Below are 140,760 nucleotides of genomic sequence, written 5' to 3'. Positions count from 1 at the left end.
TTTAGGCACATTGTCGCCATATCTTTACTATTTCAAATATCTTTATGCTGGCTTACTGCTCAACTTTGTCATCTGAAAAATAATAAAAAAAACACCTTTTTGGGTTTTCGGTGACCCTTCTCTCAGTTGGCAACCTTCTCTAGCCTTCATTCATATTAAATTCATAACTATCCTTTAAAATCTAAATCCATGGCTTTATTTAGTCTGACCTAGTTATAACGTGGTGATAATGGAAGCTGGAGTCTTTTGCAGTACGGAGTAAGCTTTCGTTAGCTATTTAAACCTCTCCGTCTTTGTTGGTTCCTAAAATTGAACTACAGAAACGCTTTACTGATCTATACTGTCCTTTGCTCAGGACATTACCTAAGAAAACCCACATTAAAAGTACATGTCATTATGTCATGAAGAATTAGGAAATGCCCAAAGAGAGGGGTCCCATACCATTTCCTTACACAAATGCATTATGGTATATTTTTAATTTATGTATTCACACGTGATGTTTTTTCCCTTCTTCATTTGTTACAAGGATACGCAACGCCTGTGTATCATTTGTACATCATTCCTCTTTCCAAATGATTTATATGCATTTTAGTCCTTCTTGAATTGATATGTTAAGACTGTTTCCTACAGTCTTTTCTGTGATGCTTTCCCTTCTAATAACTGACTTAGCTACAAATGTTAATGAATTCTTCTTTATGACAACCCTGTGACAGAAGGTGGTATTGTTATCCACTCTGGAACCAGGACATGGGGAGCTAAAGGTAGGTCATGGTAAAAAACATCTTCTAATTTCAAGTGCCTGGTTTGTGATTCCTAGGGATGATTTTCCGCCTGACAGAACTGGCAGAAGGACGTGTGCCTCTGCTCCAAGCAGCCCTGCACAGAGCAGCGCCTTTGCTTAAAGCCGCCTATCTTAGAGATTTAAAGTAAGACTCCAGATTTTGCAGTGATGTGGCTAATGTCACATTTTGTCCACTGTGCAGGAGGGATGTCCGAAAACTTGCCCAACAAGATGCATCTGAGTTCTCTTGTCAGTACTATCGGCCTTTTTAAGTCCTTTTTGTGTTTGCAAGATCTTGCGGTCGGGATTGCTTGTCAAGGACAGGTCAGGATCCAGGTATCACAAACTGGGCATGTGCAAGACTAATAATTAGTGACACAGGCCTTGCTCTGTCATTTGCTCCTGTAGTCAGAGTGCCTGGACATAATGTGTTTCTCATGAAGCGTATGTTTTTTATTGCTGGTGTGGACGAGCAGAGATCACGCTGTTCTGTGGTGCTCTGGGAATGATGGGAAATTTGGTCCTTTGGCTAAAGAGAATTTAGAAGATGCTGGGTATAATTGGCACCTGATTTATGATGCCATGTAGTGGCATATCCAAACAGAAATTAGATTTTCAGCTAAAGATCATTCAATTCTTAGGCATCATTTTTTGTTAGAGAAATGGTTTTAAATAAAAATGGTCGACTCCTAATTTTGACACTTTTTTTTTTTCTAAGTATATTTCCATATCATAGAATCATTACACTAGATCAAGCTGCTTAAAGTCTCATCAAACGGCATCCACAACATCTCTGGGAAACCTGTGCCAGTGCCTCACCACTCTGAGTCAAGAATTCCTTCCTTATATGTAATCGAAATCTCCCCTCTTTCAGTTTGAAGCCATTGCCCCTTGTCTTATCACTACATGCCCTTGTAAAAAGTCCCTTTCCAGCTTTCTTGAGGGCCTCCTTTAGGTACTGGAAGGCTGCTGGAAGGTCTTCCAGAGCCTTCTCTTCTCCAGACTGAACAACCTCAACTCCCTCAGCCTGTCTTCATAGGAGAGATGCTGCAGCCCTCGGATCATCTTTGTGGCCCTCCTCTGGACCCACTCCAGCAGGCCCATGTCCTTCCTATGTTGGGGCCCCAGAGCTGAACGCAGTACTCTGGATGGGGTCTCACAAGAGCAGAATGGAGGAGGAAAATCACCTTCCTTGACCTGCTGGCCACACTTCTTTGGATCAGCCCAGGATACGGTTGGCTTTCTGGGCTGCGAGTGCACCATGCTTGTTCATGTTGAGCTTCTCATCAACCAACACCCTCAAGTCCTCCTCCTCAGGATTGCTCTCAATCCATCCTATGCTCAGCCTATATTTGTGCTTATGATTGTCCTGACCCATGTGCAGGACCTTGCAGTTGGCCTTGTTGAACTTCATAAGTTCACACGGGCCCACCTCTCAAGCCTGTTATGGTCCTTCTGAATGGCATCTCTTCCCTCCAACGTGTTGACCACACCACACAGCTTGATACCATCAGCAAACTTGCTGAGAGTGCACTTGGTCCCACTGTCCATGTTGCTAACAAAGATGTTAGCAGCAGTCCCAATACCAGCCCCTGAGGAACACCGCTTGTCAGTGGTCTTCACTTGGGCATTGAGCCATTGATGGCAACTCTTTTGAGTATGACCATCCAGCCAATTCCTTATCCACCAAGCAGTCCATCCATCAAATCTATGTCTCTCCAATTTAGAGACAAGGATGTCATGTGGGACAGAGTCGAATGCTTTGGCACAATATCTATGCCTAAAAGGTGAAAACCCAAGTGTATTCTAACACACAGAATATCACAGTGGCTTCCAGCTAGGTCCCTAGCAAAGCGACGTCCTTAGATCTAGAACAGAGAACCTCCTATTATTTAAGCTACCTGAGTAAACAGGAGCAATAGTGGGCTGTTACCTTTTTTATAGACGTGCTACCACATAGATACCCAAGAAGGACACCTCACTCAGCCTTTGTCTGCAAGGTTCAGAACTAACTGCTAGAAACATAGAAATATGGAGATTTGGGGATTCAGGCTTCAGTTTAAAGTTCTTGATGAAATGTGTTCTTGTGGTGATAAGCCCTTATGCGTGCCGTTTGCCCTCCCAGCCTGTTCCTCTTGCCCTTGTTGCTGTTTTTTCCACCAGTTCCTGTCCCTGTCCTTGCATGGACTCCGTTCCAAAGCAACATCCCTTAGCTATGGTCTCTGACCCCTCTGTTCCTTTCCCTGCCTTTTGCTTTTGTCCCTCTTGCTCCAGCTGCCATGCATGTGCTCTCACTGCTGCCTTCCTCAGCTTCTCTTCCACATGTAACGCTGCCCTTTAGCTCTCTGCAGTGAAGTCCGACTGCTAATTCTTCCTTTTTCATGGAGAACCAAAAAAAAGAAAAATTTTGACAACAGGAGAGAAAGAATGTGTCTAGGGCATGGAGGGTAGGTAGAACAGAAAGGTGATTAGGACTGGGCAGAGCAAGGGAATAGATTCATAAAGAAGCAGGAATCAGAGGTTGCACGGAGGGACTGCTCTGTAGAGATCTCTCTGTGTGTGTTTCACCAGTGAAGACATCTTCCAGACACCAGTGATGTGCATGTAGGGTTATTTTTTTCCTCCCTTTTCTTTGCAAGTGGCAGCTACTCAAAGCAGAGCTCTGTTTCCTCTCTCCTTTCCACAATGAGGATGATATGGATTTTTTGACTAATTTATGCCCAGTGTAAAGCAGTGAGAAGCAGTATGGAAATCTGAAGAGCATGTGCATGTGGCAAATAGGCAGTTACATTTCTGCAATGAAGAGGGGTCTAATTCCTCTCTCTCTCGCTGCTTTTTTTTTTACCTTGCAATCAGGAACTGAGTGCTGCTGGTTTGTGTCGTGAAGTGAAAAAAAAAAAGGATCAAAGTCTGTACTTTCATATCAGAAATTCTGGTTCAGGATTGTAGGAAGGATCATGCTCAGGAGAAATAAGACTTGATCTGATAGTAAAGTTGATGGGACTTACAGTTAAGGTAACCAACCATTTATTTTCCTGATTATGCCAAAATCTGGCTTGTTCACATCTCTATTTAACCTTAGATCAAACTATAAATCTTCTCCACCGTGTGTCACTCAGTGCTTTGCAACATTGGTTTTAAAATCTCCTCATTCTGTCCTCTCACTTTATTAAATTAGGTGTAGTAATATCAGTCTTTTTTTCCTACCTCTCCAGTCTCATAGATTCTTCCCCATTATGTGAACTCTAGCAGAAAAAAGAGTTGTCCTTTAGACCACACCAAATTTATATTCCTGCAATGTGTCTTTGTCTTCAGGATTTCTGTTGTAATTAAGAAGGCAAGCTGTTTTAATATTTTGCATCAGCTGGTAAAAGCAAATCCCCCAAAATGAAACGAGAAACAATAGCAGGCTGTAGGAATTAATAATTTCAGTATTATGTAAAAATTTGTAGCCATGAAAGAACCCAGCAGTTTCGTGAGATAATTATGTAATAAACTAGGCTCACGCCTGCAGCTCTTAATGGCTCTGAACATCTTCCCTTCGTCTCTTTTAACTGTCAAAAATACAAAAGAAAAGAAAGACTCCAAAGTGCCTTTTGATATTTTTTTCCCCCTTTCCTGTGAGTTCAGTATAGTTCTGATAAACATTTGACTCTTCAAAAAGATGGCCTGAGGAGGCATTTATTACCTCGGCTGTGCCGTTAGTTCCATTTGTTAGCCTCCCAACACCGCGCTTCTGAGTCTAACAGCTTTCCAGCATCTGATTACGGAAAGCAGATAGCCAGGGGGATCAGAGCTGCAGGCTTTAAGGGTATTTGTCTTATTATCCTAGTGACACTGAGCAGACCCTTTCCTTTAGTGAGATCTGCATTGGGGTCAAATCTGGAGGATGCTGTCTAAGCCGGGCCGAGGTCGTTCGAGGTAAAAGTGACGGGAGTTCTAAATCCACAGGCGAAACTGCACGGCAGAAAGCAAGTGCTGCTGAACAGGGATGGCTGCGGGTGTGCAGAAGAAGTAAGAGGGATTTGTGCTTGCAGGGTGCAGAGTATTGCAGATTCTCTGGCAATTTGATATCTGCCTTGAAGCATTTTTGAGTGAGGAGTAGTAGTCAATCGTCTTTTAAAAAGAATTATTTATTTCTCTGCAAAATGGTCAGTTGTAAGCAAACATGGAAGTTTCTGTGTACTATTATGTTCAACTAATGTTAATAAAGAGATCATATTTCTTGTTTCTTTCTTCTGTGTCCTCTCTTAGTAAATGAGATTGTTTTGCAGGCTGAATGTGGAAATCTGTTAGATAACGTATTTCCACAAGATAGATGTAGATTACACTGCTCAGGAAATAAACACTTCTCTTCAGCTGTGAATGGCTATGATGTTTGCTGGGGAGGGAGGCATCATTTTCTACTCAGAGGTACCAGTGTTCTTGAAAAATGACCTTGCTCTCCCACAATTCAGGTAGATAGATTTGAGCCTGAACTGAATTGCTGAATAATCCAATGCAAAACTGGGGCCATAAAAAAACCCAACTCCTATCCTTCAGTTCAGCTGGGCCAAATGCCATTATCTCATCCCCCTCTTCCACCTGCACTGGGGTCCTACCTGGCGGTGCAATCAGCCTGTGCTGCTGTGGAAGCTCTCAGAAGGGGAGAACAGTGAGCAGATTTCAGCAGGGCCTCTTCCTTCCAGCAGCTGGGCTTGCACAGAACGGACTGAGATCACGGCATCCGGAAGCCGAATCGAGGCTGGGCCAAAGCTTGTATGGAGCATCCTTGTATGGACCTGGATCTCTTCGTCTTGTGCTGAAATTGAGCTGCCTCTGAGGTGGGACAAGGGCAATAATTTAACAGTGCGCAACGTTATTTCTAAACAGTTTAAAGGAGAAAAGTACTCTCTGTAATTGAAAGTTCGTTTAGGCAGAGAGAATGTAATTACCTGGCACAGTTAGAGGAGCAAAGTTATTGTGAGTCCCTGATGAAAGCTGTCATCAGTTATTTAATGGCCAACAAGTGATTAGAATTTTTGTTTCATATTTCATACAAGATCAGCACATTCAGCAGCCCAGTGACCCTTAAATTCAATGCAGGGGCACGTGGTAATTACTGACTCAGAGGCAGATGTTGTAGCTAAACTGTGATCATTGCTTCTTGCGGCGTTTTAGTATGTGGCACCCAAAGAGCAAGCAACAAGACAGCCTTATTTAGTATGGGCAATCAACTTTTATAATGTTATAGGCAAAGGAATAACTTTAAAATGCTGTAAATATTTAAAAATAAAACATATTCCATGCAGCAAACATAATACTTGAAAATAACTTCTTGGTTTAAATACTCACAATACCAGAGTTTTACCTGACATGAACCCGTCAGAGAAATACTATCTATCAAAGCAGTTCATGGCTCAAACAGCACAAAAACAATCCACCCCTCTTCTTTTCCCTCCTTTTCTGTTAGAAATGCCCCTCTCAGGCCCTGCAGACTGCATGGTTGCTTCCGTGACTCCTACCCAAGAACTATAGCTTTGCCTACCAAGAAGGTGATGCTCCCTCTCACCACATGCTTCGCAACACAATCACTCTTCTCATTTTATTGCAGCCGGGCATCATTGTCCCAGGCAGACGTGAAGACTGAAAGAAACACATCCAGAGAGCCAGGGGATCCAAAGGCTCAGTTCGTCTTCCTTCCCTGAAGTCCCTCCAGCTTTTCAGACTTGTTCTTCCTTGGCAGAGCCCTTGGCGAAGAGCTGTAACGCCAACAGCCATGGCTGCCAGGTGGGAATTGTGCTGGAGTGCAACGATTCCTGCGCACACCTTAGGCACCTGTTGTGTTGTTGGAGACCCACTTACACGTGTGGCAGGATCAAACCACACGATAATCCAGTCGTTTCTTTGCTGTTTTACAGCTTGGTGCTGTCTGGAGTATGGGACAGCCAGAGCCTAAACCTAAAAGCAATCTGTAGTATCTGCTAAGATTGCAAAAGGAAATAAAAAACTAAAGCAAAACAAAACAAAAGACTAAAACGCCTCCAGGGGAAGTGCGACAACAAATATCCGCAAAGAAGGGAAGCTGCGAAAACCAAACATCTGTGCTGGAAATGAGGTCAGATTGAGTCGATCACTGCAGCCGTAATCAGTCACTGACAGGAACAAACAGGTATACAAATGAATTCAAAGGAAATAACAGGGATTTCTGAAGTATTTTTTGCAAACCTGGAAAAATAAGAGCCATTCTGCCTGGGCAATTGCAAACCAAAGGATTCTTTGTCTTTCTTTCCCAAATTGGCCAAGGAAGATGAAAACCTACAGAGGCTGCCTGAATAGGAGTCATCAGAAATGGGATTGCTAACAAATCCAACACTTGCCATGAAAATGAACTTTGGATAACGTGACATTGTACAAGCTCATTGTCTCATTGTTTAACAGATTCCAGTTTCTTTATTTCTGTATGCTGAGTGCACCAGTAACTAGCAACTTTGTGCTGATCATAGAATCAGAGAATCATAGAATGGCATAGGCTGGAAGGGACTTCAGAGATCATCTAATCCAACCTCCCTGTCATGGGCAGGGACGCCTCTCGACTAGACCAGGCTACTCAAGGCTCCATCCAACCTGGCCTTGAACACCTCCAGGGAGGGGGCACCCACAACTTTGCTGGGCAATTTATTCCAAAGTCTTACCACCCTCATACTGAAGAATTTCTTCCTAAGATCTAATTTAAATCTGTTCTCCTTCAACTTAAACCCATTTCCCCTTGTCCTATCAGTGGACACTCTTGTAAAAAGTCCCTCCCCAGCCTTCCTGTAGGTTCCCTTCAGGTATTGGAAGGCAGCTATTAGGTCCCCCCAAAGTCTTCTCTTTTCAAGGCTGAACAATCCCAGCTCCCGCAACCTGTCCTCGTAGCAGAGGTGCTCCAGCCCCTGGATCATCTTTGTGGCCCTCCTCTGAACACACTCCAACAAATCTGTGTCTCTCTTATGGTGGGGACACCAGAACTGGACGCAGTATTCGAGGTGGGGTCTCACAAGAGCAGAGTAGAGGGGGAGAATCACCTCTCTTGACCTGCTGACCACGCTTCTCTTGATACATCCCAGGATGCAGTTGGCCTTCTGGGCCGCATGAGCGCCCTGCCAGCTCATGTTGAGCTTCTCATCTATAAACACCCCCAAATCCTTCTCTTCAGGGCTGCTCTCAACCCACTCTGTGCCCAGTTTGTATTTGTGCCTAGGATTGGCCCGACCCAGGTGAAGGACTTGTTGAAGCTCATGCAGTTTGCACTGGCCCAATTCTCAAGCCTATCAAGGTCCCTCTGTATGGCATCTCTTCCCTCAAGTGAGTCCACGGCACCACACAACTTGGTGTCATCGGCAAACTTACTGAGGGTACACTCAATGCCATCATCCATGTCGCTGACAAAGATGTTGAACAGCACTGGACCCAGAACAGACCCCTGAGGGACACCACTTGACACTGGTCTCCATGTAGACATCGCACCGTTGACCACAACTCTTTGAGCGCAACCATCCAGCCAGCTCTTTATCCACCAAGTGGTCCATCTGTCAAATCCGTGTCTCTCCATTTTAGAGACAAGGATGTCATGTGGGACAGTGTCAAACGCCTTGCACGAGTCCAGGAAAACAACGACATCCGTTGCTTTACCCACATCAACCAGCGCTGTAGCTTTGTCGTAGAAGGCCACTAAATTATCAGGCATGACTTGGCCCTAGTGAAGCCATGTTGGCTGTCACCAACCACTTGGTTATTTTTTTTGTGCCTTAGTACGGCTACCAGGAGAATCTGTTCCCTGATTTTACCTGGCACAGAGGTAAGGCTGACTGGTCTGTAGTTTCCTGGGTTGTCCTTGGTCACTTTTTTAAAGATGGGGGTTACGTTTGCCCTTTTCCAATCTGTAGGAACCTCACCAGACTGCCAGGACCTCTCAAATATGATGGCTAGTGGCCTAGCAACTTCAGCCGCCAGTTCCTTCAGGACCCATGGATGTATCTCATCAGGTCCCACGGACTTGATGTATGAACATAGGTAATAGTAAAAAACCACATCCTAAAAGTCAGTTTTAAGGCCCATCAATAACTTGATTTCCACTTGCATCCCTAAAAAATGTTAACGAGACAAAAGTGGTGGAGATCTTTTGCAGCACTTGAGTTTACAGGCCTGACAGGCAAAAGGAACTTGTTCCTTTTCACTCTCCTACCTCTCTTAGCTTCTTTTTTAGAAACTGTGACAGGGTAAAACAAATGTAATTTATACAAGGCCACAAAACCCCACAATGTGAGAAATAAGATTTGGAGTGCGAGGTGTATATGCTTTGTGTTCAACTCCATTTTTACATGGACACTTTTTGGAGTGCAATTGCTTTTTAATCAATTATGAGTTTTCAGAACTTTTTTGAATATCAGTGACCTGAAATAACTTTCAGATCTCTCACAATTCTTGCCAATTTTCAGCTGCAAGCAAAAAATAACAAGAACCAGCTCTTTCATGTTTCAATGATTACGAAAATTTTTAGAATAGAATTGACATAATTCTGTCACTGCTCTGGAAACAGGTTACTTGCATCCTGTGGCACTCTCTCTTTTGATGAAGCCATTTATATTTACCAACTTTACTCTTGCCGAGTCATTCTTTGCTCTGATATTGCTTTGAGGCAGAGAGAGGTAAGATGATAATTTTATATCACTTTGGTGAACCGTCACAGATCAAAAGATAAACAAGAAATAACTGATAAATACCATGATTTTTTAATAATTTCAGAACTTAAATAGTTTGCTGTCTCTGCTCCAGACTTGATTCTGAAAATGTATTACTTTTAATTCTCATTCATATAATGAAATGTCAGCAAAGCCCTAGCTAGTTGAAACTGCAAGAATCATACAATTTAAGATCGTTTCCAAGATTTTTGTAGGAAGATGCTTCCTAATATGTTCAGGAGAGCTCTGGCATTCCTAAGACAAGCCCCATGAAGGCTGATCCAAGCATCACAGAAGTCAGTGAGAGTCTGTCCACTCACTTCAGCTGTAGAGGGAATTGGGTTAGGTCCTAGGACTGAAATAAGCTCCGTATGGAAGGCCTGTGCATGTCGTGCTCATTGGGTAAGGGATGCTCACCTCAAAGACGAGCTTATGTCAGTTTTTAGTGGAGGCAGCAGCGTGGGTGTCAAAGGCATCCCAGCAGCAGCCATGACTCTTACAGCTATTCATAATACATGAGTGCAGCACAGCGTAGAGCCAAAGCAAGGCGTATGGAGGATTTCTGAAGCCAGGACCAGATGCAACTGTATTGTCAAGGGAGGTATGGCCTCTTTAGCTTTTCATCCTGTTCATCCACACCTTCCTTAACTACAACTTGGACTATTCTTGGGGAAAATGGGATTTTGGGGACTAGTGCAAACGTGTGACATAACAGCCTGAGATAGGGTCATACAGCCCTGCTGAATCAGTGCAGTGACGGTGTTCGGGGTTTCTTGTTCACCTCTGGAAGAACCAAGGGTAGATTGAGCTGGAAATGGTTGGTCACACAGATCACTGTGATCACCTGCTTCTCCCTGCTCTTAAAAAGCAACTGGATGTGTGTGGTGTCTGAATGTCAAATGTTTCAGAGAAGAGCTGATGAACAAACTTGCTGTCACCCTTTTCCCTAGGGGAGCTAGGTCCTTAGAGCAACGCTGATATACCAAATAGAACTAGGAGGTGCATAATAGTCACATAAACAAAGACCAAGAAAGACCGTGTCATTTGTAATACTAGCCTGTATAAAGGACACCATCAGATAGTTTTATTACAGAAAATGTAGGGAATTTGAAGAAGGTTTTCATTCAACTAAATATTAAGAGGGCTGTTTTATCACATTTCACAAATAGTCACTAAAATGTTTTTTTTTTTTTTAGCTGACGGCATGGACTTAACACGTGTGATTTACAAATGTTACTTCCCATGCTGGCAGTGATATGAGATGATCTGAAGGACTGCAGGTGACTGTGCCCTGGATTGCTGGTGTCTGATAATATCGCTGTTTCACTGCCAAACGCCCAAGCTGTGCAGGTAAGGTGTCTTTAGTCTTGTCTTGTGTCCTGGTTTCGGCTGGGACAGAGTTAGTTTTTCTTTTTAGCAGCTAGAAGAGCTCCGTGTTTTGGTTTTAGTCTGGGATTTGTTATGAGAAGAATGTTGAAAACACACTGATGTTTATAGTTGTACTGAGACCTCAAGGACTTTTCAGGTTGCTGTGTTCTTGCCAGTGTGCAGGGGCACAACAGGATAGGGGGGAAGCATGGCCAGGACAAAGGGTTCACAACTGCCCTTGTGATTTGAACTTAGACTTAGGATTGAGGGCCAAACTGGCCAATGGAGTATTCCATACCATGCAGCATCATGCCCAGTATATAGACAAGGGCTGACTGGAAAGGGCTTTTGCTATTCTGAGGACTCTCACTCTCAGACTCTTGGAGTGCTAGCTCTCTCTCTTTTTTTTGCCTCTCGCTTGTCTGGGATTGCAGTGTCAAGACTTAGCTGTTTCGGGATCGTTAACTGGGACGGGACAGGCATTGGTCACCGGGTGGTGAGCAATTACACTATGCATCACTTGCTTGAATATATTATTATAAGTAAATATACACTCATTTGTATATTGTCATTATTATTAAATTGTTCTTATCTCAACCCACAAGTCTCCTTCTCTTTTCCCCTTTAATTCTCTTCACCATCCCCTGGAGATGGGGAAGGGTGAGTGAGTGGCTGTGTGGCATTTAGTCACCAGCCAGGCAAAACCCCAACATCCTGATTGGTTTTCATGCTATAACTCCTTCTTGCTGATACAACTGAGTGTACTTCAGCCTTTCTCAGTTTTGATCTTCATCTTTTCTCAGGTCTTTTTTTTAATAGCCACATAGCAATACTTTTATCATTGTAGACTGAAAAGCCTGGTTTGATACAATCACTCCTTTTCCTCAAAACTTCTAGAAGTGCTAAGTGCACTGCCACATCCATTTGAGCCTCAACATAGCAGGATTACAGCAGACCAGTGAGGTTGTGTAATGCACTTCTCTAAATCAGCTTGAGCAGATGGGAAGGAAAATAGCTTGAGCTAGCAAAGCGCAACTCCCCTTGGGCACTTTTCAGATGGCAGTGGAAGTGCAGCCTGGCAATGCCCTACTGTCTTAATTTTGTTCTCTCGGATGACAGAGGCAGCCTAGCCTGAACAAAGGATTATTTCCCCCCTGGCACTTCCTCTACTCCCAGTTTGCAGCACCGTACCACTACATATTTTCAAATATTGCTGTATGATAATTCTTCTCTATCATCACACATTGCTTCATTTCTACTGGTATTTAGGAAAAAAAAAAAGGATAAATAAAAAATTAAACACTCAAGTGAAATATAAACAAGAACAATGTATGTTAAAAAATGACTAAAAATAGTGGTATTAGTGAGTCTTGGTTTATGCTCACCAGGTAGGGAGCCCATAGCTATAAGAAGAAATTAGACTTTGTTGGTTTATTAAAAACCCATGATCTCAACTGGTTAATTTATAGAAAACAGAAGGAAGGGAACACTACCAAGCAAGGCTAAACACATCACTTAATTCAACTCCACTGAAGTCATTAAAGTCATACTGGCATAAATTTGTGTTTAGCAGGCATCATCTGTTCTCTGATGTAGAAGCAAATGGTTATATAAAAAGAGTGGAAAAATCAAGTTAAAACTATTGTAACGGAGCTTTAGAGAAAACAAACTACAGTTTAAGATAGCTGAAGCAGAATCTATTGGTTTTGAGCAAAAACTTCACCTGCAATATTTGTTAATGTGAAACGAATTGCATACACGAATGTCAGTAGTGGTGCCATGGGTTTTAAAGTCCCTAGTCAGCTAGTCAGTGAAAGAGGGACACATCCATGATCTGGCTGGAGGTGCTGCTTGTTAATGCTGCCTCAACCTAAAAGGAGGAAGAGCTCAAGTCTGCTTAGCACCCTCGGCCCAGAGCGAGCCATGGCTATACCTAAGAACCTGCTCAAAAAGCCATGAGATCACAGAGTTTTCTCCTGTCCTTGCTCTGATAAGACAGCAGCAGTGCCTGCCCTTTTTCTTCTCATACTTTATCCAAAGATTCAGTTAATTTCCAGCCCACTTTCCTCATATAATTTATTGATGTCTATGGTTGGGAAATTGCTTTAAGCTTTTATGATTTTCAGAAAGACTATAGCCCTGTGTGCAAGGATATTCCCTTATGTGTGTCTTCTGCAACTTAAACTGTGCTAGACCTAGTTTAGGATGACGGCAATAATGGGCCAAAGAACTGCCAAAGCTACAGAGGGTTTAGGATGTCAAACACTTTATAGTCTAGGGACAAACATGACTATTACAGAGCCTGGGGCAGCAAGGTGATGAGACAGAGTTAAGCCTTTCTAAGCCAACTTGGTCCTGATTACCTATATATGCAACAGTTGGGTTAACTTAACTTTGACTTTCCAGGCTCTAATTCCTCCTGATCTCCTTTTTTCCCCTATGAAGCTTCCTAACTTTTATACCACTCTGCTCTGTATCACCTTTGCATCTTAACCCAGCGCTGTGTATTTCCTTCACTTTTCTGAAACTCCTGTAAATGAGTCATTCTGCAACATTTTCCTGCACTTCCTTGTCTTGCAAAGGTTGAATATATTTATCCCTACCTTTTTGAAGCTTTAGTGTAATGTGAAGCACCAGGGGAGCCCTTCCGGCTTTTATTTTCTCTGCGGGAGTCCATGCTTAGTTTATTGTCTTTGCAGGATGCCTTGTGAACAGCAGAGTTCATGATTGACATGGGAGGCTCAAAAGGGCTATCACCATCAGCTCAGGTAGAGCTGATGCATATTTCATCACTTTGGCAGGGGTTTCTATGGGTCTTGTGATCTTTGCAGGGATCCTTATGGGAAATTCAATGAGGAGAGTCTTGGGAGAGGTTGGAAGACAAGAAACATAGGGGCAGCTTTGAGGTGGTTGTGTTGGTGGTGCAAAAGAGAGATAATGACATTGAAAAAGAAGCAGTGAAATAAGAAAAAGGTAAAGAGAGAAGAAAAGCCTCTTTTGAGGTTAAGACCTCTGCAGGGAAGAAGGAGCCGAGTTCAAAGATCACTGGGGCTTTGGCTGGAGCAAAGATAATGGGGAGGAATCAGCAAACTTGAAATGCGTGTTTGGGGGATATCGCCCCAGCAGTAGGGTGAGGTGTGTAACCAGTGAGACAATAAAGAAAGAAACAAAAATAAAGATGTAGCAAAATGAAAAAAAAGTTTGCTAGAAATAGTGCTGAGAAAAACAGCACCCTTAAAACAGTTATGAAAATGGTCAGCAAGGCAGAAAGCAGAAGCTAAAAGAAGGGGGAAAAGAGAAAAACAAGAACAGCTGTGCTGAAAAATGCACGCAGGGGAGAGGGGACTCCAATTCCCTCATTTCTTCTCAAATTTCTGTTAAGGTACATAGTGAAGAGCTCTTCTTTTTCCATTCACATCTCTCTGTTTGCAAATGTACATGTAGCTTTTCTGTTTACCCATATATATGTGTGACTTATGGATGAGGCTACCCCATTTTGCATCACCCCTGAGATTTTTCAGAGAAGTTACAGCCTCAGCAGAACACAGCTGTCAAAACCATCAGATGGTTTGCAGCGTGAGCGATCTGAAGGGCAGTAACTGATGGACATTTCTGACACCCTGATCCTCAAAAGTTGGAGCGATTTCTTGTTTGCTTCTGAATATACCTCAGCATTTGATCTTTGACAGCTACAGAGTCAATTCTTTCATTAAAAGCAGTTGGGGGTTTACAAACCATGTGCCTAGGTCTAGGGTAGATGGAGATGTGTTAATTTCGGGAAATAACTGTCTCTTCTTCTGTCTCTCAGAGGGAATACATTTGGCGATGTGTTATTGTTAAACTATATATGTGGTCTCTGGAGAGTCTTGTGCACAACGCACCGTATCTGTCTGTAAGAGGAATAAACAGGTACAAAGCCGGGATCTGTAGCAAGAGCTCAGCTCTTCATTGATAAGGAAAGTGCAAGTGACATTTGCGCAGGACTTTGCAGCAGCTTCTCACACAATATTACACAGGCAGAGAAAAACCAGCCCCGTTCCTCAGGGATTACTGCGTGATGAGACTTCAGGAGCAGCATGCAGCATTGGTAGCCAGCGTCCGAGAGCAAGAACAGTCCTCTTGCCCAAGGCACTGCCATCCGAGACGGGCAGCCTGCCTCTGTAAAACTGGGATGAGAGTTAAAGGCAAACCTTGACATTTGGAAATTAGTCAGCCACCCTGCCTCAATTCTGCTTGCCTGCCTGTTTGGCAGCAGAGCAGGCTGGTGAAAACGTTCCTCTGATCACAGAAGGTTGGGAAGCAAACTGGCATATCTACAACTGGAGCATGTGTCAGCATTACCTTCAGTCAAAATGCTTCACTAAAGGATTCACTTTAGTAGCACAAAAGATACAGGCTTAGCTTAACATTTTGTCCCTCTGGTCCTTGTCTTGCCCCTTCCCCTGGAGGAACCTTACATGCACTTCAGTGAAGGAGAGGCAGTTTCAAGCAAGTCCTCAGGGTGGAGGAAGCTGCTGCTGAGAGATGAGGAAGAGCCGAAAAGCAACAAGCCCCTTGCAAACGTGAGCTGGAGAGGGCTCTTCTCAGCTCCCTGCTTGCTCTCAGATGTGCTTTTCGTCAGTCTCACAGCTCTTGGGAGAAAGTAGCAGAAGGGCTTTTTTTGTCCCAGTTTGGCAGGCAACCAGGCAGGTAGGGCAGAGGGGTGCACAGCTACAGATTAAGAAACAAATAAATACCTGAAGTCACTGGAATAAAGTTGCACAAAGCCAGAGAGTGATTGTGAGAGACAGAGACTTCAGACAGCTTCGCTCTGTGGTAACCTTCACTGTGTTGGAAAATAGTTTCGCCATTGTTGTAACAGAAGGGTTGGGCTTTGACAAACACGTTTCAACTGCTTGTTTCTTCTTCCTCTGACAGAGCTCTCTCTCAATAATTCAAATAAATTCTCCTTGGGAGCTGCATTTCAGTACTGGAATAATTAAAAGCTGAGATTATTCCCCTAAACTGTTAGACGTTGGGGCATCAATCTTGTCTGTCAGCAAGACTTACCTCTGCTGTAGCAGCAGGAGCATCGGCTCAGCAGCGGTCTGCGAACACGAGAAATAACATAGGTAGGGAGACACAACACTTTTTATTGGGCCAAATGACAGACCTGAAGAAAGGCCTTTGTATCAAAAGTTGCCCATTTTCCCCAGTAGTGCGTGCTCGTCCAACAGGCAGGATTTCTTCCTACCAGCCTTGTGTTGCTTACCTTACCTGTGCTTTGATCAGCATCTGCAGCTCGATTCAAATGCTTCCCAGGACACTTGCTTGTTTTAATCACCACTGGCTGTCTCTTTTGCTATCAAAGGAGCTCCTTTTGCTAGCTTTTGATATGGGAAATGCATCACCTTGTAATCAAAGTGATGTTTAACTCGTCCCTGAGCATCTGGAAAGAAAAATTGAACAGCAGTTACTGGCTAAACATAAAATACATATTTATTAACAGCTGTGCAGGCTGAGGGAGGGGGGGATGTGTGTGTGTATATATGTGTATATAGTTTGCCATGCTGTATTTGTGAAAGCAGTTGCTTTTTTATATTGCAGATTCAAGGCATACTATCTTTACTTTTTAAACAGAGATGTAAAGTAAAAAGAAAAAAAATGCACAGGAAAAATAGTTTGAGTTTCTTATTACATAATACCTGAGTGTCTTAGAACATCACAAAACCACACTTTAACGCTTACAGTGATCTTGTGATTATCACTGTAACTATTAGTAGTGGACTGTCAAATGGCTCAGTAAAAATATTTTGAATTTTAAATATTGAAGAGAAAGAAGCAAGTGGAAGGCAAGTGCCTTTCTGGTCTCATTGGGGTCACATCAGCAACCTCTTCCAGAATTCCTGCAGACCTCATTCACCTCTGATTCCCATATAGGAATTGTGGGTTGTGATAGAGCTACAGAAAAGCAGGCTGAAATTACTCAAAACTGATTAACAGGTATGTCATATACACATACATAGAACAGGTTTACACGCATGAAAAAAAATTCAACTACTATTTTGAGACCTCCGTTGTCTCAAATAATGACATCGCTGATGATATCACTACATGTGGGTAATAATACAGGCCAATCTGTATATCACCCAAGTTTTACCTTAGACTGTCCCATCTTTTGCCTGAGAGGGGGATGTTTGTTGGTGGCAGTTGCACCTTAGATTGAAATGTTGCTAACAATGGCTTCCACTGAAGAGATGGTTGAACACATTGCCCTACCCAACAAGCCACAAAGTGAGCCATCTGGAATAAGTAACAATTTCTGAGAAGACAAGGAAGACCAGGGGAATGTCCTTCAGCACACAAGAGGTAATAGAGGGGACCAGTGCCCTCGATGGGGCCAGGGCTGGACCATGTCCATGGGCTGGAGGAAGGCTGCACAGCCATGTGGCTGCTCCTGGATGTGTGCCTGGGACTGGCACCACGGAGAACCTGCAGTCTCATTGAACCCCTGGGGCAAGATGACGACAGGAGAGATGAAGGGCTCTCCAGACAAGAATAGGTGGCCTATTTCAGTGTATTTATAGCGTAGCCTTTCTTTGTTCTGCTCTCCCTCCTTGAGGGATGTGGGTCAGTTAAGTCTGAATGTCATTGCTACCCACAGTCATTGTATCAACAGAAATGGCTGTCAGCAAGGCCAGAAATAACCTGACACCCAGAAGCAGGCACGACAGCGAGTGGAGTGGGGATCTGTTGCACAAACTGGTATTTTACCAAAAGAATGATGCCCCCATCTCCTCCAGCGTTCATGTCTGCAGAACCTCTCCGGCCCCTAGCCAGGGTTGCTGCTGTCACTTTCGCAGACAAAGTCCCCGGAGACAGCATTTCCCTCATCCAGCTTGACCCACCTGAAGGGTGAGTGTCAGGTCTAACCTCACCAGCTGCCTGGAGCAGCACAGGCGGGTGCAGGGTGGCTGGTCCCCGCAGCCAGAGGCACCTGTCCCATGGTGGGATGGACTGCACTCTCAGGGTGAAACGAATCCCACCCTCCAGCTCTCGCTTGCGGACCTGTGCTATGCGCAGATCACAAACGGAGACTGTTATATCAAATCAGAAAAAAAACCTCCAACCCAGCAGCATTCAAATTGGAGACATTCCAGTTATCAGGAGCAAATAGAAATCACTGTGCTCTCCTCGTGCGAAACATTTGTGGTGCTGCTAAATGAGCCGTTGCAAATGCTGTGATGTTCTACTGATTTTTTATTACTCAGCAACTACTATGGTGGTTCAGCAGTGAATAGGCCAAACTGAGTTTTCCTAGCAGAAAAATGATGAAAGAAAATGGAAAGCTCAAGATGTAGAAAGGGACAGATGACACTGGTGGCACAGCAGGAGGGAAATAAAGAGCAAATGGAAGTTTGGCCATCTGGAAAGGTTAGGTTGCAGGCAGAGCTCCTGGAAAGTGATCAGTGGGTCACCATCCTATTAAGAGATCAAGGGAAGGCAAGTTGTGAAGCCAAAAGGAATAATTTAAAAGAAGGCTAGTGAGAGGGAGAGATGAGGACAGCATAGCGTACTACGAGGGCAGAGATCTGCCTGGTTTGGGACAAATGAGTTTGGTTGGACTGTTATAATCTTCATCTTCCCGTTAACTGAATAATTACAGGAGATGCCAACACATGCTTTGAGGATACATAATTTCTGCTTGCAGTTAAAACTGGTTGAATCTTGGGGGCAATATCTCAAGTTAAAAGAAAAATAATTTTAAAATTAACGGTTGGCCAAATCCCCACTGCTCTGCCTCTGCAGCCAGGAGAGCTGATCTCCATCACTGCCGTCGGTAAGGGAGCGCTCATCCGCAGCCAAGAGCGCGGCTCCCTGCGAGCACTACTCGTGCCCAGAGCTGCCCTTCTAGAAATCCATGTGCGCTCATCCATAGGAGTAGAGCTTCACGGGCACTGATACAGTGCACATACAGCTGTCTACAAAACCAAGGGAATTATTTTAGTCCCTCCACCTGCCTTAACCTATTTTTCCTCTTCCTCAAATTTTCTTTCACCTTTTCTTCCCCCATCTGTTTTGTTGCACTCCTGTTTTGTAGTCTTCCCTCAGTATCCATTATTGGCTGCTGTCAAAGAGAAGGTGGACTGGTTTCATTGTTAGGCTGATGTGATATGGCCTTTTTTTATGTTCTTCCTTGGGTAATGGCTTGCTAAAAATTAAATCATTTAGTAAAAGGACAAATTAAATAATCGGCTGGGGTTCTTTTTTCCTTGGGTAACATAAGAGCATGTATGTTACATTTCATTTTAATAAGGCTATAATCATACACACATTGCTGAAACTGTTATGTTTCACAAAGTGGCCTTATTATTTTCTGCATATTTTTCTTTGTGTGTGGAGCTTTTTCTTTCTATTAAATTGCATATCCATGGAGGATTTGGGGGCACTCAGCCAGTCAATCCAATTTGGAGTTGGATGGTGGTTGTAGCGGGCTAAGTCCCTTATCTGTCCCCTTCAGCTGTTTTACTTCTCTGCTACTGATGGAAACATAAAATTAAAAGTGGAATCAACTCAGAGGCAAGAGCCCAGCAAGAGACTTAGGAGGGAGAAGTTGAGGAGGGAGATTCTGACTAATCTCTCTGCAGCTGGGGTAACATGCTGACAGATTCAGTTTTAAATATGCATGCAGTAGATTGGATATTTCACAAATATTGCCATTTCATTTATCTTTGCGGATATCAAAGCGAGTGTAAGAAGAAAACTGAAATCAGATTGGTAATGGTTGAGGGTTTTTTTGAGAAGTGAGATTTATGGAATTCTGGTTTCCCACATGGTGTGTACTGACAAATGATGAAGCTCGAGGAATGAATAGGAGGCCTGAAAGTGGATTAGCCATTCCTACAGGACAATAGCAGAAGCATAAAGAAGAAGCAGCTGGTATATATACTCAATTCTGTGCATACTTCATGTTATGTACACGCTATGATGAAAAAGCAGCTCTAGCTATTGAAATCAGTGGTTACAATGGTGCAAAGTCGACATAAATAAGAATTTGAATCTGATGAACCAGACTGCCTGGTGTGTCTGTAGGATTCATAGCTGTCTTTGTACCTTCTGACGCTGGACCAGAGAGGGCCTTGCATTTCTTCTAGGTCAGGGCTTCCCAGTAGGCTAAACAGTGACAGCTTCCTACGTCCCTCGATGACCTAGATTGCTGGAGGTGTGCGGGAGTTGAGTGATGCTGCCTTCTTCATGCAAACCTCTCTGCTGTGCTTCTGTTTGAGGGCTGGCATGAGGCAATGCACAGCGATGAATAAAATCTCTTACATGAGGTGTTCCCCCCAGGGAGAATCCTCTGCCTCTTGTATCACAGTGACAAGAAAGAGAAAACCTCATGGTCTCACACGTTGTACCCCATCAGCTGGCTGGCCCTTCCCCTGCAGTGCGGGCAGGAAAAGGGCAACCCTTTAGCTCCTGAGGGACAGGCAGGCAAATCCTCCTTCTCTTGAATGAGGGTTTCTTGCCATAGGCAGTACAGAGGACTGATGGGATAAATCTCACCTTGTTGTGTAGGAATCGCGTTCTCCAGCTCAATTCCCTCTTGTCCATGTGGGAGACAAGACCTCAGTGTGAGGTGGGGAACAAGTGGAGTATTGGAAGGAGGAGGTGTCTGTCTGTGAGATGAGTGGTGGGAGAAGGGCAGAAAGGCTGCGATGGGTGTCAGGAGGGGAGGGTGAAGGAGCAAGAGAGTTTCCTTGCAACAAGGAGAGAGTGAAGAGTAGTGACGAAAAGCAATGTAGGGAAGAGGGAAGCAGAATCTCTGTACTTACTTAAGAATACTAAAAGATACTATCATAGACGAAAGGAAAACATAGCAAAGGGAAAGAGGACAAAGGCAGAAATAAGTTGTTTTTCAAATCAGAAAATGTAATGCTAAACAAAGCAATAAAATACATTGCTGGTGCGAGCACGATTGATTTGGCTGACATCTATTTTCCCCTTCCTACTGGGCAGCTCAACGAGCTGCTGAAGAGAGGGACGCATAAATCTCAGGTCGGTGAGATGTTGTGTTGATGAAAAAAGGTATATAAAGCTTGGCATCTTGTGGATTTGCCTCCCCACCTGATTGATGCTGACGTCTCAGTGCATGGACATTGCTCTTTGGATCTGATACAAAATCTCGGTGGTGCTGCAAGGGGCCACTCCTCCCCACTCCTGTGCTTGTGTAGGCACAGGCATCTCTGAATCAAGATGTTGATGCTGAAAACTAACTGTCCTGGGCTGGATTAATTCTTGTAGCTGTGTGAAACCTACTGTGAGCGCAGGTGGGGCGATGAGAATGGTCAGCTAGGGGTGGTGGCAGAAAGGACCTTCCTTTACAGCAGTGACACAGATTTATGCTGGGTTACAGTGCTTGTCTCATCACCAACTGGCAAGACACGAGTCCACATGCTCACAAGAGGCCTCTGCTCACAACAGGCCTCTCCTGTCTTCATTCTCTGGTGCGTAACAATGTAGGAGTTCTTGTTTACTCAACAGAAACCAGGCTGAAAAGAGAAGGAGAAGCAGCCCCCATTTCTGTAACCTGTCAATCTGGCCTCACTCGCAATTATCATCTCCTACACTTCTCCCCAGTGATTCTGTTTTCTTGCCTCCTACCCCTTGTTTCTCCATGCAGCTTCAAAGTCACTTGCTCTTTGGCGACATCGCAATAAATAGAGGAGGCTTTGGTCAAACCTGCTAGAACTCCATGTAAATTTTGTCCCAGTAGCTACAGCCCAAACAGATTTCACAGGTCTCCTGGTCTTTCAAATATGTGTTCAGGGGACGGTTTCTGGAGACCTCATGGGAGGTTCTGGTCTTGAGCTACTTGCAGAATAGAAAAGCAAAGCCCATTACTTAGGGTATTTATAGATCCTTCATGGCTCTGGGAAATTTCCTCACTAGTTGTCTTTTGCTAAACAACGATAACACATTTTATCTTATGTATAGTAAAGCTGTAGAAAAGCTACTTGGGCGTCCCTTCTTGATAAAAGACCATTCTCAGTGAGTTACAAATGGATTAGCTCCCTAGCCCAGTTTGCAGAATATTGCCTGCCCTTTCAGGGACAAAAATTCACTACCCCTTTGTGTAAGGATTTTCTTTACATGTGGAGAGATTGCCACATGGTGGCAATTTACCTCCACTTTACAACTGTATATACAAGTACCTAAACCGGTCTAGCTTCTTTTCCAAATAATTGTCTCCTTTCAGCACATCCTGTGCTCTGAGGAAACGCTGGCACTTCAATCTTAAGATTACTTGCTCTTTCTTTGTTTTTTATGAGGGTGTTTGTCCCTCTTCTCTCTTTCCTCCCACCCTCCAATGCTTAGGATGCTGTTACTTTTTCCTACCTCCATCCAGCCTTCCTACTAAAAGAGAATATTGGGACCAGTTTGGATTTTATATAATCCTTGGCTAGTTTCTTAAAAAGTCAGATAAACTCCTTTTCCTTACAGGCATGAATGGGATGACTATGGGGACAGCTGGGGAGAGCAGGGAACCACAGCAGGACAGGGGCAGAGGGTTGAGACAGGCTGCAAGTCTGTGCTCAGGACAGCTTCCTACAACCCTCTCCTCAAGTGGGCATGGGGAACAAAATGAAGAGCCATAAGCCAAACTCTGCCATAATACCACTGAAACCAAATCATCTGTGTGAGAAATTTACACACTGGATTTAAGAGAAGGGCAGCAAACGTGACAAGAGCTCTCTATAATAATCGTACTGTGAAGACACTGACCATGAGCCCTTTGTCAATGGTGTTCTGAAACAGGTCCAAAGCAGGGCACAACTTCCTCCTCTCCTTTACACACAGCTGCTCAGGGTCCAGCACTCTGGTCCTCTTGCCTCTCAAAAGAGCAAGCACCCTTCTGAGGATGCTGGCCACAGGTTGAACTGTAGCAGCAAAAGACAGGATCTCACACCACTGCAGGAACAGCAACAGAGAGAGAGCTCCTCGCATGGCAGAAAAGCCAAGATGTCCCTGGAGTAATTCCAGGGGCTTGCAGGCTGAGGTATTTTAACAACATCACAAAAACATGAGACCTTATTTTTCAAGAGTCCTGATTGTAGGTTGGTGCCTTTTGTGCTTTCTTTGTGGTTTCTTTTCAGTATGAAGTGTTGAAACAGACCTCTTGCTGAAATTTATCTGTGCCAACCTACTGTTTTTTTGTTGGCATATATGTTTAAAGCAGTATTTTCCTCTGTACCAAATTTCATTCATAGATTGCTGAAATAGATTTAGAAGTAGGAGTATTTGTCAAGCAACGTTTAGGATCAAGCGTATTTTTTTTCCATTTAACCATCGTAACAAGCATATACCTAGCAGTCTGAATAAAATTCCATTGTATAGAATCATCGTCTGTTGTGAATTACATTTTTATGGCAGATTTATGCCTCTGACAGAGAAAATTCAATATGTAGCTGCCTTTCTATTACAGATACAGTCTTCTGCTAGCCAACAGATAAGCTTTTTATCAGCAGCCATGCTTCTGTGGCATTCTTCTGGGATCCTGCCAAGCTCTGCCTTCGTTCCTCTCATGAAGACTTCAATGTGCAAACATTTGAAAACCTTAAATATCATAATAGCTACTTGAATGCATGCTCAAAAAAAAAACCCAGAACCAAACCGATTTCAAAACTGTTACACCTACATAATATACCTAACGCAAATCTACAAAACCAAAGGAAGAAGGGAAAAGGGTAGCACATAGCTACCATTTCCGAAGCTGCCCTGCCCCACAGACCATGTACATCAGCTTTTCCTCTAAGCCACGGTGGAAGCCTGCCCTCCCATTCCTCTTTGCCACATCATCCCTCAAATAGAACATGCAACACCAGCATCAGCAGGAGCTGGTGATGTTGGGAATAAGCGTCTGGGTAAAGAACGTGATGAAGAACAAGCAGAGAGGAGAGATTAGTGTGGTGTGTTGTTTGCTAAGCAGAAGAGCAATGCCAAGACGTGTGTGGTGATGTGTATCAAAACACACAGACACTGGTTAGTACTCCAGCTTAACATTCAGAGATGACCAGCAGCTGCAGCTGCGTTGTACGGAGTGGTTGCTGAGGGCATCCTCTGCTGATAATTGATGCATTTATAACAAGGCAGCAAGGCTCTTCACCTTACACTGCCTCAAAAGCTGCTGGCATTGGCCCAGGTGCATTTTTGTCTTCTCTGCTCTTGTGAACTCTCCCTCTGTCCTCCTTTTTGCAATGGAATAAGCATCTGTGGAGAGAAGATCCTTTTTTTTTTTTTGTTACCCTTCAAATGAGAGGATGTGTGTTTGGAGTGATGCCCGTCAGCGGAAACAACGCTGGAATACTGGAATCGAAAAGTTCCCCATGGGGAAACAGCAGTGGTAAAGAAGAAAACCGAAGAAAGTAAAGTGACCTTGGTGGACAGCTATTGAAGTTAAAAAATGAGGAAAAAAAAAAGAGGGAAAACTAATTGGAAAGGGGTTAATGTGTGAGTGCAATATAAAATATAAAAAGTACAAGAAAAGAAATAGGAAAACAATAAAAAAAAGAATAACAAACAGAAGGAAAAGGCATAAGCAATAAAACAAGAGAGGCAAAGAGATGAATCAACTCTCCTTACTGAGGGGTTGTACCACAACCTGTCTTATCTTTTATTATACAAATCTATAAATAAACTTCATTAGCTTTTTTCTTGTCAGAGGGACATAAAATATGCTAATAAGTTCTTACAGAGGGTAAATAGTTTAAGGGGATGATACTAGTGATAGTGAAATATTAAAATAAAGATCAAAGCCATGACTGCCAGAATAGGGTTTCTAGGTTATCCATATACCATTACAGCTCTAACAGATTAAAGACTCATTTGAACATAAAAAGAGGAAAAATCATGGGGATCATCTCCATTATAAAGACAGCTTGATTACAAAACATAGTAAAGGCCCGATTCTATCAGGCTCAGACCAAACTTCATGCTTTGGAGCTTTATGAATAGCTCCATTAAAATTAGTGGGATCGACTCTGTGCAATCTGTTCCTCAGCAAGAGTAAGGGTGTCCAAAGTCAACCTGCTCAAGCTCAGTGGCATTTTTCAATGCTTAGATCAGTTTCTGTTCTCGTCTCTGGAGCAGTAAGGATGACAGAGGTGTTTTGCCTCTTCACCTCTATCATCAGTAACACACTTACACTTATATAGATAAATATTTGTCGTAAGAGCTGTTCTGGGATCAGTAGGATGGGTAAATGGGAGCACCATACCATGCAGCTCTCCCTTCTCTCAAAGGCATAGCTGTCCTGGGCATAAATGTTTCAGATAAACTTCTAAAGTAGGTGGAAAAAGATCCTGAATGAAGTACAAGTCACACCACAGTACAGAGAAGACCAGACCGCTTTTTCATCTTCATTTCAAATGTCATCAGTTATGGAAATACGCTCTCAGGCTAGGTCAGGTTTGTGGAGAGGAAAAGTAAAGATTAGTTTGAAAGAGAGTGGTTGTACTTCAAGACAGTTTCTTTCTTGCCATCTCCCTCCGTAGTCAAATGCAAACAATGCTAGGGTTTTACATAAACCCCAGAGTAATGGTCAAAACAGAAATTTAAAATTCGGTGTATTAGAACTCTGGAATTTGTAAGCCCTGGCTAAAAAGTAACTGCAAAGGGGAGGTGGTGGGGTTTGGTGTTCATACCTTTGCATTTCCACTATTTCCTGAACCACATGTCCAGTTTTGTTTAGATGCCTCAGACCTGATGCTACCATTACATGTTATGATCACTGGCACCTTACACACAAGACAGGTAAAGAAAGAAAGCAAAAGTCCAGGAAAAAAGCTACCATGCCTTCCTAATTACCTTTAGGATTATGGCTTCATGCCTAGACTTAAAATTTTTGCCTTGGATTCGCCTATAGATCTGTGAGAAATCTTTAGCGTACATCCACTCCTGTTGCTGACAGATGGCAGAGCAGAGAACAGACTATGAAGATAACAGCGTTTCACCCACAGCTTTTTCTTGCGATGTAGTAGCATAAGGTAGCTGTAAAATCAGTGGCGTTTCAGAACATTTCTTGCACGGCTGAGGTTTCAGGCTGGAGGTAGCCCAAACATACAGTCAGTCTATAAACTCTCAATCTTGGCACAGAGGTCACAGAAAAGAAGAAGATACCTAGCCAGAAGACAGGCAGGTTTATGTGGGTCAGGGCTGTTTCTTTTATGTGCCAGACCACAAACCTGCCCCTTTGCACCTTGAACCGGGGAACTCCAAAGCTTTAAACCCCTTGGGACTTTCCGCCCCACCTTCCCCCCAGCTTGACATGAGAGCAGCTAAGCAAGACACAAGAAGGAAAACAGCAGGGAGGAAAGACTGAAAAAACTGGAACCTTTAATACATTCCTGCTCTCTGCCCCCATTCCTCTTTTTCTATGCATCAACAGTTTTAATAATCTGGCAAAAGCAAAACCTGAAACTAGAAAATCCTTTCCTACCCAGTATCACAAAATGCTCATCATGCATTAAGAAACATTACAATGAGGGGTGATACATTTAGTATGTTTTCTCTTTTCTTTTGTTCATTTGACACTGCTTAGTTCTGTATTTTTAAATAGCTGCTCTGCAACAACCAGCTCGCATTTTAAAACAAACAACAAATTAGGATCTGCTTATGGAACTGAAGTTAATGCATAAGTGGCTTTTAAATAAGATAGACAAATAAGAATGGCAGCGAAATCACTCATGTCTAATCTCTTCACTATGAAAATAAACCACTGTTACATCCACGCTAAGCATATGCAGAGTAAACAAAACAGACGGGGGATTTCCCACTGCTGGTTTCTTTCTTTCTTCTGAGGATGGTTATTTTCAGTCCATAAACTCTCAGCTGTCATCCCTGATTTATCTTCGCAGCAAATTTCTGTTGGGGTTACACGGCTACGAGCTCGGGTGATGCGGCACGTCTCCCTGCTCGCTACACTCTTCCGCCCCTTCCAGCCACAGCATTCGTAACCAGGGTTGCGCTTCTCTTTTAACCCCTTTTTCATTCATCCCTCTAACAGTGCCTGACATTTTGAGCACCTCGGTTGTGCTCCAGCACGGAGAGATCCGTACGAAGGAGAAGCGCACTCTTAGGTTGTTGGCGAGCGTCCTCTTTCCTCCTTTCCTCGGGGCGGGCAGAAAGGGCTACTAGAGATACCGAAACCCCACCTGCGTTCAACCCGCTACCCAAACAATGGTTTTATTTAAACATATAAAGACGTCGCTGTATAGAGATCCTTTAAAAGATGTTTTCGCCGTCCCCAGCCGTAGAGAGAGCGATCACTTATTTGCTGGAAAGGGCTCCTCCCGCCCCTTCCTACTCCTGCCCTCCCTCCTCCCCCCGCCTCCCTTCCCCATATATTATTACTCTATGCCACCAACGTTAAAACAGCCCCACCGCGCTCCCTGCCCGAGCCGCGGCCGCGAGTGAGCCCTTCCCTCGCCCCAAGCGGCCGCCAGCCGCCGGGCGGATCCCCGGCCCCGGCCCCGGCTCCGGCCCCGGCCCCGGCCCCGGCCCCGGCCCCGGCACGCCGCGCGGAGCTGTCTATCCCCGGCGGGTGCTGAACCTCCCGGCGCGGAAACGGCGGCCGGAGCCGGAGCCGGAGCCCTCCCGGCCTCGCCCCGGCGCCCGGAGGCCAGGTAAGCGGCGAAGGGCGCCGCGGGGGATGGAGGGAACCGGCGGCGGCCGCGACCCCGCGCCGCCCGCCTGAGCCCGCCCGCGCCCCGCACACAAAGCCGCGCCACGGCCATGGAAGAGGAGCTGAAGTGCCCGGTGTGCGGCTCGCTTTTCCGGGAGCCCATCATCCTGCCCTGCTCGCACAATGTCTGCCTGCCCTGCGCCCGCACCATCGCCGTGCAGACCCCGGAGAGCGAGCAGCACCTGCCGCCCCTGCTCCACTCGCGGGGCCCCGCGCAGCCCGCCGCCGCCGCCGCCGCGCCGGGGCCGGGAGCGGCCGCGGGCTCCGCCGCCTGCCTGGACTCGGAGAGCGCGGCGGGCGGCGGCGGCGGCGACCACGCGGACAAGCTGAGCTTGCACAGCGAGACCGACAGCGGCTACGGCTCCTACACCCCCAGCCTGAAGTCCCCCAACGGCGTGCGGGTGCTGCCGCTGGTGCCGGCTCCTCCAGGAGCGGCGGCGGCGGCGGCTCCGCGGGGCGCGGGTCCCGCCAGCTCCTCCCTCACCTGCCCGCAGTGCCACCGGAGCGCCTCCCTGGACCAGCGCGGCCTCCGCGGCTTCCAGCGCAACCGGCTGCTGGAGGCCATCGTGCAGCGCTACCAGCAGGGCCGCGCCGCCGCCGCCGCCGCCGCCAAGTGCCAGCTCTGCGACCGCAGCCCGCCCGAGCCGGCCGCCGTGCTGTGCGAGCAGTGCGAGGTGCTGTACTGCGCCTCCTGCCAGCTCCGCTGCCACCCGGCCCGCGGGCCCTTCGCCAAGCACCGCCTGGTGCCGCCGCCCGGACACCCGGGCGCCCCCGGCGGCGGCGGCGGCGACGGCGGCGGCGGCGGCGGCGGCGGGAAAGGGGCGGGCGGCGGCCGCAAGCTGCCGACGTGCGCCGAGCACGACCTGGAGAACTACAGCATGTACTGCGTGAGCTGCCGCAGCCCCGTCTGCTACCAGTGCCTGGAGGAGGGCAAGCACGGCAAGCACGACGTGAAGGCCCTGGGCGCCATGTGGAAGCAGCACAAGGTGAGTCCCGTCAGCCAGGCAGGAGGGGCTGGGGCCATCCTCTGCACTGGGATCTGTTCGTCCCAATGCCCTGACGTCAGGTTGGAGTTTGTGGGACGTGCAGCTACTTCACGTCCATCATTCTCCCAGACTTCTTCCCCTTGGCACGGTGCTCTTAAGTCTCCGGTCCTTCCTGGCTTCCCAGCGACCTCACAGCCTCTGCTCAGTGTTGGAAAACCCACGGACTCCCTCCCGTGTTGGCCTCTCCTTAGCCAGCAAATCTCAGGCTCAACCAGGCCTCAGGCAGACACCTGAGATTAGGGAGTCCGTCTCACTAACTTGTTTGCCTTCCACAGGGTCCTTGGCCATCCTGTCCTCTCGCGGCTGGCAGCAGCTGCCCATGAGGAGACAGGATGGTCATTCCTTCCTTTCACCACCTCCCTTTCACCCGGGACTCAGTGCAAACTGCCACAACCACTTGCCACCACATGTCAGTGAGGGAGAGTGGTCTAGAGCCACTTAAATGTTTTAGACAGGAAAGTGTGATAAGGGGGATCATGGGACACCGTGTCACCTCCTGGGCCTCAAAGACGTCTCCCTTCCCACTCAGTTCCCAAAGACGCCAGGAGTAATGGCTGGAGGGACCTTCATGACACAAAGATGAGTAAAGAATCGTAGGATGGATGGGGTCTGGGGACGAGTAAAGCTTTTTCTGATCCATGTAATGTCACGGTTTGATTCATGCTTTGCTGGAAGTGATGCTCCTTAGGCCTCCCTGGAGCTCCCTGGGGAGACATCCGAGCCAGCTGCTTGCCACACAGGGGGTTTGCCAAGGTCTGATATCGCTGCTGGGTCACTTGGCCCCACTTTCCATGTTAAAAATAAGACTTTGCTATTACTTGAACAAAGAGCATAGAAGAGCATGACCTTAGAAGTTGAAAGAGTGTTTGAAGGTAGCTCTTTCTTGCTAAGAACGGTGGACCCTGTAAAAATGATTAGTTAATAGATATGAATGTACAGAGGGGACTTTAATACCTGAGTGCGGAGAGCAGTCCTTTGGAGCTTCTTGCTGTACTGGGGGGAAAGGACTTTCTCCACAGCTGGACAAAGAGCACTTGGCCAGCTGTGCTGGCTGCAGGATTCCCATCTCCTTGCTCTCTGCTGCAGTCAGCAGTAAGGGAAGCAGAGAGAGATCCTTTCAGAGTCTGCAGGAGAGGACAGAATCAAGACTGCTCTGATCATCCCTTAGGCATGGAGTGATTGAGCACAAGCTTGGCTAAGGCATTCAGCAAGGAAAAATTTAACTTTAGATTTTAAGATTCAAAAAAGATGCCACTTGGGGTGATCTGCATAGTTTATCCATTTGAGAAAGACAAACTTCTTCGGAAAGTGTTTCAGTTTGAATACTCTCTGCCAAGGGCTCAGCCATCTCCTCCCTAACATGGTGGATGTTTGTGCCAAGGAGACGTTCTCTTGGCTTAGGAGGAGCAGATCACAAATTCGCAGCTATTGCTACTCGTGTCGATGGCAGGATCCACTTCTGAGCAGAGTTATTTTGGTGAGCAGGGACTGAGTTCACTGTTCAAGTGCGGCTGATGTTTTGGAGTGTGAGAGACCAGCTTGTGTGGCTTTTATGGTCTACCTTGAGTTAAAACTGTTTGATACCTTTTGAACAATGTGATAAACTCTGGTGTAATCAAAGTGCGCAATCAGTCATTTTCTTTCTGTTCTATTATCTAATATTGTCAAAAGAAAGAACAATACTCTGGTGGTTTCTATTTTTACTGTTTTTTTTTCTGGGACTAAGGTGCCACAGAGTGTGATTTTTCTCTTGATTTGCAGACTCAATCAATGTGAAAATTCTAGCGAAAGAAAAAAATACTCAAAATTAACTAATTTGTGGACTCTAAAATTGTGCTCTTGTGAGTATTATTTTTCCTAGAACAATGTGCTTGGCAGAAAATAAATGTAATGGAACCATATAGCCAGAGAGCCTAAATCATAAGCTCACATTCATTCAGGTAAATTGTTTTGGAATTAGATACTTCTGCTTAGAAATAGTTCTCAGATACAGCAATTTCTACAAGTTTATTACCTGTAGTTACTTTGGCCAAACCATAAATTACTTACATTGAGTGGTATGCCAAATGCAATTCAAGCTTCGTGTGTTCTCTCCAGATGCTCGAGGCATAGCTGGTAGAGGCAGCTGGAAGGGCTTGTCCGTAAGCGTTCTTAGCCTAGTAAATTTGACAGACTGACAGTTGTTCACCATCAGCTGATGAGCATCTGCTCATCTCCTTCTAAGGCCAGTGGCTGGTATTCTTCACCTAAGGAGGGCTGCCAGAGCCATTTCCCCACCTCTCACAGTTTCATCCCACACTAGCAAACTCAAACCAGTTTTTCTACTGGCTTCTAGAACTGCTTTTCCAGAGGCCCTGCCTGCCTTCAGCTTCAGAATCCATTCCCATTCCACTTCTGTATCAGCCTTTTAATCAACGAGTTCGAATACTCTTTTGTCTGGGCCTTAGGTAGTGAGTTAGTGGCGAACAGAGCGTGTAACCGTGTCCATACAGCGCTTCAGACCGTGCGATGAAATGTGCGTTTGCCCTCAGCTGTGCTGCTGGCATGAAAGCTGTACAAGACTGACTGGCCCTTCTTAACGGTGCAGGTTTTCCCCTTTAAGGTGCTGTATGTAACTTCTTCAGAGAGGTTAAAAATTGTGTACAGTAAAAACAGAGGCCAAATGACATAGATCAGTGGAAATCCACTGACTTAACTGGACTTGCATGAGCTGTGCATCTAGACCAACAGTTTAAGTTTATGAAGTAAAACTGTAAGTCTACTGCCAAAGTGAAGTCCTTTTTCAGGTCTTCATAACAAGAACAGTGACACTGTTGTCAGATTTAGGTTGGGAGCTTTTTTGACCTACTGATATGAGGAGTAATGATGGACATGTTTCAGCTCTGCCCATTCTGAGTGGTTATATATGTCTGTATAGATATACACCAAAATACTGGGAAAAAAAGCCACAGCTGGACAGGTCTGTGATGGGCAAGCAGGCAGGCAGTCAAAAGCAAGTATCAGAGCCTGAACACCTGCTTTTATCTACCAGCCTAAAGAGTTGTGTTCCCAAAAACATGAGGTCTGTTTTAGAATTCAGTGCCAGGGTGAGCTTATCTAATCAATAGTTAATCTGCTGCTAAAGAGAGATGGAGGGAAAACAAATTAAACGAGCATGAACTGTTTGGTTGAAAAAGGATGTTGGCATTATCCGGTTCATTTTCTAAAATCAAAGGAAGCATCGGTCTTCCATGCCCATCTGGGTTTAATTACTCACCCTCATTATCTGTTCCTGTGTTTGATAGAAGTGGAAACTTGGTATCCATCTCCAGCATCCACATTTTTGGTTGCAAGACCAGGTATTCAAGTAAAGATAACGCCAGGTAGAATACCGTTTGTCAGGAGTTTGTAATCGTTGCAGTCAATGGAGCTTGTAACATTTCAGTTTGGCTTCCAGCAAATATTTCTGCAGCATGAAAGATTGCTCTGACTGTATAGGGCATTTTTTGTGGCTTGGTTGGTTTACTGAGGGCTTAGTCACGTAGCTCCGTTTGATTTTGAGGGGAAGTGCGTGACTAAATTCCACTGCTTTGTAAGGTATCTTTTACAAATGCTTGGAAAAACAAGGCTGTTATCTCTAAGTGGGTTTCGCAAATGGAGAGATGGTCTTCTCGGCTTCACGCTGCAGTTACTTTAGTGCAACCGCAGGTTTTAATGAACATGGCAATTCACTTACAAGCCCTTTGAACAATGACGTCGTTGAGTTTCTATTGCAGCTCTTTGCAATGGGAGCATGCTGGGAGCTGGGCATGGCTGTGCTGATTGCCATCGTACATGCGCTGGTTACCGTTCATGTGCTGGTTGCCCTTCGTCTGCAGTGATTCAGTTTTCTATGGCTGCTCTGATGCCCACATACAGCTTTTGGCTCTTCTTATCCAGTGAAATGCACTTTGAGATGATTTGAGAGCTAGAACAGATGCTGGAAAAGGGGAAGTTTTGCTTTTGTCAGGACCAGCCGTTGGTTTTGATTTGAAAGAAAGGAACCCTTACCTCCCTGGGACAGTTTGGCCAGGCTGGTCAATGGCAGAGCATACCATGCTTTTGCCATCTGTGTCTTTCTCTCGCCCTCCCCAGCCCCTTGGTCATATGCGGCTTTCACCTTGTCCTGCATCAGCTTAACAAATCAAAGACTTGTTTGTGGATGGAGCACAAAGCCTTGTGGATGGAGCACAAAGCGCAGTCGAAAAGGGTGGGCTTTAAACTCTGGCAACCACAGTCAGCCTGTGGGAAGTTGATCTGAAATCCTGGTTGTCTGATTTGGCAGAAAATAAGACTTTGAAGGACTTAAGAGTTTGGTTCTGTGACCTTAAGTGCTGTTCATATCAAACATCATTGCTTTAAATTTTTGTTAAGTAACAGGAGTTTGCGTAAGAGAATATTAAATATTCAAGTATTGTGAAACATACACAGGAATGTGTCTTCCCATTACATTTGCTACAAATGAGTTGTGGTAAAGCATATTTTATTTTCAATTTCACACTAATGTAATGCCTACCACTGGGCTAAAAGGAAAAAGTTTGTGTGAATATGAGGAGGAAAACCTAGGATGGTTTCATTCTCTATAATTCAGTCCCAGCTCCCAGTCAGGGTTTGTCCCCACTTCCCGGTGAGCTGTGTGGGGTTAGGCAGTGTCTCTGCCTGCAGAGGGCTGCCTGCCTTGGACCTGGGCTCTGAAGTTGTCCTGGTTTCAACTGGGACTGAGTTAGTTCTTTTTAGCAGCTGGAAGAGCTCTCTGTTCTGGTTTTAGTTTGGGATTTGTTATGAGAAGAATGCTGACAGCGCACTGATGTTTATAGCTGGCACTGAGGTCTCAAGGACTTTTCGGGTAGCCGTGTTTTGCCGGTGTGCAGGAGCACAACAGGATAGGGGGGAGCATGGCCATGACAAAGGGTCTACAACTCCCCTTGTGATTTGAACTTAGACTTAGGATTGAGGGCCAAATGGGCCAATGGAGTATTCCATATCATGCAGCATCATGCCCAGTATATAGACGAGGGTTGACTGGAAAGAAGGGCCTTTGCTCTTCTGGGGGCTCTCACTCCCAGACTCTTGGACTGCTAGCTCTTTTGCTCTTTTTTGGGCCTCTCGCTCGTCCAGGAGTGCAGTGTCGGGACTTATCTCTTTTGGGATTGTTAGCCAGGATGGGACAGGTGTTACTCACCGGGTGGTGAGCAATTACACTGTGCATCACTTGTTTGTATATATTATTATCATTATATATAATATAATATAATATAATATAATATAATATAATATAATATAATATAATATAATAATAATATAATATAATATAATATAATATAATATAATATAATATAATATAATATAATATAATATAATATAATATAATATAATATAATATAATATAATATAATATAATATAATATAATATAATATAACCACGAGCCTCCTTCCCTTTTTCTCTTTAATTCTCTTCCCCATCCCCAGGGCTGGGGGAGGGTGAGCGAGTGGCTGTGTGGCATTCAGTTTAGTTGCCAGCCGGGCTAAACCATGACAGAAGTGTCCAGAAGGAACTGGCAGGGCCTGCTCTTTCCTCTCCTGCACGAACAAGCGAGCATGAGGGGAGGATGAGTAGGAGACATTAAGGCCGGAGGTAAACTCCAAACTTTGGCAGCCTTAAGAAGTGAGCTGTGCCCTTTTCAGGGATGGAGTAATTTACTTCCCTCCAGGAGCAAGAGGGAAGCAGAGAATGAGTGGTGACTTACTGAATTTCAATTAGGTCTGCTCTTAGAGGCTCGTAACCTTTGTACCTTCCTGCATACAAGGCTCTGTCTCGAGGCACACTTTCGTCCTAAGGAAATGAGACGGCAACCTTCTGAAAGCCTGACGTTAGCAAAGACACTTCATCTTCCATTTCCTGATGTCAGTTGTCGTTTCCATTTGGTGAGGATAATTAACTGGGCATTGGCAATCTGGTAGTTGCCAAGTCCACCTGAGAGTTAGACCCACGAAGAGAGTGCCTAACCTGCAGGACACTCCTGATGGAACCTATCTGATCACTTTGCGTTTCGTCTGCATGGAGAAGTAATGCTGGATCCGGGATTACCCTGGGCTGACAAGCAGAGCAATATGGTTTCTGTAATCCCAGCCAGGCTTCCAGGGAAGCTACACCAGGGCTGCTCCGGTCAGACCATGGCAGTTCTGGCTCTGCTGGGGACAGAACTGCCATTTCCTTCCCATCCTGGAAGTCCATCGAGAAGCCTCTGGTTCAGTTTAGGACTCTCAGATGCCTGCTGAGGAAAGGAGAGGTTAGATCTTCAGTGTGAACTTACAAAACACATATTCTATGTGTCTCACCAGTCAAAAGTTAGAAGAAGGTTTTTTTCGAACTTTTCCAAACATACCCTTTTGTTGGGTTGGAGCATGGGAAACTGGTGCCCCAAAGAGACATTACTATGAAGTCTGAAGATGCAGATTTGTCTTTGAAGTCCTACTGTATTTCAGGTTTGATAGAAACTACCACATTTATAAAGACTTCAGGCTTTGATGAAAAAAAAAAGTGCCATTTTGGAAAGCACTTGGGGATTTTTCAACATGACAGATGCTACTGTGTAAGTGTAAGACTATTATTTCCTTATATGTGGGTAGCTGTCTTATGAAAAGGTATTTTGACTTACGAAGTCACTGCAATAAAGCAGAATGTGCAGACACAATACTTGACTGCCCCCACATGCATATTTCACCTTTATTAAATCTTATTACAATTAAAACCTTAACTATTCTTTTTTAGCACAAACACTCTGTGTGTGTAAGAATACATACACCAGCAAGTAAGTCTTTCACCACATTATTAATCATCAAAAACAAGGATCAGTAAGAAACACATTTGCATTTTACCTCTAATTTCTTCTTTTTTCCCTCTTTTTTTTTCTTGCAGGCACAGCTTTCTCAGGCTTTAAATGGTGTTTCAGATAAAGCAAAGGAAGCTAAAGAATTTCTGGTTCAGCTGAAAAATTTATTGCAGCAGATCCAGGTAACTGTAGAATATTAGCTGTTTTGATAGTTCAGTAATCGATAGAACTGAGTGAATAATTTATTTGACGAGTTTGTTTCCTGTGCTATTCTCATCTTTCCTGGAATCATCTAACCTTTCTTGAATGGATTTGCTAGGCAAAATTATTCATCAAATAATGCCTGCAATCCTCTTTTAGCTTTTAGATTGTTTGCTGTTTATTGCAAGAAGCTGATACTCAATACTGGACATCTGAGCTGCGTTGATTAGTATTTGATTGAATCCGTTGGTCATGCTTCTGGGCTCCTTCCTGACTGCAATTGCTCGAATTTAGGATAAGTTTTCATTTTAACACGTTCAAAATTTACTACTTGTTTTTCATCTTACATTTTCTAAAAATGTGCTTGTTTCTGGACCAAATCCAGTCAACCTGTTTGTTAGAGTATTTGTAGGAAGTCAAAAAAAAGAAGAAACAAATGCTGCTAAATCAATGTGGTCTTTTACTGAAGCAGAAGATGTTTTCATGCCTATAATTGCCCAGCTTTAATAGTCAGAAAAGAGCTCATGATGAGTGCAGTAATTGAGGGCACAAACCCCAGATGTAACAAGTGCAATTTTCAGCCAAATTTAGACTTGTCAGTGCTGAAGGTCAGATGATCTTCAAGGTCCTTCTCACCCTGCAGAGTGTGGCTGGAAATATGCCGTGGTAGTTTGAGCTGCACAGTGCCCAGGAGGGGACACTTGTTATCTGCAGCAGCGGTGCTCTGCAGCGTTGGGTATTCTCTGGGATATATGTCACCTAGTCTATGATGTGCCCGCTCTGCTGCTTGCTCATCTTTCATCAACGAGCAAGTCTTGTTCCTGTTACTAACAGAAAGCCACAGCAGAAGTTAGAAAATCTGTGTTTGGTTTAGAATTTAATCATTAAAATTCCATTTAACACTCCAGATGATGAAATTGTACCCCAAATGCTGCCCAAGCTCTCAGGTTGCTGCAGGGTGATGTGGCTAGCCACCCTCAGAGTCTTCTGTAGCTATGTGGGGAAGGGAACAAACCAAGACTGGGAAACTGGTAAAAAAAAGGCACATCTAACTGAAAGAAACCAGTCCGAAGCCACCAACTGGCACCTGTCACGTACCGTGTTTTAGACACAGTGTGATGTTTTTCTCAGCTGACTTTCTCTATTTAAACGTTGTGTAGCTTATCTGACCTAGTCATTTAGGCATCTTGCATTCTCCAAGGAGGACATGCACCTCTAGAGAGCAGTTCTTCCTATAGGTATGAACAGCTATTTTAGGATGGAATAACTCATCCAAAACAGTAGTCTATCACCAATCTTTTCTTGAGTCACCTAGCTCCATTAAAAATGTATTTTTCCCTCCTGAGACCTAAAGGTGGCCTATTACAGCTATTTATGACTATACTGTAAAATCCTTTAATGTGTTTCAATAAAATCACTTCCAAATTGCTCTGCATAAGGGAGCTGCTACAATTAGATCAAAAGACCAAGCCATTTCTTTGATTCTGCTCATTGCTTGAAATGCTAGGGGAGAGCTCAGAAGAGGAAACTGTATCCAGCGATCACCCTCTAACATTTAGGCATGTCTGGACACAAAGCTGAATTTGACTCTCACACGTTGAGCTAGTCCCTAACAAGAGTCTGAGGGAGGACATCACATTTCAGCAAACCAAAACAGCAGGACTGATCAGCTGCATAGGTATGCCTAACCAAAACAAGGTGAGGGCACTGCTCTGAGACAATCATCACATGCTTTAACCCTTAATGAGCTCCCTGGCATGGTTTTCTCCTGTGACAAATTGCGCTCTTCCCAGGTGATGCTCAAGCAGCATTTGATGATAGCACATACCAGGGAATACTACTGGTAGGCAGATTTGGTACAGCCATGCTATCTGAGGGGAGAAAGTTTAGATGTGTCATGAGCTGATCTGGGCCTTTTGGCATCTGGGCCAAAAAAAAAGGTTCTTGGACTGTTATTTGCGGCGGGATAGATGTAGCCTTTGTGTGTAGATTTATACCCAGAACTGTGTATCTCAGAGCAGGTTATTTCTAGTAGAAGTCTTATGATGATGGCCATACACAGATACAGCCATTTATCCCTCAGCAAAAATGTCTTTAAAATGTATGTTTACACAAAAGAGTGAGCAATATTACATTTTATTATCCTGTTTTAATGCACAGCAGACCAGACAGCCATCTGCATTCTTTATCTTCTCTCTGAGTTTGCCAGATACCAGGAACAGTGCTTTTATCTTGCCTGGGGCAGTTTGCAAACCCATAATCTACTTTTCTTTTCCCTACTTTGCAGATCTGTTGTTTCCCCTCTTTTTTTCTCCCCTTCTCCTTTCTGGGGTCACTTTTAAATCTCTTGGTCTTTTCTTTTCAGAAACTGCCTGTTCTTCATTGCCCCTGTTGCTTCCTTGCTCCTCCTTATCGCTGTCATTATCTGATTTTCACATTTTCCCATCTGCTGTAACAATTTCATCCTTTCTCACTTGAAAGAGGCATATCGCCAAACACCTCATTTGATGTGTGAACAGAAAATGAGGAGAGAAATGATGCGCTACAGCCATCGACTGATCCAGGCTCTGTACACAAACCAGCGCTTCAAGAGTAGCTGGATGGAAACGGGCTTAAGAGGGAGTTGGGTGTGATATAAGCCGAGGAGGGAGAGAGGCAAACAGGGAGAGTCTAAGACAAACCCGTGAGCAGTAACTGAGCCGTCTGGTGTCTCTCCCCCCACCCATCTTGCTGACAGATCTAGGGCTGTGGCAGGGGCCTCTCAGGGAAGAGTCGCCCTGCGTCCCTCAGCTGTAGAACAGGATGAATGGAGTGGGAAAGGGAAAGAGTGCTGAAAATTTTGCTCCCCAAAGAATGAAGGCAAAGCAATGAACAGAAAAGAAGGGAAAAGCAAAAGAGCTAAGACATAGTAATGAGTTAGGGGCGTGTAATGGCTTACCATAGAGATGCTTCTTCTTCAGTACATGTTAAAAATCTTCTCACATTTAACGCTGCTTCTCTTTTTCTTATTTGGGTATTTGGGAGGAAAGCTGCTAGGACAACTGAACATCTCGTGAAAAGAGGAGCTTGAACAATTTTTCCTTCTTCTAGTCTCACGAGCAGAGGAAGTGAGGGAGAGGCTCCCTTTGAATGGGTGCTGCAGCATCAGTTCCACAGCCAGAGAAAGCCATCTCCAGGAGGAGGGGCAGCTTAGGACCTTGTAGTACAATCTACTCAGATTTCTACAGCTGCAGTGGGATTCTGTGGTAGCATGATTTGTTCCTCACTGATAGGACAGGGCTTTCTGATACCCAGGCCCTGTGCATGGCTCAGTGGGGACAATTGTTTTATACTTCACATGCTGGCCCCTGCCTACGACAGAATAAAAAGCTGTCATGTTTTTTTGTTTGTTTTTTTTAAAAAAAAAGCTAATCAAATGCATGTCTCTGCTGCAAAGCGCTAGCTATTTTTTAAAAAGTACTTGAAGCAATACACAAAATCTCAGGGCTTTTACCTGATTAATTTTCTTGTAATAAGCCTGTAGACCAGTTTCTGGTCAATAATTCTCTTCTAATTGTCATGGTGTGGGACCAGTGATTTCAAAGTTGTTACAGTGGGATAATTATAAGAGAGGGAGCAGAACCATCTTACGTATATCTATGCACTGTGTATGTTAGGTTTAGATTTTACAATATGCTACGTCTGTTGTCTGGAAAGTGCCAGTAAATCAGCATTTTAAATAAGCCCGTTTTGTGGGATGGCATCTTACTGTTTTGTTTTATAGCATGCAGCTATTACTGGTACAGCTGTAATGAAATCAGAAAGGTAACAGAGATCCCAAAGCCTTGAAAGGAAATCTTTTCCAAATGGAAAACTGGGTAAGAATGAACAATAGCTTAAGATGTAAAGTATGCTTTCTTTGATGAGTATGACTATTGCCTTCTTCTAGGAGAACGGGTTGGATTATGAAGCCTGTCTTGTCGCTCAGTGTGATGCCTTGGTTGATGCGTTAACACGACAAAAGGCAAAACTGCTCACAAAGGTGACCAAAGAACGTGAGCACAAGCTGAAGGTGAGCACAACTCTCATCATTTGAGCACGGCTGTTGATATCTGGCATTACTGTGCCTTTGCCAAGTCCCCAGCCCTCTACCTCGTGAAAATTCTTAGTGATGAAATTCTAAAGTCCTTTCAGCGGATTCCAGTTCAGCAGTTTTGTGGAACTGTGCTTTTACACTTAAAATGAGGTATATACTTTAGCGGTTGTTGACTTGGGCCATCAGTCTTTATTTATCTGATGGTTTGAGGCTGGCTTTTGAGAGGTGCTTGTCAGTGAAACTTGTGTATGGTTTGGATTCTGGGACCTTCCAAATGCAAGAAAGCCGAAGCAAGATTTTGGGATTTTGGTGTCGCTTGAAACCTTTGAAATTCAGGCAAGCCACCTCCAGAGATCCATGTGCTTACTCAAAAGATATTAAAGAAATTCAGTAAAGGGGGGTGGAGGAAGAAAGCTATAAATGGTTGAAGAAAGTGACAGTCAATAAATGTTTAAATAGACACGTTTCTTGAAATGTTGAACTGCATACATGATTTTGAGGTATTATAGTGCCAGTAACATTAATAGTATCCAAGACAGAATGAAAAATTAAAGTGAAGAATCTAACATGACAAACAACTAATAAAATCTACCTGAGATCAGCATTTAAAAACCCCCATGCTTAACAAGAACCAACACTTAAGAAATACTAGTAACAGCACAGCTAATCCTGGATCTTATTCCTGTTAGGCTGTTGTACCTCAGGGCTTGTGCTATCAAAGACAGTGCGATTAGGCCTAGTCTACAGCCATGTGGCAGCAGAATCAAGTCCAAAATCTGGAGAAATTAGATGCAGCTTTTTTATTTCTTAATCCTAGCAATGCCTTCTTAAGCAGAGCAGGATCAAGGGTGAATTGTGAAGACAACAGTAGAGTATAATCCGCAAGAAACCGCTCCTGCAGTTTTCCTCTATAATACTTATCTTTTAAGTCAAAGTTTTTCAAAAGCTCAGATTTTAATGAAAGATTGTAAATGTGAATGCTGCAAATGCAGAAACATGTGCTGTGCTTTTTCTGCCCTGAGCAAGCCTGATCTTTGAGCAATTAATCTGCTCTGAAAATTGCGATTCCCTATGCACAACGTTTTACCAAGCTAATTATTGGTATTTACAATACAGAGCGAGTGAGTGTAGCTGATGGAGATATGGCAATGGCCATATGGCAGCTAAATTAAGCATAGCTTTAACACACTCTTCTATTCGTTGTCTATTCTGAAATAATCTTATACAAATCACTGGAAGCTGAGGCAGTCATCAGAATTGTATTGATGCTTGTTTTCCAGGTTGTTTGGGACCAGATAAATCACTGTACACTGAAACTACGCCAGTCAACGGGGCTCATGGAGTACTGCCTGGAAGTTATCAAAGAGAATGATCCCTCTGGGTTTTTACAGGTATTTTTCTTTTTGATTTTCTGGAATAAAAAAAAAAAGACAAGACGTTAAAGTTAAATCTAAAAATGGATGGCTTTGCTAATTAGCCTCTTCCACCTCTGGGACAGGTTCACCTTAACTCCTGTTAGTGCTGTCTAAAAGCTCAGATAGCCTGGTGACTGCATGAATGTCCCAGCAAAGGGATGGCTTTGAACAGTCGCACTCTGACCCAGGTATGGAGTTGGCAGTCGTACCACTTCCCCGACTGCTGATGTCTTTCCTCTTGCCAGCCCTTCTTGCTGGGCTGGAAGAGAGATGCTATCCAGTTAATGATAACTTTCTGCGGAATATGATTTTATTCTCATCTGAGAAACCCAACACAGGGCCTCACAGAACTCTCTGATCAATTTGGAAAGGTCTACGACTCAGGAGAGTAGTACTTCTCCCCTTTTGCTTCTCCCCTTTGCATTACTCTTCACCATGCAAAAGAGGCCTTTGTGTCTTGTAGCTGGAGGATCCAGGTATCCCCTCTTTGCAAAATAGGGCCTAGCCAACAAGTGCCTTTATTTGCAGGGTATCATTTCTTAGGTGCAAGCAGTGAAAGTGTCTATTGATGAGATAAAACATAACGGCTTTATTATCCAATTAATTATTTTGCCTAATTAATTATATTACTTTTATTAATTATTTTGTTTTTCCCTATTAGTTTTGTTGCCTTATTAATCGCCTAAGAAGAAAGGCACATTAAACAAAATGATCTGCACATGGCTGTCAGCTGAACAGGGCAAGCTATACACATATGAGTGTATGAGTGTCAGGGGGCTGTCACACCATCCCTAAAAAACAGGATGAGAATTAGCCAACTTAAACCTATTAGCACTCCAGATTGATTGTTACTGTCACGTCTGGTCTCAAGCAAGAGTGGGAATGTGTGGTGTATATTAATCTCAAGAGTACGCAGATTTTAGCAGGCTGTCGGTTGGAAACTGCAGGACGAATGAAACCTTTAGGTCTTATCTACGTGCTAGCTAGATACATCCTTCGTTTTCCTTTCAGCCTGCTTTTCCTGTAACCTTTGTGGCTTCATTCCTTGCAGTCATCTTTCATAAAAAATACTTTTGTTTTTACCTTTTCCTGGTTTATCTAATGATGCTTTCAAGGCAACCAGCAAACACTGAGGCACTGCGTTACTTAGAGAAACTGCTCCTGCGGCCAGGACATTGAAACACAGCCAGGGGATCACAGTAGGTGACGCCAAGGTTGTAGGAAGGCTATGAGACACTCCTCCACTTACTGAACAGACTGAGTAGGAGCTGTTGATGTAAGGGCTCAGACAGGAGTGTCTTCCAGTAACAGTAATGAGGAAAAGGTATCTGTACTCCTGCAATAAAGAAAAACTCTCTCTGACCTATCCAGAAGAAAACTCTCCTCCCTATGACTTACAGGAAGCTCACTGGGAGGGACTCCAAATGCCCAAATGGCAGCTTTGCTGAACTCAGGGACAGCTGAGTTCATTGATTTCCACAGAGCTAGGATTTCACTTCCAGAAGAGTCCGTTGTCATCATCTTAGTCTGACTTGTCTGTGGACTGAGCCAGAGCAAAGCTTTAAAAATGAAATTCAGTTTTGATGTAATGGTAGAAAATCCATCATATTCTTAGAAAATCTATCTGACAACTTAGCACCCTCACTGTGAGAAATATACACTTTCCTTCTCATTTGATTTTTTATTCCTTTTAGCTTTCACCCACTGAATCACCTCTGCTGAATGGAGAGACCCTCTAACATTTAAGCCTCTCTTTGTGCAACTGTGTTTTAAACAGGAGAGCAAAACTAGACTGTGCAGATCAGAGAACAGAGTGCAGAAGTATATATGGCATTCAGAGGCATGATACATAACATAATCTCAGAAGGCTTTTTAAATGTGGTTTTTACTTTCTTACCCTAAAATGAGATTTGTTTTGAAAAGGTGAGACAAAAGGATGCAACATAAATGAACCTCATCCCAAAATGACCAGATCCTATCTCAGCTGTTGTGCTGTCATACTCCTGCTTTCTTTGTGCTGTATCTCACAGGCATTCTATCACTTCTAACGTGTGCATCTGCCAGTTAATTATAAGCCTGATACTCTCTTTCAGATTTCGGATGCTTTAATCAAGCGTGTTCAGATATCTCAGGAACAGTGGGTCAAAGGAGCCTTGGAGCCAAAAGTGTCTGCGGAGTTTGACTTGACTCTGGATAGTGAACCTTTACTGCAGTCAATTCATCAGCTGGATTTTATTCAGATGAAATGTAGGGGTGAGCTTTTATGATTTTCTTTTTTCAATTTTTTGTGCATGTGTTGAAACAGTGTGGGGAGGGACAGGGGTGCAGAGGAAGGAAAGGCGAATGACTTAAAATTGGTGGATAGTTTTAAAAAGTTTGCAAGCAAATTCAGATTACTGGATGTTTCCTAGAAAGTTGTGCTCACTTCATATGCAGTGACCTGAACAAGCTCAGAAAGACATACCAAGTGCAATTAAAGATTTGAAAAGATAAATTCTTCAGAGTAGGGCTATCCATCAGCTTTGAAGATTAATAAGACATTAGTTGCGTGAAACTTTATGTCATTTTACAGCGTTCCTAGATTTAACATGGTTAGTTCAAAATATCAGTTACCCTTGTCTTGTCAGGAGCAGCTGAAGTAGTAAATAAATATTCACACACACACACATATGCTTAAATAGGCAAAAAAAAACCCCCTTTGTCTTATATTTAGATTGTGCTGCGAACAGTGCCCAGCTTAAAAAAAAAAAATCATGAGGCAGAGATTCACAAAGGGAAGGTAGCTCCATGTAGCCTATACCCTGCCTTAATTCCGGGTATCTGAATGATTCCGAGGGACACACTAAAGGGAAAGGAGGTTAAAAAAACTATTTAAAAGCAGGAGCTGATGAACAGTAGATGCCATTGGCAAAAAAAAAATATTAACATCATGTGCTTGTAATGAGCTTGGTTTATATGGAGCAGGATGAGAACTGCATCAGAATTAGGTAGATCCATAGACTGGCTAGATCTGAAGGCCATTGTGGTCCCTGGGAATGATGCCATTAGCTTCCCTCGGTGGTGATTCAAACCTTAATTATACATGTGGGTGACAGGGTAGAGGCTGCCAGAAGTCAATGCATGAGCCGAGGATAATCGTGTCGTGATGTTGGATGTGCTTTTTTTTACTCCAAGCAAGCACACGGATTTCTGTTCAGTTTATCTGTTCTCTCTGGGCCTAATTCTGAACCTAAGACACCCAAAAATGAAGTAATTAGGGTAGATAATTTGGCAGATAAGTATGTGGAGAAACAATGGATAAACAGTTAAAGGCCAAAGTCTGCTCACCAAGAGTGGTTTGCGTCTTGGCATAAACAGGCTGTGTTAAAGTTACTCAGAAAATACCTGTGAACTGCTCCTTTGAAATGTTGACAGCCAGGAAAGCGGAGTCAAGAAAGAAAAGAGTATCACTGATTAAACTTCTCTGAATACTGTCTGCACTTGTCTTTTTAAATCAGATTATATTTAATGCTGGCTACATTTATTGTTAAATATATTTAATACTAATCTTCCACCACTCTCCTTCCCAAACGTATAAAGAATTTAGTTCAACTATCCACTTAGATTGCTAATTAACCACAGGTCACTTGAGGTGAGAGCAGCTTAGGTGTTTGGCTTTTGGACATTCATCTGGGTTTAATCCTGAAGACTTACAAGACTTTAATTGAGCCAGATTCACTGAAGCTTTATGAAAGATAGTGCTGTCTGCTACACTCTTGTTTATCAGACAATGGCAGTGAAGCTCTGGTACTGACCTAGGCACAGTCTGAGGAGCAGAGAAGAAGACAGGTCTGCTTCTGCCCAAACCTGCACAGACCTTATGAACGCCCTTGGGCTTTGCTCCCCAGAGGCAGCTTAACAGTTAGCCCTCAGGAAGGGCTTTTCCTTGAGCTGTCTTGGCCTTGACGAGGGACTTCCTATCGCACGTTCCATCAGGTTGCTCAGCACAACTGACGTGACCATGTACACACCACGCAAAGTGGTGGAAATGGCCTTAACCTGGCTGTCATTCCTGAAGGTGCATAAGAGATGGCATTATTCCCCCTTGTGCCTCTGTGTGCCTAAGGAGAACAAGACATCGACTGCTCCCAAGCTAACATTCATAGGTATTGAGGATTGTTTAGTGTATAGAGGTGTATTTATATTTTTCGGTTTATGACAGCAAATCTATTTGCATTTGAACTGCTCAGTCTGACACTTTGGCATTATTTTTCTGAATTATACCTCAATGAACCCAAGCAGCTCTGCATTATCTTCTCATGCATAGTGGTCTTTCATCTAGAAATATAGGTAGCATAGAGTAAGCAACTCAGCATGTCAGCAGTAAGCACCCAGACTTATTGGGAACATCACTTTTCTGACTGTGAGGAGAAGCTGGTGTTGCAGGGCAATGTTTTTCTATTTATCACCATCAAGACTGGTATATTTTTGAGCCTCCAATTTCACAAAGAAAAATCTATGTCTCTGTTCACATCTGCTCCTCTTTCTCCAATCCTACCTACCCCAGTGCACCAACAAGTCATCAATCTTTACCAAATGTTGGTGTTGAGAGGAGTGTTATTAAGTCACCACAGTGGTTGATCTGGCAAGAGTAGATGCATTAAAGATATCAGAGATGATCTGTAAAGGGAGTTTTGGGGAAACCTAGGAGAATAGGGCCAGCATGGCTTTTCCAACTGCAAGTTGTTTCGTTTCAAAAGCTTTGCAATGTAAGGTCTGTACTATTGTTATCGATGCTTAGTGCATGACTGAATTTCTATGTTTTTTTCAAACTCTGGCCTCATTCAACCTCAGCGAGCTTGCACGGGTCATTTAGAGTGAAAGCTTGCTTGTAAGTAAACATTGATTCACTGTGTTAGACAAAGAAGAATGAAAATGAGAACAAATCACATTACATTTGCTTTGATGACTTGTTCATGTACCTTACTGATGAGCTCTGTACAAGCCTATATGTAAAGCTAATCTCAGTACATAAAAACCAGGGAGTGTTTTTTCTTTCTTACAGAAAGAAAAAGCAATTTGGTACCAAATTAAATGTGCAAGGTGCCAAAATGTGATAGGTGCAGGAGTAATGCTTAGGCAGTCACGTTGACCAGAGGGTCTCACTGGTAGCCCTTTGGCATGAGTCCCATGCTCCCCGGGCTAGCTGACCTGCTGAGACACACGCACAGCTCTAGTACTTGCCGGCATTTTGAGCTTTCCCAGATCTCTTTCCTCTGTCCATGTTTTCTTCTCTCTATTGCTTTTCCTGGGTGCCTCAGCACAAAATTCCTGTCCTCTTTGATGACTGGCTCAATGTGTATGCCACATTTCTTCAGTGCAAGCTATGGACACAGGCAAATATGTGTTGCAGATTTGTTTTCTTCAGACAGCTGGAACTGTCATGCAGTCTTGGTTTGTTGTGAAATGGAGGCTGGGTAAAAAAATGAGGAAAAAACGTAGCTACCCTCTCCTTTTCTGTACCACCTCTGAATACTCACTCATATGCCCCTTCTCCTTGTCAGGAGTGACTCCTTCCCTCTGCTGCAAACCAGTCCATGAAGACTCCCCAGACGCATCTTCTGCTACAAATCTTCTCTGCTTCTGCAGCCATGAGTTGCACGGAACTGGTAGTGAAAGTCCACTGTTCCATCGTGGACTTTATCCCTGGTTCTGTCTGCTCTGTGTCATGGACCCAGGTCTTTGCCTATGGTCTCTCCTTCTCTCTCGATAGCACTGTTTGCAGGGCACTTGCTACAGGAGTGATTCAGGCTATTACAGGGCCATACTGCAGTTTTAGAGGAGGTCAAAGTTTTCATGCTTCTTAGGGTCTCGCTCTTTCACTGCATTTAGCCCTTTAAAAATTAATCTGGGAAGGTGGAGGGCATCTTGCACAACTTACTTGTCAAGAGAACAACTAACAGACAACATCTTAGAGCAGCCCAGCTCTACCCTGAGAGGAGATCAGCTGTGAGATGCATTGAGCAATGCATTTTTGAAACCACTGAGTTGACACTAGATAAACAGTATCACATATTTTAGGTAAGCGTGACCCACATGAAGCACTTTTAAAGTAGCAGAACATCATTCAGACTCATTAATAGGTCTTGCTGTGCCAATGCGATATCATTTCACCCTTTGTATTTTTAATCTTTTCCTTCAAAAACTCTCTAGAGGACTTTAAGTTGAACGAGAAGTGGGACAGCACTGTAATTTAACATCTAAGTCTTCTTTTTTTTCTGACAGTTAGTTTATATTTTTCTTTTCTTAGTCCTGTCCCATCGCTCTTCACTATGAAGTATATTCCAGTGTCCCGATTATTCAACTCACTTCACACTTTCCTATGACTTTTACAAGTGTCATAAAATCTCTGCCCATCCACGTCCAGGGGAGGAGGCAGGAGGGCAGACACGGTGAGCGTCATCCAGCAAAGCTGCACAGCAGCTTAGGGAGAGCATCCTACCCTTCCTTCAGCTACTGTAGGTTGTGCAGTTGAGGCCACAGGCTGCCCAAAGGGAGTAGGAGGCTGATAAGGGTTACTCACAAAAACTTAAAAGTCCAGTGACACAGTAAAGAAGCCCAGGCACTTCCCCATGGTATGCGTGGCTCTCACACATAGGGCCAAGATTCATACTGCCCCTGGGAAGTGGGAATAACAGCACTTTTCTGTATGAAAATGTATTGTACTCCTAGATAGCATTTCTGTTTCCATAATTAAAGGGGACTCGTAAAACACTTACCCTCCCCCAAAAATTCTACTCTTTTTTTTTCAGCATTGTGCATTAAGTGAACGGTCCCTGAAATCCTCCCACTAGTGTTCCTAGGAGATTTTTGCAGGGGGTTGGAGAAATTAGTGTTCAATTCAGAGGTGAGAGGGTGTTGTCTATTTTGGACTTTATAAACTTCAGAAATTAAGTTTTCATCCAGTTTTGCCAGGGGGAGTCTCAGAAGTGGGGAGGACCCAGGAAATGCCTCTGAGAGGTTTAACCAGTTAGCTAAAATGGTGGGAGCATGGATGGCTGATACAGCCCTGTCTTCTCCCAGGCTCATCGGTCACTGGAAATACACAGGCTAACAAACACAGAGAAACCCACAAACTTAAAATGGTTCACTTAAAAAATCCCATTACTTCGTAATTCCACGTTTTCAGGTTTTTTTCTCTTGTAATGTCACTTTTCTGTTATTTCTCCAGACACAGTGTCTCCTAGAGAAAAGTCTGAACTTTCCATGTGAAAAAACAAGCAGGTTTTTATTTATGACACCTTTTGAATCATCCTTAAATATCAAGGAATAGGAACAAGGCTTTTATTTTCTCTTTTCACAGAAAAACCTTCAAGAGCTAATTTATAAAGCTCTTTTGTTTCAGAGCACAGTCATTCTTCTGGGCTACCAACCATCTGCGCTCACTGTGGTGATGGGTAATGCCAGCAGAAAGCCACGGCAGCTTCTGCGCTGTTTGTCACAAGTGTGATGTTGACTTTCGTGTCACTTCCAAAGTGGGGGTGAAGCCTTAGCCTCATCATGCAATAGCATCCATTTTCCCACAGACTGTTTGTTATACAAAACGTGAACAGTCCTCGTTTATCCAGAGAGGTAAAATAGGACAAAAGGAACAGCTTGAGGGCTTAGCTCTCACGAAGACAGAGGGAGGAAAATAAACGAGAAGCTCAAAGTGGAGTAGATAAAAGAAGAGCAAACTGACATTGTTAAGAGCTAAGTCAATGAATCCTCAAAGCACTCAGCTTCTTGCAAGACACAGAAATGATCCTGGACGGTGAAATTCAGCCTTGGGCAGAAGACCAGGCAGGGTCTATGCATCGCTTATATCCCACTTAACCTGTGTGATTTCAGTGGTGTGTAAGATACGTGCCAGATCTCTCCAGAAGACAGAATTTCACTTTATAATTCCCAGCAAAGAGTGAACGGTGAGAGTTTAGTTGTGCTTAGCAGAGAAGATGTGGACTTCTTTCCCATAGAGGCATGGATGAATGTTTTACTCTGTTTATTTTTATTTTTAAGATGCTGGTCTGGTCAACAGCCTCTTGGTGTTTTTCCTGGGCAAGTCACTAAACAGGCATCTTGACATATAACTTTGCACCCATAATTTCTGAAAGGAGAGAGCCACAAGCAGTCTCTTGTGGTGCAGAAGTTCCTTTTGCTACCTGAACCAAGGGGTTTAGATAAAATTTGCAGATGGAAGAGTTTTCTTCAACAGTTTATTTCAAGTATGGCTGCCATGCAGATAACGTATCCAAGGTGATTTTGGTGAAAAATTGGGGGTGGAAGTGTTAAATTAAAAAAAAAAAAATATTATGAATTGTTTTTCTGCTGTTGGTGGAGTTCAGGCTCTATCTCACCACCGGGCTGGAAGGAGTGGCTGCTCTGCTGGTTAATAACCCAGTTCTTCATTAATGAGCTGGCCTTCCTGGCAGCACTGCGTCTCCCATGCTGCCCCGTGGCCCGAGACACCCCCTGCCACCACTGTTCCCTCTCTCATTTTGAGGACAGCGGGGAGCAAAGTGCTCTAGCGTGAGAAAACACTCTTCCAGCCAGTGACCCCTGGGAAGGAAACCAGATGTGAGGTCCCCAGACTGTAGTTCTTATGAGGCACCAGAAGCATGTCCAGATACGTTTCTGTGTACATATTTCAGCCAAATGATTTGTCTGACCGAGTAACGACGTTTTGTTACATCGTTTTTGCTGCCTTTTGTTATAAGGAAGGGAACGGACTGTCTTCCTAAGGAATATCGACTCCCTTGCGAGGGGAGGGAGGTGAGCGGTCGCCATACTGCCCGTGGCACAGATTGACGGGGTAGGGCAGAGTTACACTAATCTGTACCCAGTTCCTGTTACAGTGCCACCCGTCCCGCTACTGCAGCTGGAGAAGTGTTGCACCAGGAACAACAGTGTGACGTTGGCCTGGAGGATGCCACCTTTGAGCCACAACCCGGTGGAGGGTTATATCTTGGAACTTGATGATGGAGATGGTGGCCAATTCCGAGTGAGAATTTCGTTCAGCATTTATTTGTGTTTCTTTGTTTATGAGTTTCCTCAGGATATGGATTCGTGTCTGTCTGAGGGTGGGGAGAGGGGGTTGGGAAGATACGGGATGTCAAAACATCCCTGCTTCCGTCATGTGGATGTAGAAAGCCCCAGGTGCAGACACCGCTTATTAGAAGGACCCCCAGCTTGGGTAGGAGGTTTGGTTGAGTTTTTTCCCGGGGCTCTGGCAAAGAGGGACTTGCTGAGGTGAAATGTGGAATTTCAAGTCACTACTGCATCTACTGTGTGGTCCCCCTGGAGCGTACCACAGCAGAAAATTCCATACTTGCCTACAGGGGCTGAAAACAGTTCATTCCACAAACCAGGGATTTCTTTGAAGCCCCTACTCTCATCTGTCCATAGCACCCCATTTCAACAGCTGAGATTCTTGGTCCAGAAATGCAATGCAATTTTTCCTGGTTTTCTGAGTAAAAATGAGATCCTGCATAAAAATACGGGATTTCTAAATCTATTCCCTGAGAGTGGATGAGACCAAGCTGATGGAAGCTTTCTGCAGACATGCTGTGATGGGGTTGGTAAGTATGGGAAAGCATCCCAAGTGCTGTCCTTCCAGACCCTCAGGGTGATGCCACAACTGCTTGCTCCTGCCTGCAGTTGCAGGCTCCTGTCCCTTCTCAACACATCCCGATTAAACAAACTACAGAAATAATCCAGTCGGCTTTCTGCGAGCCATGTCCTTTTGGAAGCTGTGGCCCTTCCTCCTCAGGCAGGCTTCATGCTCCTGTTGCTCCAGGACTGGGCTGGCCCAGTGCATTCCGGAGGGGCTAGTGCCTTGAAAGCAGCTGGAGATCTTTGTGGAGAACAGCTGCTCTCTTCAGGAATGGGAAATTTTGCCAAAAACATGTGATGACATTTCTTTGAGAGCTGCAAACTGGCTTCTTGCTAGAAACCTAAAGGTTTCTCAAGCTGAAAATGGCCTGGCACGAGTTCACCTGAGGAACTGCCTCCCTGTGCCAAACTGCTGCACCCATAGCCAGCAAAGGCACCTGACTGGGACACCCCTTATTAGAAGAGACAGTGATATTGGCAGGGCATTTGGAAGAGGGCACTGTGTTTCTGGAAGGTCTCCTCAGTTCCTTAGTCCAAATATCATTTCACATGGGTTTGAAGAGGCTGGTCTCCATGACTGAAAGTGTGAAAAGGTACCTTTGTGAACGGCTGCTGGGAGCTGCCGATATAGTTAGTGTTAGTAGGTAAGAGTGTTATCAGTGTGTGATGAGCGAAGACTTAGGAACACGATGTTATGAATTCCAGTGTCTTGGATAAGCCTTTTCAAGGGTTATTCACATCTAAATAAATACTTGTGAATAAACAAGATTTCAGGCGGGTGCATATCCAAGCCCATTTGTGTGGGAGGTTTTGTAACAGGCAAAGGTTTTAGGACTGCTGGCACTGCCATGTCAAGATTTTGGATTGAAAAAGACGCAAAACCATCACAATCCTTAAAAATCTAGGGTGATAGCTTCTCAGGGGAACACTTTTCTTGCTGTGGTAGAAACACTCTCAGTTTTACCCATTGAAAGATAGACTGCAAGCTTCTCAGCAATGCTATTTCAGTAAGAGTTTGCTGACCCTTTTCGTGAAAGATTATATGTTTGAAAGCAGTAACACTGACTGCACTTTATCAGTATTCGCTGGATGGATTTAAAGAACAGTTTTTGTCTCCCATCGTAGCAGAGACCATCAATCTCAATAAACACAATCTGTGAACAATGGTAAAAGTATGAAATGGATTAGAAAATGGGAAAGTTGTCCTACAAATACGACTTTTTGCACAGACAGCGTATGTTATGACATGGAGATAAATTAAGCTCTTCTATTAAAACTCTTCTTTCTCTTCATGAAAGATCATCAGTTACCTCAGGACACAAGAGATTTTGTTATTTCTAACAGCTGCCGTGGTAGCAAAGTGAACAAAAACATGGCCTGCTGCAAACTTAAGTAATCCCTTTCTTATTCATCACATAATTCACTTTAGGTTCATATCAAAGAGCCTTAATCAACAGGACTACTCTTAGGCATATACTTAAGTGTATGACCTGGGGCCCGACTGGTCTGCTTAGTCATAGCCTTAAGCTCTTTAGGGCCTTTGCTACGATAAATCTGTGGATTTCACAGGATTGAAGAAATTGGAGGTGAAAAGGAATTCTGGCTTTCAGCCCACTGCCAAGACAGCATTTTTTCCTTTTCTGTCATTTTCTATTCAGTTTCCCAACAAACATGAGGTTTCTACACTTCTTTCAGTTCATTGTAGAGTGTATGATCAGACTGATCCTCTTCATTAGCCTGCGTAGATATTCCTCCTCCTGAAATATTTCACATTATACAAGTGCTTGCTATTTAATAAGTCTTTGCAGACTTTTATGTTGTCTCTGTTGTCTAGTTGCTGTTTCATCATGTGATGCATGCGATCCTAATCTTTAGGAGATGAGTTTCTTCTGGCTCTGTGCTTGCGGGTTTCAAAATTATATTTTAACACAGGCATGAGATGGTCTTTCCAATAGAATAAACCTGTGCTTACTTGTTTTTTTTTTCTTCCACGCTCCCCTTTTTTGGTCCTACATAAATATAAGAATGGCCATGGTGGGTCAGACACTGGGACTACTACCCAAAATAGTGTTTTGCAGTAGATGGTTAGGAAAAGAGCATAAAAAGCAAGATCTTTCTGTGTTGCCCTTTATTGCTGTACCCCCTTCCAGCTTCATCTTCGCCTTAGTGTCTCCACTGCTAACCATCCTTGATGCCTTCACTGCTGTGGCTGTCCATGTTATAACAGCATAACTGCTACATCCTGGGAAGCAATGAGAAGCTGTTCACTTGTGGCTTATATTTAGAAATCTTAACATGTGATCACAAGGCACAGAGAAACAGTTAAACTATGTCTCTCTTTCTCTCTCGTTTTTTTTTTCTGGAATGTTTAGGAAGTGTATGTTGGCAAGGAGACTCTCTGTACCATCGATGGCCTTCATTTCAACAGTACCTATAATGCAAGAGTCAAAGCTTTCAACTCATCAGGAGTTGGCCCTTACAGCAAGACAGTTATTTTACAGACGTCAGACGGTGAGTTGGGTATTTGCCAGTTTCTAAGTGAAAAACTTCATGTCTTAGTGGCCGGACACGTGCATCCCTTCATACCCACTAGTATCTTTGGCACTTACTGACATGGAGATTTTGGATCATCTGAGCAGAGAGGCCAGGAACTGAGTATGCACAGGGACTGAACTCTCCTTGCACTTTTGGGGATTTTCCATTGTCAGTAACACTTCAGGTTTCAAATCGTGCAGTTTTATTTGGCTGTAGAAGTTTGAGGTCTAACTAAGATTCTTATAGCATATAGAAGCAGTTATGCAACGCACAGGATATTTTTGTGCCGCTCTGTCTCCACTTCTCCATGTATCTTTTGAATTTGCCTTTTTCTTCACTGCTGCTTCAATTTCACAGCAAGGTTTGATAATACAGAGATGGGAATTCATGCTTATTCTTCTGTAATTATACTTGACATCCATACGGGCGTTACAAGAAGTTCATCTTCTTTAACGATATTGTAATGAATCAGGAAGTGCATGCTATTATCACTTTCACTTTTATGCTGTGTTGCCAAAATAGGCCAGTATAAAATATTTATACTTTAACAGCTTTTTCTGTTGTTTTTCTTTTTTCTTTCATTTTTTTTCCCCTTTGAAAAACTAGTGAAGTCAGTTCTAACCAGCACAGACACAGTGGAACTCCATTTCGATTAAAGGCCATCCCGAACCAATTCACCTGTGTGAGCAGTTTCCATATGAGGGAGAAGCCTTTGTCTCCTCAATGACTTTCTTGTTACTGTGTCAGAACACAGAGTCACCGCCCTTAGCAGCTTACGTTCAGAGGAACAAGCACAGACAATATAAGGCACTTCTGAGCTGAAAAACAGCAGGGTACCAGCGTAAAGCAATCTTGTGTAGCTGCCTACGGTAACGAGGAAAGATTGTCTTTATCACCTGCAAGTGCAGTGTGGTCTTCAGGAAGGCAGAATCTCATTCTCCTAATTGAAGTAAAGCAGATGTCACTTGAACTCAGCCTGTTCTGCCGTAATCCTGCCTTTTCATTTTCCCCTTCCACAGTGGCGTGGTTCACCTTCGACCCCTCCTCAGCTCACAGAGACATAGTGCTGTCGAATGACAACCAGACAGCCACCTGCAACAGCTACGATGACCGGGTTGTTCTTGGCACAGCAGCCTTCTCCAAGGGCGTGCATTACTGGGAACTGCATGTGGACCGGTATGACAACCATCCGGATCCAGCCTTTGGCATTGCAAGGATTAACGTCGTCAAGGACATGATGCTAGGCAAGGACGACAAGGCATGGGCCATGTACGTCGACAACAACCGCAGCTGGTTCATGCATTGCAATTCTCACACCAATCGGTAAGCGCCTCCTGTGTGCTTTTCTCATTACTGATCGTTTTTTCTGCTTTGCATCAGAGGAAGGGGTCTCAGCAAGGCTAGTCCCTCTCCCTGCTAATTGTAGTTATTCTATTCTTTCTTAAAAATCACTAGTGACAGCAATTGCACCTTAGCAATCTGTGTTGGTGTTAGTTATCCTCACTGTTGGCAGTTTTTTCCTCTAGCCTGAATCTCCCCTGCTGTAATTTAAGCCTGTTATTGCATGTCCCACCCACGGTGTCAGCAGACAGGAGCGCAGCGCACTGGGATGCAGGATTTCTCCCTCATTGCTGGAGGAGTACAGGGAGAAAGGTGGTTGATTCTCCTCCTTAGGAGGAATCTTGGCTGCAGGGTTGCACAATAATTAGGCAAAGCACAAAAGGAAGGTCTTTATTGCCAGCCCTGAAAGCTGATTAAAGATAATTCTGTAGGTCACACCTGTGGTGATCTGGACACAAGGGACTCTTTGGCAGTGAGGGCTAAGTGACATCTTCCATCCAACTGAGACATTTTACTGAAGAGCTTTGAAAAGTGTCTCAACCAGTACAACCAACTTACATAAAGGAGGATTTCAGAAAGCCCCTTAAGCCGTTGTTACCAAACCTCTCTTTCTCCCACCACTCAGAGGCTCTATGTGCTCTATGCAACAGAGTGGTGGGGAGACATCTTCTAACTGAACCTGCTTCCAGGGATGGGTCACACAGAGAAAACGTGTGTCGACATAGATCCAGTTTTGTGCTGGCACGGTTGCATGGCTTTCAGTACTCATGATAGTTACCTCTGCTAGTGCTGGCTGTGTTTCTTTGATGTGATTCTGGACTGTGTAGGGAAGACGTGGTCAGCTTCACCTGAAGCTCCCTGGGGTATCACCAGAGCAGAACTGCATTGCTCTCCCTGTGCCCCATGAGAGGGTCAGCCCTAGCTGAAGGTCAGCTGGGTACCATGGGAACTGAGTCCCTTGAGAAGATCTCTGCTGAAGAGTATGATTGAGAATCCTAATTCCCTTTCTTATTTTGGAAAATGATGTATTTGTATACCTACCCTATCACAATGGGAGATTGATGTACGAATGAAGTGATGACTGATCAAGGATACGTAGCAGGTCTGTGGCAGAGTGGGAATCAATTTAGTTTTCTACTGACTGTCCCAGCAGGTCTTCCACACTCACTAGCTCAGGTGTTGTTTCTGTTATATCAAATGATTAAAATAAAGGCTTGCAGTGATTTTTAAAATGCTCAAATGCAGGTATTATCTCCTTAAAGAGTTAAGTTCATGCCAACGTTCAGTGTATCCTAAAGCTGGTTGTAATGTCTCCTGTTGAATAGTAATTTATACTCTGAAGCATACTTATGTTTTAAGTAAGTATATTGCAATTGCTGGGAATTTTTGTTTGAAGCATAGTTTAATTTTGCAGTTCATTATAGACAGGTGGAAGAAACTTGTATCTGGATCAAAACCTATCTGAAGTCAGCTGCAATATTTTCCATGGCTCCAAAGACCTTAGATCATGTCCTAAGACAGTATAGAATAAAATAATATCAGTATAATAAATACATCAAAAGGTTCTCTGCCCCTTTAACATCTTGATTCGATTTAGGGCGGAAGTAATGTTAAGCTGTATTAATTTTAATGCTCTGTGAAAACAGCTTATGTTTTCTGGAAAAAAGCTGGCAACCATTCAGTGTACTACTGTCCCAGAAACCTATTTTATGGACTTGGTCCTCAGCATGCTCCTCCCAGCAAGCAACACAATGAGCTAAGCGAAAGACTTTTTTTCTGGGAAGCACAAACAGTGGAAACTCTCTGGATTTCCAATCATCCTGCTTAAAGAGGAGAACAAAGTGCTTTCTGTTGATGATAGTTTCCCAGTTTCTACTAGGTAAAACACAAAGGCTTTGCAGGGACATCCAAGGCATGGATAGACCCATGGAATATCTGTTCAAGTGAAGTATGGACGCAAAGGGCATGTAGTCTTATGAAATCACATGCGCTTCAATGAAATTAGTTCTAGGCATTATATTTTTAACTGTGACAGTCACGTAGGTCAGTTTTTTAACTCATTAGCTGTAATAGTCTTGTGGAAACAGTTATTGCTGCCTAGTTGTTTTTCCTCACTGGAGACAAGTGCATGACAGCACAGTATCACAGTCCAAAGGAAATTTATTGTCATCTTTTAGCCTCTTGGACGTTATTATGATGGAAGTTACATCTTAGTAATTGTTTCATGCTTCCTAATCTTCGTAAGTTAGGGCAATAAATAAATGAGTAGCTTCAAGGATAAACTGAGGTGGAGCTTGAAAGACCTTTTCATGGGATCTGTCACATTTAGAGTACTCTTCTTTTCACTCACAGCATGCAAAATTGGACCTGCCTACGTCCTTAAAAAGCAGCATGACTTCTGTAATGCTAGAGGAAGAGGCATGAACAGAAGACTAATGCTATCAAAACCAGAGGGGACCTTTGAGAGGAGGTTGAGCAAACATCGGTTAACAAATTCACTTTAGGGCAGGGATATAGCTTTGTGAGGTACCTTTCAGCCTCCTTGTTCCTGGAAGTGATTGGTTCATACCAGAGGTGGTGTATGCCCATAGCCAAGAGGCAGTGGTGTTCATTGCAAGAGATCTATTCTTTGGAAAAGTTCCCAAGAGCAGGAGTACCTGGTGCTGTAGGCGATACTGTAGCCACTACATGGGTATGTAAAGAAAGAGATGGAAATCGCGCTGAAATGTTTTATACTGAAAGACAGTGGCAAGTCAAAATCTAGAGAATTTGGAATGTACTCTTAAAGCCTCATGAGATCAAGAGAGTCTCTTCACTGACTTCAGAGATCTCAAGATCAGCTTTTCATCACACAAAAATGTTATAATTGACTGCAAAATACTGTCCTTGGCATTAGACATGGTAAAGTTGTTAAGTTACTGTAAAGCTCATAATTAAAATCTCTTAATGGAGAGTTAAACTAATTCTTCAGTTTATCAAAGTGTTCATAAATTGTTAAGCTTTATTTTTCAATGATAGCGAAACTTACTGCTATTCTTAATTCCTCAAGCCAACACATGCAGTCCCGTTCTGCATATTGTCCAAGCTGCTGCTGAAAATATCTTAGAATAACAGCCACTGCTGCCACAGGCAGTGGCATTTTTCATGGCAGCCAAATTCCCCGCCTGGACGCGTTCTTGTGTGATCTGATCTAGGTGGTCCTGCTCTGGCAGGGGGATTGGACAAGATGATCCTTTGAGGTCCCTTCCAATCCCTAACATTCTGTGATTCTGTGATTCTGTGATATATACTCCAAACCTTCCAGGCTTCTGCACAGCACTTCCACACTCAAGACTTACTGTTGCACATAGAAATCAAAAAGAGTGCACATAGAAATAATGAAAGAGTGGTGCATGTCTTGAAAACTGGCTTATCATTTAATGAATGCCAAGTGTTTATTGAAGAAGTATTGTAACAAACAGTTGTATTTTCCTTTTAAATGCCCCGCAGATTACTAGGGGCCTACGGTGTAACTATCATTAAGTAGTTTTAAAAATGTATTACAGTAAAGCAGCAACTTTTTTACATGCTGGCACAGAAGTGTACCAGGAGAGAGTGACATTGGTTTGAGTCTCTTGAGCTAGCTGGCTTCTTTTATTGCAACTAAGGCATTTATTAGAAAAATTATCCTGTGATACTGTCTAAATGGTGTACAGAAGAGTGAGGAAATGCCTTGCATAAATTTGCTCATGAAACTTTGACTCTCTCACCTCTCCTTCTAAAGGAAGTGACCATGACAGTAGTTCAAAAAGCACTAGAGTCCTCAAAGTACTGTTCCCAAGGAAATCATGGGATGCTCAGGAAGAGCAACTGTTCAGTCTCGGAAAATGTCCAGCCTCCCTGGTAGCAGCACGGCCAAGTGCTCCTGCTTGTCCTTGGCCTGGCTTCGTCCTGCCACAGCTGGTTCCTCGCTGTGGGGAGGTGGTGGCCAGGGAATGGGGCAATCTACCTGCTGAAGTCCTGCAAGACTTGTGGCAGAGAGGAAGGGAGAGGGTCCCAAATCCTCTGCTCTGCCCCTGCGCCCCTGGTTGGGTCCTGTACTGGCCCTGGCTGGGTTCTGCAGGCAGCATCAGCCGGGCTGTCCCCGGGGGTTGCAGAGGGGTCACTCAATGTCACTGTGCAGCACACAGCTCATTAGCCCACAAGAAGCAAATTGGCATGTCGCTTAGGAAAGAGCATAATAATCTCAAAAAGGCAAAGTTGCTTTTTCTGTTTCCCTAAGAGAATCAATGTCATTTGAAAGGATGTTATAAAATCTATTTTAAAACACTGCAGGATATAAAACGCGGTGCCCTACAATCAAAGCTGTTCCTAAACAGAGAGAAAAAAAAAAGTGATCTATTTGTAAATAGCTTTAGATCATAGTAGTGTTGCTTCCCATAATATCATCATGAGTTTTATGATTGAGCGTTTTTAATAAAAACAATCTAGATACTGAGATACTGAGGATAGGTAAGCATCTTAACTTTTGTTAGAGAGTAATTTACTGTATGGTTTTAGAGAAGAGCTCAAAGAGAAACCTATTAATGCTTATAGGACCAGAAAGCAAATAAAAGGAACCTGAGAATGGTTAAGTTTGAAATCTAACACATCTCAGGGCCAATTCATGATTCTCAGCTATACTATTATTGTTGGAAAAGCTTTAAATGGAGGAGTCAGAATAGTATTCTATACTATTATGCGACAGATAAAATTCCCTTTACCTTCAGAGAAAACACTATGTGCCACATTTAGTCTAAAGGAAACCAGTTTATGACACCTAGTGGACAAGGTGAACATTTCTTACCCTGGACTATATTCTGTCTAATCATATTTCGATCCCTCCCCCTCCTCTTTTTTTTTTTTTTTAATGTTTTGACTACCTATTGTGATGAATTTTATGCTAAAATTGCATTAATCTTGTGAATGTTGTGTGCCTGAGGGGAGTGCGTGGGACAGAAGACAGCTGCTTCCTTTCCTACTGCAAATTATTTGAAATCTGATTTACCCTGAACAAATTGTGTCAGGTAGTAAATCCATCACAGAGCCCCCATGATATTAGCAGAGTAGCAGTGCCTGTGGCCAATCTGCATATCTAGTAGATTTTTTTGCTCGGTGCTCTTTAAAGTAATACTGGGTTTGACTAACCCCCAAATCAAAGTGCATTAATGTCAAATCGCTCAAGCGTGTAATGAGTGGCTGAGTCTGTCCTGGCAAGCTCTGATACCACGGTAGCTCTCAGCAGCTGCTCCTGACACAACCAATTATTGCTGGTATTAGTAACTGTGCCTGCACACTTGAAACAGCTCCCAGTCCTATAGCCAAGCACCATGTTAGTGAGGGAGCTACGCCTATGCCTAACCAGCCCCATTTTCCCTTCCTCCCCAAAACCACTATCTGTTGTACCCCTGCTGGCTCTCTGATCTCTGGAAAGCAGGGTTCCCTTGTGGGATGCCAAGGTAAGTACTTGAACTGGAAGTTGGAGTCTCGAGCTGTTAGCGGACATGGGCATAATGATTAGCAAGAAATGCTTAGGAAACCAGCTTTCTGCTTTTTCATTCCTTGCTGTGCATCACTTCACTATAGCAGGGATGCTCTGAGGAACCATGCCTCCAGGACTCCTGTTCTGCACGCTCAGTACTGACCTGACTTGCTCACCTCCCCGTCTCTCATCAGCCAAGGGGACCTGTTAGCTCTGGACCCCATTTTCAGCTCTTAGATTGCAGCTGGAGGAGAGATGGACCTGATTTCCCTTCAGGATCCCCCCATTAAGAAGCTCCCCTGAATGTGGTACATATGCTTCAGATAAAGGTGTGGATCAGTCATTGCCAAATGCCGCGAGGATGATAATTTCATTGTGCTGCTCCACTCTGCCTTTGCTTAGTAAGACTGCCTTGTCCTAGGGAGAGCAGCCGCGGTGTAGCACACTGCCCTCACCGACAGTGTGGTCTCTTTGTACCTTAGGACTGAAGGAGGAGTTTCTAAAGGTGCCACCGTTGGTGTTCTCCTGGATCTGAACAAGCACAACCTGACCTTTTACATAAACGGGCAGCAGCAAGGACCTCCAGCGTTTGAAAATGTCGAAGGTGTCTTCATGCCTGCGTTAAGCCTCAATCGAAACGTCCAGGTAGGTCTTCTGCAGTTCAGCCCCACTTACCCTTCTCATCTGAAGGAGAACGTATACTGCTGGCCATTGCTGCTGGGGCTGACAATATCATCTGTAGGTAGTCGGTATGGATAGGGGCTCTTTCCTTCTCAGACTGACATCTAGGCTACTAAAACTTTTCAGAAAACTGTATTTGACCTTCTGCCTTGCCTCACAGATGTGAGGAGTAATGCTGTAAAAACAAGTAAAAGTGCACACACTAATTCTTCCTACATTTATTTTGCTGCAATGCTCCACTTAGAAAGCAGCAGTGCTAAGGCTTCCTCTGCCAGTTTGACTGAAAAACAGGAATATCCTAATTCCTCTTAGGTCTTATGTTTGGTAATTATTGACATTGGCAAGAGACAGAAACATGAGCAGCACAGTGGTAAGGAGAGTAAAGAGGTCAGAAAATTAGTGCAACAAAGAAGACCTTTGAATAATATAATAATTTTCTTATATTTAGTACATGGGCCCCACTGTGTGATCCCTGTCCTGAAGTACTCGGAGTCCCTCACACAAAGACACCATCTGCCTCGTTTCTCTGGTGGCTGGATTTGGGAAGAGATATGGACACCTGGCTTCTAGACCCAAGGTGTTCAGGAGGGAAGGGGGAAGGAGACTTGTTTATTTCAGGGGCTCAGTATCATCTCCATTAGTATTTTTGATGACTTAAACCTGGACCTGAAGTCCCACAGCCCTTCCCCTGTCATTTACTTGCTCTTGGTCTTCATGAATGCTCTCTGCTGAGGATGTCTCATTTTGAATCCGTGCTTTATTTCTTCTTTGTGCAGGTGACCCTGCACACGGGACTGGAGGTGCCACAATGTGTAAAACAGCCCAAGTTGCCCAACAATTAATCAAGCCTCTGCCCGACCCTGTGCTGGATTCTGTAAGCTTTCTCAGTGTGATTTGGCACTTTTCAGTAAGTTGGTAAAAAAGCATTCTCTTCCTTGACTTAGACATCGTACAGCATGTTGCTCACCGAATAATCCGCTGCTTACAGCTAGCCCACTCCATTTTTAGTTTAACAGCCATAGCAAGCATACCCACAGAACTGGCACTCGATTGCAGACGGGTACCTGAACATATCTACTACACTGCATTGCATACACATGTACCCACATGTGCACGCACACACACGTACATTTATAAAGTAAAAGGTTAATTGAGTGTATTTTCTGTCTCATGGCTGGATTTGTGCTTAAAAGATATTAGGGATGCCGGAAAAAATGGGTAAGACTAAGACTGAAGGGCAACGGCTGTTGGAGCAATTTAGCAATAGGTGAACTGGATTGCCTTGCCACCTGAAGTCCTTAAATCAAGAAAGCACATGTTTTGACAGCTGAAGTGGAGGCTGCGTGCTCAAGAATTCCTGGTTGTCTGTTACATTAAGGGGCTCAAATGGCCATTAATTATTCCTTCTGGCTGTAGACTGCAGTAAGCTATGGGGGGGAATTCAGAGGCAGAACTTACCTCATTATCTTCAGCGAGCATAAGATTGGTTTCTGAACACTGCCATGTAATAGTTGCGTTCATTTTAGCTAACACCATGTTACATGCAGAGTTCAGATACAAAAAGCAGAGAGAAAAACATCCTTTTACTGTTTGTTATTTAGATATGATTGTGGAGATTGTCATCACAAACGGAAGATCTGATTGTGGTTATCAGCACAACTCTTGAAAAACAGTGGAGGGGAGATCCCTTTGAATTGAACTGATAATAATTGATTTATTTAAATATGGCACATGCAAAGTATGCCATGTAGAGAAATGCCGCTTTCCCGCCTTGATCCTGATAAGCCCTGGGCAGCTGTAGTTCCAATGTAGCTTTGAGATCAGAAGCCTTAGTTTTCTATTAGATTAGTGTGAGCTAATTAATGTCTTGATCCTAATGAAGCACTTGAGCGAGATTCATAGCATTAATGTGAAATCCGGCCCTAAGAATTTTTCTGGATTGGGACATAAATCTTTTGCAAGACTTACCTGTGTCTGGCATCTCCCCTGAAAACAAGCAGCCTTTTCAGGTGCTGCCCATGACAACTGGAGTCTGACTGACAGGGAACTTTTCCCATAGCTGTGGCGCTGTCACCTGCGTGCTGTTGTCAAAAAACACGTTGATTTATGCGTGTGCTTCTTTTCCTCTGAATCCAGTTAACATATGCAAGTGTGTATGTGTATAGCAGCAATGCATAAGGACAAGATGCCGCAGACTGTGTGAGCCCATGACATCTCTGACTCTGTTACTCTAATCCTACGTAAGCACGGTGCTATCAAACAAGAAAAGCATAAGCTTTTAAATCCCATTGATGTACTACTTCCTTTTTTTCAATCCTGCTGCTTATATGAGTTTTTCTCTCCAAGCATATGTATACGCACATGCATATTGTTATCAGACATGTAATTATTAAACCTGAAAATGAACATTCTATCCAAAATCCAGCTTACTGCCTTATGTTAAACCACAGCCACAGGACAAACAGCCCAGGCCTGCCTTCGGGCAGCCGGCCGGCCCCCAAGCATCCCGCCGCAGGTCCACTTCTTGTCTCTGGCTGGAGCACATCACTCAGGTAGTGCTGAGCAATGGCAAGGCTTCCCTGTGGCAGAGCGACCAGGATCCTCCCTGGGGTCGTCCCACCTCACAGCTGTTTTGCAGAGGGGGAGGCAACCCAAAATGAAGCAGTCCCGGGCTATTGCACAGACAAAACGCAGTCTGCCATCATGCTGCCTGTAACCAACCAAGCATCCTGTAGCCCACCTCTCCTGGAGCACAGCAGTGCACCTTCCGTGATGTCAAGACTGAAACAGAAAATAAAACCGATGATGGGAAAAAATAACATAAGCTTTTAAGTGGGAAAGCAACGGTACATTCTTCAAAGTCTAGAATGGATTGTATTAGTAAACTTGTAGACGTTGGAATAACTGTGCTATGCTCATCTTGGTTTCTTAAAGAACAGCAGAGACCAACTGTGTTGCAATTTTCAGTTTTGTTTAATACCATATGAACTCGTGCAGAATTTTCTAATTAGCGGGTCTATTTTAACCTACCTCAGCTAGAATGCTTACTGGACCCCGAATTTCCTCGAGTATGCTCTTCTATGAACCTAACAGTTGTAATCATAGCATTGGCTTTGAGTATTGCCAGTCGGAACAATGTATGGGAATAATGTACATAAGTTGCACATAGTTTTTTATATTGGTAAACATCCCGTGATAATTTTAATACAGAAAGCACTCCACTTTCACTTGTTATATTAAAAACAAAAGAGTGTTGTTTGTTTTGAGACTGAACCTTTGTCTTTACTCCAAACTTCTGTGAAGGAAATTCAAATGAATCTACATCTTTCCAATCTTCAGCCATTGCCAGGTGTTTAAAATTAGTTCTGAATGGGTTTTAGAAGTGTTTGCAATACTCAGTTTTGGTTTTCACAGTTTCTTTGGTATCGGTTCCTGGTGTGTTATACCTTGGGGAGAACACAGTGAGTGATACAGGTTACTAATTTCTAATGGAAATATGGACAGTAGGTAGGGACATGCTTCAGAACTGTAGAGGAGCTCGTTTGTTATCCTCTACGCATTCTAACACTCATAAGAGTAGAGTATAGACTAGCTATCATTACAGTCTCCTTTTAACCTAGCAGAAGGGCAAATAAAGTAAAAGGAATACAGTTAGAAGTAGGTAACCTGCATTAGTAAGACTAATTTAGCCTAGGTCAAAAACTAAACAAAGTGGTTGCATGTGTGGTTGTGTACACACTTAAGGACTTGGGTTTGGCCCACAGCAATAAACCAATTACCCCAATAAAGTGTAGTCTCCTGGCTTCAGCTGGATACATTTTGGTAGTTTGATTAACAGAAATAATGCTTAAGTAGTTAGAATTATACAAGGAAACTAATTACTCCACACCTGAATATTTATGCAGAACATCCAGATGGCAGTGGCCATCTGAACATAGGCAGAGCAGAATTTTCCCTTTGCAGAACAGCATCAGATGGGGAGAAGTGGGACACTTTCACTTCTCTGCTCAGGTGGGAGGTAGTTTGCTTCTCTGCAGGTAACTCCCCAGAGGTACGTCTCATTCATTGTAAGCCCAGCAGTTCACATGTTCTGCATCTACAGCATCTCTTATGCCAGTTTTTGTTTCCTCCACATCCCTTCTTCAGGAGGGAGTCAGCCTTTAGTACTATGGTCCTTGCAGGAACTGTGTTGCTGACTGTCCAGGGAGAACCTGGGGGACTGAAAAGTAGCATAGATACCCAAGGAGACCACTTTAGATGCTCGTTTCCTTTTGATTCCTTGGGGTAGTTGTGCAGCTCTTTGGGATTCCAAGCTTCTCTGGCACCTGGACCCACACTTGGGTCTGCCACGGCCTGCCTTTCATGGGACTCTTCTGCTCCTAGAAGCCAGGGTGCTCCTTATAAGCAGGAGAGCAGAGCCTTTTGTGCTGGGAGGAATCCCATCCACTATGGTACAGAGCCCATACAAAGTAGCTGTAAGTTGACTTAATGTCTAAAAAACCCCAACAAAACCACAAACAAGCCATCCTCTAATAAACATAACAAAGCTTGACTTCTGCATAGGCCAATTTGCAACCTCTGCACAGCTGCTAAATAAATACAGCAGGCAAACTTTCTGTCCTGCAGAGCAACAAGGGACTCTTAGTTTTGATCTGCCCTTGTAAACCTCAACCTTAGTATTTGTGAACCTTCTTCCTGGCTCTTTCCTCTGCAAATTTCCCTGTTGAGTTTAGTGGGAACAGAGGTGTGCCATCAGGAGCATTGTCCGGCTTCCCAAGGCGTGCCATGCTACACAATTTCCACTCCCTTCTTTTGCCTCATCAACTCAAAAAGAGCTCACAAGAAGATCTCTTACTAAGACTTAACGTCAATATGAGCACAGGCCTTGTTGATGATCCCTTACTACTTCTGCTGTGAAAAGGTATGCACTATAAAACATGTCAGTGAAGACTGTAGCATACTGTGACGTATCATGAATTTGGAAAGCAATTTGGCTTCTAAAAACATAGAAAAGATAGGCAAACAGCACTGTCACCTCTAATATTTGCCTACTCAGTGAAGATACATAGAAGAAAATATATTGGACTGAACAAAATAAAATTTAAAAAGCATGAGCTTACATATATCTGAGATTAAGAGGAAAAGTATTAAATGTAAGTTATTATATGCATAACGTTCCATCGTGTTGTAAATAATGCCATGATAGTGTATTGCCGTAGTTTATTCTTGGCTGGTGATAAGAGTTTTGTCGTAGTGCTGTGTAAGCTTTTATTTTATTTTATTTTTTCCCAAAGTGTGGTTAGTAAAGATGGCAGAGAGCACCCAATACTCTGGTTTCCGAGTTGTTCTAGAGCAAGAAGAAACGTGAGATGCAGCTTCTTTCTTTCTTACATAGTAATATCTCTTAAACAAGGTAAGAGAGAGAGATGAGATCAAGGCTACGCTGCCACTGCCCACACACGAAAAACACTGTGTTTGCGACTGCCAACAAGCGGTGGTGCATTTCTGCACCACAATTCAGACTACTTCCTGTGAGAAGGGATGCAAAGCACCAGCAACCTGATACAGCAGCTGTCTGGTGCCATCTAGTACATCCTTTGCTCACAAACAGAAGGATGAGGAAAGAGACTTGTTAGACCTAATCTCAGGCCTTACCAGCTTTGCAGCATTCCGTTTAAATAGCAAAGTCAAGAATTCAACTTTGAACCAGGCAAGATAACGTGAAAACCCCAAGCATCTTGGCTCGATCAACTTTGGAAGGGAGATTACAGTTTCAAGTCCTTCAACAGGTTATGGCAACAAATCAACCACATTGCAAATGTAAAGGGCACTTGTCACTGAATATTATCAAACAAAGATGGAGAGTCTTTTTTTTTATTATCCTTTTTTTTTAAAAAAAAAAAAAAAGTGAGCTGCTTCTAGTTTTTACTGACAACATTTCTGACGATTCCTCTGCACTACTGAACGCTGCACACACACAGCCGGCTGGAGCGGCAGCCTGAAGCACAAATCCTTCATAAATAAGATGCACTTGGTCTTCTAAGGTGCAGAAGCCCATATGCAAGCCACAGAGACTAGATGTGTGGGGCTCCTGCATCTTTGCACAATACGGGAGACAGACGTGCGTTTTACTGACAGAGGCACTGAGCAGCATTTCCCCCTTCTGTTAAGCGAGCTTTTTGTTACATTTGGTATTGCAGACAGATCCAAGCAGAATTAATTACAAAATTATTTTTTACACTAATTGGAGGATTTCTAACATTTTCCTGTGAAGCAGTAGATAGAAATATTCCTGGATCCTGGTTGCATTCCCTCATCCTCCACCTCCCTTAAATGTTGTCAATAAAAACACTAACCTTTCTAGGTAGCATGGTGAGAAGATATTATGTGATGAATATTAAAAATAAATGCATGAGGTAAACCTGCTGTTATTTCTGATTGTTACATGAAGCATGAATAACACTAATTTAAACGTTGGCAACCAAAAAAGTGCAAAGGAATAAGATAACAGTGTTCAATTCTGGTTAAATGAAAGATGAGAAGTTGTTTCTGTTTTCTTCTTAACCACGACATTTTTTTCTGTATCATCATTTGCTGTTGCTTATATGAATTTGGAGCTGGTGAAATATACATCTCTGCTGTATGTGTCTGTCACCAGATCAAGAGGAAAATACAAACTTTTTATAATTTTGTACCTGTAGCAAACGTTTGTATTTTTTGAATTGGAAACAAACTGCTTTTTGTCTTTTGGTCTGACTAAAAATTTGTGTATTATTATTATTACTACTACTACTACCCTTTTGGAAAACCTGACATATGAGTTTATGCTGTTTTACAGTTTCTAAATAAATTCTTAAAACATTGCCAACAAATTCAGCATCAGTACCCTATTTGTTATTACAAATTATTATGAAAAAATATTATGTCATAATGTAGACGAGGCAATTGCGCAGGATACACGCCTAACTCTAACTGTTGATAACCTGCTTTGTTACCACAGTCAAGAATAATCTGGTAACTGGAGAAAGCCACGAGTCCTCCCTCAGAGCAACCATCTGTGCATCAACTTCAGACATACCCTGGATTCAGTGGCATGAAACACTTTTCTCTCTCTCTCTCTCAGCACCATTCGTTTAGCTCTCGCTCACGTTGGTTATAGAGTACCTGGGGATGTGCTGTTTAGCTCCAGCCCATCTTGGACACTTTGGGTGATTTCTCATTCTTCGAAATTTCTGACACTGGAGTAAGAGCCTGGAAATAACTGTGATACCAGTGGGATCCGATTGGAAAGGCCTTTGAGTAAGTGTAAAAGTCAGAATGGGCAGAAAGTGTGTCACAGCAGGAAAGACAAGACTTTGTGAGATGGTTTAAGATGACATATCATCTTGGAGCTGCACACCTCCACCTTGTGAGGGACTGAGCAATGCTACAGAGGCAGCACACTCAGCCCCTGCAAAAAGGCACTCATTGAAGCTATGCGACCTTCGTGAATGTCTCTTAATAAAACAGAGTAAAGTACGCCGACACACTAACAGCAGCGCCAGGGTAAGAAACAGAACCGTGGCCAAAACAATCAGGAGTCAGTACAGACAAGAGTGTGGAGACACTGTCCATCATGGCTTTTTTTTTCCCCCCTGCAAGAGAAAACTCAGTGTCAACTCCTTCATGCCAAAGGATTTGACTGGGAGGAACAATCATCACAACAGTTTTAGCATATGGGGAACTGGAATAAAGCTAAATGTCACAGGAAAAGGCATGTGAAAGAGAGCACATAAGGAGAAATCCTTGCATTCTTCCTTTATCCCTCATTCCTCTATTCAACTGCAGGCAGAGGGCCGAATAAGATGGTCCCTGCTCTCCCTTGCCCATAATCAATCAGTTATTCAGTCAACACTGGCTTTCATGTATCAATACATGCTCTGAAAGCAACACAGGTTGCTGCCTGAACATGCACTTACATGCTCTGTTAATTACTCTGTTAATTAATAACACACGCCAGTTCAGAGAAACACTAGGTGCCTAACAGGTTCTTGTTTGCCAAGTGTCAGTTGTTATCACTTTTGTTAACGCATCTAGTAACCAAATAGGATGAAGGTACCATGTTTTCCTGAGAACGGCATCCTACAAGGATGTAGCATGGCCAGCTCAAATCACCTTGGGGATTTGATATAAAAAAGCAACCTATCACCATATCACAGAAACCTTTCAGAATACATACACACCAATGTTAAATGAGTAAGAAAATGCAAGATTTTTGGTTTTGGTTTTTTTTTTTTTCCCCCTAAGCTTTCATGTTCCACTGTTAGCTTGGCATTTCAGTTTTCAACTTATTTTAAGAACGGAATTTTTTTCAACTCTTCTTTAACAGAATTTACAAGCTTGAGACGAGGACTGGAAAAATCAGACACTCTATTCTGACCGAGTCTCACTCCTAAACAGCTTTTGGGAGCTGTGGAGGTGGAAAGTGAACCCTTTAGATTACCAAAGCTGATTGAGGACATAAACTCCCACAACACATTATACCCAAAGCCAGCTGAACAAAACTTTATCTAGAAGTGAGCAGTGAAAAACCAAGCTCAAGGACTACTAGGCATTAAAAAAATACAGGTTATCCCACAACATCTAAAGCCCATCTGTTACATCAACAAGTCTTGATGCTCTGTACTGCTTAGTGATTACACCTTCACACACAATCGTGATTTGACATATCTCTAAGTCTGTAGCAGATAAGATTGTTAATCCTGGTTTGAATCTGCAACCAACACTAAATAAGAAGAAATCAAATTACACAATTCAGAAATGTGGTAACAGTATCTGCACAGCCCTCTGCTTCTCAAATGGCTCCAGAAACACTCCCTCCTGCTTTTTACCCAGCTCCCATCCACTCCGGGCCCTCTCCCACCTCTTGGTCCTCTCTGTGCTAGTAGGGCACTTCTCCAGGACCTCAAAGTAAGGTGGAGGGTGTGGGGGAAGGAGTGCACCAGAAAGCATCTCCTTCTGTGGTGTGGCTCTCCCCACACCAGAATACTTTCCTATCCCGTGAAGGGAGAAGCCTCTGATGCTGCTGTCTGGGGAGAGGTCTGTGCTGCTGTTCTCGTAGCTAGCTGCAAGCTGATGCAGACCTCGCTGCTCACTCAGGGTTAGAGATCACCTTCCTTGGGTTCCCTGGCAGCAGCCAGGAAGCATGCTTCACTTCCCCAGCCCACAGGGGTACGTTGAATTTCACCAATACACCTAGAAGCTTCTCCATTAAGGGCTGTTTTCCTTCTGTATACACGTGCTTCACTGCCAGAGCTGTTCAATACAAGCTCCAGATAACCTTACCTAGAAAGAACACAGCATGAACTTTTTCCTCTGTTGTTTAACAGTTAACCTTATTTTTGCCTCCCCCTAAAATATTCAAGTTTCTTTAGCTTTAGGTAGAACAGAGAAGAGATTTCTGAAGGTTACTAACCATTGCCATTTCTAACGGAAACACCACCTTAAAAAGAAAGAAACAAACAAAAATACAGCTACAGAGGACAAAACTCTTCTTTCAGAAACACCAAACTGCTGAAATCCAAATAGCACTAAAACTTCAGTTTTGACAAAGATTTCATAGAAAAGCCTCATAAGGCATGGGAACACTGACCAATACAAAGGTGAGTTAACCATGAACAACCAGTAGCTACTGAGTGCCTGTGCCTCATTTGTCTCAGTCTTACATGGTTTTGTTTTTAAAAACAAACCAAGCAAGCCACCAAACCACCATTTGAAACAGTACTTATTTGGAGATCTCTGCAGAGATATACAAGTTGAGTACGTAACTCTTACCTGGGGCAAAACTTCGGAAAAATCTTATTTTCATTCCAGAACAGATAATTTGTAAACCTTAAGAGGTTTTGCTGGACAGGAAAACTGTAGTGCAGTTTCACTATCCACTAACAATTAATAAAGATACAGAAACAGATGTACGCCCAATAAATGTTTAAGAATACCTACTTCAGGTTCAGAGCAAGTAAGGTATTGCTTTTTCCATGTTCCTTCCAGATGGAAGTGAAGAACTATATATTTTAATCCACTAATTATTGGATTAAATGAATATTTTACTTACAGCCAGTAAGATAATTCTAGAAAGTGAAATGCTTTCTTTAGCGCGTATTGACTAATAAAAACAGCCTGTGTAACATTCTTCGTAAAAAGTCTCATTTTTATTTATAAAATGGTAAATTCTCGTATTCTTCCCAAGGCACAATGGAATACAGAAAATCCCACAACAACAAATTAGGTAAAAAAGAGTAGGATATGGTGGGAAGGTGAGAAGCTCTGTAAGTCTGTGTTGGTAGCAACATGAATTGTACTTTATGCATATCGTCCATTTCACTCTGTATTGTAAGTTCATTTGATAACTTTAGATGATTTAATTTTCTTTATGTCATAGCTTTGCAGAATCAAGGTCCCATCTCTGAATTTTCCAACTTGTCCTGCAGGCCAAATGCTAGGCACCGATTTCTTCCTTTTGGCCTTCCTGAAACAGGAAGAGGAAAAAAAAGAATTAAGAGAAACAACAGAAACTCATGAAAATGTTTAATATGGTGAAAAATGTCAGCTATTTATCCAATCAGTGTTTAGTAATACGCAATATCAAATCATGGCAGGTAATGATCCCAGAACATTTATTACCTGCATAGCCATTCAAATTTGCAGCACATTACAGAATAATTTACATTCCAGTTCCTTCCACTGGAATCTGCGTGACTTCTGGTATAAGACTGTGCTTAGCTACATAAGGGAAATACACTGTGGAGGCTATACAAAAGCAAGTTAATTTTAATCATGTTAAAAATGGCTCACCTCTCCTTCTGTATTTTCTTCTTCTTCTTAAGAGAATCACCTTTCTGTTCCTGTTTTTAAAGATACAGATTTTAATGGGAGCATCTTAACTAAACAACTATCTGCACACAAAATACGGTTTTGCTTCACGGAGCAGCAGGCATTTAAAGCAGGTTGGGAGACCTTCTAGCAGGCCAAGTGACGCAACACATTACAGAAGCACTGCTAGGAGTGCCCAGAGCCCTTCCTGTCACCTTATGGAAAGTACAGTCCTCTCACGACTAACACGGTGCCCCTGCCACGCGAGGCGACACAAATCCAGCTGCACAAGAAAGAGGCTGGCTTCTTGGGCACGTGACAAGATCCTTGAGTCAAAAGATGGACTTGCTACCAGGCAGGTGTGTCAACCATGGCAAGATTCAACTATGTCTGGTCATGCACTGGATGCACCTTGAGACACCTGACAGAGGAGGTGAAGTAGGTCCCCAGTGAAAGAGGGTGGCAGGAAACAGGCTGACAGAGCAATTAATTACCTGTCCCGCAACCTGCTCCCACCTACACGAGAAGACTCCATGGAGAGGCAGGGAGTAGGCTTAGAGCCAGATGGGCTGTGCTGGAGGATGGATGCAACAGAAACCTCACCCTCGCTTTAAATAATGAGCAAGATCCTAGATGGAATTGTGCTGATATAAAACCAGCTGAAGATCCGGCTCTCTGTGGTTAGACAACATGCAACCCACTTTAACTGAAGGCCTTTTTTTCCCCCCTCCTTAAGAGGCAAGGAAAAAAAAAACCCTGCTGATTTTGTGTCATCAGTCTATCAGTCTCAAAGGATGAGGCAGCGAAACCCACCACAACACAAACCTAACTCTGTGCCCTTCATGCTGCACAAAACCAGCTTTTACCGATGAGATTAAGTCCTGCTGGAGCCAGGAACCCACTCCATGAGGCGCAGCAGGTGTCAAGCTCGGGCACTCCTCCTGTGCCTGAGGCATTATCTGTCAGGCTCTTGGACTAGCTCTTACGTGCTGTCTTTATATAGAGAAAATTTCACACAAACCTTTCCCTTATCATCATCCTTTGTTGTTTTTTTCTCTTTCATTTTCTCCTGATAAGTCCTGTAGTTCACATGTTCCTTTTTGGGGGGCTGCAATAAAGATTGGGAGGGATACCACTGATGAAATTTTCAAATAGGTTCAAAAAACATTCACACACTTGCATGGACAATATTTTTCAGGTGGCGGTGGTGAAACATTAGAAATGGTTTATTTCCTTTTGGGTGAGAGGAGGGAGCTTAAGGAATGTAAGGTAGACACATACAGACTGTATCTTTCTTGGTGGAGACAGTGGAGAGGGATGTTTATTTCATAGATTTCTAGGTTGGAAAAGACCTTAGAGATCATCCAGTCCAACTGTCCCTAATCTCCCATTAAACCATATCCCTAAGCAGTTCATCCACCCTATTCTTAAACACATCCAGGGATGGGGACTCAACCACCTCCCTGGGCAGCCTATTCCAGTGGCTGACAACCCTTTCAGAGAAGAAATACTTTCTAACATCCAACCTGAATCTCCCCTGACTAAGCTTATACCCATTTCCTCTTGTTCTATCACCCATCACTAATGTAAAGAGCCCTTCTCCTACCTCCCCACCATCTTTTCTCAAGTATTTGTAGGCTGTAATCAGGTCTCCCCTCAGCCTCCTCTTCTCCAGGCTAAACAGCCCCAACTCCCTTAACCGCTCCCCATAAGTTTTATTTTCCAGCCCCTTGACCAGTTTAGTCGCCCTTCTTTGGACTCGCTCCAGGAGCTCAATATCTCTCTTAAAGCCAGGGGCCCAAAACTGGACACAATATTCCAGGTGCGGCCTCACCAGTGCCGAGTACAGGGGCAGGATCACTTCCCTGTTCCTGCTGGTCACACTATTCTTGATACACGCCAGTATCCCATTGGCCTTTTTGGCCACCTGGGCACACTGCTGGCTCATATCAAGCCGGTAGTCAACCAGCACCCCCAGGTCCTTCTCCGCCAGGCAGCTCTCCAGCCACTCTTCCCCGAGCCTATAGCGATGCTTGGGGTTTTTATACCCCAAGTGAAGGACTCTGCACTTGGCCTTATTAAAGCTCATGCCAATATAAGCTTATATTTATGCTCTATATCAGTCCTACAAGGTTTCCACATACACATTGAGCTAGAAAGAAAACCCATACCCCTTCCCACTCTGCAAAAGAGACCTACAGAATTATTTTCTTCTTTTACCCTACTGATGATAAATGAAAATGAAAAGTTTTCTTCATCTTTAACTCACTGGAAGAGTGAAACTTTACAAAGCAAGCCCCTCCCTTCAACAGTTTAGTTCTGAATGGCTTGCTTAAAAATTAGTAGATGTTGTTTTCTATCTTAATCAGTCATATTTCATCTATACAACACCTCTGATAACACAACCATACTAATTTTCCAAATGTCTACAGAAAATAGACAAGATAGAATAGAAAATGTAAAAGTAAGGACAAAGTTGGAGAAGGGGCAGGGCAGGGGATCTTGTGTTGTACAAAAGTAGTGCCAAACCCTCTCAGTGCTTTTTACCACTTTCTTGCACAGTAACAGCTGAGTGACTGCCCAGCACAAACCAAGCAACAAAGTACCTTGGCTCCCAGCATGATTGCACGCTCCTGTTCCCATACACGTTGTTCGTGCTTCTTGTAGCCAGTAATTCCAAACTTGTGCACTTCCAGCCGAGCCTAGAACATTACAGAAAGTTGCCAGCATTTTGTAATTTGTCCAACCTGTTCTAAAATAACACTTCACAGACCACAACAAAGTCATATACTCCTAAAGAAACCCTTGCTAATACCTGAAATCAGGATGCTATAAAACAAAACTACCTGAGTTGGGAGCTGTTCTGCAGAAGAGTTAAGCACTGTCCATCTAATCATTGGACAGTGAGGATTGCTAGAGGGACAATGTTCTGTTCTCTTCATTTCACAGAAAACAACACAAGGAACCGTTCTCCTCTGTATAAAAATGAAACATGCTGCGCTACACAGAGAACAACGAAACGTGCTACTACAGCACCCAACGTTTACAGTGTCTTCATTCCTTGGCTGCAGAGCATTTAACAAGTGAGAAACATGGATGGATAGATGGTGAAGTGGTTTGACTATACACATACGTATAGCTGAAACTATACAAGAATACCCTGTCAAAACCAGTGATGAATTTATAATCCTTTTAAAGGCAGTGGTTAAATCCCCATTGTTCTTAGCTGTATGGAGCTCCACAAAGAATCTCCAGTGAGGGACTTCACTGGATCACAGCATGTCCCTACGCAGAGATCAGGCATATAAAACAACTTGCACACATCTGTAAACGAATATCTAAGGTGGCCAATGCTACTTACGCTCATATAAGAAGAGATGAAAACAAAAAGACAAATGGAAAAAAGTAATCTGCTGTTCCCAAAACAGATGCCAATATGTGTTTTTTTTTTTTCCCCTTCCACACGAGATCACAAATCCAAGATTACCACCATGGGCCTGAAAGAGCTATGCTATACATTACGGGTACTCACATAGCTCTACGCAGCCAACATACAGTGACCTCCTCAAATTCTCACCAAAAGATCAGAAAGAAAGGCCTCAGACTTGTAACACACCTCTCTTCACACAGAGCAGTTGTCAATAGCCAGCACGCTCCTCCTTTGGCATGGCATGCAGCCAAAATTACCTATTACGAAATCCTCACCTACAAGAGACAACCTTTTCTGGAATCGTTTTGCATCAGTCCCACCATAGCTTTCCCAAGGACATCAATGCACACACCTGCACAACTAAAATAGTGAGATTAAATAGGTCCTGCTGACTTACTTTTTCGAAGTTAAATTCTTGTTCCTTTGCATTTTTTTCTCCATCTTCTATTTTGGCCTATAAACAAAACAAAACACTTCAAATTAATATAACAAATTTAAAGTTTAAATGCTGATTATGATAGTTTTTTGGAAAGCAGTGAAATGTAAAATGAGTTGTAAGGAAGACTATACAGCTTTCCAGCAGTGTATTTTTCTAGCTTTATTACCTGAATTTATTAAAAGAGACAGTCTCAATGGCATTTTTAATATGTAATTATTATAGGGTCTTACTGGAACAACCTTGCACAATTTATAGGGTATCATTATAACACAGTGCATATAGAACCATAGAATGGTTAGGGTTGGAAGGAACCTTAAAGATTGACTAGTTCCAACCCCCCTGCCAAGGGCAGGGACACTTTCCACTAGACCAGGTCGCTCAAAGCCTCATTCAACCTGGTCTTGAAAACCTTCAGGGATGGGGCATCCACATATTCTCTGGGCAACCTGTTCCAGTGCCTCACCATCCTCGGAGTGAAGGATTTCTTCCTTATAGCTAATCTAAATCTCCCCTCTTTCAGTTTAAAGCCATTGTCCCATGTCCTATCGCTACACTCCCTTGTGAAAAGCCCCTCTACAGCTTTCTTATAGGCCCCCTTTAGGTACTGGAAGACTGCTATAAGATCTCCCTGGAGCATTCTCTTCTCCAGGCTGAACCGCCTCAACTCTCGCAGCCTGTCTTCATAGGAGAGGTGCTCCAGCCCTCGGATCATCTTTGTCCTGCATTTTCTTGCCTGGATCATCTGCTGACACTTAGAAAGTGTTTCATAATTCAGAAAGATATTAAAAGCTGCAATTAATTTTTATACCTTCAAGTATAAATTACATTTCATAAGAGAAAACCTGCCACAGGGGAGCTATGTGTCACGCACATTTCCATTTCCAAATCTGTACCAAACTGCTAATGCAGGATAGGACATGAACTTCAAGTCATCTTGTTTGAGACACGGTGATAATAGCTCACGTACCGATAGCTGGTGGCAACACGCAGAACAAGCTTAATTCGTAACTGCATGGACATATACTAGTGCACGTATCCAGCTTAACTCATGCAAAAGCAAAAACTCCAAAGGAAGCACTGTCAGCAAATTGCAGCCCCCGCTTACCGCTGTTTAAAGAAACTACTTGCTCAAAACGAGATCAGCAAAAAGTACATCTTTTCTACTCCGCGATTTACACAGAGACCTTCCATCACCAGTTTTCAGTTTGGAGGGGATTTCTCCAGGAGGGACAGATTGTATCCTAGGAAGAAAAAGAAGCGCAAAATTCCCAGGGAGAGCTCCACACTCACTCACCACAGGAGCATCCCGCATGGGACACCTCAGAGCAGAAACAAATCTCACAGGGTTATTTTAGGTTGTGTCCAACTCTTGATATCAGGGAGGACATGCTGAGCCACCTCTCTGAGCAGATGCTCTGCCCATTCCCAAGTGTGCTGATGCAGGCAGGCAGCACTAGCAGGGACACGGAGGTCTGTTAAAGAGTAGCATCCCCTTATCTTTCCCTGTTTACTCTCAAGGGAGCTCTATCCCCTCTGAGGAAGCGGGAGTAACACATATGCATTTGAACTGAACTGAAATGCTTTTAACGAAGTTCTTACACACAGCTCCAGGATGTTAGGTCACATTGATTCACAGGTTCAGGTCCCAGGGTTACATCAGGGCTTCCCCCTGCATCCAATAGAGCCAAACGCAAACTTCTCTCAACTTTCCAAAAAAATCTATATAAAAATTGCCCATTTCAACTACAAAAAGAAAACCCTGGTTGTTTTCAGAGCATTTCACTAACAAGCCTAACACCAATCTTTTAGGGCAGAAAAACTTAAGTTGTAAGAAGCAAGAGAAAATAAAAGTCTAGAGCCATTTTTAGAATAAAACATGCTGGAAAAAGCACAAAAGTTCATGGATTCCACCAATTGCTTGGTCAGTCCCTTCAACTTCCCAATTCCAAGCATTCAAACCCCAGATACCAGTAAACCTCCCTGAATTCAAAACGGCAATGTGTTGGCCCATCAGAGCTTATTTCAGAATTGAGCTTCTGATGTTACGGCCATAAACACAACTCTGAGAAAACAACCAGAGAACCTATAAGATCCAGAGACCAACCAGCGAGCAAGGGACCATCTGCTCAGTGTGGAAGGCAGCTCTGCTTCCAGTCAAGCCTAATCTGGGCCTCTCTGTTAAAATAGCTCAGCTACAGTTTTTGGTAGCACAAGGGAATTTAGCACCCACAAATCAAGCCCTAATAGAGTTAAATCTGACCAGGGACATCAAAGGCAACAAGAAAAGAAAAACTTCTATAGATATGTCAGTGATAAAAAGAGATCTAAGGAAAACGCAGGCTCTCTCCAGAAGGAAACGGGGGACCTGGCTACCCAGGATATGGAGAAGGCTGAGGTTCTCAATGATTTCTTTGCCTCTGTCTTCACTGGCAAGAGCTCCAGCTGCACAGCCCAAGCCACAGAACGCAAAGGCAGGGACTGGGAGAATGTAGAACCGCCCACTGTAGGAGAAGATCAGGTTCGAGACCATCTAAAGAACCTGAAGGTGGACAAGTCCATGGGACCTGATGAGGTGCATCCGCGGGTCCTGAGGGAACTGGCAGAGGAAGTTGCTAAGCCACTATCCATCGTATTTCAGAAGTCGTGGCAATCTGGTGAAGTTCCCAATGACTGGAAAAGGGGAAACATAGCCCCCATCTTTAAAAAGGGGAAAAAAGAAGACCCAGGGAACTACAGGCCAGTCAGTCTCATCTCTGTGCCCGGCAAGATCATGGAGCAGATCCTCCTGGTGACTATGCTACGGCACACAGAAAATAAGGAGGTGATTGGTGACAGCCAACATGGCTTCACTAAGGGCAAATCCTGCATGACTAACTTGGTGGCCTTCTATGATGAGGTTACAGGATAGGGGAAGAGCAACTGACATCGTCTACCTGGACTTGTCTAAAGCATTTGATAGCATCCCACATGACATCCTTGTCTCTAAACTGAAGAGACATGGTTTTGATGCATGGACCACTCGGTGGATAAGGAATTGGCTGGATGGTCGCACTCAAAGAGTTGTGGTCAACGGTTCAATGTCCAAGTGGAGGCTAGTGACGAGTGGTGTTCCTCAAGGGTCAGTACAGGGGCCGGTGCTATTTAACATCTTTGTTGGAGACATGGACAGTGGGATCGAGTGCACCCTCAGCAAGTTTGCAGATGACACCAAGCTGTGTGGTATTGTGGACACGCTGGAGGGAAGGGATGCCATTCAGAGGGACCCTGACAGGCTGGAGAGGTGGGCCTGTGAGAACCTCATGAAGTTCAACAAGGCCAAGTGCAAGGTCCTGCACGTGGGTCAGGGCAATCCCAAGCACAAGTACAGGCTGGGCAGAGAATGGATTGAGGGCAGCCCTGAGGAAAAGGACTTGGGAGTGCTGGTGGATGAGAAGCTCAACATGAGCCGGCAATGTGTGCTGGCAGCCCAGAAAGCCAACCGTATCCTGGGCTGTATCAAAAGGAGCGTGGCCAGCAGCTGGAGGGAGGTGATTCTGCCCCTCTACTCTGCTCTCGTGAAATGCCACCTGGAATACTGCATTCAGCTCTGGAGTCCCCAGCACAAGAAGGACATGGAGCTGCTGGAGCGGGTCCAGAGGAGGGCCACAAAGATGATCCGAGGGCTGGAGCACCTCTTCTATGAAGACGGGCTGAGAGAGTTGGGGCTGTTCAGCCTGGAGAAGAGAAGACTCCGAGATGATCTTACAGCAGCTTTCCAGTACCTAAAGGGAGCCTACAGGAAAGCTGGAGAGGGACTTTTTACAAGGGCGTGTAGGGATAAGACAAGGGGCAATGGATTTAAATTGAAAAAGGGCAGATTTAGATTAGATATAACGAAGAAATTTCTCACTCAGAGGGTGGTGAGGCACTGGAACAGGTTGCCCAGAGAGGCTGTGGCTGCCCCATCCCTGGAAGTGTTCAAGGCCAGGTTGGATGAGGCTTTGGGCAACCTGGTGTAGCGGAGAGTTTCCCTGCCCATGGCAGGGGGGCTGGAACTAGATGATCTTTGAGGTCCCTTCCAACCCTAACCATTCTATGATTCTACGAGCCAGAGGACGGAGACCTGATACTGTCACGCCTTTCCCCATCGACCACCCAACACGGGTACTCCAAGACACACATTGTGAACAGCCAAGTGCTGCTGTGATGCCAGAGCTGAGAAGGCAGCTTTGGCACCTCATGTTCACACCTATTCACAAGAATAGCAGCACACAAAATGCTTAGGCTGAGAAGTAGCCAAAAAGCTTTGCTTTTCGTTTCATTCACTTCTTGCCATATCGGCAGTCCTATCTGCAGATCAACTTATTTTATTTCAAATACAGGATATTTATCCACATATCTCTGAAACTGGAAAAAAGCGTCTTCAAGTCCTGCCCCTACCCCTGCCAGCAGCCCTGTCGGGATTCAGCAGGACCGAATGCCATCAAGCTGAGCAGACAGATCACCAAAGGATCCCAGACTTGAAGACAGCTGTATTAGCAAGAGGGAAGAAACTAGGCACGGGGGAGGGGGAATTATGGAAGGTATCTTGCAATTTATGGTGGCAGACTGTGGAAACAGCCAAAAAAAACCCACCAAAAACCAAACATGCAGAGGGTTTTGGTTGTTTTTAACTGTCACCAGAAAGGGGCATCCCAGTCCAGCACCTGCTCAGTGTAAAGTCGCTGGAATGGCTTTAAATAAAAATAATAAGCTGTGCTTTGAAGAACTGAGCTACGTTCACGGGAGTTGGCGCCGTGCCCAGGGAGCGGGCCCCGTTACAAGAAGGCCCCTACAGGAGAGGGCGGGCGTGGGGCAGAGGAGCCCACCCTCCCTGCGCCCGGCCCGGCCCTACCTGCGCGCCGCCGGCGGGCGCTGCCGAGGGGCTGGGGCGCTCCTTCCTCTTCCTCCCGCGGAACACGACGACCTCCACGGCCGGCGGCGCGGCAGGGGGCGGCGGGACGGCGGCGGCGCCCAGCTCAGCCCGCAACTCCCCGAAGAAATCGCGGGTTCCACGCCGCCCGCCCGCCGGCGGCGGCGGCGGCTGCTGCTGCAGCACTCCTCGGCTCTCCTCCGCCGCCGCGCTCGTCTCGCGGTTCTCCGCGACGCCCCGAGCGCCGGTCTCCTCCCCTGCGTGGCGGAACACATGCCCCGGGTCAGCTACGGCCGCCGCCGCTCCGTTTCAGAGTGAACACACCCGGCTGGCTCCCTCCCTCCCTTCCCCCCTCCCTCGGCAAGACCGCGGTGCCTTCGTCCCCCGCGCAGCTCCCGGCCCGGCCGCCGGTCCCCGCTGCTGGCAGCCCCGCTCGCTCACCCACCCAGGTCGTAGAGGGCGCCGAGCACCACCTCCAGCCGGCGGCACGGCTCCCGCGACCCCATGGCCGCCGCGGGCCGGCGGGCGGAAGGACGTTTGATCCCGAGCGGCTCCCGTCGCCCCCAAGATGGCGCCGCCCATCGCGCGGTGCCCCCGCCCTCCACCGCGCCCGCCGCAGCGCGCCGGGCAGCCGAGCCGGGGCGGCGCGGGGCCATGGGCGTCGCGGGAGGCGGCGGCGAGCGGGAGGCCACCGCGACGGGGTAGGGCGGGCGAGAGGGGCGCGGGGCGGCGCGGCGCCGCTCGCAGGACCATGGCGGCAGCGGCGGCGGCGGCAGCGGCGCCCGGGCGGGCGCGGCGAGGGGCGCCCATGTACTCGGTAGGTGGCGGCGGGGCGGGGGAACAACGGGGCTCGGTGCTGCGGGGGAAGGAGGGTGACCGCCTCACCCCCGCGCCTCGTCGGTGCCGTTCACTCTGAAGCGGAGTGACGGCGCTTGGCGCACCTCTCCTTCGCCCCCCGGTTTGGGGCCCGGGGCGAGCAGGGGTCGCGCTCTGGAGGGAAGTTCCCGGGGCCTCTGAAGGGCGCGGGTGTGCCACGCACAACTTCCCCGGCTCTCCCCGCTTCGCGAGGCAGGGGCAGGCGGCTCCGCCGCAGCCCTGGCGCAGAGATTGTGTTGTGCAGAGCCCGGGAAGGGACGACGCCTCTCCCGGGCCCCAGCGGGGACAGGTCATGGTCAAGCGGGGACCGTGACCAGATGTTTTCCCTCCCAAGTTCGCTTTCCACAGCTACTGCGGGCCTCGAATCTGTTTCTCCTCCCCAGCTGCTTCGTCAGTTCCTGTCGTGTCAGTTGCGAGGGTCAAAGGTCCCGATCCGGTGCTCCACTTCACCCCTTAGATATGCTATGAAACACCAGTTCGTTTAAGAAAGGTCGGAAGGGGCTCAGGCTCCTCTCTAGAGAGGTTCTGTCCGACAGCCCCCCGACCAGCCCTGGCGGAGAGACTGTCTGGGGTGGCTGGTGTCCAAGCACGGGGCACCTCGTAAGGGAGTCCTGCGGCTGTTGTGAGGGACAGAAACCTGCCAACGACAACGCATTCAAAAATTGTAATGAAGATGGAGTGGCTGAAGTGGGTTTCCCTGTGTTACATGGTGGAAATGACTTCATTGACCTTGTTTTTCCCTTGCAGCTCCTATGCCAGCCTCAGACATGGAGATTTGGATGTGGGGTGCTAAACCTCCCCTGTCTACTTGGATTTAGAGGAGGGGGCTGGGGAGAGAGGGAAACAGCGCCTGGTTTCAACAGAGATTCCCAAACTTCTGTCTCCTTGGCTGAGTGCTGGTATCCTAAGCGCATTACGAGCGCTCCTGTTTTATTGCTCTCAAAGGTTATATGGAAGCAGAGGAGTTCCAGGCTCCTGCTGTTTCGCTTTTGTACTTCACCAGTGTCGCAGTAACAGTGTGCATAACTGGATTTTCTGATGTCAAGGCTTCCAACGTTTTCTAAGCGTGCTCTCTACAGTTGGCGGTTGAAGCTGGAACAACAGCTCGGCTGTGATGCGTAAAAGCAGCATTACTCTTCTTTAGTGGTTGGTAAAGTGTGTGTTTTGGCTCCCTCAGCGCTGCTTCAGAGCAGGGCGTGAAAGTTGCCATGGAGAGAAATCAGTTGCATATCAAATCTGGAAACATCAGGTGAGGAGCGGTGGCAGAGAGGTGACTTTTCAGTTGGCCGTGGCCTTTGCAAAACTCCACTCGCCAGAGCCGTGTCAGGGAAGGGCCGGCACGGCGCGGTGGCTGCTGATACCGGAGCCGAGTGCTGGGTTTCTTTCTTCTGCCTTTTGTGCAGATGCACGTTGCAGGATTTAAACTTTGGTAACTGAAGTAAAAGTTGCTTAGGTTTTCTGAGCAAGGGCTTGTCACCTACTGATCTGAGTAGGTGTATGCTTAGAGCCAACTAATATTTTCTGATGTTATTCTGAGGTATCTTTTTTGCCATTACAGGATATAAGGAGATTTTTTTTTATTTTATTTTTAATCAAGGGGGTTGATATAAGGTGCCACTGGCAACAAAGGGCTAATATAAACTATTTCCAGTTGTCTTAACAGTTCTTAGCTTACTTGGCTCTTGCAAAACACCAACTAGTTCAAAGCTGTGAAAACGAAAAGACTGAAAACTATAATGCTAAACTATACAGGCGAAAAAACCCCAACCCTGAAAGTTTTAAATTAGTATGGGCCTGGGTTTAATATCTTGTATAGGCTTGTTTTAAAAGTTCCTGGAGAGTCGGTTCTGCAGTTACTGTGGGACAATTCTCAAAACTACAGTAGTGGAGAAGTTAGATGATCTACCAGACGCTACTGTAGTACAAGGATGGTGTCCAAATTTGACTATACTCTGTGGGGGAAAGAATGAGAAGGTCAAACATTGCAGTAGGATTTGTGTTCTCTGATAAAACGAAGTTGGCTTTTGATACAGTTGCAGCTTTGAAGGATTTTCTTGTGATTCTTAAATGAAGATATTCCTGATTTGGGGTTTTTTTGCCACATTATCTTGTGTTGATAAATGCATGGGAACTAAATGTTTGCTCTCTACTTAATTTAAATGTCAGCTGGTTTTGATAGTGTTGCTGGTGTGGCTGTGGTCAGCTGTCAGTGAAACCTGACTCCCTCTCCCAGGGTTGAAAACCCAGCTGCCACTGCTGGGCGTTCTGCTTATCTGCTCCTGGTGTTCTCCCGCGTGTTTGCTGGCCGGGCTTTCCTCTGACACCAGAAAAAGTCACTGTAAGAGCCCATGAAACAACATGTTTTATCCTTCGTTGTCAAACTGGTTCTGCACAGGTTGTATGTAGGGAGAGGAGGCAGAATGAATGAAAAGGGTGCCTGTGCTACCCTTCTGTGCTGTAAAGGAATACATAAGCATTTTTATTTTAACATCTTCTTCTAATAAATATGGTTGATCATAACCAATACTTTTATATTTGTGTTTCACAGAGGCTTGCTCCAGTTGCCTTACTTGTCTGGTGGCTATTGCTGCTGTTTTGAAGTTCAGGGAAATACACTTTTGGTTTTGGAAAGACTGAGGGGTCATTCATACAGACTATGGTGTTATAGGAGATAATAGGAGACATCTCTCTCCAGCGCAGAGGATGCCTACTGACTCAAGGGGAAGAGTTTTGACGCTGAGATTTCTGCAGCAGGACGGAGCCACAATTGGTTCTCAACGTACTGTTTGTTTTACTGCTTAACGGTGGTGTCGGTTACTCAGAGGCTCTGCTCTCTTTTTACCTACATGTGCACCATAATCCATTTTGGTCTTCACATGGCTGGTAGTGGGTTTTTTTGGTTTATTCCTGCCTGGCTGTGTTTTATGTACCTTATGTCCAAGCTTGGTGAAAGCCAGCACAAATCACCAAGGTCGTAGGTGCAACTTAAAGTAGCAGGGGTTATTTTTTTTGTTTCGATGATTCTGATTTTATAATGTCATTCATGGTGTTGTCTTCATGCAGCTGCGAGAGCTGGAATTACAGGTGTTTTAGTTAATAACTATTAATCATGGCGAGGCTGGAGGCAAGGCATTTTAGGTTTCATGGCCCAGGCGTTCTCTCAGCTTCTTCCTGTTGGGCAGAATTAAGTAACGTGGCATAGGGTGATTTAGGGATCTTTGCAGTTGGACAGGGTTGAGGTCTTTTTTGGGGATTTGTTTATTGGTGTTTTTCTTTTTAGTTTCTTTCTATTTGTGGCATTGTTCCAAGCAAGTAACATTCGTTCATGCACTCAGAGTGTGGAATGCAGAGACTATAGAAAGCAAAAAAAAACCAAAACACCGAAGCATTGCAAAAAAGTATTGCATGCCATTATTATGCTTCTGTAGCCAAGCAGACCACTGAATGGCTCAAGACAGTGTCTCATTCTTTGTTTGTATGTTCCTAGCAGAAAGAGCTCACGTCAAAGAAAAGAGATGAGTTCGAAGATATCTTGGAGGAAAGACGATTGTCCAGTGACTTGAGATACGCGATGAAATGTTACACTCCGGTGATCTACAAAGGACTTTCACCTTGCAAGCCAAACGCTATTAAAAGTGCTGTTCTCCAGTCAGAGCAAGTTCAGTATGTTATCAAGCAGGTGAGGTTGGAGCCTGCGCTGTGAAACGAGGTAGACTGAACCCAGCCAAGCTTTGTGTGGCAGCAGGGAAAAAAAGAGTATTGCTGACCTTGTCAAACACGAAAGCTGTAGTTTGAAAGACGGTCCAAAAAATCAGTAACTTGAGAGCTGTACTCTTTTGGCAGGATAAACAAACACTGATTTACCATGGAGTTGCCACTAAAGCTGTTAGATAACTTGTTCGTGATTAGATAACATGTACGATAATTCACCATCTAACTTATCCAATGTGCTTGACTTTTCCCCCTGCCCCCATCCTCCACTGTCCTCACCACAGAGCAGCATTGTGAAAGACACAACCACTCTCCTTCTTAGTAGACATTTTTGTACTTTGAGGGTGCCCTGTAGGAATGTTGTAGGCTAGTGATGCGTTTATGAATGAGTCATAAATGCTACTTTCCCTAAAATGAGAGTTAAATTTCACAGAGAATTCTTTGAATTAAAAGCACTAAGATGTAACCATGTTTTTGTTTTAAGATGAAGGGCAGCTACTACTTTGTAACAAATGAAATATTTTATGTTCAAACTGGCTCTTATTTCACTTTATGTTGAAATGGCTGAAACAAGAGTGTGTGTTAGTTAGCAGAGTTTTCAGTATTCATGAGAAATAATTCCACACCTATAGAAGTATATAAGATGTTTTACTTAGTCCTGAGTGAGTGGCTACCATAAAATTTTTCTATTTGTTTTTTTCAATAGTCAGTGTTACCTATGATATATCAAAACCTGTTATAACATGACAAACTAAACTATGTCTGACAAAGTAGTCCTGTTGCCGTCATGAATTGCTGAGTATTATGAAATAAAAAAACCTGAATCTTTCAACTTTAGAAACGCTAAAACATTTACTGAAAGAAAATATTTTACAGAGGATTTGACAGACAGACATTTGTGTGACGTTTTCTTCTGAACTGCTGGTTTTTTAATGGAAAATTATTTTGATGGATATTTTCCCAGCTAGCATCAAGTGGTTGAAGGGGGTTAGCAGTCCTCCCAGTGCAACCTAGTTCTCAGCTTTGCACTAGAGATTGCTGGAAGTGTGTAACTGAGGCTATCTTGGGCAACATGCCCAACCATCTGCAATGAGCGCGCCTCCTGTCTGGGCAGAGTTTGCACAGCTTTAAACAGGCATACTGGAATTTGTTCATGTGACAAATTGCTGAGGTTACTAATGTTCAGTATGTGAAATTAAGTGCATTTGGTTGTTTTAGCTTGCTATATGTGACTGGTCTGTTTTTTTGATTCCTGATTTTGGGGAGTAAGTGCTTAGCTCTATAGTGGATGTGCACTTTATTCACACAGGATCAACTGTGTGGTAAGCTTTTTGCTGGTGAATGAGAACAGTATCTCTTCCCCTAGTGAATAATGAGAATAATTTTTTGACCTCCTAAAATAGATTGATTTTTCTCAGGCTTAAGTGGAAACAGTTTTTGGCTTCTTTAAGTGGTTAAAATAATCAGTTATAGCTGCTTGTGGAAGTCCAAAGGATGAAGGATAATGCATTTATCAAAACACAATTGAACCAGTAGATATGATAGTAAGGTGGTATATAGAGGTAGATTGGAGAAGATGGATTTTCTCATATGTCACAAAATAGAAATAATAATAAGCACTGCTGGCCTCTAAACAGAGCTGTGTTTTTTTGGAGGCTTTTTCTTCTGCCATTCTTCCTCTTTCCTCCTCTGTGTTCAGTAAAAGTCATATTCCTCATTCCACAATATTAAAAGACTAACTTTTCAATGAAATATTTCTAGATTTAAAGTGTCAAATAGGAGGGTCAGCCACTATTTAAGTCTGTTTTAAGAAACTTCAAAGGGGAGTGTGCATAGCGACAGAAAAAAGATCATTGATATGCAAAGTTGGTAGGGATGGTGCTTTGTATGCATTTCAGCTAGCCATTGCCAAAGTAATACATTACAAAAAAAATTAAGTGTGATAGGGCTGAGGTTCTTCAGCCAAGTCTTAATATCTAACCCAAATGCACTTCAAAGATTTATGTTGTGAATATCTCTGCAAACATCAGTTCCATTTTACTGGTCAAAGAAAATTGCATACAGCCTCTTCAGACCAATAATGCAGGAAAATCTCTGAAGATGCTACAGATTAAAACATTCAGGTGGTGTGTTTAGGGGGAGGATATTGTTGCACACCCTCCCCGCCATTGACATCTAAGTTCATTCTTGATTTTGAACAGCTTTAACTTGACTTTCTCTTGTTGACTGACACCGAACAGATTCTGTATGGTTAGATACATGCCTATCACATAAAATAAAATCTTGTTGACTATTGCAGTAGTTCTGCCATGATTGTTATGGGACACAGAATGGTGTGCATGGACAAGGAGAAAGGAACAACATCTGAGTGCTGTTTTGTTTGTTTTATTTCTCTTTAGTTAGCAAAAGAGATGGGAGAATCACCTGATATTATTCAAGAAGAAGCCATGGAAATCCTGGATGAGATGGGCCACAGTATGCAATTAGGAGCTGTCAGATTTTTTGCCTTTACTCTGAGCAAAATATTTAAACGGCTTTTCCAGAGAGTCTGTGTGAATGAAGAAGGAATGCAGAGGGTAAGTACTGGTGGGGGGAAAAAAAAGTTGTAATGTTTTCGTACTGGTCACTTGGACAAAGACTCCAATCTTTGCTCCAAGTAACAAATATGAAAAATACCCTTGGAAAAAAAAAGACTGCACTTGCGTTTATTACTGCATTTCTTAATAAGTGCAGAGGGGAAGACAGATGATATGTAATTATATTAGAGGCAAACAGGTAGCAGGACTTTCTGTACATTTTCCAAGTGCTTCCTATGGTAAGGAATACTTGCAGTCATGTGTCAGTGATTCTGTTAGATCAGTCATCAAGAGTGTTTTTCTATCTGGTACTATAATAATGCATTTAGCTGAACTGAGGGTGAAAATCTAATGTCATGTGACTGAGTGGGTTGGCTGTTCTGCAAAACCTTCATACAGCTAAGAGTGATGAAACATTGTGCACCTCTGAGGCAGGAGGTGCTTTAAGTTTGTCCCAATCCCCTGGGGAGCTGTTGTCCCCGTTTCATTGCAGGATGCTGCTGTGCTGGAGGATGCAGAGCATTCCTATTATTCCATGTCTATTCCAATAGACAGGCCCTATTGAATTTCCCATCCCCATCAAGAGAGATTTGAATTAGACTGTCACGTAATTAAGTGGCCCTGGCTTTTGAGTCCTTTGATGCTTGTAGAACCGCAGGTTGCTAGTCTGGAAACTATTCAGCTCAAAATTTCCTATGGTTCTCTGTGAAAAAGGTACGGAGTATGTGGACAGAGAAACCACCCTCAAATAAATCGGCTTATCTTTGTCTTAAGGCCTGTGAAGGCATGGATTTGCAAAAAAAAGAAGTCTGTAAATATTGGAACAATATTGTTTGTGCTGTTCTTTTTTTCAGTTGCAGCACGCCATTCAGGAGCATCCAGTTGTACTGCTTCCCAGTCACCGAAGCTACGTAGACTTTTTGATGCTGTCTTATTTGCTATATACATATGACTTGGCTTTGCCTGTCATTGCTGCAGGAATAGGCAAGTATGTTATTTTAACAAAATCAGTTGCCGATGCAACTGCTTCCCTTGAAGCATCGGCAGAACTCTGTTATGTGAAGTGCTGAGAGCAGAGCTGACTGGGAAATGAAATTTCACATTGGAGGACAAATTGTCGAGATTTTGGAAATACTTAATTTGAAAGCAGATGAAGCCAGTTTTATTTGCAGGAAACAGTTCTTGAAGACTTTTAACAGTAAATATCTTCTGAGTTAATGTGTTATTTGAAAATTGTGACTCCTGTAGCATTTAACTGAGAAACATGATCTTGGAAGCCTTGGGTATCAACTAAATCTTCTAAGCAGGTAGACGACAACCTCGGGTCTGTTGCAGCACTCCGTGTGCACCCACAAGCTGGGAAAGATCTTGGAGCCTACTACTCTACTATAGTCTGCTTTTCCAGTTGAGAACTTAGGAAGACCAGTAGAAAATTAGCTGAATATGGGAGGATATGCTTGGTAGAGAAGATGAGATTCTGCTGGTCTTTTAGTTAGTGGTGTCTTGCCTCTGGGTGATGTGGATTAGCTTCTGGTAAATTCAGAATTTGATGTCTCATAGCTACCTTATCAAGGTGTTGCAGCTACTTACCTGTCATTTATTGTTCAGAGTCTGCTCACGTGGTGTCATAGGTGTTGTTGACTTTTGGATTAGAGCCTTTTTGAGTTTTGGGCCTCAAAACAGTATCTTAAGATACTATTAGTTTGGCTTAGACGGATTTTTTTTTAGTGATTAACATTTTTTAAGTGCTTTGGGTATTTTGGGGTCAAAGTTCTTCAGAGTTAGGGGTTTGCGGCTTGATTATACTGCTGCATGTGTGTGTTGTTTTAAATTCCTCTGGAGAAAACAGAGTTCTCTATGGTTGTAGTTGTATTTACTGGATATCGTGTTAGAGGTTCACTAGGTGCGATGTACAAGCTCGCTCTCAAAGTGGCACTTGTGCTGAGTGGAGAGACGCTTTCCTGACCTAGGTGGTGAGTACCTCTGCTTTGTTAGTTATCGCTTGATCTTAAGTAGCATACAGGTAGATCTATGGGGCTTAGCTAAGGGGAGTCTAACAGTTGCCAGTAACACCGTAGTACATGCTCTGAGCATTAGTGGGAATCTGGCTGGTGCTGGGATTGTGTTTCTGTCTCAGGTCATGGGAGCAAGTCAGATTAGAGGCACAGAGCTGATGAGGTGGTGTGGGTTTTTTGAGTTATATGAAAGGATTCGTTTCAGTCCCAGTTTGTGGGGTGGCAGTGTGTGGTGGGGAGAGGTGTTGGGCATACAGCCAGGATCCTGTTTAGGGGATTGAGTACGCAGCAGGAGTGTGGAAGTAAGGGAGGGAATAGAGTCTGTGTTGTGGTGAGAGAGGGACGGTAGTAGCAAAGTAAGTGAAAAAGATGGACCTCTGCACATAGGAAGCTCTGCCAGGTATTATTGCTGTCTAGGGACCTGTAGGCAATTTCCTTTTATCTGTTTTTTCTTACATACATATATGTATGTATTCACATATATATATGTGTGTGTGTGACACATTGTATGATATCTTCAAAGCAGTCATTGTCAGTGTTGTAGCTGGAAATGGGAATTTACTTTACTGAGTGAATATCTGTTCTCAAGTGTTTCATGGATTGAGATAGCAAGGAGGCTGAAGTGGCACATGGCCAGCTGCTGTGTAGACTCGTTTTAAATGCTTCCCTAAGAAATTTGTTCATGTTAAGTTTTTCCTGGTTTTGACAAGTTTAACATGATTGCTTAAAACTAGAAAACTGTAAAAAAATTTTAGCTGGTTTGGTGTACCTCTCTCAAAGTGATGAGTCAGGATCATAAATGGTAAAATAGAGCGTAATTGGTCAGTTAATTTTGGTGTCTTCCAGGATACCTTGTGGTAACTGGTGTTTCTGAAGGTAAGTGAGACAAGGTACTTCAAAAACTTAGTCTTTATTATGGCTGAAATCTGGCCATCTAAATTATGAAAATGAATTGCTCTGAGTGAATGGTGATTACAAAAAAAAATTGAAACCATATTATAATATATCATTTATATCTATGTAAGTCATGCTAGACAATCTGAAAGCAAATAAAGGTAATGCAACAACAGACTCGTTGAAAGAGATCATCTTTATTCTGGTAATTGAATCAGTGTATTAGAGAAAGTGGTTGATTCTGCTGGCTGATATTAGTCAATAAGTTTTGTGCGTTTGATTGTTTTTCAGATTTCCTAGGAATGAAAATAGTTGGTGAGCTGTTACGAAGGGCAGGTGCCTTTTTTATGCGACGTTCCTTTGGTGGGAACAGACTCTACTGGGCAGTGTTTGCTGAATATGTAAAAACGATGTTAAGGGTAAATAAATTACTGAACTCTCAAAATATATGCTTAAGAAATACTCAGTTGCAGTGATTCATGTGAAATATGCACAGTGTTATAGCTATGTGAGGGAAAGTCTTGTGATTTGATTAAATGTGTTTTAGCTCAGAGTTGCTGTAGGTGAAGAGCATGCATGTGCTCTGTTGTTATTATAGTTCAGCAGTAGGTGGTAAACAAACAGCTGCACATCAGTTGCTTTGGATCATGTGCCCATATATAATGACAGATGCGTATTTTCGTTAATTTTAACTGTATGGTGTATCAAATACAACGTATGAATATAGGCTTAGGGACGACTGAAGTTAGATATGCATGGTTTCCATTAAACAAAAACCTTACTTACCTTTTAAGTGGTTAAAATTATTTGTGGACAGTAAAGAAGGAATGTGTTTATTTTGTGACCTTTTTTTGTTTTGTTTTACTTTTGAAGGGTGGCTATGCCCCAATTGAATTTTTTCTTGAAGGGACTAGAAGCCGCACAGCCAAGACTCTGACTCCAAAGTTTGGTAAGTTTGTTGAAAACTTGGAACTTATATGATTATTAGTGTTTTCATTTGTGTTTCCTAAGTTCTTCAGACAGGAAGGGATGTTAAAATGGTGGGAAATTGGTGAGGTCTGTCTCAGTAGTGGAAAACACAATGGTTAGAGTTCCAAGGCCATACAAATAACGGCAATACATGTCTTTTGCACTCTCTTGCTTTCTTTCCCTTTGCCCCATTGTGTAGTTAATTGCATAATTCTTCCCTGTTTTCTTTGTAGAAAGTAGAAGTCCCTTGACCAGCAGAGAAATATTGTAAAAGTAAAGGGGATTCTTTAGAAGGAGGATGCTGTGCGAGTGCAGAGCAGTGCTGCTGAAAAGAGCACAAATAGTTCTCCAAATGCATTGCTTACGATTACCTTATGTTTTAAAGCTTGGGCAATATCTTGTGCTGCTTCTTGCTTGAAGAGAGAACAAGTTAAATTGCAGTTGCTTTTCCCTCTTTGAAAAAGAAATGTGATTCACTTTTTTTCTTCTTCTTTTCTTATCCAATTTGCAGGTCTTCTCAGCATTGTGATGGAACCATTTTTCAAACGTGAAGTCTTTGACACGTATCTTGTTCCCATCAGCATCAGCTATGAGAGGATATTAGAAGAATCTCTCTACGCATATGAACTCCTAGGAGTCCCAAAGCCCAAAGAATCTACATCTGTATGTAAATCCCTTAAGAACAGAGTATGAGTGGAAGCATACACACCCTGTAACACCTAAATTGGCTTTTTGCTTTTCCCGTTTTCTTAGGGGTTGTTAAAAGCCAGGAGAATCCTCAGTGATAATTTTGGTACCATACACATCTATGTTGGCCAGCCAGTGTCACTAAGAACCTTGGCATCTGGGAGGATCAATCGGTGTCCATACAATTTGGTTCCCAGGTACCACATCTTTCCATGGTTTGTGCACAGGAAAAGCACTTTAGTCCTCACCTACGTAAAATAATTAAGGTGTTCTCTTGTTCTTTGTTTTCAACTTCTCTCACCTCCCCTCCATCTGTTTAGACCGCTGAACCTGAACCTGTTTTGTCTGAGCAGAGGCTTATCGTGCTCGTGATTGGGTGTTTTCTGAAAACAGGTTTTTACTTGCATAGCTTTGTACTGCATTGAGAAGATGCCATTTTAAAAAATTGATGATGATGCATGAGCCAGGCAAAGCTCTGTTTTCTGAGAATTCGGTGGTTTTGCCCCTTAAAAATTTCACCTTCTTGCGTTATTACTGTCAACTGTTATGTGATCGTGTGCCAGGGAGCTGTAGCTATGACTGGATTGGGTGGCTTTTGCAATTTGTAATACAAACATAATGCTTCTGATTTTTTTTTAAGATAGCAAGTGTACAGCATCAATGCAGAGTTCTGTGTTTCAGATACTGTTACGAAGCTACTGATGCTTTGCTATTTCTGTTCTGTACATAGATAGAATCACCCTCCAGATGTTAGGTGCTATGAAGTAGTTATAGATCTGGGAGCAATACAGAAGAAATAAGGAAGAATGTGATTTATATTCCAGGTTCTGGAGCTCTTTACCTTGAATTGTGTTGTTCTTTTCAGGCATCTTCCCCAAAAGCCATCTGAGGATATCCAAGAATTTGTCAGCGACGTAGCTTATAAAATGGAGCTCCTGCAAATAGAAAACATGGTTTTGAGCCCGTGGGTGCTAGTTGCTGCTGTCCTGCTCCAGAATTTGCCAGCCATGGATTTTGAACTTCTAATAGAAAAGACCCTGTGGCTTAAAGGCTTAACGCAGACTTTTGGAGGATTCATTGAATGGCCTGGTATGCAGAGAAAGTGTTATTTCTATTCCTTTTGTTGCTTATGAAGGATAGCTTATATTTCTGTTGAAGCGGTGTATGGCAACAGCTTTAGAAAATGTTTTCCTCAGAGTTGTAAATGGATTTTAGGATATGCTAAAAATGATGTTAAAACCTGGCAAATTTCGGCTTAGGCTGTGCAAGGTACTATTTTGAAAAACAGTAAGGTGGAGGCAGAACAGATATTTTACTGTTATTTCCTGAAGTGTGGGATGAGGGGGAAATTATAAGGTGCCTGTATTATAGGTGCCTGTACTGAGATTTGCCTCGTGCCCGTCTTTCTGAACCCTATGTAAGTCACAGGCAATTACCTGGTCTGCAGCAGTTAAACTTGGTGTGATGATGCTATGTTTGTTGCTTAATATTGACTGTAGTGTAAGTTGCTACTGGAGCAAAGAATGAGCAGAAACAAAACTATAATTTTTCTATTTATTTTTAAATTTCACTTTATACACAGAAACAGTGATGACTTTTGGGGAGGAGACTTCTGTGGTGTTTTTATTTATATATATATATATACACACACGCACACCTGCTTTTTTTTTATATATATAATGTTTATGTATATATTGGCTGTTGAAAGGTTGATTCTCCTTCCAAACTTTCTGAACAAGTATTTTAAACTTCTCTCTGTTGACCAAGGTAGTTAATTTTAAAGCCTCAGGACATAAGTGGTAAAGCCAGCAAAGAAAAATAATGTGTAACGCAACTACATTTACCTTTTCACTCTAGGTAGACTTAGAACTATGGATCTTTGCATTTGTATTCATATGTATAATCAAGGACCCCTCTCAGTACTGCAATTAAGAAATACAAGCAGGCTACATTTCTAACAGGACTCTGTCATTTCTGGAAGAAAATCGCTTCTCCTTTCAGGGATCTGCACTGGAGTGAATGCAGACAAGGTCTGCTTCTGGCAGACTGATAAAAGGAAGAATTTCGTGGCAATATTTAGACTTCATTTAGAATCTTACTGCACAGTAAACTGAAGAACATACCATATTCGGGTTTGCTTTTTAATTCTGTGTATTTTCTTAGCAACGATGAATAAACTTCTGCTTTACTGGAGTTGTGTTGTAGTCAGGGAATGGAGAATAGGCATGGTAATGGAACAGAGGATTAACAACAACTGAGCAGATTTTATTGGAGTGTGCCGGCCCCACTCTAGGCATCAGTTGCATAGAAACAGGGTTTGTTGTTTTATTTTGGATTGCCAATAATTTAAAGAATAAATATATTTTAAATGCTAATTTGATGACATCGCCAAGTCAGCAACTGCATGTACCCTGTCCATTCTTCTGTCTTCAAACAGCTAGTTGTTTCTCCCTTCGTCATGCTGGTTGTTTTTACAGGCAGAACATTTGCTTGGGTTTTAGAAATTTTATATTAAAAACAGGAACTGTGAAATGACTTGCTCACACTTCTGCTTATTGCATTGAGAAACTTGGGAGCTTTAGCAAAACTGAAAGAAAGTAGGTTGGAAGAGCAAATAAGATGCAAGGACATTCTACGTGAAATCTACGTTGAGAAAATTTTTTTTTGTCAAAGGCTGTATTGATATACGATACGATTGTGGTGCTGTGAACAAGTGTATTTTAGTAAGTTTTTATCTATTTTTATTTTTATTTCTTAAAACTTTTAAGAAGTTTTTATTGCTTCTTTCCTTGCTTACCAAAGAGTTCACGTTTGATGCAGGGAATGTTTTGATAATGTTTAAAGTGTAAGGTATTCTAAAAAGGTGAGCGTATTTTCAAGACTTGAGATGCTGCTCTTTATCTGAGTAAAGTTCACAGTGTGTCATGCTGACAAAAAGCTTGATCAAAGCCCACAGGTTTGTGAAATTCATGCCTCCCTTTGAAGAACTTTATCGTTTAAAAAAATATAACAAAAGCACACACCTCTGTGCTTTAGGCATTTTAAAAGGATTGTCTTACAAAACGAGAAGATATTTGGGTTTAAGTACAGTCTGATTTCTCTTTGAGCAGATACATTATGCAATGATACTTATGTTAGGATTTCTTTAAACTTAATTTGGGATGAGGCCTTCCTTGTATGTTAGAGTTGAGGAAAAACATTATAAAGACTTGGGCATCTGATTCCAAACTGTAGTGTCAGAAATGCCTAAGCAAAAGTATCATCTCCATTTCCTTACTGATGAATGTATCCATCAAACAGATCTATCCTCTTTTATTTGGAGGCTGAGAATATATGTTCCAGACACAAAGGAAGTATTTGTGATGGTTAGCAAGTGGAAGAATTTAAAGTGCTTTACTTACAGAAATGTCTGAAATTTGTTCTCTCCATCTCGTACTATGCTTAGGCTGCCAATTCCTGGTGTGGATTATTTTGGAACATCTCTCTAACTGAATGTTTGGTGTAATAATTGGTCTTCAGTGATAAAACTTAATGAAATACTGGTGTGTTTTAGGCTGTTTCAATAGAGTTATGTTCCCTTTTGCATCTTCCTGAGTGTTGCATTTTCCTGCTAGATAACCTGTGTGCCAAAAAAGCAGTCATGTCTGGCCTCACCGTGCATTCCAATGTTGCTCGCCTTGTCGATGGCCACGTGGTCCTAAATGACAAAGGAGTGCAAGATGGAGCTGTAGGGGAAATCGTCTTTAAGCGCGCTCTGGCCATCCTCATGTGTGCTGCCTATAGAAACCAGCTGCTGAACGTGTTTGTGCGTCCGTCCCTGGTGGCAGTCGCCTTGCAGATGACACACAGCTGCAGAAAAGGTATGTTTGGGCAGCTCTGAGAGCCCCTTGGCTTTGCTCCTTGTGCTGTCTGCTGTGAGAGGAGCACGAGGTTCCTGCGACTGCTAGTGGGAGCTGTCTGAGAATGTTATACTGTGGATAAGGTCCTATGGCGTAGGGTGGATGTGTTGGGAGGGGATGGGAGTATTTCGCTTGCCTTTTCTGTTTGTTTACCCTTTGATACTTTTGAAAGTAGGTATATTCTGCTGAGAGGGCAGGGCTAAGGTGAGCTGATCCCAGTCCCTAAGTGTCTTATTTTGTTGGCATTTAGTAGACCAGCTTTTTAGGTTACAAATTACACACAGCTCACACATATAGTGCTGCCAGTTCTCAGTCTTTCTTCTCTTCTAGTACTGTTTCTGAAGTATTTCAGTGTTCTCCAGTACTTGGCTCTTAAAGAAACTTATCAGAATACATACCTTAGTTTTGTGCAGCATCCGATTATGTGGCACTTCATGCGTGTTCTGAGAAGCTACAACCACCTCCTCTTTCGTTTAGTAACACTTGGATCAAGTGCTTTGAGTACTTTGTTCTGTTGTGGTGGTTTCTGCTGTATATGTAGGTATGCTTTTAATGTCAAGTCCAAATTTTATTTGAAGTAGGTAGTCTCTCTAAAATAAGGAATAAATGGTTTTTCACTTGCATGTTTCAAATTATGTTTCTAAACAATGGTACTTTACAATATTTGTTTCAGAGGAAGTCTATAGCTGCTTCAGCTTCTTGAGAGACGTTTTTTCTGATGAGTTCATCTTCTTTCCTGGCATTTCACTGAAGGTAAAAACATCTTTTATACAAAAATACTGATAGTCACTAACACAGCTAACTAAAATAGCATCTGATTTCAGGGCTCTGCCGAACAAGTGCGTTGTGATAAATACCTACAGTGTTATCAACTTGATTTGTAAGTGGGAGAGAGAACTTAAAAGGGGGTCAGAGTAGAAGTAGTCATTTGGTTACTTGCAAAACATTGTCTGAATCCAAATGATTGCATATGCAATCTTTTTTTTTTTCTCCCCTCCGGTAAAAAAAAAATTAAATCCTGAAATTGCCCAATTCTGAACTATTAAAATGAACTGTAGCAGAAGTTTAGCTTTTTTGCATAAAGCTAGCAGTCTTCCAGCACGGATGTAAAAATATGTGTAAAACAGTCTTTTTAAATGAAGTGTAAATACTGCCCTCTTCCTTTCTGTTTATGAAAGAGACCTTAGACTGTGAAGAAAAAAGTTCTAGTGTAGATTTAATTGAATTCTGTCACAGAGTGGGTATGTTTTGTCAACACAGAAACAAAACAGGAATTCTCATAGAGAGTACACCAGAATATTTTTTCCTAGAAGTTTTTGCAGACTGTGTAGCAGAGGGGTACTGCTGCTCTTTCAGGAAGTTAAACTATAGGTATTATACTGATTAATGATCAACCATTGTATGTCTTTTGTTATCTTTGGCAACTATTAGAGTATGCAATTCTAAATTTAGGTACCTATTGTCCTCTAGTTGATTGTACTCCTCCTAGTGCAGCTGTGATCAGTTGTTTTGTGTAGCTCCATGTGTGTGGTCTGTGATGGCAGGGCTACCAGAGGACTGTGCCAACACTCAGTGCCTCATCTGTTACAGAACGCCTCTGTACCCACCTCTCTGTCACTGCACAGCATGGCGGTATCTACTCTGTAGTGTTTGTACAACTGCTAATGTTCCTCTTCTACCTTGAACTCTGAAGGTTTTGATATTCCTGTGCACAAGTAATTTATTTTTTTTAATATTTTGATGGTTCATGGTTGAGCCTTTTTAGCTTTTTATTAGTAGCATTTATTTCATGTCGATTCAGACAGTACATTGCAAGCACTGTGAGGGAAGTGCCTATAGTAAAGCCTGATGTAAACTTCTGCTGCCGAAATCTTCTACAGAGTTGAGGCGATGCTGCCTGTGAAGGTTTTTGAAGTGAGAACTTTCCTGATGGCATTAAGTGTCCCTCGTAGAGTCTTATGGAAGCTTTAGTTGTGTCCTATTTGCTTGAAAAGGGCTTCCTCTCGCTTCACCCCCCGTCCCATACAACCATAATTTGGACCAAGGCGGTATTGTTCATGCACACTGCCGTATGAGGGGGCTCGGTGTGTCCGCATTCTCTCCTAACGCAGCTGGATGCAGGCAAGCTGCGAAAACTGCGGGCAGCTCTTGGCTCTCTGCGGGACCCGCTGTGTCAGTTTGTACACGTCCTGCTGGGTCCGAGCTGGCTCTCGTCCAGCCTGCTTGAAATGCAGGTGAGCACAAGTTTATTAGCGAAAAAATCGGTTCAGTGTCATACCCAATATAAACTGGTAAGTCTATGTGTAGTTTTTATTTGGATTTAAAAATTATTAAATGTGATTTTTGTCAATGCTAAGGCCAAATATCTGATGATGATAGTTGTGATCTTTCCTCCATAATTAAAAAGAGATAAGAATAATTCTCGTAAGAATGTTCAGGACTTACAACTATATTAAAATCTCAGGGATTTTTAGATGGAGAATTGGGCCTTTTTTAAGGCTGGCTGGCACAATTGCTGATCTGAAGTTACATTCAGTTCTCATTGTTAGCCATTGTTGCCTCTTGCAGCTTGTTTTTGAAGTCCCAAAAGCAATCAGGGAACAGGAAGGTGACTGGCTGTACCCGATTTTACTGGAGTCAAATGAAGGAGTTGCTGTAACGTTAAGAGATCTCTTAGCAGCCTGAGTCTGTGTCCCATCCCCTCATGTCCTCTGTCTGCGTGTCCTGTGTCCCCTGGTGGCAGTAAATAGTTTTGTCATTGACATTGCCATTATTTGTAACTTTTGGCCATTGTGGTGTCTCTTTTGTAGAGGGCAGGTCAGTGAACTATGTTATCATTTATCACAAACAGCACACGTGATAAAAGCGAACTCTGACTTAAAAAAACAAACAAACAAACAAAATAACCCCACCTTAAAGTGAACAGCCTGACCCTATTCTGACAGAACCCTGAGGGAGCTCAGGATGGCTGTTACAATAGCAGCCACAGCCGCTTTCTTTGCTTCTAGGTCTCTCGTGCATCAATATACAGTTGTGTTTAAGGACACATTCCCACCATTTTTATAAGGGTATTTCTGGTATATAGGAAAATTTTCGTTCAAGTCTCTTGAGAAATGAGTTCAGAAGTGGTGTCCTGTTGTGTGGTTTTTGTTATTGATTTTGTGGCGAAAAGTAGCTGCACTTACTGTGGGTGTTAAAATTTCAGTTATGCTTCTCTCTCAGGATTTTGAGGAAGGATGTTTTCTACTCACAAAATGTGACGCCATTCAAACAAGCCAACAGGAAATCTACCCTACCGACAAAGGAAGTGTTATAGTATCTTTCTTGTCAGCCATGTTCAGACCTTTTGTGGAAGGTTATCAGGTATGTTGTTCTTCAGAAAATTATCTTTTTTTCTCCTGTGTTTTATAGGGAAACCAGGAGAGCTGTGATACTTCTGCAATATAAGTAGTGACTATTTTCATGGCTGGGGAGGACAGGAGTTGAGAAATAGCAGTAATAAATATCTTAAATGCCACTCTCTCCCCAGGACCCTGATTGTAGTTTTTGACTCAGACTTTTCCAATTGGCAAAAGCAGTAACTACCTAGTAATACTATGGCCCGTTGTGGGTTTATAAGCTTCATGGAGAGTGTGCTGCTACCAGGTTCATTGCTCTTTCTTACAAGAAGCTCTTGCTTAATTCATTTTATGTGGGGTGTCTTGCCAGGTGTGGAAATGAATTTGCATCTCCTATTTGATAGGTTTTTTGGGAGTCATTAATTGCATCCGTATCTCTTTAAATTCTTCTGATTTTCCAAGGTTTTAATAAGACTAAACACTTACATTCCTGTGATAAGCAATGTTTACAAAAACAGGAGGCTAAAATCTCAGGTATGTCAGCAGAAGGTTGGATGTTTGAACCTAGTGGAATCTGTTAATGATCTGGTGTATGACTTGGGCTGAACTGTACTGATTTCCCCAGTTTTTCCCCTCTGTAAAACAGGTATTGCTTAAAAAAAATTATACCGCTTTTGATTGTGAGAACAGGAATGTTAAATTAATGTCTAACTATTATATTAATACTGAATCTTTTTTTAATATTAGGATTCTCATGCCTGTTAAACAGTAATAAAAATTTCAGTAATAAACCAGTAAAAAAGAGTAATAAAAAGAAGTCTTTTGAGTTCCCCTCCTACACTTTTCAAAGTGTAACAATATTACTTACTTACAAGGACCTGTCTGTTTGTAATTCATAACAAGCTGACAATCAAAAGGAACTGTGTGCTAATTTTTTTAAAATGTTAGTTAATTTTCAGATACCTCTCAAAGGAGACAAAAGAAGCCTTTACTGAGAAGCAGTTTATCCCTGGAGTCCGCAACTTTGTTTTTCAGCTTCTTGAGAAGGGTGCGTACGGCTGTTAACGCAATATGATTTTACAAGCGTAGCCTGTTAATGGGCAGCGATTCAACTTTTAAGTGTGTTTCTGCTTTCTGCGTAGGGAATACGCAGTGTTACGAAGCGCTGTCTTCTGACATGCAGAAAAATGCCTTAGCAGCTCTTGTGCAACTAGGTGCAGTGAAGAAGAAGAAAACGTAAGTAACGTTGGTGTTTTGGTGTATAGAAGCCAGTGTGCAGTCTTACTGGCGGGTATTAATGACAGAGCTATTAGTATGAAGCAGAACAGCAGAACTCTTGACTCTGTAAGCACCAGTCAACTGGTCGATTGGTGGTGTGGTCAAACCTCAGCCTGCAGCCAAGTACCACGCAACTGCTTGCTCACATCCCCCCGCCCCGGTGGAATGGAGGAGAGAATCGGAAGGGTAAAAGTGAGAAAACTCATGGGTTGAGATAAAGACAGTTTAACAGGAAAAGCAAAAACCGTGCATGCAAGCAAAGCAAACAAGGAATTCCTTCACTACTTCCCATCGACAGGCAGGTGTTCAGCCATCTCCAGGAAAGCAGGGCTGCATGATGTGTAACGGTGACTTGGGAAGATGAACACCATCACTCCGAACGTCCCCTCTTCCTTCTTCTTCCCCCAGCTTTATATGCTGAGCATGATGTCCTATGGTATGGAATATCCCTTTGGTCAGTTGGGGCCAGCTGTCCCAGCTCTGTCCCTTCCCAACTTCTTGTGCAGCCCAGCCTACTCGCTGGTGGGGTGGGGTGAGAAGCAGAAAAGGCTTTGGCTCTGTGCAAGCACTGCTCAGCAATAACAAAAACATCGCTGTGTTATCAACACTGTTTCCAGCACAATTCCAAAACGTAGCTCCATACCAGCTACTATGAAGAACATTATCTCAGCCAAAACCAGCACAATTGTATTTATTCCTGCCAGTTGTCTGTAGTAAAACTCAAGGGAAGAGAGAGAGAGAGACACTCTGAACAAGAGGAAGGATAAAGAAACCATAACTGTCCTTGAGTACAGTCTGCTTAGAAGTCTGCCATGTCCTTAAAATTAATGTGTATGCTGGTAGGATGAAGAGTATGATGTTATTACGAAAATATTTAATTCAGATTATTTGTATAGAAATGACTGGAATAAGAAATATTCATTGAAGAAACAAGGTTTTTTCTTTAAACTGTAGGTCAAAAGGATTCACTTACAATGTAAATCAAGAGGCTGTTAATAAAATCCTGGACACGCTTGGTAAGTGTTCTCTAATTCATTCAAAGAGTGCTTCTCATGTTGCAAATTACTTTGGACAGTGCACATGTTAGATGTAGTGTTTTTTTTCACCTAATAGTTTCTTAGATTTATTTGTGTAAAAATCCTAACGATATTTTTTTACAATACTTTTTCTGGAGTTATTGACTGTGGCTTTGAATCTCCCTTCTTCATTTGAAATACCATGCAACCCAATGACCAAGGAAAATAAGGCAAAAAGTAATTTATTGGAGTGGTATTTATGACATTTTGATAACATTTAATTTTTTTTTTCCCCCCACGTTAGATGCTAGGATACCTGTACAGAAACCTGTGGCTGCACGACTCTAAAGGGTTCCTGATGCTGTGACTGGATGCAAGTGCCTGCTGAGAACACCGACCACCACCCAGCCGGAGCAGGGATGGGAGCAGGCGAGGTTCCCCTCCTGCCAGGGTGGGAGGCGGAGAGGTGTTCTTCAGCGGGGCGGCTCTCCATTACCGCTTACAAACTGTTGCCACTGAGGGTTACAGTTGTATTTGTATCCTCACTGTGTTTTGTTTTTTAAAACAGATTAAACATTGTCCTTTTTTTTTTTTCTTCTTTTTTGATAAGTATTTAAAGAGATGGGCACAGTAATGGCTACTTAAATACATTTTTCTAGACTTGTAACAAGGAACGTGATTGGCTTCTTCAAATATTTCATGGATGTGAAAACGTTAACAGGGAATTAAAGACTTGCGGTTGAAATTAATATTTAGAAAATATGTTGCTGGCTGGCTAAATGTAAGATACGGACGAAGAGCACAAATCCTATCTTGGGCAATAACCGGAAATGCTAATTGTGCTGGGTTTTGGTTTAATTTTTTCGGTTTTGGCGTTATTTTAAATGAATGTTATATTTAAAAACTGAATTAAAGCAGCGTCGTTAACGTGTCTGTTCTTCCTCGCCCCCCGCAACTGCGCTGTCCATTCGGGCGGCGGAGCCCACCCCGGCTATCGGGGAGCGCTTTCTGCCCTTCCCGCCTCGGCTCCGTTAGAAAACCGAAGCGCACGGACACCCGGGGCTGGGGGAACGGGAAAGCAGCGCGCGGCGCTCGGCCCGCCCGCCGCCGCCGTTGGGGGCGGGCGCTTCCGGCGCGAGCCGACGCTCCCCGCCGTTGCGGCAGCAGCAGCGGCATGGCGGCCGGCGTGGAGCTGGGCTTCGCGGCGGCGGTGGGGCCGGGCGGCGCCTGGCGGCTGCGCAGCGCCTATTTCCCCAGCAAGGTCGGGGGGCGGCCGGCGTGGCTGGGCGAGGCCGGGCTGCCGAGTCCCGCCGCCCTGCGCTGCGGCCGCTGCCAGCAGCCCTGCGCCTTCCTGCTCCAGCTGTACGCGCCGCTGCCCGGCCGCCCCGACGCCTTCCACCGCACCCTCTTCGTCTTCGCCTGCCGCGGCGCCGCCTGCTACCGCCTGCCGGGCCCGCGGGGGCCCCTCCGCGGTGAGGCGGGGGGCGGTGAGCGAGGAGGGGGGCGAGGGCCGCCGGCTGCCGCCCCGCTGACCGCCGCCTTTCTCCCGCAGTGTTCCGGAACCAGCTGCCGCGGCGGAACGACACCTACCCGGAGGAGCCGCCCCCCGAGGAGCCGCCGCCGGGCCCCGCCGCCGCGCCCCCCCGCCGCCTCCGCGGCGGCGCCGCTCTCTGCCGCGTCTGCGGCTGCCTGGGGCCCCGCGTCTGCGGGCGCTGCCGCCGCGCTGCCTACTGCGGCCCCGAGCACCAGGCGCTGGACTGGCGGCGGGGGCACCGGCGGTCCTGCAGGCAGCACGGCGCCGGAGGTGGGTGTCGGGCGGGGGCGGGGGGGGCCAGCCGCGCGCGTGCCGTTGGCTCCGGAGCGGTGGCGGCACGCGCCGGGACACGTTGGAAAACCAGCGGCCCTTTCCGCGTGCAGAACTTGCGTGTGGGCGGGGTGAGGGCCTGCGCTGGAGAGAAGGAAGCAGCTCGTGTGTTTCGCGTTGCTCTGTGGTCTGTAAGGAAAGCAGCAGTGATTGCTTCAGGTGCTTTTTTCCCTGATAGGTATTTACCTCAGTGACACAGGAATACGGGATCTCTGTTGTTCCTGGAAAGCTAAAAAGTTTGAGGTGTCTTTCAAAGACTTCTTTCTGTCTACTTGATGTCACTGAAAGCTGAAAGGATGTAGGCCAGTTTTTTCCCTTTGCAGGCTACTTTTAAGACGGCTTATTCATAAATTGTAAAGGAACGTACAAAGGTGACGCCTTGTGCTGGTTTTGGCTGGGACAGAGTTAATTTTCTTCATAGTAGCTAGTGCCAGGTTATGTTTCGGAATTGTGCTGGAAACAGTGTTGATCACTCAGCCAGCCCTAGTGCTGCCTTGCTGGACATGCTAGAACTTCAGTACAGGCTGATGACATCGTATGGGGCAACACAGCAGAAGTTTTTGAGAAAGGGAAGAAAACAGTCCAGATCCTTCTGAAAGCTGGTTTTGCCATAAACCAAAGTAAAGTCAAAAGACCTGCACGGGAGATCCAGTTTCTAGGAATAAAATGGCAAGATGGACATTGACAGGTCCCGATGGGTGTGATCAGCGAAATAAGAGCTGTATCTCCACCAGCTTGCAGAAAGGACTGTTGTGGTTTAACCCCAGCTGGCAACTTAGCACCACCCAGCCACTTCCTCACTCCCCTCCAGTGGGATGAGGGAGAGAATCAGAACAGTAGAAGTGAGAAAACTGTAGGTTAGGATACAGACTGTTTCACAGGTAAAGCAAAAGTTGCGCATGCAAGCAAAGCAAAACAGAGAATCCAGTCACTACTTCCCATGGGCAGGCAGGTGTTCAGCCATCTCCAGGAAAGCAGGGCTCCATCACGCCTAACAGCTACTTGGGAAGACAAACGCCATCACTCCAAACGTGCACCCCTTCCTCCTTCTTCCTCCAGCTTCATATACTGGGCATGATGTCCTATGGTATGGAATATCCCTTTGGTCAGCTGGAGTCAGCTGTCCCAGCTCTGTCCCCTCCCAACTTCTTGGGCAGCCCCAGCCTGCTCACTGATGGGGTGGGGTGAGAAGCAGAAAAGGCCTTGGCTCTGTGCAAGCACTGCTCAGCAATAACAAAAACATCGCTGTGTTATCAACACTGTTTCCAGCACAATTCCAAAACGTAGCTCCATACCAGCTACTATGAAGAACGTTATCTCAGCCAAAACCAGCACGTCTCTTCACAGGATGCTGTGACAGTCGGTAGATGAAGCGAGTACTTTCCACGAGTGTGCTGTTTTAGAGACCCTTTTCTTAAGCCAGCCCCTCTGCTGCTCTCGTCTCATTCATACGCTTGCTTGTTTGCTGGTTGTTAAAGGGACAAGTGGAGAGTATTTAAAGTATTTTTTAAGTCTTCAGAAGTATCACATTAGTAATGATGCGATGAAACATGGTGTGCGTGATGTATCTCCTGTCGTACAGCGTGGGATGCTAGTCCCAAAAACTTTGATTGCAGGAAGCAGAAATAAGCAGAACGTTAAAAGTGGATTGGTGCAAATTAAGTTATGGGTCAGACAACTGAAACGTTTAATTGAACCAGGGAAAACCTGAAGTGTACTAGCACGTGGTTAATTCCATCATTACAGAAGGTACGCTTGGTGAGTCTGTGGAAACTGCCTACTCGCGATATGCAAAGGAAAAATAAGAAAAAGTGGTGTGGCCTCAGGGCGCCTGGTGCACACTTGACTTGTGTGTGTATGCTTGTCAGAACAAGATACATTGCATGGAGCTGTCCAGCTGCAGGTTTTGGGTTTTAAAATGCAGCTGCGAACACTGTTCAGTCTGTCTGTCCGTGTCTTACAGGTTTACGATGATTCAAAGCAACGCACGACCTGTTGTAGTTTTCTACTGCCCTTAATATAAAATCTTCCACACCTTTTAATCAGGTCTAGCACTGATGTAAATCGCTCTTGCTCATGCAGTGTTTATTTTTGCTGTGTAGTTTGCCATGTAGCTTTTGGGGAGAAGGACGTGTAATGTGAGGTGATGTTGTGAAGTGGTATCTCCCTTCTGTTTTGTAGATGACTCGGTGGATCCAATTCCAGAGCATAACGAGTTCCTTTTTCCAGAATATGAGATTTTGATAGAACCTGAGGAACCAGAATTTCCTGCTGACAGCAGCGTAGATCCTGATGATGAACAAGGAGCTGAAGATACATCAAAGCACCCAAAAGAACAAGGAGAACTCAGAGCTACAGGCAGTGCAGGTAAGAAATAAGATGCTGTCTGCAATTCCTCCTAATGAAGCCTGTATTACATCTTTAAAATATAAAATACTGTCATTTTTAAGTGTTTCTTGTGAACTACTGGTGATAAAAGTCTGTATCTACAGTCACTTTTGATGCGGGTTTTTTGTAGACACCCCATAATATGAGTTGCTTTTAGGGGAGAGACTTACGAAGCCCCAACCCCAGGAGCTGTTGAAGCAGCTGTTGCTGCAGTGAAGCTGCAGGTAGCTGAGGGTTACACTGTGTCCCTGTGTGCTTTCTGCAGTTAAGGGAACAAGTCCAGTGAGAAAAACAGGGCCCTGAGCACCTGCTTCTGGACACTGTTGGAATCCGGAGATTGAGTTAGATGGTCTCGGCTTGACTTGATTCAATTTGTCTTAATTAATGGAAAATACATAACAAAATCTCCTTGTTTGTGCTAGAAGAAAATGGTTCTGTTCTGAGGTTTTTTTAATTGATCTTGAATTAAGCAGTTGAAGTGCAGCCCCCTTCCTCAAAAAGTTCACAATGTGTTTGCAGCTCACCGCGCCGGCTTTGCGCACGCCCAGGGTGGAGAGCTCGTGGTGTCAGAGGGGAAGGCTGCTGGGTTCCCAGCTGTCCCTTGCTGTGGTCTCAAGCTGTCTCCAGGCTGCTCGGTGTCCCGCGTGGATGTGAACATGGGAGTGTAGCAGATATGTGCTGCAGTGGTAGAAGCTGAAGTCTGGCAGATGGCTGGCCTTTTCCAGATGTCAGATTCTGAAGGTTCAGCAGCCTCAGCGATACCTGCTGGGAGCCATAAACCTTGGCAGATTAACTCCTTCCCTTTTCAGCGTTCCAGTACTGACATCTGTGTTTAAAGTGCAACTAAAATGGATCTCTGTGTGACTGAATCTTATTACATCACAAAAAGAAAAAAAAGTCTTAAGTGATTTACGCTGGGAGTGATTCTGAGGGAAAAATGCACTTACCAGTCTTGCATTAGCCTGTAATCTGGGTTGTTTGGTTTTTTCTTGCTTAGGCGAAGCATTTCAATCCCTAGATGAAGAGACATTGGAAGCAATGGCAAAACATGAGACTGAAGAAGACAAGATCTTCCAAACGTTTAAAGAACGAGTAGCTGCTGAACCAGAGCAGGTCAGAAGATAGGGCAGCCTTAGAACTTAGAGGTTCTGGCACAGCATCCTGCTGCACCTGCAGAGTGTTTCGCTGCCTAGTTAGAAATGGTGACAGGGATGCCTCCTCATCCTCCACACACCTTAGCCAGCATACCCTGATCTTCCTTAGGTGCAGAACTTGATTCATGTTGAAGTAAGAATTTAGCACCTGCTTATCTCACTCAAACAGAAATTGGTCAGGATGACAAAGCAGAGGGAGCTATAGCCAAGGAGAGTCTGCTGCCGTCCTGTGAAGTGGTTCTAACCAAGGGTGGTGAACCATCACACTCTTCCCCAGCCTTTGGCCCTGTTGTCTTTCCTTCTCAGCAGAACCAAAACTGCAGCAAGAAGCTCTGTCACTATCACCAGCTGCATGGAGGGGTTGGTTTGCCTTTTTTAAAGGCTGAAATCAGTGATGACTTTAAAATTTCAACTGTTCAAAACAGAAATCTCCCCCCATGCTATTTCTTGCTAATACAAGAGGCTGAAAAAGCCACGTTGTCAAACAAAAACGGTTCCATGTTCCATTCAGAGGAAACACAGGCTCAAATGCATGAAAGCAGTGGAGGAAGAAGAAATTATCTCCATGTTTTACCTGGTAGCTGAGGGGTGAGGGTGCATATCCAGAAAGCAGGAGACTGAGTCCGTTCCTTCCTCTGCTTGGGGTAGGTGAATCACCTCCTTCTCTGACCATCCCCATACTGACTGATCTGCTTAAGAGTCCTCTTGTTGATAATGCCTGATGTGCTAGATAAATATTTAGATATGACATAACAACAGAGGATATGAATGTCTGAAAATACCTCCTTCTTGGATGTTAGGACAGTCCCTTTGCATTTAGGTGCAGAACTGCAAACAGAAGGAGCTGGGTTGCGTTCTTGACTTCTCTGTACACTAGTGTGTGCTAATTATCATGATCTGCTCTTCCTCCATCTAAGACTTTAAAATACCTGACCTAGTGTTTCTGGGTCCCTTAATTAGAGAAATACAAATCACTGCACTTATCCCTGGATCATTGAAAAAATGCTGTATGACTTACTTTCATAATTCAAATAGTCAAGAAAACTTTAATATAGAGAACCTGCCTTATTTAGAATACCACATTTGCAACTGATGGGCTTTGCCATGGGTGTTACTTAAAGGAACCGACATTTTTCTGCACCATCTTACAACTTTGTCAGTAAATACCAATTTTATACCAAGATGAAAAGACAGTTTTGAGAAGTTACTTAAACTTCTGCTCTATTTCAGATTATTAGATACTGCAGAGGAGGAGAAGGCCCAATCTGGGTATCAGGTGAAAATATTCCTGAAGAAAAAGATATCCCAAATTGTTTATGTGGTGCCAAAAGGATTTTTGAATTCCAGGTATGTAAATTCACTTAAAGATAATACAGGTAATGTAGTTCAGACTTAACAGGCTCAAATTGTATAGGTGTTGGCTTGTAAGTAGAGCAAGGTAGTTGGAAGTTGCTACAAACTAACTATGCTAAATGGTACAGTGCCCTTATTTACTATTGCAACTGCTTCTTCCTGTAAGACTTTCACATATAGAAAGTAGGTTCCCATCTGGTAATTAGCACCATCCATAAAATGGTGCACTTGTGAATATGGAACCATCTCTTACGTAATAGGAGTCTGGTATTTTTTTAAAAAAACACAACACAAATTGGAACTATGTCTGGCTGGAAGTATTCAGCTGCAGAATTTTGAATGCTAGAAGCATACGTATCGTGAACACGCTTAATGTCACGCAAAGACAAAACGTAGTTGTGAAGATAATTTCAAATGGAAGGAGGCTTTCACATCAGGCAATGCTTAGTCAAATAAAACTTGTATAGATAAAATAAGTAGGGCCACACCTTTGATTCCCTGTGCACCTCCTGCACTGCTTTGGGAATTCCAAATGGGTTTTATTTAAGTGGCTGGGTTATTTAGTAGCTTTCATTGGGCACAAGAGAACATAAAGAAAGGCAGGACCCTTCTTGAGGAAGAGATGCACGGAGAGGGGTAGAGAACTGTCACCTGCCTCTAAAGTTTTGTTTTTCCTTGAAGATTATGCCACAGCTCCTGAACCACCTTGAGGTTGACAGCCTTGGAGAGAGCATTGACTGGGGAACGCTGGTGGTGTACACTTGTGCTGACAACTGTGGTGAGGGAAATGAGTACCTGGAAGAGTTCATATGGAAACAAGACTTCTCTGCAGGCTCTACTGAACTTCCATCAAGTTACTAAGTTGAACCATCTAAGCAGAATACCTGCCTTGTTTCAGTACATCTGTGTGCTTTGCAAACAGGTGATTGAACTAAAGTCACAGAGAACTGTGTACCTTGTAACAGTGCTAAAACTACGAAAAGCAGACCTTGACAGCCTCTCTCCTCTGCTCCACAGGAGCTTTTAACTTAACCTGGTAATGAAGCCAGATGCATTTGTTTATTGAATTTCACTTCAAATCTCAGTTCTGAATGTTTAAATAAAGATGAAATATTTCTGGGTTGATGAAAGTATCTTTTGTTGGCAACTGAACTTCACAAACTTAGATTGTTGTATGACAGGATTTTCTTTGTGCTACTCACAAACGACCCCTAATTCAGAGAAAAGCAGACTGCTCTAAGATCACTCGACGGTTTATGCTTGGGAGGCGTACAGAAGTCATAGCTAAGACAAAGCTGCTTAGCTGTTCACTGTGGAACACAAATCTGCGCCTTAGAGGGGACGCTGAATCTAACTTGGTGGTTGTTACATGTTCTGATTGAGTGGTTATTGAAGATAAAATGCACAGAAATTGTTTTATCTGACTTTAAACCTATTACCTGAGTTAAACTCTTTCTGCATGGGACTGTCTGGTGCAGAAGCAGTTGAAACAAAGCCAGCTGTACCAGAATATGTTTGTCTTCTTACTACCTGTAGCAGCAGATTTTCAAACTGAATTGTACCTTAAGTCTGCCATAGTTGTGAAGTTTAAAAGTAAGTGCCTTCTCCATGGATTCTTCGGCTGTTTGACTGCCACAAAGCTGAGGCAAGAGAAAAGTGAAACCATAATGATGAATTTACTGTGGTAGTTTCTTAACTACTCCTGTTGCTATAGCAATATTTGCAGAAAAGAGGCAGCTTTTTTTTTTTTTTTTGTCCCAGTATTGAATTTACTTCAGTTATGTATTCCCTTATCCTGCTCAAACTATTTATGTCTACTGATCAATGAGTTTATGGAAGCCCTAGGCCCACTAGATGTTGGAAATACTCAAATGAGCAGGCAGGGAATGCTCTAAGTATAAGCTGTTTGGTCATCACAGAACTTAAATTCTAAAAGGTGCGTGTCACAGAAAAACAAACAGTGTCTTAGGTCACTATAGTACAGCTTCACTGATTTTATAGAAAACCATCCCAGAGTTACTTGAGGCTCCAAGTTTTCCTGCACAGTTAAAAGAGTTTCGCAGGTAAGTTGGTAATAATTCAAGGTCCTGCAAAAGCACAGACAGTCATAGTTATGTTGAAGAGCACTCAGGAATGATCATTAGCTCACAGCAGAGTGGTGTGGCACTGAAGGCGACGCTGTGTTTGGGTATCATGAACTTACCCTGGCAAAGCTGTATGTTATTAAACAGCAGCTTTCTGTAAGATCAATGAAACCAATTATTTAAACGCCTGGAGAAACACTGGTGTATGCCACTATGGGGGGATTAGAGGAGACTAAGGATTAAGTTCACTCAGGATTTGCAAATGAAGCGGTAGCAAAGCCAGCCCAAACTTAATTTTTTCTGGAATGAAACACTAATTTAGTAAATGAAGAAACCGTGGTTACCCTGCGGTTAGTTTTGGATAAAAGCTGTTTGAAAGAACATGCAAATCACAGAAAGGAGGTTACTATTACTGGAAACTTACTGGAGAAAAAAAGTTTATTTTTAGTTCTCAGCCCATTAAGCTTCAAACACAGTTCAGAGGGAAGATTATGTACACACTGACTCTAGTCGGAAGGGCTTTGACATTTTACAGGAACACTAATATAGTGAGACTGTCATAGTTGGTAAAATACAAAAGTTGTAATTTAAAGAAATTCTAGAAGCTAAGCAGGGATCTTTTGTTCCAATTCAGTCAAGTGTAGCTATTTAAGACTTGCATAAATTCCATCTGTTGAACAAGAGGCAACACAAACTTCTTTAACCAATCATGTCTTTTGCTTTAACATACTAGAAATATTCAAGCTAGACATTGCCAAAGATACAACTGCTGGTAAGCAAGCCAGAGCACTGTTAAGATTCTCTCAAAAAAAACGGGTCACTTACAGTAGTGCATGTGCTATTGAAAAATCCAGATTCAATTTTAAAAAAGTTTCAGTGTATTTCATTCTACCAGCTGGGTAATTTTAAAATTCATTAAGACAGTTTCTGTAATTGTATAAACAGTTTATTGTACATGTGGAACTGAAGGAAGAAAGAGAAGGAAGGTATATATTATATATATATATGTACAGTGAGCCATTTTCATTAATAAATTTATTCCGTCTTGCTTAATACTGGAAAGAGGGAATGTGTCTGGCACCAAAGAAATTTAAAATTGAAAGAATTCAAAAGCTTAAGTTCTGAAAATTATAAAAACCATGGTCTTATGGAAGAAAGTTAAAACATATATACATGGCAATTTAAGTGGTTTATACACTGAGTGACACAGTTGCGTTTGTCTCCTAAACCAACTTACGGATTTTCTGTTAATAGAACTGGCATTAAAACTATTTAAAAGCTAGAATATAAATAAAACTTGGAGGGACTGCTCCAAGAACAGCCCAGTAAAGCAACTCACAGTAACTCAGTAGACATAATCAATAATACAGTTCCCCTTGAGCATCAGGGAAGTAGGCACTAACTGGGAAATAGTCCAAGTCCTGGTGTTGCAGTTTCACTGGAAGTCCATCTCTTGTTACTGCTGTGCCATACGCAATACCTTTTAAAATATAACCCCAATTCCTCTGAAAGATGTAGAAACTGTTACGTTGTCTTTCTGAATCCCTTTAAAATAGGATAGATGTTTTCAAACGCTTCATAGATTTCTGCTCGTACTTTAGCACCTACAAAAGAGAGGGAATTATGTTAGTCTGTATGTTTCACCAAATAATTTTTTTTTTTTTAGAATGTTTATTTGAATGTGACTCTATATAAAAGCTAAGCATATCCACAAATCCCTATTTTTCCAATCTCTTTTTTTCCCCTTTTTTAATACATGTTTCATATAAAGCATACATTACCAGTCTTCTCACTGTTTATTCTGATAACTGGTAGAACTTTCAATAGCATCTTCATACTTATGCTATACTTGCAAATGGGATTTTTCCATAGATAATTCCTGCAGGAGACCCAACTACAAAGCACAGCCCTATAGGATGTTTCTGCAGAAAGGCTTGACTGGTGGAACTTTTTTTGAGAGTGGCAACAACTAGGGAGAAAAGGTCTGGCAACAGAGACCACTGCAGAGGCCCACCACTTGCCACACTGCAGGGACATGGTCCTTCTTTTGCCTGCAAGTCTTGTGGGTTTTTTCCTCCATAGTAAGACTCAGCAGGAGGGAAAAAGGAAGGATGTAGGTGCAGTGCCTGAGGTTCAGGAGGTCTCAAAGAAAGGCTGTCTCCCCTTTCTCTGGCTGCTGTATCAAAGCAGAATGGCAGCAGCCTCCAGCCAAGCTGTCAAAGAACAGTTAGCGCAGTCACACGCACCCAGCACATAAACCCAGACTTTCAGATTTTGCCAGAAACATTACCAGTGTTCTTACAGCTTTTTGGGTACCTGCACACTTGATTAGGATTCATGATCATTGCCTATGTGGATTTAGCCAAACACGTAGTTTGCTTTGTGCGTTCTCATCCACAGAAGGCTGTACTATCTGTTGCTCCTCAGTACTGTCTTCTCTAAAGGAAGTAGGTAGCACCTTCCATACTTCTGGTATCATTGTGCATTCTCTGTAATACAGTCTAAATTTAACGTACTGGAGTAAGGCACTGTCTTCACTTACCAGTTAAAACCACTTTTCCTGAAACGAAAATAAGCAGAACAATTCTCGGCTTGATCATTCTGTAGATTAACCCAGGAAACAATTCTGGCTCGTAGCTGTAAGAGAAGAGAGTGACAGTGTTTAAACATGCTTGCAGACATATGTTCCAGTCTTTCATCTGCAGGACTGCAGGAATGAGCAGAGCAGATGTAGCACTGAAACTTGGAGAGTACCAAGGACAATCACTTTAATGGGTTCACGTTGGGCAATCTCAGTTACACCCGAGGCAGAGCAGTGATGGGAACAAAGGTGCAGGTTTCCTTCTGGTGCAAGGGAATAATCTAAACAGATGTCTCTAAGCTAGTCAATATGCAGCACGAATGAAACATAAGCAAGCCTTTTTTTACCTGCTGAACTGCTGGTGCGTGAGTACCAATCCTTCTAATCTGATGGGAAATTTCACATCACAGCTGCCCACCATGTTCTGAATTTTAAAATCCAAAAATTTTGCAGGAAAACCCAGTTTCTGAACAACTCTTGCATACTTCCTTGCTGCTAGTCTGGATTGCTCCTCACTGGAGTGAGAAAAGGATAGCCGTATTATTTCCTCAGTTAAGTATTACTTGAAGCAAATAGCATTAAACCACAAATATTTAACTGGGAAAAAAACGTCTGTGTTGAGGGGGGGGGGAAGGTCACATGCAAAATTTTTACATCCAAAATTAAGAATTACTTCACACACTTAAAATATTGACCTGAGTCCCCCTAATGAAATGTGAAAACTGTTTCTTAAGTTTTCAGTGTAGAACAACTTTGGACTACTACTGCTAGAAAACACGTATTTCTATAAAAATACATAAAACTGCCAAAATCTTCTACTTGATTCAGCCCAGGCGTTCAAACCTGGGTTTAACAAAACTGTATGGCTTTACAGGCTATTGCAGAACTCAAGTCTGCTTCAGTTTTGTACACAGCTGAGGATCTGGTTGCTCTTAACGCAGCATAAGACACCTTGGACTTCAAGAGTCACCGGGCAGAGAAAGCATTTTCTGTACAGCTCTACTCATCCAACTCTGCTCATTAGCTTCTTCCTTGTGAACTCCTAACAGACTTCTTCAGAGCAGAATTTCTCTCCTGCCCACTGGAGTTGAGCTTATGTTTAGTTTTCAATTCTTATGCTTCAATGATCATGTTAAGAACAGATCAGACTACAGGGACCAGAGACTTGTAGCTCTTGGCCTGTGATGAATGAAACTATTCAAATATAAAAATCACCCTTCCTCTGCCCCTGCCCCTACAGTTTAAGAAGTTCCAGTACATAGTCATTGAAATTTTAAAACTATTAGGAAAAAAATAGGTAACTGCAAAGCCAAAAGTAGAATCTAATAACCTCCGCAAACCAGTTTATCAGACTCTATGAAAGAGCTTCATAAAGAGAACTACCATTTCCCCTTTCATAGGGAAGTCGTTTCAGTCATGAAAAGACATTTTGTGAAGAAATGTATATAAGTCTATTTCAAATAATTGGGAAGCAAGCTTAGCTGTACCTGTATAATATTGTTATATATGTACAAATACTGTATACAAATAATAGTACTTCTAAAGCATCACAGTACAAGAGAAAAGACAGCCTAAATTAGTTTGCTTGTAATGCCTAAACATACCTTTTCGCTCCTGTGCACACCATTTTTCCAGAGCTGAATATAAGTGCAGTAGTACGTGGTTCTCTTATTCTCATAATAACAGCAGCAAAACGCTGAAATGTGAGCGTTGAGAATATTAGTGATATATTGCTGCAATCATTACATTAAAACAAAATTTGCATAATCTAAGTAGCAATTTACACTGTATGCAAAGAAATACTAAGTTCAAACATACTTATGGATCACTCAAAATTGACTTGAAATGCTTAAATCATAAATATCTTCAAACGCACACTGAGAGGTAGAGTCAGACAGGAAGAATATTTACCATTGCACTCCCATTTTACAAAGCTCATCTCTCATTACTGTATATGCAACATACAAATAATGCTAACATTTGCAACAGAGCAAGAGAGACAATCCTAAAAATAATTAAAAACAGAAACTCCTTCACATGTCTTGAAATTTGATCTGTTATAAGCAGGATGGAAGACTATCTGGAAATATGTTATGATCTGTTTTGTTCCTGTGCTTTAAAAAATTGGACAGTGTTAGAATCCCAGCAAACAGAACAGCTGGAGATCACAGTTCTGTGCAAACAGAAGTCACCTCAACTACCACAGCAGAGCGCAGCAGCCCGGTTAGCTCTAGCTTTCCATTCTAAGTACTGTAACATCTCAGCCTGCATTGTCAAATACTCTTAAACTCTTTGAAGCAAGAGATAACTAGAAGCTGACGTGGGTGCATGCACACAGGCACAAACCCCTGTTTGCCTGACATTTAACTTGGACCGGCCCACCACACAGTCCCATAATCTGTTGCTGACATAACCAAGGCGGTAGCGTGGGTTACCTAACAATGGCTTAAATAGTACAGCCAAGCAACATCCTTCGTTGGTAGATGAATGCACTGACTAAAAGTCAGGAGTGGATTACATAACCCTTCTTTCCCTCTGCTGTGGAAAACAGCATTTCGTATTGATTTTTCGAGCCTACAAGTTTTATGCAGCCACCTACCCCTACCTTCACAGTTACCACAGCATGCTCAATTTTTTGCTGTGCTAATATCTTACTGACATGCAATTACGTGACAGCATCACTGATTTAAACTGACAGTAAATTATTTATCACACATGCCTGCATGCGTGCTTTCATCTTTGAGAGAAGAGTTCAGGTAAACTATAGCAAAATCTCAAATACTAAACCAAAAAGAACACACGCCAGGAAAACTGAAGCCTTCCCAAGGCAAGTCAATTCAGCTACACAACATATAAACTTTTATTAGAAATAGTGTCAAACTACTGTGGTTACAAAGATAACATTTCCAAGAGGAGCCACCCAAAAGAAAAATGAAGTGACATAATTTTCTTGATTCAATGGTCCAGGTCCTCTGCTGTTGTTCAAAGTTTCCCAAGCTAAAAAAATTCCATGGTTTAGCAGACTGCTATTTAGAAGCAGCAGGCAACTCAGAAGTCGACATGCAAAAAAATCCATTTCATAGAATCATAGAATGGTTAGGGTTGGAAGGGACCTCAAAGATCATCTAGTTCCAACCCCCCTGCCATGTGCAGGGAAATCCTACACTACACCAGGTTGCCCAAAGCCTCATCCAACCTGGCCTTGAACACCTCCAGGAATGGGGCATCCACAACTTCTCTGGGCATTCATTTTGCTGTTCTACCAAACCTAGCCATCAGGAGCAAGGGATGGCAGGAGTACTGGGGAAAAACATGAAGGAACAGAGCTCAGAGGGGAAGTGAGACTGTAAAAAATGAGCGACTGCACTGCAACCACAAGAATTCCAAAGGAGCAGCCAGGTGGAGGAAGCCACAGCATACACAGAACAACCGTGGCTCTGGCAGTAGCCCAGGAGTTGAGTCTCTCCTTCCTTTCTCCTTGTTGGGAGACAGGGAACAAGACTTAATCATCAGACATTTCACAGTAATATGAAAAAGGATCTTTCTGAGCACTACAAACAAATATGCCCATATGAATAGCAGCAGAGGCCAGCTCTACAACAAAAAAAACTTTGCCAGTGTATTACAATGTTGGTTCTTCCTAAATGTGCTGTGTTCTTTCTAAATCTACCAAATTACAACCTGCTGTAACACACAGCTACGTCACTATAAAAATGCTTATTATTAGTTTGACAGAATGTTCTAAGTTTATAAAGATTTCTTTTTTAACTATAGGATAAAACTGCATCTATAGTAGGAAGGTTTTTCAATCTGTTATAGTGAACTACACCCACAACCGTGCCTTTGACATACCTGTTATAGGATGAACTCCAATACATTTCTTACCTTGGGATTATATTCAGCATTTCGAGCACGAAGCGCAATAGTTTTTAAGTCAAGTTTGCAACCAAGATTCACTGTGGACACAATATTCCTGAAGATAGTTCAGAAGAATACATTTAAAAAGACAATAAAGAATTCATACATCTTCCTCACTGTTAAATAAGTTTGATTAATTTTATATTTATAATTTTTTTTAAATTTGTTCTCCAAGTGAGTTTGAATGACATCTTTCCTACTGACAGGAGCACTGAGCTGTGTTTCAGCTCCGGAACCTTCCTTTTGTAGGGCAGTAGCTCCTAAGGCATGATTGCTGATTCCTCTTTATCTGCCAGCTATTATGAAAAGTGTCTCAGGAGAAGAATCTCTATTTCAGTGTGGCAGGAAAAATTCTTGATGCTGAGAGCCCCCACCACAATCAGGGAAGCTGCTGGAAACAGGAGAATATGAGGTAGCAATAGTACCAGCTGACATTTTCCTTGGTACACCCTTCGAGGAGGAAGAAGAGGTGCATGACTAAGTCAGAATGACCCAGGAGATAAACCCATTGCCAGGTGATAGGGAAGCAGGACTCTAGAAAGTTTAAGAGAAGTTCCTAGATGCAAAAATTCCTTGAAAACTTGTTTTCTGGAAAAACTCTGGAATCTAAAGGTCCTCAAGGAGGCCAGGGGGGAGGAGAAGAAATATGAGGAACTACTCTTCCAGTGCAAAATTGACATTATCAACCATTTCTCCTTGAACCTTCCATAACTTGCTGTAAAAGTCTCTTTAAAACTAAAGTTTGGTGAAAATACTTTCATACCTAAACCTAGAACTAGTACTAGGTTTCTTTCCCCCTATGACCAAGTCAGCTGTAGCCATGAACCAGAAAAGGGAACATGGAGTATTAAATACAACTCAGCTCTAGCTCCTAGACTAGCAACTAGTTTCTTCCCCTCTATCCTTCTAATTCCCTTTCAGCTGTGATGGATAATTCCTGTATTCTGCTTTAGTACCTCACTAACAAAATTCTACGCACAGTGAAGTGGAGCTATTTGCTTTTCTGTGAACAGGTCACAAGTATCCAGTAAATTACAAATGAGAATTTATTTCAAGGCATACATATTTTGAAATACTAGATTATCAACCCAGACTACTTTATAGCTAAAGCATGTTGAACTCCGAAAGTGCATAGAGTTAAAAGTTACAATGGTGCTAAATGAAGACATATAAAAAAATCCTCCACTGGTGCGCTTAAAAGATGTATGGTTGACAAATCACTAAGAAACTCTTTATATTACCAATTGGTTTAGTAATGAAGCTAAGCTAAAAACAAAAGCAAAAATTGTATCGCTGGAGGAGACCCATCAATTCCTAGGGCCTCCCTTCACGCCAGAATGCAGTACCCAATGTTTGATGTGGCTTTGGTCCTAAGTCTTTTAAGGGCTGTCTGAGAAAGGACAATGCTGCACTAACACATGGGACACTCACTGTAGCTGTGGCACTATCCCAGAGCTCTCGGACGCTGGTGTTGCAGGAGTTATTGGAGTCATAGGAGTCATTGGAGAGGGGTACAGAGGTGTGGTTCCTGGTAAAGGGGCTGTGGTAAGAGTCTGTGAGTGGAAGAGCTGGGGAGTTTGCCCAGATGTTCCCTGTGTCGCTTGCTGTGATGTCGACTGCTGTGCTGCTTGCTGCTGCTGCTGCTGTCGCTGCTGTTCCTCTAGGATGGACAGACTGTTGGTGCTCTGGACAGGCTGTGGTGTCAGTCCTGTGCCATATGGCATCATTGGGCTAAAAATTGGAATTCCTGGAGTCATCGCACCCTACAGAAGAAAGTGTGAAACAGAAACCACAGATCCTGATGACTCCATTTTGGTTTTAAGAGAAAAAGCTTGCAGGAGGAGTCTAAAAATAAATCAACGTAAGTTGACCACATAAAACCTGAGGCATATAGTAGTAACTTGCTAAAACCAGAAAGCCCTTGGAAGTGCAGTTCTTCTATAGAATAGAATATTACCTCTAGGGATCTGTCCGTTCCAGCATCGTCATCTCCAGCCAGTGATGCTAATATGCTTCTCAAGCTACCTTGCAAGCATGTCTCAACTTTGACCCATTATTTAACGTGCAATCGTTTGAACAAAGACTGTGCCCATCCTACCAAATGCACTCATAGCCCAGTGACAGTCCGTATATATAAGTTAGTTTAAAGGGCAACCACCAAAATTAAATCAATATTTCCAACTTGTCAGCCATGTTTCAGCTTAAAGGAACCCCATATATCTGCACATTTCTTGTATCTCTGGATATACAAATTGACAGGTTTAAAATCCTGCTTTATGCTAGTATTATTCTATACCTAGCAGAATTTTTCAGATCTGCAAACAAAAACCCTGAAGTTACGTGCAAGAAACAGAAAACACTTTCACAAAGAAATTCAGATCACAGTTGCATATTAAATAGTTTGTATTTACCTGAGGGGAGGCTAAGCCTTGAGCGTAGGGTGGCAAGCTGTTGTTCTGATCCATGATTCCAGTTATTCTTTGGTGAGACCAGAAGTATTTCCTTCAATTTAATTAAATTAACTTCAAATCTGAGAGGGTTTTCAACCCTTTAAAACATTCCAGCAACGTAGCTTTTTAAGCTAAGCTGAAAGTGTTAGGAAAACATCAGCCTCAGAGAAATGTGTGTTAAGAGTCTAAAACACTAATCAAAGCCTGAAAAGAGAAAAAGTAGTATCTTGAGAATAACGTCTAAAAACAAAACCAAAAGCAAACCTGTCAGCTGCTGAGTTAGGTAAGAGACACCCACGAACAAACCTATGTAAGAACATTCACACACACACACGCACAACCCATAAAAATAACCTTTTTCAAGCACACTCTATAGAACCTTTGCAGCGTGCTTCTGCTGAAGGCCCTGGCAGGTAACCCGACTCACACGAGCAAGCCTCCATCTAACCGAACCCTCCCGCACAAACAACTCAAGCTGCTAATGCTCACTCTACGCCAAGCTTTGCTTTAGCTGGAAAAGCACTGATTATTTTTTTTCTTTTTAGACTTGAATTCCACTGACTACTAACTGACAGACTTACTGACACGTTGCTTCTAAGTTTCTTCCTGGCAATTTTAAGGCTTGGGCTTCCAAATATATTTTTTCTTCTATGGGAAAAGAATCATTAGTCAAATCAGAACTAGGAAACTCTCTTCTATCCACTTCCATAAAATGAAGCAGTAACACATTTCAAGCAACAATGACAAGCAGTTTCTGAGGAAAAAAAGAAATACATGAAAGCCAATTTCAGATATATGAGTAAAATGTATGCATGGTTATTTTTTTTTTAACTATGTCTCTGTTGCTGTGTTATGGAAATAAATATCATAAGTGGAGATTTTAAATGTTACACCTTGATATCAAAGGTTTTTCCATTAATTTATAGCTTTCTTAACTAGATACCTATTGCCCTGAAATACTCAAGGTCACTTTTAGGCCACAGGTAGACCATCTCCAAATTTGAAGAAAGCCTATTTTAAGGTATGAGAGTTCAGAATTACATTCATATTTACACTGCAGCTGAAAAGGCACACATTTTTTTTATCCATGACCATAAGATAATATTATCTTTACTCTCACTGAAGGCACCAAACAGAGCACCCAGGTTTTGCAACTTGGAGATGGGGGTAAATTAGAAGCCTACACACCACCCCTAGAAGAAACAAAGTCAACTCCTCCCAGCTGCTCACTAAAAAATCTAGACACCTGGCACGCCAGAACCCACAGTTTGGACACCACCTACGCAGAGGTTCATCTTGTAACCATCTAACCGAGGCTTGCTCGCCTCTCCACTATAAACGCTGGGGAACGTTTTCGCAGAGGGAACAAAGTCCAGAGACAGCCGGGAGAGGGCCCCGACCCACCCCCCGATCCCCCCTTCCGGATCTCTCCTCTAACGCACAGCAGCGCTCGGAAAGAGACCGCTTCGGCATGAGGCGGCCCGCCCCCGCCGCGCCGCTCGCAGACCGGCCCCAGCAGGCCGCCGCCGCGCCCCGCTTCCCGCCCGCCCTCACAGGAGGAAGGCGGTGACCGCCGCAGTCACGCCGCTGCCCGCGGCCGTCCCGCCCCCGGCAGCAACAGCCGCCGCTCGCCCCCGAGACGCGCCGGAGCCCCGTGAGCGGGGGGCGGCCGCGGGAACCCGGCTGCGGGAGCCCCTTCCCGCCTCCCCGCGGCTCAGGCCGTCCCGGAGGGCCCCGGCCCTGCGACGGCGCCGGCGGGGAGGGGAGGGAAGGGAAGGGAAGGTGCGGAGCGAGCCCCGCACCGCGCACCGCCCCCGCCCTCCAGGCCCGGTCCGGCCCGCGCCATCGCGGCCCCGCTGGCGCCGGCACCCGCCGTCATCCCCGCCCGAGCCGCGGGGCGTGCGGCGGCCCCGGGAAGGAGGAGAGGGAAAGGCGGGCGCGGCGCAGACAGTACCTGCCGCTCCCGGCGCCGCCCCACCGCCGCCGCCGCACACCGCCCGCGGGAGCCAAACTGCGTCCCTAGCGCGCGCCGGCGGCGCGCCCCGAGGACGTCACTTCCGTTGAGTGCCCGGACCGCCTTCTCTGCCGCCATCTTCAGTGAGGGCGTCGGGAGGCGCGCGCTGGGGTTGGGCTGCTGGGGCGGCCGCGGGCCGCAGGGGCGGGCCCGGGGCCGTTGTTCCCCAGCAGCGCCGGCATGCGCGGCTGCTGCGCCAGGCCTGGCCACCGCCTCACGCGCTGGCAGGTTGTTCCCCGTTTGGGGCTGCGCGAGGTGCTGCCCCGTGCTCGTTGCTGCGCAGTCGCGCGCCCCGCAGTGCCACCGCCTCGCGGCTCTCGCTGCGGTCCGCGCGCAGCCCTCACGGAGACCTCAGCGACAGCAGCGCTTCTCCACGGGCAGAGGGGCGCGCCTCTCCTCTGGAGGCCCGGGCGCCTCCCCTGCATCTCCCCGCTCCCCCATCGCTTCTTCGTACCTCTACCCCAGCACTTCCCCCTTGGTTCTGCTCATGCACCGCGGTGCCGGGCGCTGCACCTCATGGCCCACCTCAGGGACTCTGTGTGCCTCCTGACCTTTATTCTTCACGGTGTTTCTGCTCCCCCCTTTTCCAGAGCGGGAACCACCCTGCTCCCCGTCTGCTCGAACACAACGGGGTCTTTGATCACCTCACCACAGCTGCCCTCAACCCGCTCGCTTCGATGACCGGGCACTCGGAGGCCGACAGAACTTAGAACGGGCAGGAAGCAGCGCCGCTGCTGCGCGTGGTGCCCGGAGGCGCCCGCCAAGCCCAGGCCAGGAAAATCCCTGCAGGGACAGGCACGCGCAGAGCCCGCAGCCCGCCCGACACGGCCGGTGAACGCGCGGCACCGGCCGGCCCCGCGCCCAACGGCCGCGGGCACGCGAGCGCCTCCCGCGCCAGCTCTCGGCGTCCTCCAGAGCAGACGAGACGAGACGGCCGTCGCCTTCCTAGAGCGGTGGATCGCTACTTCCGGCTCTGCTGCAGCCATTTTGCCGTGAGACAGCAGGGAGCTGGGCTGGTGCGATGTTTTCCACGGCTGGTTACGCGGACTTCAGGCCCGGGATGGGCTACGAGCTCGGCGCGCCCGTGCAGCACCGCTTCTCTCCCTACACCTTTAACGGAGGGTGAGGAATCGCAGGCAGGGAGCGGGGTGGGCTGACACCCCCTTCCCCGGGGGAGGGGACCTGAGGAGAGTGGCCGTAGGGCTGGGTCTCCCTCGTCTCACTCTTGCCTCCTTCCGGCAGCCTGTGAGGGTTCGTCTCCCCTTGCGAGCGCCTCTTTGTAGAGAAAAGGGGGGTCTGTGCAGCTTTTCGGGGCGTTCTTGCGTGTCCCTGTGACTTTCGACACACTCGGGCTCCCTGAGCTTTTACGGGCCAAAATAAGCACTTTCTGCGCCCCGCAGGGTTGTTTCTTTGCAGTGACTCAGGAAGCCCATGTAATGGTCGTATCGGCAGCTTTTCAACCTGTAACTGGGTTGAAAGCTACCTTGTCATAACTGTTAAGGGTAGGTGATGTTTTGCGGACACTTGCTCCGAGTTGGTGATGGGATCTGGCCAGGATAGCGTTATTTAGATGTTTTTTATAATGCCTAACTGCTTTTTAAAGGGAATGTGTTTGTTACTTAATGGTAGCACACATGTGGCAATCGCAAAACTAGTTATTTGGAAGTAAATAACACAGGATAACATCAGATTTAAAAAGCGATGACAATTTAAGTATAACGATACTGATGCTTAGTACTTGGCTGGAGTGTTTTCTTGGAGACCCAAACTGTTTTAGAAGGTGCATCTTTCATTGGCATCTAAAATTGCTAGTTTATTGTGTCTGGTTTTTGCATTGTATAGAAACTCTATTTTACCGAGGTTCTCTACAGTTTTTAGTGAAAGTAGAGAATCATGTACATAAATTCTTTTCAGTGTGTCTAGTCTATGCTTCCTCCAGTCTTGAATCACATGTAGGGATGTGCATAGTGGGAAACATAGCAAGGAGTATAAGGTGCTTGACCAAACATGAGTTTGGATATAGACCTGCTATCTAGTCTGTTCCTCTGTTGCCTAAGAAAATGTTTGTGCTAAAAGTCATAGTTATATGAACGTTCTTCTTTAAGGACTGTGTTGGCCATCGCTGGAGAAGACTTTTCTGTTGTCGCCTCTGACACACGACTGAGTGAAGGTTATGCAATTCACTGCCGGGACAGTCCAAAGTGCTACAAACTGTAAGTCCAGATTTGTAAGAATCGATGAAAGATCTTTTGTATTGATGAGCATGTCACCTGCCGGGAATGATCTCTCACTTTCTTTAAGCAGAATTCTCAGAAAAAGAGAATAGTAACAAAATTGATTTTGAAGTCATGGTGACGCTTGCTGTAATGCAAGACATGATGTGATGTTGTAAATACTGCCAGATTTCTTGTTGCGTGCTCTTGAAGTTAATAACAATGTTTTTTAGCATGGTACAAGGCTTAATGTAAGCCAGGTGGGGGTTTTTTCTGGAAAATCAGAAGAACTTTTGTCTTACCTGTAGCAAAACTTAATCCTGTGGTAAGTCATTCTGCTTCATCAAGACACGTGGTGTGTCTGTACACAAGTGTGACCACTGCTGCCAGTTGTACTGTGTCTCTGTAGTCAACCATATGGCACTTTGACGAGGTATTTGTTTTAGGAGAGGTAAACCTGTCAGTAGTTCCATTATTGAACTTTTTATGCTCATTGTATGCTTATCTTGACTTATCTAGATAGCATCCCCTTGGTTTAAAAATACATGTTATTTACATTCTTTTGACTGTAGTAGGTACTTACCTAGTAGGCTGCCATCAGCTGTATAAGCAGTTTTTTTGTTTATGTTTTTTTTTTTTTTTTTTTAATTGATAACACAAGATGATATGAACTTACTTTTCTCCTGGCTAACTCCTTATTATATCTTTGACTCTCTAATACTGCCCAAATGGAAACTACTGTGGCACTTTCTGCACGCTGCACATCATGGCTTTGTGTAGTTCTAGTGACAGGCTGAGAGAAGATGTAAATTTAAATTGTTTTCTGAATGACTGCTTTGTGTTAGTCTCTATAAGTATGTGTGAATCTCACCAAGGTACTAGAATTTAAATTTCAAACCTGTTTTCCTGTAGTTAGCGTTCATGAAACGTTTTGAAACTGATCAAAGAGCAGACCTTCTACAGTGCATCCACAGCAGGATAACTTCTGTTGTGCTGGCACACAAAACCACCTACAGCATAAATATTGCGTAACGATTGTACAATCTTAACACAGCCCGCTGCCTAGATAGGGTAAATTTAGGCTGAATGATAGGATGTAGCAGGCTCCCCATCTCAAAACAGAGCCTCTAGCGAGATTAAACGGTAATAGCTAGAGTTAGGGGTGCATAAAGAAACTAAGAATTTCTTTTTGGCAGTCTTGCTGTGAAGTCAGTGGATTGAAGACAGACATCTGCGTGGTCCTTTACTTAATGAGTTCTCTTCAAGTTGTAGTTTGCAGTCACCTTTTATACACAAAATATCTGTTACTACATTTTAGACAACTGGTTTTGATAGCGTTAGAGAAACTGAAGATATGTTTGGTGTTTTCGTAATCTACTGTGTAAGAAAGTGGTATAGTTCATAGTAAATCTAAAATCACAACAAAATTTTATGTCTTACAGAACAGAACAAACGGTCATTGGATGCACTGGTTTCCATGGTGACTGCCTTACCCTTACTAAAATTATTGAAGCAAGATTAAAGGTAGCTAACTGTATTACTGTATTTAGAAACTTACGTTCTCTGTGTCACGTTTGAGACCAATAATATGATATGCTTTAAATTTAATTTCTGTTTGTTTTCTTCAAGTGTTTGTATCATAACTGTATTGCTAGTGGAAGATCAACTAGGAAAAATTGGTGTTGTGTTCTTGCTAAGTGTAACATCACAAATTTAAAGAATGGAAAAGCTAGAGAAGATAATGTTAATGAGGCAACATCTGTTCTTTGCAAAACTTTGGAGAAATGTTAGTTTTTGGCTTGTAAGAAGGCTTGAAGTTTTGGCTTTACTTCTAGACCAGTGTGTTTTCAGTAATCATGCTAGCTAAAAATCTTGTTTAGCATCAGATTCTTCTGTAGTGAGGTTACAGAAAATGTAATTCTGATTGAGAGTTTGACTTTCTTCTCGAACATGCTGTACCACTTGCAGATGTACAAGCATTCCAATAACAAGACCATGACTACTGGAGCTATTGCAGCAATGCTGTCTACAATTCTGTATTCTCGACGTTTCTTTCCTTACTACGTTTACAACATAATTGGTGGACTTGATGAAGAAGGTAAGACTTGAAACAGAAAAAAAAAAGGCTACATTTCTGTGTATGAGTAGCTATCCTTTCACATCTCAGGCATACTGATGGAATAACGAAGTTTGTGTTCCTATTCCTAGCACCTACCTTTAGGCATTACGGTATTTACACAGGTCAAGTACGTCTTATGCATTGGACTTGTTTCCTAGTTTCTGCTACTAACTTGATCTTCCATTTCTGTAGATCTGAAAGTCTAAAAACTATGTTATAATTATTTGATTACAGTGAAATCTGCTAACGTTGATTACCTCTTGTACTTCACTACAGACCGGAACACTTTATAACAGCTTTCCTGAATTTCTTAATGGTGTCTTTAAAGGAGACGTTAGCAGTAAAATTGTATATATTTTACTCAGTCCTGTCAGTGTGGTAGAGGTTATTAAATATGAAGATTTACTCCAGAGACAAATTTCTACAAAGAGATTTTTAAAGTTAACTAACCTTTAATGAAAATCATGACTTCTACATGGAAGCTGTAGTTTAATGTACAGCCCTTCCAGGACTTACTGGACTCTTATTCAATCATTTGGTTGAGTTACTAAAATAATGTGTTCTCTGGCTTTGAGCAGGAGCTCAGAGGTGGTCTTGTTTGGATAATTTCAACTATTCTCTGCAGTTTGTTGTTACCATTAAGTTATACTGCTTTCCCAGTCTTGCTAAGACATGGCTACGATGTGTGGAGTCTGGAAAAGGATTAGTCTGCCCTGTGTAATGGTAAATGTCAGATTGTGAGGGTGCTGTAGCAATTGGTAAGAATCAGAGTGCAGGTTTGCATGCATGGGCTTAATTTGGGTCCAGCAAGGTTGATTGGTGTTGATTCAGCGTTGCTTTCTGGATCTCTGCTGGCTTCTCAGGGCTGCTCAGCAGCCTGTGCTGTGCTGCCAAGCACACTGGCCGGTTTATTAAATCAGGTGCAGCCTGTCTGAAGGGAAAGGCTGGGCTTGGCCAGGTGCTGCGTTTTGATTAGCATCCAACCCTGATGCTGGAGAGCTACCCTGCATCTGCATCTCTGATGTTGGCGCAAGCTAATGAGCTTTGCGCAACCTGGCCTGGCACCAGAGGGAAGTGCATGGGAGACCAGAGCATCATCCCTGGCTCTGGGAAGGCGATGCAGAGACATCCAAGCCTGCTCAAGAGCTGTGTTGTTCAAGAGCGATGGCTAAACTGCCTCTTTGTGCTAGCTTTAGAACCAGCAGAGCTCTTTGTGCAGCACTGCGCTCTAGCACATTCTCCTGCTTTCATTGTTCTGCATCAGCACTTTTTCTGTGGTAAGTATTGTAGAAAACATCTGTCAGAGCATGGTTATAGCTTAAATATTGAAGATAACCTTGCATATAGTACCAGGCCACAACCATAGCGAGCCTACTGTACAAAGCATTGTCTGAAAATATGGCGGTGTTATTTGGTAAAGGTTTGCTGGGATCTGTGGTACTCCAGAGACTGCTTGTGGAGAGCGCTAATTTCTGATGTAAATGCTTACCTGCATTGAGAATCTTTCTGGATTGTGATTACATACTTTTTTTTTTTTTCAGGGAAGGGAGCAGTATATAGCTTTGATCCAGTAGGCTCATACCAGAGAGATTCTTTCAAAGCAGGTGGATCAGCAAGTGCCATGCTGCAACCCTTGCTTGATAACCAGGTAAAATAGTTCTCTCTTTTCCCTCTCCCCGCCTTTATTGTCTCAGTAAACATTTGTGACATTGAAATTAATGTAGCTTTACCTTTGGGGAATATTACTTTTGAGAGAAGTTTTAAATGTATTACGGGTAAGACTGTTAATCCATGCATTTATAAATTGTGTAGCTTTACGTTCTCAGGAGAAATCTGAGTTTTGCTGTAGAATCTGTTCAGGTTTCTAATATGCTACAAACAGTGCACTGCCTGTTTAAAATACAGGTAAATGTTTTAATTGGAGAATTGTTTGCCATAGAAGCTATTTGATTTTTTTTCGGTGTTTTTTTTTTTCCCCTTAGCTGGTAACATAAATATGCCTGTTACTTAGCATGAAATAATACTAAATTAAGAAGATAGAATTAGTATGTATGTAATACGTTTTATCAGTTAACATACACATGTTTAAAAGTCTTAAGTTTTGTACACCTCAGACACCATTTTCTAAGAATGTTCTTGCATAAAACCATTGGAAACTTATTCAAGTAAATCTGTCTAAAAATACTTGAAGAATATTTTCATATTTAATTGCGGCTGTTAATGTTGAATGAGAGAAATACCAAAGCATGTTTTACTCATTCTATTCTCTGACATTGGTATTGTTTAGTCAATCGAGCCTGATGTCATCACCACTTTTGTGCTTAAAAAAACCAATAATCACTCATAGTTCTTATCAGCTGAGAAAGGAATAGAATCTTTTTTTTTTAAACAACTCCAGGTTCTTAGCTTCGACTTAGTTTTGAACTTTATTAACTGAAGACAATAAAATATCTTCTGCAGAAACAAAGTTGTCATAAGTAGCTTTTTATTGCTTATGAGTTTGAGGCAAATAATTCCTCTCCTCCTTTTACAGTTTTGGTGCTTAAGTGAACACTAAAGTTTATACCTAAAATACACTATTTAGTACGACTGATACGTTCCAATGTATACTATTATTTTTTAATTCTAGGTACATTGAGGAATATTTGGGTTTAAGAAATGTTCCTAACTACAAAATGACTAGAGAAAAGGCTTGTGGGCAGTTCTGATACTGCTAACCCAGTGAGAAGTTTCTGAAGAATTAGATCAGTTCAGATCGGAATGTTCATTGTCATTCCGTACATGCTGAATGAGTGGGAGGAGCTATGCTGGCTGTGTACTGGATCTGCTTCTAGTTTCTTTCGTATGAGTATCAGCATTGTTGAAGTTCTGAGCATGCAGCTGTAAACTGTCTGGAGGAATACTTTTGCTGGCTTTGGGTTTCTAAAACAGACCAAGTATTTCTGCATTTTCATCTTTTCTTAGATTGGCTTCAAGAACATGCAAAATGTAGAACATGTACCTCTGACCCTGGAGAAGGCTTTGCAGCTGGTTAAAGATGTCTTTATTTCTGCTGCTGAGAGAGACGTGTACACTGGGGATGCAGTTAAGATTTGCATTGTCACAAAAGAAGGAATCAAAGAGGAAACTGTCCAATTACGAAAAGACTAATTCAGTTCACTTACAAACACATAATCTATGTTGTATAATTTACCTGTATGATGAAGACATTTGTCTTATTAAACTTTTTCATGAAGTCCAGCTGCTGTCATGCTGAGTATTTTCTACCTTTGTTAGAAGCGATCGTGTTTTTTAGAAACCAGAGCAGTTCATGGCAAGGAAGCAGCTAAGAGTTACAGGTTCATTTCGTTCATCTTGTCTTAATCTATTGATCAATCTAATTCCAATGTCAGTTTAATCCCCTTCTGCAATCCCTTATGATGTACAATATGGAGGAGTTTAAACTTACTAAAATTTAGGTTCCCAGACTTCTGGTAATCCTTTCAGTTCAGCCTTGGTTTAGTGAGAAAAGCATTTGTTCTGTTCGTGCTGCCTTCTCTCATAGCTTGCTTTTCCTGTGTTCTCCTTTATCTCTCTGACATGCTATCCTGGCATTTGACCTCTCTGTAGTTATTTACAGAGGCTATAAATATGAGTCATCAGAAACCAATTTCTCTGTGTAAGAGGGAAGAATGTTAAATGGAATCTTCCAGAGTTTAGTCCTGGACTGTGCATCTGGGCTCGCCTCTACCTGTTTCTGTTCAGTTAATGCCCAAAATCTGAAGCATCATCCTTTTCAAGCTACTGATGGTAAATAACTTAGTATGGAGATTCCTGAACAGCTGTTAATGTTTGGGGGCTTTGTTAACCCTATTACTGCTTTTGATTCTTGGGCAAATTGCATCAAGTGTAGACCGGCTGATGTGCTGCATAGCACTCCTGGAAATGGGCTTGAGTACTAGGACCTTTAGAAAAGTAGAGCTTGTGTCATCAAGGGCAAAATAATCTCCTGTCGTGGTTTTAGGCTGATCCAGCAACTAAAACTCACACAGTCTCTCCTTCTCCAGTAAAGTAGAGAGGAGAGGAAAAAAAAAAAACCAAAGGGACTGAGGGTTGAGACAAGAACAGAGGGAGCACCCACCAACCATGGTCCCGGGCAAACCAGACAGGGCTTTCTCAAAGCAAAAGAGTTTATTAATGATTACTTAGAAGGACAAAGGGAAACAAAAACCGATTACTCGAGAGGACAGAAAGAAACAGAACCAGATCTTAAAACTGACACCTTCCCCCCCCGCCCTTTCCTTTTCCTCCCGGCTCTACCTCCTCCCCCCAGCAGCACAGGGGGCAGGGACTGGGGGAGTGCAGGTCAGTTCATTCCGTGCTGTTACTGCTGCTTCTTTCTTAAAGGAGGAGGAGTCCTTACACCCTTTTCCCCTGCTCCAATGGATCCCCTACCCACGAGGAAAAATCCACAAACTTCTCCAGCGTGAGTCCAGCCCACTGGAAACAATCCTTCCCCACAGATTGCTCCGGTGTGGGCTTTACCACAGTCTTGGGTACTTAGGGAGCTGTAGCCACTCGCTCCGGCGTGGGTCGTCACGCAGACTCCAGATGCCTCTCTGCCTCGCCGTGCACCCCAACACGACCATCCTCAGGCTCAGGCATCTTCTCCCCACGGGCTGCGAGTGGGTCTCTGCTCCACCGAGGCCGTCCTGGTTGCAGGGGGGCCGCCTGCTATCTCACCATCAGCCGCAGGGGAAACTCGGCTCCGGCACACCTCCTCCCGCTCCATCCTCACTGACCTGCTGTCAATGCGGCTGTTTCTCTCAGATCTCAGTCCTCTCCAGGTGAACTCAGCCCAGTGGGCACTCCGGGAGTGGGGTGCCCCTGAGTTCCCCAGCTGGCTCCGCCGCCGCCATCCTCCGTGGGCGGCGCCGGCCCGACGCAGGCAGCTGCCCGGCCGGGAGCCAGGGAGCAGGGGCAGTGCCCTCCTCCCTTCTCTGCTCGATGCTGGGCGAAGCACCTTTTCCGGTTCCTTTGTCCTGACTTAAATAGGGCAATTCGCAGAGGCGCCCTATTGGCTCAATCCCGAGGGGGATGGCAGTCTGATCTGGTGGCCAGAACTAAGCCTAACCCGGTTCCAAAACCGGGGAGGTCACAGGGACCAAAACCCCTCTCCTGCCACCAGAACGACCGCCCCCTCCACATCAAACCATGACATCTCCCCTTGCCCAGGAATCCTTTAACAGTCTGTAGCTATTTAGGAAAGAACATACAAAATATCTCATTGCTTGAGGTGGCATACTTGTTTTTTTAAAAGAACAATTTTGCTGATGTGTTTGTCTGTACAGTAACTTTGCCTCCTGTGTGGAGGTGGCCGACTTGCCTTCTGTGCAGTGTTTCAGGTGTTGTGCTTTCTTTCCTAGCTCTGGCTAGTCTTCACCAGCGATGGTAGCCTCAGGCTTTCTAGACAATTTAAATAGTGGGTAGCATTTTGAACCTCAGTAGTCAAGCAGCTGGTGCGTTTGAGCTAGCTGTGTTTCGGAAATGTGGTGAGCCGGGAACTCGAATAGTAGCTGCTTTACAAAGTGTCCATGAAAACAGTTGACCACTGGGTGCCACTGTTGGGCAGAGTAAGGAGGGAACACCTCATCCCTGGGTAACTGGGCAGTAAGAAGGGTGCAGGCATCCCAAGTCTGAGTGGCACTGGGGCTGAAGTCACTTGGTCACACAAGTCAGAACTTCCAGACAGGTTCAGGTAACTTAATAGAATGTTTAACATTATTTGCAAACGTCATCGGAAGTGGACAAGGTTTTTTGTATGAATGACTGTGTAGCTATACACTGTTCTGTACTGAGCAATAATTCTAAGAACAGAAAGCTTGTGTATATGTAAAGTACACATCATCAATACCAAATTAAAAACGTGCTCTGTTACTTCTGTAAAATTCAATTAAAGAACTTTAAGCTTGGCTGTCTTTGATACTAGTTTATGTTGAATTGCTCAGGTGTTTCACAAGAGATTGTTACAGCTTTGTGCAAAGTTGGTAACTAGTGAAACTGAGTAGTGTTTCAGTTGGAAAGAAAAGCAGCTGAGGGTACTGAGTTGACATGCCTGCCTTTTGGGACAGGTCTGTTACAGTATGCAAGATCTAAACCATGAGGGAAGGGCCACAAACAAGGGGAAATATCAAATTTGTACCTGAATTAATTTAATATTCTCACAGGATGCCAGATGTTTAGGAGAGTTGCACTGATTCAATTTTTAAAAAAAAAAGATTTGGATGCTTTTGTATTTAAGGGTAGATTTTACATCCAAAATAAACCCATGTCCAACAGGTTTTAGGAATGGCTTGTTTTAATTTGAGGTGTCTAGGCCTGTCTCTGTAAGTCGTTTTAGGAGAAATACGAGGTGATTAGCGTGTTCAGGTCTCGTTTGCAATCTCAGAAGAGATAAAACAGCAAGTACCAGGGATGCAAGTTTTCCTGCCACTGTGTGTCAGTGCTGTTCTATGGGAGCACTTGTGCAGATGAGGTGGCCGTTCTGTATCCTTTTCAGTTTCCCTGCAGAGTACATCTGGCTGAAGACCCAGGGGATGAAAGCTTTTTCACAGGCCCATTGGGCTGAAAATACCATATTTCTTTTATAGAAGGTAGCACTATATTCACTCCCTATAGATGGGTTTGGAACCAGTGACATGGGACGGTTTGTTTCCCAATTTGTTTTTAACTTCCTGGTTATGCCCTGCCCTGATGTCATCGCCGCTTGTGCTTAGAGTCAGGAGTTGCAGGAGTGACAGAAGATAATGTGAGTAGAAAAACGATTGTGGGCTGCTAAGCTACAAGTTAGTTGCTTGCTCATTAGTATTAAAACACGATTGAAAGTTACAGGTGTCGGAAGTGTCTTACAGATAAAAGGCACCAAGATGTTTTTTTTAATCCACCAAGTTACTTAGATTTGTTTGTGAAGGTCATCATGACCTGGGGCTGGAAGGTGGGGATGCCATCGCTTTCTGCAACTCTCCTTAGGTCTGTGCCTCTACTTCCTATGTATAAATCAGGTCGGTAGTCATTTTGCACCACGTCTACGATGTAAGTTAATAGTTTATGAAGCACTTTGAGCGCGCTCTGGTTACAGAACTGTCTTGGCAGGTAGGCTATAGAGGTGCAGGTGGGCAAAACACATGCCGCTTCGGGTTGCTGGAAGCAAAGGTCTGGGTTTGGCCAGGTGTTGGATGTCTTCAATACAATTTTATTTTAAGAGAAAGGAGAGAGTGGAAATATACGTATCTTGCAATGCCTTTTCTCAGTATCGAACATGCTATGTGTGTTTTTCAAGAGGGCTGTAGTGCAACGTTTGACTAATCTTGGAGCAAGCTCTTCTAACGACCTCCTTCAAGAACTTGCAAGTGACAGTGTAAGGAGAGCAGCGCTCAGTAGCAGCAGCAGCAGCAGCTACCTCGGTTTCGCCTGCAACAACACTACTGGCCGCCGTAAGATGGCAATAGTTAGTTGCTAGCAGAGGCTTCAACATAGTTACACACGGTGTGGGTGAAAATAGTCCCACATCCTTTAAAAGTTTCCCACTACAATGTTCTTTGCCGTGCAAGGAGGAGATGGAAGGCTTTATTTTCATCTCAGCCAAATGGCAGCATACTGTTGCTTATATAAGGGACTGCATGAGGTCAGAATTGGCTTAAAAAAGCTAGGTTTGTAGTAAAGTACACCTTGCTTTATTTTTGCACGTGTTTTCAGCAATATTGTTTATGTGTCAAATCCATTTTGTGACAGGAGAGGGGGCTTTTTACTAGGGAAAGTGAAAGTGCTTGACAGGACATATATACTGTATATATGCTTCTGAAAGTTTAGTTCGCTCTATTGTTCCTGTGTCAAAGATAAGTTTTTCATTTTCCTTTGACTAAAACCAAGACTTTCTTAAGGCTGAATCATAAAATGTTGTTTTATAAACCAAATACTGAGCTTTATCACTCCAGGATGATGTTTCTCCTTTTTACAGCGAGGTACGCCTGTAACATGGTGTGTGCCTCAGTGAGGTGAGAGCCAGGAGCAGGCTGCTTCTATTTTATTGCCCTTTCCTAGGGTAAGCCATTTATGTGGATATTATAAAACACTATTTGAAGTATAGCAGTTGAAGTAGTGCTACTGCAACTCACTCCTTTATTTATTTACTTAGAGGGCAAGGTTGTAATTTCCCACACTTGAACAAAATTTTTTGATACCCCAGCATCATCTATCCTGGAAAGCAAGAGAGAGCTGCCTGGGCAAGTGATCTCAACTTAGATTTGGAAAATCTAAGCCTGGAAAGAAGTGGCAGGAGCAAGTGGGGAATGATTGAAGCAGCATTCATGTGAATCTGAGCAAAATAAAGTAGTCCTGTTTCTCCCCAGTCTAGTAGAAGGTGGTTTTAGGAGCATAAAGTAATTGCTGTCTTGTTCAAAGTTCCTGATCCAGAGTCGGGAACCAACTTTTGAGAAGAAGGGATTTGGAAATGACAGCTTTCAAATTCCTCTTTCTCTTTCTTTCGGCCATTGCTTTTGTTTAGTATGAATGTCCTTTGCTTTTAGGCTATTTGGGGCAGTCATAAACCAGACAATATGGCACATGGGCCTGAAGTTAACTGAGATTTGTCTCCAGATCTGCCTTCTCAAGCCAAATTCCTTTTGAGAAGGGGTTTTGTCTGTGCGAGAGCAGCAGAGTGAGACCGGCCTTATATTCTTCCAACTCTAATATGTAGTTAGTTTAATTGTATGGACCATTTTATGTGCACTTCCTTTTCTAAGCAATTTCAACAAAGTATTCATAATTACAAAAACATGGTTTAGCAGAAAAACAAACAAAAAATCCTCGGTATCTTTCCTGTTAGGCTGTTCTTGGCCCTTTTCCTAACAGTTGCTGGAAAAGTTCAACTTCACTGTTCATTTCAGAGGCTCAAGCGGGGGTAGAGATGGACTTCACTGTAGCCTACAATAATTAATATTCTTTGGCACAAGACACATTAAAGGGGTGCTGGCAAGAGAGTAGTCATGGTACCAAAAATTTAACAAGTCCTTTGTGCTTTAGATCAAAGAACCATAAAAGGAAAGTTAAAAAACAGGATTCCCTTTTTTTTTTTTTTTTGCTAAGGAAGAGGAAGGAAATGTGGAAGATTGCAAGTTGTACTGCAGTGTTGTAGATACTTCACAGTTGAGGTATGGTGGTTTTGGCTTACCTGAGACCTGACTTCTCTGAAATTTAGATGTTTCCATTGCTTGGCTTTCTCCAGCCACACAAGTTTGGTGATCTCCTTGGCGGTTCTACAGGAAGTCACTGATGTGCACATTCACCTAGGTGTCTACCTAGGTACGGATATGGGACATCCACAATGCCTGGCCTGCTAAGGTGGCTTAGCTGAACAGGATTACAATCCCGCTGGACCAATGCTCTGTTTAACCAGGCAGGCAGGTCTGGTAGATGATCAAGCTGTTTACTTGTCCCTCAGTGTAGTGCTCTCATACTGGAGACCTTGGGTGGCTCAGCTGAGTGCCTTGCCTCTTCTTCTCCATGACCAACCTGGGCTGCTGATGGAGCCATACCCAGCCGGGGTACGTGGGAGGTGAGAGATGCTGTAGAGCGTCTTGGTAGTCTGTCCCCTATCAGGAGCCCATCCTCAAACATCTCAGTGGAAAACATATTTCCATTTGTAGCTTGCTTATGCAGCCTTTGCAAAGAGCCTCGTGCACTGAGATAGCAGAAAGTTAAGAGACCTGATGGGGAAGGGGTGGGGGGTGGAAAGAGGAGGAGGAGGCTTTTTCTCAGGTTTTATATAAGCGACTATTTTAGAGAAAGCTGCATTCCAGTGTCACTGCCTTACGCTTGATCTGAACTTTCCTTGACATGTACCCTTGAGTGCAGAACAGTTAACACAATCTCCATTAAGTCCCATGGCAAACAAACATTTTGGTGCGGCTGGTATTTGTTTGCTAGTTGCAGACAAGTCGATCTCATTAGAACTGCATTTACAACTTTTGCCAAGCGTTTTGAAACTGGTTGACATGCACAACAGCTGCCCGAGCCGGAATGGCATTCCATTCCCTGCCTCCATCTTATTAGCACAGGGGATGGCTTGATTAATGACGATTAGACGGGATTTTTAAAAATGAAAGTCAATTTGTCTTTGGAAGAGCCGTGCAGTGTGTTTTCATTCTCTGATTTAAAGTAAGCCACAAAGTCTGGGGTTTTATGGCTTTTTCAGAAAAGCCAAGAGAAGTGCTTACCCTGAGCTAACCCACAAAATCTGAAAAGGATGATGCAAAGTGTTCTCAACTGGTATTTAGTGAGGCTTTTACACTAAACTGCTCTTTAAAAAACACAACCAAACAAGAAGATTTCAGTGGTGACACTTAGATTTTTCTCATATGACTCCAACATGGGGATCACGATGCGAGGCAGGGGAGGGAAAACTTTGCTGTCCACACCCTATTGTACGTACGTTAAGTGATGCTGAAGAGAATTCACATAAGCTCCTGTGAAGACCAGTGTGATACGTGGCTCAGCCTGGGCTACACATTCGTTAAGACTGCTCCATAGCAAAGTTTATCAACACTCCTTAACTCTCCAAAGATGTCACCTGGGTAGCCAGTGTTTCCTGGCCACTGTCCTATTTCAGCAAGAGCACGCACTCGGTCACAGCCGAAAGTATTTCCGCAGGAACATGAGGACTTGTTTTCCCCCTAGTTTCTCTGGGCCCTCAGTGCAGAGCTGCTGAGCTTCCAGCCTTGAATGGACAGGCTCTTGATTCAAAGCAGGCTAATGCATCTAAACAATCAAATGTATTTTGTTTGGCTGTACAGCCTTTAAAATTGGAGGCTGCGGTCCCCTTCACCTCTGTTAAGTCACTGTCAATGGGACACTCTCCACCAAACTCAGTGAAGCACCAAACAGCCAAGACGCTCAGCTTCTCTGAGTAGCTGAGGAGCCAGAGTGGCCAAAGCAGCATCTATATGCAGGCATTCACATGCCTAATTTAACCCATAAAAATGCTGCACAAACATTTAAGAGGGGTTTCTGGCAGTGTAATTTAAACCCCGTGTTTAGTTTAAGCCTGGTATCGGCAGAAAAGCTGTCCTCATTTTCACTGTCTGCACAAACCTGAACCTCTGAGCTCATGCTCCCAGAAAAATTTAACTATGGTGCTAGAAGTCATCATTGCAGTAAAAATAAAAGAAAGGCAGTGGATCAGACTCCTGAAATTAGGCCCTTTTGCCTAGTTAGCTCAGATTAAAACAAGATAAAAAGAAGACCTCTTATAAGAGAATGCCTTTGCAGTGGTTTAACTAATATGTTGACCTGCATAAGTGGTCAACATAAGGGGTTTTTTCATAAACTGTTTCCATTCAAAGCCAAAATGCACTTTGGAGCGACTCCAAGAATTTAGTTTCTATTAATGACTACACAAATCTGTCCTTTTCTTGCACCGTTTCCTCCTCACACGCTACCTAACAAAAAGGACATCGAGGGCCAAGCTACCCAACAGAGACTAGTGGATGGTCCTTGAATGTCCAGTTTGAGATCCCAAAAGCAGCCTCGACTCCGAACTGGAGACTAAAAGCCGCCTATTTGTTAATTTTAACTGAATTGCTCTAGTTAGTCTCCTTACAGAGAAGGTAAAGTCAGAGGCATTGTAATACATCCAAGCTTCATCTTAGAAGCTGTAGAATGAGTTCACAAGAGACGCAGTTTCCCATTGTCCTCTGCATCCACATCTCAACCCACGTGCAGGGGCTTGGTCAGCCACTGTGGCTCTAGCTACAGTGTTGGACTACAGGATTGCTGATTGTAAGTTTTAATGAGACAACCCAATTAGATGGCTTGACAGACCATCACAACAGTGACGCAACTGCACTCAAACCCATTACAGAAGCAGCAGAATTTCAAAGAACTGCTTTAAAAGAAAAGTCACAGAATGGCTCGCACACAGCTCTGCAAACAACAACATCACCCACAGGCTGTGCAGAGCGAAGGGAAGGGTTGTGAGAGTAAAAGCAGAAACAAGACAAATCAAAGGAATTAATCCAAATACTGATTTTTCCTTTCTAACACTTAGCATGGGCGCAGCTTGGGTTTCAGGTAACACCTATGGAATAGAACTGCTTTACGTAACTCCCACTGTATGGGTCTAACAGTGCCTACAGAAGAGTTACAACATGGTCTGTGCAAAAATGTGCATGAACCAAATCCCTCATGCCAGGTGATACGTAACATTGTCCTGCAGGCACTGACTGATGCACAGGGCTGAATTCATTGATCTTCCTACACTCACAAGGCATTTCCTTCTCAAAAGCCAGAGAAAGTTTTTATCACACTCACCGCCAGACTTCCACAGATCAGTAGATGTGGATTTTGGAATTTTTTCTCCCCTTCATCCTCCACTCAGGAATTATTCATACATCACCCGCAGTCCTTCCTGGTTTGAACTGGCAGGCTGGGCATCCCCACAACCTGCTACAGACAAGCTCTGTGAGTGCCTAGCCTTAAACTGCTTGTTTTTAGCAGGTTGACCCTGACGTCTTAAACATCACTGAGCCACAAGCCGCTTAACAGTGTTTAGGTGACATACCTAGGACAAAATTTCCGTTGCATTGAGCGATTCTCAGCAATTACAGTCCTCATCTGTTGACAAAAAGAGAGCCTAAGTACAAGGTCCAGCAGGCTCAGCAAGACCCCACTTGTCAAACCAGAGAGCATTTTACAAAGCTTTTCTTTCCAAATGAGCCCTTTTTGCTCATTTTTACATATGTGTCAAGGAAGATCCAAGACTAACAAAGAGGGCAATGAAAGTTGCTGGCTACTGATACCACTGTGGTTTGTCGAAGTTATTTTCCCCAAATTAAAGACCCATACATACACCCCGCTTGAACTGCATGACGTGCATCAGAGGAGGAAATCTCAAGACCTGAGCTGATGCTGAGAAGAGCAGCTGTTTGTCTTACCCATGCAAGTGAAGGAGAGCAGCAGGGGCTCAGGCAACTGTGTGGAACATCTGCTCTGCTCTACAGATGCTGTCCAAGTCTCTCTTCCCATCCTACTGCTAGTCATTATTCAAAGTAGTATTACACAGCGACACCTCCTTTGCCATCAGCTCAGGCTGAACCCCATCCCAGTAAGCTGTTGGTGGCAAGCACCCACTGAGGACTGGGAGGCACCGTACCATGGTTTCAGTCTCAGATCCAGTAACCATAACACAGCTGGACCTGCCATCCAGGCCACCACAGGCTGAAAACTCAGTTTCCCTCCCTGCCTGCTTTTCATGTTGGTATAAATCACTTGACACCACGTGAAGCATTGCTGCCAGCTCTGACAGCCTCTCGGGAAGATCCAACAGACTATGACATGTCAGTGGGTGTTTTGCCTTAACTAGTCCAAACCGAGCTACTCCGACCCTTGCAAGCAAAGAGCAACACTTCAGGAGAACAGATGAACTCTGCAGCACTACAAATGTGTTTGTATTTGTTTCTGCGGGGTAAAATATCCTGTGGAGCAACAGGCCATTAACACATAGCTAGCTAAGTCTTCAGTAAGCCGGTGCCCAACTACCGTAGTATTAAATGACAACCTAGTGCCCAGTAACATCAGCGAAACGCAAGGATGTTCCTCTCCAGGCCACCGCGTAGTCGTAGCTCTGGAGGCTCTGACCTGCACAGCGATACGCGATGCGCTTTAGGAAGGAGGGGAGATAAGGCAGAGCAATGTGGCACAGAGCAGAGGAGCGGGACTGCAGACACAGAGCTCACTGGAGCTGCGAGGCATGTAAGGGGCTCGCTGGGCAGGAGATACACACCCTGGAGCTGTCCTTGGAGGCCTTATCCCAGCCCCAGAGAAAGGGATGCACCTCGAGAGCGCGTCTGCTCTGCATATGCATTACGGACGCCGGTGAAGAGCCACCAGCACAGGGACGCGGTGGGCAGCGCACGCAGCCCCTGCCTTTCTGCCCTCGGCTTCTTCCTTCCCGTTCACTCGGGCACCCGCGCGACGGTGCGCCACAACACGTCAAAGCGCGGCACAGCAGCGCGGTGCCTGGCACGCATCGCCCCTCTGCCCCTCGAAAGGCGCCCGGATTTGTCACAACAGCTCCGGAGGCGGCGAGGCCAGCTCTCCTCCGCCGGCCCCTCATAATGGAGGATCGGCCTGTTTGTGTGCAAAGGAGAGGGGCTGCTGCCCGGCCGCGGCCCCCGCATCTGTAAGGGCTGGAGACACGCCGCACGGACAGGCAGAGATCAATAAGCTGGCGGATCAGAGGGCCCGGCGGAGGAGCCGCTCCGTGTGCACGCACAGGGGCCGAACATCTGTCGGGCAAACAAAAAGCAACCCAAGCGGAACAAAAGAGAGGATTATTTTCACTCAAGTTCTTCTTCAGTCTCAGCAGGCAACGTTCAAGCCGTCCTCGTATTCAGACACTGAAGCCTTATGGAGTATGGGCTGTCCGGGAAATGCCAAACGCTGTTACCAGAAGACAAAAGAGGGGGGAAAAAAAGGAAGAAAAAAAAAAAGTAGATATGGAAAATTCAGACTGTCTTGTTGAGTGCAATCGAGCAGAGGGAAGGTGGAGGGGGCACCGATAAAGGGGCGGAGGGCGGCGTGATGAAGAAGTTGATGACAAATCTTCACAGCAGTACTGGAAAACAAAGGTGATCGTATCAGGCGTGCCACAGAAGCACGAAATACACGAGTACAAATTCACAAGCGCTGAGGCTCCGTTGCTCGCACGGCAGGGCAGAGTCGCTGCTGACCTTTCCCTCCTGCCGGTGGTCACCAGGGAGTCGGCAGAGCTGGCCCCGCTCCCTGGTGCCCTCCTTACCTGGAGGGAGCCCAGCTTTCCCCGTGAGCCCCAGCACTTCTGAGGAAGTGAAGGATTTAGGATAAAAAACCAA

The 140,760-nt window shown here is 43.8% G+C and overlaps 6 protein-coding genes across 11 annotated transcripts; 4 read left to right on the top strand and 2 right to left on the bottom strand.

Annotated features, from left to right (window-relative positions):
* Positions 1-27,621: 27,621 nt before the first annotated feature.
* TRIM67 (tripartite motif containing 67) lies at positions 27,622-61,688 on the top strand. Of its 3 annotated transcripts, XM_086627182.1 has the most exons (11): positions 27,622-27,749; positions 27,861-28,557; positions 35,555-35,650; positions 39,598-39,720; positions 41,025-41,135; positions 43,253-43,412; positions 50,033-50,178; positions 53,162-53,300; positions 54,344-54,647; positions 60,648-60,810; positions 61,623-61,688. In XM_086627182.1, the coding sequence occupies exons 1-11, from the start codon at positions 27,622-27,624 to the stop codon at positions 61,686-61,688; spliced, it is 2,133 nt and encodes a 710-aa protein (XP_086483308.1). The 3 variants fall into 3 exon arrangements, with proteins under 3 accessions (XP_086483308.1, XP_086483301.1, XP_086483293.1); XM_086627175.1 differs by having other exon boundaries at positions 27,622-28,557; positions 43,253-43,406; XM_086627167.1 differs by having other exon boundaries at positions 27,622-28,557.
* A 9,350-nt stretch (positions 61,689-71,038) lies between these two features.
* Positions 71,039-80,963, bottom strand: FSAF1 (40S small subunit processome assembly factor 1). The gene is made up of 7 exons (XM_086631554.1): positions 80,903-80,963; positions 80,440-80,714; positions 75,525-75,581; positions 74,304-74,399; positions 72,719-72,805; positions 71,680-71,729; positions 71,039-71,353 (listed from the first exon to the last, which is right to left on the bottom strand). The coding sequence occupies exons 1-7, from the start codon at positions 80,961-80,963 to the stop codon at positions 71,224-71,226; spliced, it is 756 nt and encodes a 251-aa protein (XP_086487680.1). The 3' UTR covers positions 71,039-71,223.
* A 62-nt stretch (positions 80,964-81,025) lies between these two features.
* On the top strand, positions 81,026-102,585 carry GNPAT (glyceronephosphate O-acyltransferase). Its single transcript, XM_086627156.1, has 16 exons — positions 81,026-81,274; positions 84,821-85,012; positions 87,444-87,620; positions 88,475-88,604; positions 90,821-90,948; positions 91,403-91,478; positions 92,010-92,161; positions 92,252-92,382; positions 93,051-93,274; positions 95,800-96,045; positions 96,758-96,837; positions 99,307-99,447; positions 100,371-100,470; positions 100,565-100,658; positions 101,655-101,716; positions 102,021-102,585. Exons 1-16 carry the CDS (start codon positions 81,026-81,028, stop codon positions 102,062-102,064), a joined length of 2,226 nt encoding a protein of 741 aa, XP_086483282.1. The 3' UTR covers positions 102,065-102,585.
* Positions 102,586-102,890: 305 nt separating this feature from the next.
* PDCD2 (programmed cell death 2) lies at positions 102,891-109,604 on the top strand. Its single transcript, XM_086631553.1, has 6 exons — positions 102,891-103,188; positions 103,269-103,520; positions 105,762-105,947; positions 106,966-107,081; positions 108,353-108,469; positions 109,157-109,604. Exons 1-6 carry the CDS (start codon positions 102,891-102,893, stop codon positions 109,334-109,336), a joined length of 1,149 nt encoding a protein of 382 aa, XP_086487679.1. The 3' UTR covers positions 109,337-109,604.
* A 1,383-nt stretch (positions 109,605-110,987) lies between these two features.
* Positions 110,988-121,494, bottom strand: TBP (TATA-box binding protein). Of its 4 annotated transcripts, none has more exons than XM_086631549.1 (8): positions 121,463-121,494; positions 119,470-119,712; positions 118,490-118,821; positions 117,026-117,113; positions 114,745-114,836; positions 113,488-113,655; positions 113,102-113,196; positions 110,988-112,163 (listed from the first exon to the last, which is right to left on the bottom strand). In XM_086631549.1, the coding sequence occupies exons 2-8, from the start codon at positions 119,521-119,523 to the stop codon at positions 112,084-112,086; spliced, it is 909 nt and encodes a 302-aa protein (XP_086487675.1). In that variant the 5' UTR covers positions 119,524-119,712; positions 121,463-121,494; the 3' UTR covers positions 110,988-112,083. The 4 variants fall into 4 exon arrangements, with proteins under 4 accessions (XP_086487675.1, XP_086487677.1, XP_086487676.1 ...); XM_086631551.1 differs by having other exon boundaries at positions 119,470-119,644; positions 121,463-121,480; XM_086631550.1 differs by lacking the exon at positions 121,463-121,494 and adding an exon at positions 120,090-120,201.
* Positions 121,495-122,487: 993 nt separating this feature from the next.
* On the top strand, positions 122,488-129,094 carry PSMB1 (proteasome 20S subunit beta 1). Its single transcript, XM_009986991.2, has 6 exons — positions 122,488-122,644; positions 123,628-123,735; positions 125,178-125,259; positions 125,704-125,833; positions 127,396-127,502; positions 128,819-129,094. Exons 1-6 carry the CDS (start codon positions 122,544-122,546, stop codon positions 129,002-129,004), a joined length of 714 nt encoding a protein of 237 aa, XP_009985293.1. The 5' UTR covers positions 122,488-122,543; the 3' UTR covers positions 129,005-129,094.
* The last annotated feature ends 11,666 nt before the right edge of the window (positions 129,095-140,760 follow it).

This window comes from Tauraco erythrolophus, chromosome 2, assembly GCF_009769465.1.
Source record: "Tauraco erythrolophus isolate bTauEry1 chromosome 2, bTauEry1.pri, whole genome shotgun sequence".
Classification (NCBI taxonomy): Eukaryota; Metazoa; Chordata; class Aves; order Musophagiformes; family Musophagidae; genus Tauraco; species Tauraco erythrolophus.
This window is presented reverse-complemented; position numbering and strand designations above follow the sequence as displayed.

What these genes read in the sequence shown, in the direction of transcription:
- TRIM67 (XM_086627167.1), top strand. Translation starts at nt 27,622, where the DNA reads ATGGAAGAGGAGCTGAAGTGCCCGGTGTGCGGCTCGCTTTTCCGGGAG. An exon ending in AACGTGAGCACAAGCTGAAG is followed by an intron (nt 39,721 to 41,024) that starts GTGAGCACAACT and finishes CTTGTTTTCCAG; the next exon opens with GTTGTTTGGGACCAGATAAA. An exon ending in TGCAATTCTCACACCAATCG is followed by an intron (nt 54,648 to 60,647) that starts GTAAGCGCCTCC and finishes TTTGTACCTTAG; the next exon opens with GACTGAAGGAGGAGTTTCTA.
- FSAF1 (XM_086631554.1), bottom strand. Translation starts at nt 80,963, where the DNA reads ATGGGGTCGCGGGAGCCGTGCCGCCGGCTGGAGGTGGTGCTCGGCGCC. An exon ending in CGCCCGCCGGCGGCGCGCAG is followed by an intron (nt 75,582 to 80,439) that starts GTAGGGCCGGGC and finishes TTTTGTTTATAG; the next exon opens with GCCAAAATAGAAGATGGAGA. An exon ending in AAGAAAATACAGAAGGAGAG is followed by an intron (nt 71,354 to 71,679) that starts GTGAGCCATTTT and finishes TTCCTGTTTCAG; the next exon opens with GAAGGCCAAAAGGAAGAAAT.
- GNPAT (XM_086627156.1), top strand. Translation starts at nt 81,026, where the DNA reads ATGGCGCCGCCCATCGCGCGGTGCCCCCGCCCTCCACCGCGCCCGCCG. An exon ending in TTCAGTATGTTATCAAGCAG is followed by an intron (nt 85,013 to 87,443) that starts GTGAGGTTGGAG and finishes ATTTCTCTTTAG; the next exon opens with TTAGCAAAAGAGATGGGAGA. An exon ending in GCAGTGAAGAAGAAGAAAAC is followed by an intron (nt 100,659 to 101,654) that starts GTAAGTAACGTT and finishes TTTAAACTGTAG; the next exon opens with GTCAAAAGGATTCACTTACA.
- PDCD2 (XM_086631553.1), top strand. Translation starts at nt 102,891, where the DNA reads ATGGCGGCCGGCGTGGAGCTGGGCTTCGCGGCGGCGGTGGGGCCGGGC. An exon ending in CCCGCGGGGGCCCCTCCGCG is followed by an intron (nt 103,189 to 103,268) that starts GTGAGGCGGGGG and finishes TTTCTCCCGCAG; the next exon opens with TGTTCCGGAACCAGCTGCCG. An exon ending in TAGCTGCTGAACCAGAGCAG is followed by an intron (nt 107,082 to 108,352) that starts GTCAGAAGATAG and finishes GCTCTATTTCAG; the next exon opens with ATTATTAGATACTGCAGAGG.
- TBP (XM_086631549.1), bottom strand. Translation starts at nt 119,523, where the DNA reads ATGGATCAGAACAACAGCTTGCCACCCTACGCTCAAGGCTTAGCCTCC. An exon ending in AAGGCTTAGCCTCCCCTCAG is followed by an intron (nt 118,822 to 119,469) that starts GTAAATACAAAC and finishes TTTCTTCTGTAG; the next exon opens with GGTGCGATGACTCCAGGAAT. An exon ending in GTGTGCACAGGAGCGAAAAG is followed by an intron (nt 113,656 to 114,744) that starts GTATGTTTAGGC and finishes TTCTCACTCCAG; the next exon opens with TGAGGAGCAATCCAGACTAG.
- PSMB1 (XM_009986991.2), top strand. Translation starts at nt 122,544, where the DNA reads ATGTTTTCCACGGCTGGTTACGCGGACTTCAGGCCCGGGATGGGCTAC. An exon ending in CCCTACACCTTTAACGGAGG is followed by an intron (nt 122,645 to 123,627) that starts GTGAGGAATCGC and finishes TTCTTCTTTAAG; the next exon opens with GACTGTGTTGGCCATCGCTG. An exon ending in AACCCTTGCTTGATAACCAG is followed by an intron (nt 127,503 to 128,818) that starts GTAAAATAGTTC and finishes ATCTTTTCTTAG; the next exon opens with ATTGGCTTCAAGAACATGCA.